The sequence below is a fragment of the Colossoma macropomum genome, unplaced genomic scaffold (assembly GCF_904425465.1).
Source record: "Colossoma macropomum unplaced genomic scaffold, Colossoma_macropomum, whole genome shotgun sequence".
NCBI lineage: Eukaryota > Metazoa > Chordata > Actinopteri > Characiformes > Serrasalmidae > Colossoma > Colossoma macropomum.
This window is the reverse complement of record NW_023494800.1, coordinates 35,687,471-35,831,649: the sequence shown is the minus strand read 5'-3', so window position 1 is coordinate 35,831,649 and position 144,179 is coordinate 35,687,471. Positions and strand designations below refer to the sequence as shown.

The 144,179-nt window shown below is 39.3% G+C and overlaps 2 protein-coding genes across 6 annotated transcripts; one reads left to right on the top strand and one right to left on the bottom strand.

The window, feature by feature from the left end:
• Positions 1-3,327: 3,327 nt before the first annotated feature.
• On the top strand, positions 3,328-49,102 carry LOC118819947 (cingulin-like protein 1). Of its 2 annotated transcripts, XM_036587968.1 has the most exons (20): positions 3,328-3,435; positions 9,151-9,272; positions 19,477-19,582; positions 19,808-20,023; positions 30,141-30,509; positions 32,377-32,622; positions 33,708-33,794; positions 34,172-34,312; positions 36,456-36,551; positions 37,125-37,331; positions 38,390-38,494; positions 38,783-38,935; positions 40,432-40,599; positions 40,838-41,011; positions 42,440-42,529; positions 43,646-43,729; positions 44,179-44,297; positions 45,727-45,835; positions 46,728-46,891; positions 47,995-49,102. In XM_036587968.1, exons 1-20 carry the CDS (start codon positions 3,400-3,402, stop codon positions 48,104-48,106), a joined length of 2,904 nt encoding a protein of 967 aa, XP_036443861.1. In that variant the 5' UTR covers positions 3,328-3,399; the 3' UTR covers positions 48,107-49,102. The 2 variants fall into 2 exon arrangements, with proteins under 2 accessions (XP_036443861.1, XP_036443863.1); XM_036587970.1 differs by lacking the exon at positions 30,141-30,509.
• Positions 49,103-61,938: 12,836 nt separating this feature from the next.
• rab27b (RAB27B, member RAS oncogene family) lies at positions 61,939-142,942 on the bottom strand. 4 transcript variants are annotated; one of them, XM_036588147.1, is made up of 6 exons: positions 142,414-142,942; positions 77,610-77,781; positions 73,446-73,531; positions 68,416-68,519; positions 66,915-67,038; positions 61,939-63,519 (listed from the first exon to the last, which is right to left on the bottom strand). In XM_036588147.1, the coding sequence occupies exons 2-6, from the start codon at positions 77,760-77,762 to the stop codon at positions 63,333-63,335; spliced, it is 654 nt and encodes a 217-aa protein (XP_036444040.1). In that variant the 5' UTR covers positions 77,763-77,781; positions 142,414-142,942; the 3' UTR covers positions 61,939-63,332. The 4 variants fall into 4 exon arrangements, with proteins under 4 accessions (XP_036444040.1, XP_036444042.1, XP_036444039.1 ...); XM_036588149.1 differs by lacking the exon at positions 142,414-142,942 and adding an exon at positions 138,610-138,860; XM_036588146.1 differs by lacking the exon at positions 142,414-142,942 and adding an exon at positions 101,367-101,581.
• Positions 142,943-144,179: the final 1,237 nt, after the last annotated feature.

Genomic DNA, 144,179 nt, shown 5'->3' with positions numbered 1-144,179 from the left:
ATTGGAAATGGTTCTATATAGCTCCAAGAAGGGTTCTGCTATTGTTCTGCTATTGTTATGTTCTAAACGTTCTATATAGAACCATCTATAGCACATTCTCAATCAATCTGAGGAACCATTTCACCATACAAAGAACTTTTTATGCACGCACAGCCTCCTAGAGTGTTTGTGGTTCTATATAGAACCATTATCTTTACTAAAGAACCCTTGAAGAGTCTTTTTTAAGCACGTACGTTAGCAAAACGTTCATTTTAAGAGGGGAAACTGAACCTACTAAGAGTTTGTGAAGCACCTGTACATGAGTTGGACCAATCAGAGGCCTCCAAACCTCCATGGGTTGTGACATCACAACCACAACTTGCTGGCAGTTTGGCACAGTATGTTCAGAGGTCAAGGCTCATGATGGAAAAGGTGAATATTCTGGTCTTCTTGGCCAAAAAAATCAGGCCTGAATCTCAGTTTAAAAAACGCAGTCAGAAAAATCGCAATTAGATATTTTCCCCAAATTGTTCGGACCTATTTAGTACTAGAGCTGCTAGGCTAAAGGTGCTAACAAACACTAGAAGTCAATAGTCACCAAGACTGTTTTCACAAATACATGCACAAATCCTCATATATTTGCTTCATAAGCTATGTAAACATTTAGTAAAATGGCATAACCTTACACATTTAAGCTAAGATTGGAGCTGCGTTATCATCTGCGTAACGTCCTGCTTCCCGATAAAATTCCACTCTTCAAATCCTGGGGTTTGTTTTAAAAAGTCACTATGCAGGAGCGCAGCATTAGCACAGTGATATGTCAGGCTTTCTTACTGGGAGAGAGTTAGAAGTCGTATATCAAATAATGATAAACCTGCGAAAATGAGGTGTTGCAAAAGACAGAACCAAGAAATCTACGAGCAAAATTTGCCACAGATTTCCAACTGATGCAGACTGTGGCTTTTGGCTTTAATTTTTTTTTGTTTATATAGTGATTCACAGTGAGTCATACTGTGTTCTAACCCACATCAACAAGTCTGCACAAGCTTAATTGAGACCTAGATGCAGGTTGAAAGACGTTTTGGGGAAATATTTACCGAAACAGTTTGGGTGACTATTGACTTCCAGTGTTGGTTTGAAACGTTGAGTACTAAAGCTAAAGTAGCGAATTTTGGACACCAAACATCTCTCGGCTGATCAGCTGCATTTGAAGTGGAAAATTATGTTTCACCAAAACTGGAGCTACGAGGCTAAAGTTGCTAACACTGTAAGTCAGTAGTCACCCAAATCATTTATGTGAATGCATCCTCCAACACTTCTCTCAGCTCACTCACCACATCCAGGTCTTTAGTAAGGTCACACAGGCTTGTCGAGGTGGTTTAAGACAAAATTAGCTAAATGTCGACAGGTAGCTGAATGCTAAAGTACTTCTAAGTTGGACTTCTTGTTTTTTGTTACCTTCCACCATTTTTGCAAAGCTAAATTAGCACAGCAGTAGTGTTTTGGATGAGACAGAGCAGCCAATCAGTACAGAGCTCATTTACATATATCATTCTTAAAGGTGCAGTAACAAAAACAGCCTGTTTAAAGGTTGGAAAATGAATATTTGGTAAGTAAAACCACACAAATGTCTCAGGGGAAAGAATAAAATACAAGAAAATTAAATGATATGGGTCGTTCATAACTATAATAACCCTGGAGCTTCATTTATAAAACATTTGCACACAGATTTGATCTGAACATGATCATATGGGACAATTCACATAATTAAAAAGTACATTTAATGTGAAAATGTGCATAGATCATTTGATAGTGGCTGTGATAAAGCATTAAAATGCACAATTTGTGAACATCGTTTTTATAAATCATTTAAAGTTTTACAAGTGATTTTAAAGGGCAATTCAATCAGGACAACAATATGCATAATTCAATGTTGTAGGATGTAAACAAAGTCATTCAAAGTGGTTTGATGATTGTAGAAACACTTACAGATTGAGATTTCTTTACAGTGGTGGTGATAGGAACCAGGGGTCGCCATGACTACAACACAGATATAGCCATTTTATTTACTATCCAAAACCACCAGTGAACCTACACGAGTCTTCTGAGTTTATATGGAATGTTGATGATGGAAAAATAGTGGAAAATCTGATAATACGTTTTCTTTGGCCTTACATGTTTTGTTGACTTGAAAATAAGCCAAAATGTCCTAATTTAATACACAATTTTTATTTATTAGCTTAGTTTAACATGTTGGAAAAAATAAAACAAAATGTAAAATATGCCATAACTTTTTTTTTGCACAAGCTCGTTATGTTAGATTCAGCAAATACACAGAAATCATGCATTAAAATGTGCTTTCTGTAAAGGATGTTTTCACTTATTTACATTTAGAAAATCAACAAAAACATAAATTTGCTTTTGCTTCTTTGTTTTTTTTTTAATGTACTTGCAAGGCTAATGTGGCTAACAAAGAATAGAAGCTTAAGCACACCAATTAGCACGATGCTAACTGCATGCCTAGACCATTGAAAGGATCATAAAAGGCCAATAACAGAGAGGCTGTAAACAACAGCAGCCACAAACAACAACAAAGAGTAACCGCATAAATCGTACAGTGAAAAGCAGCTGATTGGATCGCAGCCCAATGACATCATCTTAGTTTATTCATTCATTTTTATCAATTTAGTTTGAATTTAAACCTGTTTCTTGTTAAGTATTTATTTATGATTTGTTTTCATAGTATTTTGAAACTTGGCACTACTGTTTAAGTATGACATCTACTTATTTACAATTAGAAAATCAACACATCATTTGACCAGGGGCGCACAAACTTTTGCACACAGCCATACTTCTCCGCCATAATTGATTTTCAAAAAATTTGTCAAACCTATCGTTAAACAGTGTCTCAGTCATCAGGCAGTGAATTCATAACCATTTCACGTAGTAACTTTCTGTGAGGGAGCTTTTAGAGGTGGACGTCTGGTTCCTATCACCACCACTGTGAACAGTTCTGACTCCAGAAAGGAGCAAAACCACTCTGAATGACTCTGTTTACATCTTAACCGTTTAATTATGCAGACGTTTGAGTGGGATTCCCCTGTAATTACATTACAAAGGAACTTTCCCATCGATGCCTAAGCTAAGGCGTTAGCATAGGTTAGGGTGAAACTGTTAACTGGCGTTCACTCGCGAGTGCACACGCTCTTCTAGAAACTCTTAATCTTGTCCCCCGCCAGGTTTTAAGTCTCCGGGCGGGGGTAGTGGGGGGTTATAGAGAATGATCAATCAGACACACACACACACACACACACACACACACACACTCAGCAGTGGGCTGGCTGGTGAAGAAGGTCACATTTGCACTCACGGCAACAGGACAGGATTCAAAACACTGTCGTCGACCCTGAAACGAGCAACATGAGTGCCTTTGGCTCTTCTTCTGGCTTTGGGTTTGTGAGTAACACTATATATACTAATCTTAAAGTTTGCAGAGTGAATTTGTATATATGTACCAAAGTTTTTCATGCTTTCTCGAAGATAAACCTGCTCATTTGCATGAATTCTGAAGACGGACCTGTCAGTATCTGTTGATTCTTAGGGAGATTTGGGGGTTTTTCAGCTTGCGCAGAGCGTCTTGTGTTGTTTTTCCGGTTTACCTTGGACGTACCCATGTTTTTTCGCTTTTGATTTAATTCAATTTTGCAAGTGCTTTTCATTAGAGATTAGAGGACTTTATTGTGAGCAATCCTGCTCTAAAAACACCAACTCTTTCAGACATGTCCAGTGTTTGTTTAGTCTGCATTCCAGTAGTTTTGTTTCCCTTTCATTAGCTGTACTTTTTTGTCCACGGGTCATTGAGTAATCTGGGACAGCTCAGAAGCTGGAGTCACTTCTGGTAACCCTGGAGTTTTGTTTTGACTAAAGCTTTTGTGGTCTTGTCTCTTATTAAAGCGATAATACGGCAAACAGTCAAATTCCCTGCCTTAGTGTAGTAAATCAGCCAAGACTTGTGGTTGCTTTTTTGGTTTTGCACAAGAGTTACAAGGCTGATGTGGCTAACAAGGCATAGAAGTTTATGTACACCAATTAGTAACATGCTAACTGTATGGCTAGACCATTGAATGGATTATAAAAAGGCCAATAACAGAGAGGCAGCCACAAACAACAACAACAGCAAAGAGTAACTGCATAAACTGTACAGTGAAAAGCAGCTGATTGGATCGCAGCCCAGTGACATCATCTTAGTTTATTAATTTTTACCAATTTAGCTTAAATTTAAACTTGCTTCTTCTTAAATATTTACTTGTTGTTTGTAGCATTTTTTTAAACGTGACACTACTGCTTGTTGCGCTAATATTACTAGCAGCTAATCAAAGCTTGGACTCCACACATTAGAAGATGTTGAGTAATCTCAGATAGACTATCTGACACTGTATGATCTTTTGTCTATAAACATGGACAGAAATGAAGGTGTTAACTATTATTTTTAGCTATGCTAGCATGCTTTTGTATTTACTTATAGATAAAAGCTTGTCAGAAACCACATATGCATTAGCGTGGTGCTAACTGCCTGCCTAAATCGTTGTACACTCACCTCAAACCATGTGAAGATGTTCAGTAATCTCAAACTTGGTTTCTGACACTGTATGATCTGCTGTTATCTATAAACATAGACAAATTTTTGTCTTTACTTATATATAAAAGCTTGTCATATATTGTCAGAAACCACATATGGAGGCTATTTGAGATTACATAACAACTCAACGCTATGTTAAGTATATCATAATTTAGCCATAGAGTTTGCATGATGCTAATTGCTATCTGTAAACATGAACAAACCCACATTAGCATGGCTAAAAACAGTAGCCATCCTGAGGCCTGAAACTGCCCAGTTGCCGTGGTACAAGCTTCTATTACTTGTTAGCTACATTAGCCCCGTTAGCCAGTGCTGAAGCTAAAGAAGCAAACGTTAGACACCCTTTATGAAACGGATGGTTCTGGTCCTAAAATCTGATTAGCTGAGCCATTGTCATTGTAAAATCCACACCTATGACCGCATCACAGCGACTGAATTGTGTATTATTACGCCATGACACAAAAAAAAGCCTTGTGCTGGTGATGGAATAATCCTTGACTCTCATGCTGCTCACATGGAGCATATTGATGTAGTAAGAACCCATTTTTTGTTTAAACTGAGCGTCTGGCACCTTATGTTTTTGACTAGAACCGGGCTGGTCAGCTAGCTAACAGGCTAAAAGAGCCAACAGCCTAAACAACTCGATCATTAATATCACAGGCTTGAATTGAAGTATTTACGGTCTGATTTACAGTAAAACTGCAGTATAAAAGTCTAAAAATGTCACTTGAATGTTTTACACACTTCAAATGTGTTTGTCAGAAGTCACGTCAAACCCAGGCTGAATCCCAAACGGCTCCGTACTCCCTAAATAGTGTTCTAGCTATGAAAGCTTAGAAATTCTAGCCTCTCCAGCCAAACAGTGCATCATTTATCGAGTGTGGATGTGTCTGAATCACAAATGACTGTTTCTTAGCTGTATTTTGCTCTGTTGGGCTGCAGGATCCAGTATTTAAACTCCTATGTAGTGCACTATGTAGGGAGCAGGGAGCCGTTTGAGATTCAGCCCCAGCATGAGAAGAGAGCACCACTGGATTGGTGCTAAAGAAGACTCGCTGTGGTAATTTGGTGACCAAAGGATATATTAAAGCAATAATCCAATAATCCAGGTCATGTGTTACAGTGATTTTATCACAGGGAAGGGAGTTTTACTCTGCTTTGAGTCGTGCCTAACAGCACCCTTCTCCATGATAAAATCGCAGTAACGTAGGCCTCTTTTGGCTTATTGCTTTAATATATCCTGGCTGATTTGAGGTGAGAGTTTCAGAAGTTGAACAAACAGGTGCTGGACTTAATAAAACAGCCTTTCTTTTCCACTCCATTTCTCTGATAGCTCTCACCAATCTCCTCAATGCTAATTCCCAGCGTACGTAGCCAAAACAGGTCCTTCAGCTTGACGTCCTGTTTGTTCTGGCTACCTGTAGGCCTGCAGGCTTAGCCACGAGGCGTTTTGGCTGCACACCTCCGCCTCTCTCCGTCCCAGACCTGTTCCAGGCCTGTCTGATGATGAATCACCGCGGCTCGTTCCTCCAAACACACCCGAGCGCTCGCCGTCAGCCGTGGCAGCTTTTGCTGGAATGCACGTTGGTTGTTTGTCGAGTTGTCATTAGCTTCAACTGCCAGGTCGTCATGGGGATTCATGATGAGTGCAGACAAGCAGGGCTGCACCGATACATCGTACGTTAGTTTAATATTGTGATATCGGTTTTTGCGTTTCTTCTGAAATGAAGGTGTTAATAATGAGTTTTTGCTGCAGTAACAGCCTCTACTCTTCTGGGAAGGCTTTACATGATATTGGAACATTGCTGTGAGGATTTGATTGAGCATCAGTGAGGTCAGGTACTGATGTTGGATGGTCAGTTCTGGATCCTAACTCATCCACTGCTCCACAGCCCAGTGCTGGGGGGCTTTATACCCCTCTAGCTGATGTTTGGCATTAGGCATTGTGGCCTGTGTGGCTATTCCAGAACATACAGTTCTATTGGTCCATGCTTTTGGAAGCTTTATGGAAATTATGCATGGAAGAAGCACAATTAATGTACCTTCACTCATTGGAAAGACTGTCCGAATACTTTTGGACATGCACTTTTTTTGAGCTAAATGTTCTGCTTCCTGTTTAAAACGTAACATTTGTAACTAAAGTGGAAAGCCACACGTTCATAAAGGTTGTTATTAGTACTGATGTTACTGAAGACTTCAATATGCAAATGAACCAAAGAACCAAATTAACATATCACAAACTGGTTTATTCTGTGGCTGAAATTCGGTTCTAGATATGGTTCTGAATCTAAGTGTTCATGTTATCCAGCGAATGTTATATATTTTAGTAAATATATTGTACACTCTTAAAAAAGCTGGTTCTTCAGGGGTTGTTTAGTAAAAAAAATGGTTCCATATAGAGCCATGAACACTGAAAGAACCCTTTGCATGATTAAAAGGTTCTTTGCATCATTGAATTGTTCTTCAGATTGATGAAGAGTAGAGGGTGCTGTAGAGGGTTCTATGTAGAACTTTATTAAAAATGGTTCTAAACAGCACCAAAAAGGGTTCTGCTATTGTTACAGGCTAGAACTATATCATCATAACAATAGAAGAACCCTTTTCGGTGCTATGTAGAACCATTTTCTTTACTAAAGAAGTGAAGAACATCTTTTTTTAGATGTGTACTGCGAGTGCATTGTGTGTTGATAGAATTGCGATGTGGTATTTGATCCGTATCGTGCATCCCTACAGTTTCACGCTCAAAGGCCTCGTTCATGCCGGACGTTATCAGCCATCGTGGGTGATCTGACCATAAGTGGGCGGTGCTAAACATAGGTGTGACCTCTGATCACATCACTGAACACCTTCTGAGGTAATCAGTGACACACAGGACCAGGACAGCAGTGATCTGCTCCCCCCAAACACAGAACGTCCGCTGCCTCGCTGTTGGGGGGATTAACGGGGACTCAGGCGCTGAGGCCCACTCATATTCAGGAGGAGTGTGTGTGTGTTTGTGTGTGTATTTAAGGTCCTGTGTGGGGACCTGCTTCCCCTAGGATGGTGGACATTGTGGGGACATTTTCGTCTTTCTTTCTTTCTTTCTTAAATTTTGTAATGTTTCCTTTTCTGTCTTTTTTATTTCTCTTAGTCTTTGTCTTGTCTGTCTTTTTTGTTTTTTGCTTCTGCTTTCTTTCTTTTGTTTCTTTGTTTTGTTTGTTTCTTCTTTCTTTCTTTCTTTAATTTTTCCCTTTCTATCTTTTTATTTCTCTTTGTCTTTCTTTCCATCTTTTTAATCCTTTTGTTTGTTTGTTTCTTTGTTGGTTTCTCTTGTCTGTCTTTTTCTTTCTTTCTTTCTTTCTTTCTTTCTTTCTTTCTTTGTTTTTGTTTCTTTGTTCTTTTTATGTTTTGTTTGTTTGTTTCTTCTTTCTTTCTTTCTTTTTCTTTCTTTCTGTTATTTGCTTTTGTTTCTTTGTTCTTTTTATGTTTTGTTTGTTTGTTTCTTCTTTCTTTATTTATTTCTTTCTTTCTTTCCCCTTATTTCTTTATCTTTTTTTATTTACTTTGCATAAGTGAAGAATAAATCAGTGGTGTCTATGGGTCTTCCACACCTGGTGACGGACAGCCCTTATTTATCCTCTCTTATCTTTCAATCAGTTGAAAATGTGTGTGTGTGTGTTTTACTTTGATGAGAATTTGAATATTTAATGTAAGTGGAGACGTTAGCTGGGGACACATTATACCACTTAACAACTAAGGACCACCTTAATCAGCTACGTCATCACTGACCCCTGCAGTTTTTCCCCACTCAGTTTGAGTACATGTACCAAAAAACCCAGAGCAGTGCTGAGCACACGCACGGGTCCCGATCTCCCACTGAATCCCGCTTAATTCGCTCGACTTGTTAAAGCGAGGCTGCGGACGCTCTGTGAAACGTGCGGATGTCGGAGGGAGCAGATTGTGCAGATTGACGTGGCCTGTGAGCCGCCTGTCACTGCCAGTCACTTCCATCTGTGAGCCGACGCTGGCGTCCAGCGCCCGCGGCCAAAATGCCCACATAACGCATTAGTCATTCTATTGTGTTTTTTAAGGTCGTTTTGTTTGGCCATCGAAGGATATTTAAAAACGCAGAGAAAACGTGGAGGGCTGGTTCTCATGACTGTGTAACACTCGACGCACGTGTTCCTGCGTGTGACTGACGCGTGTGTCATCCTGTTTATGCAGTTATGTCTTTGTGTAGATACAGTAATACTAATATAGTGATATATAAAACAGGTGTTTCTAACAAAGTGGTCAGTGAATGGAAGCACAAGGTGTGTGTTACTAATAAAGTGGCCAGTTAGAGGAAGCACAAAGTGGGTGTTTCTAATATAATGGCCAGTTAGTGGAAGTACAAGGTGAGTGTTTCTAATATAATGGCCAGTTAGTGGAAGTACAAGGTGAGTGTTTCCAGTAAAGTGGCCAGTGTAGTAAGTATGTATAGATACGTAAACATCACAGTTCACCATTCAGATTTTTGATGATGAAATGTTCTGATTTGTGTCTCCTTGCAGGATTTTACGGAGAAGAGCAGCGACAGTGTTGGGAATTTGCGGAGTTTGATCACACAGAGTCATCTCGGACTGATAGAGCTGCAGAGAGAGACGGAACAGGAGATTATACGTGTCAAACAGCAGTAAGTATTCAAAAGAGGATAAACTTTAGAATAAAGTACTTTTATTTTCACTTTTATTGCTTATTAAGAGAGTTTATTGGGAAGTATTTGGTTAGGTTTTTTTTAACTTCTAAAAGAAGACCTCTATTAGGCAAAATAAGACAGTGGGCGCCGTGTGGTGCCCAGATGGCTGACCACTTTCATGTTTTTTTGAGATGTCTAATAGTTGAATCATACTGGCAGGAGATTAGAAATACTACAGGGAGTATATTTGGAATTGTTTGAGTTTTCATGGGTGGATCTTGGAGAAGTCCTGTGGTTAGGAGGGAAGAATGATACATACCTGCTTAAAATGTTGACAAACAACAATGTATTGAAACAGTTTTTAAAATGGAAAGTTCCCGTCCTAAAATCTGATGGACTGGGCTGCACTTGAAGCTGCATATGATAATGCTGTTCACATGGAGCGCTGAGTTTACTGATGAAGTAAAAACCCCGGTTCTGTTTAAACTGAGCAGCTGGCAACTTATGTTCTTAACTAGAACCCGGCTGGTCAGCCAGCTAACAGGCTAAAAGAGCCAACAGCCTAAACAGCTCCATCATTAATATCACAGGCCTGAATTAAAGTACTTACAGTGTGATTAACTGTTAAACCTCAATACAAAACACTACAAAATATGTTGCTTACATGCTTTAAATGTCTGTTAATTTTTGCACTCATCAGTCTCGCTCTGAGTTTGCATGTCTGAGCTGTTGTTGCTCCATTTGTTGCTCCAAAACAATATTTTTTTATTTCTCCTTAATTTCTTTTTCTTTATTCATATACTTATTTTTCTTTTTGTTTCTTTTTCCTTTTCCTTTTTCTTTTTTCTGTCTCTTTTCCTTTTTCTTTTTATCCTATTTCTTTTCTTTATTACATTTCTTAAATTATATTTCTTTTTTTCTTTCTCTCTTTCTTTTTTATTTCTCGCTCCTTTCTTTCTTTGTTTTTCCCTTTTTCTTTTTTCTTTTTTTGTTTTATTTCTTTTATTTTTTTATTTCTCCTTAATTTTGTGCTTTATTTATATATTCATTTTCTTTTTGTTTCTTTCTTCCTTTTACCATCTTTCTTTTTTCTTTCTTTCTCTTTTCCTTGTTTATCTTATTTCTTTTTTCTTACATTTCTTAATTTCTCCTTAATTTCTTTTTCTTCATTTATACATTTTTCTTATTGTTTCTTTCTTCCTTGTTTCTGTCTTTCTTTCTTTTATTGATCTTTTTCTCTTTTTTGTTTGTTTCTTTTGTTCATTTTTCTTTCTTTCTTTCTTTCTTTCTTTCTTACCTGTCTCAATAAAGAATGAAGAAGTCACAGTCTCACTCTGTGAGTTTGCATGTTCTACCGCTTTGTGGCTGAGCTGTTGTTGCTTCTAGATGCTTCCAATTCACAATGATAGCACTTAAGGTTGTCTAGGGCAGATTTAGCAGGACAGAAACTACACTGACTTGTGGCAGAGGTGGCATCCTATAACGGTGCCACATTTAAAGTCACTGAGCTCCTCAGTGTGACCCGTTCTACTGCCAGTGTGTGTCTATGGAGGCTGCGAGGCTATGTGCTTGATTTTATACACCTGTTAGTAATGGGTGTGGCGGAAACACCTGAACTCAATAATAAAGAGGTGTCCACATACTTTTGGCCAAATAGCGTAGTTGTTGAGTATGTTTAATATAGATATATATATATTTGTTGGACAAATGCTTTTTCAACAAAAACTGCAGCTTTTATTAGAACGAGAGAGAGAGAGAGAGAGAGAGAGAGAGAGAGAGAGAGAGAGAGAGAGAGGGTTCTCAGCTGTTCCTCTGCAGCGCTAAAGTAAATAAGTGGCTGCCAATCAGGGCGGAGGCCTCGTCTCTAACCAGAAAGGCAGGTCTCTGACAGGACAATTATCTCCTGAGATGTTCTCGCTCTCTGTTTTTCTTTCTCCCCTCACTCTACCGCTTTCACTCGCTCTCTTTAACGGCCTCGCTCACCTTTGGCCGCCGTTGTGTTCACAGCGTGGCTGTGCGTGTTTGTGCTCCTCAGTCGTTACAGTGTGATTAGTTGGGAGGTTCAGTGGCTGTAAATGAAAGTTCAGCTCGTTACAGTGGAAACACTGTGTTCTGCTGCAGATCATCTCACTGCTGTACCTGTGACATCACACCGAACATTAAACACACGGATTATAATAATAATCATTATTATTATTAACATAAACGATCAGCTTTATTTTCATTTTCTTTTCTTCTTTTCATTTTTCTTTCTTTCTTTATATATTTCTTTTTATTTTTTATTTCTCCTAAATTTCTTTTCCTTTGTTTATATATTTAGTTTTTCTTTTTGTATATTTCTTTCTTCCATTCCATTTTATTCATCTTCTTCTTTCTTTCATTTATCTTTTACCTTTTGTTTTTCTTTTCTTTTTTTTTGATGTTTTATTTCTCCTCTATTTCTTCTTGTTTATTTATATATTTAATTTTCTTTTTGTTTTTCTTCCTTCCTTTCTTTCTTTCTTTCATGTATCTTTTTTCTTTTTTGTTTGCTTTTTCATTTTCTTTCTTTCTTTCTTATTCTTTATTTTATTTCTTATATTTCTCCTTAATTTCTTATATTTCTCCTTAATTTTTTCTTTCTCTTTTTCGTTTTATCTTCTTTCACTTTTCTTGCTTTCACTTTCTTTCTTTCTTTCTTTCTCTTTCTTTGATTGTTCTTTTACTTGATTTCTTTGTTTATTGCTTTCTTTTTGTTTACGTGTCAATAAAGAATGAAGAGGTCACACTTTGTGAACACAGTGATGGCTGTTTACTCCTGTTAGTGATGGACTTATCAACTCTTATCTTTCTTTTCCTGATGTCTTCAGTTTAATGCTAACATGGACATTTAGACATTGTGGGGACATTAGTCTTCCTCTACGAGGATGGTCGATGCTGAAGGTGATTCTGTGGTTGCTGAGGTTAAAGTGAGAGTGGAGTTTGGAGAAGCACAACAACATTTACACACACTTATACACGCCCCCTACACACAAACACACACACACACACACACACACACATCAGTGAACGTACCCTGATCTGACCTCGCTAATCTGCCGCTAACGATCCATCAATGCAGGCAATGTTGGCTCTGAATTGACTGTATTCACAGAAGCTATAGAAATACAGTGTCCTGTCATAAATTACAGTGATAGAAACTCGAAAACTGACCTGTCTTCTTCATTAGTATATTGTTTTGTCTCTTTGACCCTTAGCCCACCACATACACTGCACTTTTACCCCCCCAAGGCAAAAAGTTTTGGCACCCCTTCTGTAAATATAATGACTTACAACAAGTCAAATTCTGCACTTAAGTTTGAAAATCATATGTACTATATAAACTAAGCCAATATGTACTGTATCCTTGTTTCTACGCTCATTGTCCATTTTATCAGCTCCACTGACCACATAGTTTCACTTTGTAGCTCTACAGTTACAGACTGTAGTCCATCTGTTTCTCTGCATACTTTCTTACCCTGTTCTTCAGTGGTCAGGACCCCCATGGACCCTCACAGAGCAGGTACTATTTGGGTGGTGGGTCATTCTCAGCACTGCAGTAACACTGACGTGGTGGTGGTGTGTTAGTGTGTGTTGCGCTGGTCTGAGTGGATCAGACACAGCAGTGCTGCTGGAGTTTTTAGTGTCGCTGCTGGACTGAGAACCAAAAACATCCAGCCAACAGCGTCCTGTGACCACTAATGAAGGACTGTGCAGCACCAGATGAGCTATCGTCTCTGACTTTACATCTACAAGGTGGACCAACAAGGTAGGGGTGTCTAAGAGTGGACAGTGAGTGGACACAGTGTTTAAAAACTCCAGCAGCAGCTGAGAATGACCTACCATCCAAATAATACCTGCTCTATGGGGGTCCTGACCACTGAAGAACAGGGTAACAAAGTATGTAGAGAAACAGATGGACTACAGTCTGTAACTGTAGAACTACAAAGTGCACCTGTATAGTCAATGGAGCCGATAGCATGGTGAGTGTAGATATAAGGAGGTTGACTCACAGTAATCTGAATGTAGCATATATTGCCAAGGCATCATTTTCGGTCATCAAGCATGTTTTCTTTCCTTTTGCCAAAGGTGAGCTAATTGCTAGTTTTAGCTTTACCGTTTAATTCGTGGGAGTTTCTCGGAGAGACTTCCAGACGCAGCAAGTTGGAGCACATCTTCATATCGGTGTGATCAATCAAAGGGTGCGCCGGCACTTTTTCCAGTAATTCCATTGTTGTTTCAAAGACTCTAGCTTGCCAGACGCTAACTCGCACGGCACTGAGAACCCGGCCTGTGTGTTAGAACACAGATAATGATTTAGACGTGCTTCAGAGCTGAATTAGTCTGTGGCTCAGGAGCGGATCGACTCAAGCTCGGACTTGACTGGGAAGAGCGTGTTCTGTTTGCGTGAGGTAATGGAAGAGGAGAGCGGTTCTGTGGTATTTCGTGTTCCTGGCGGCCGGATGACGAAGCCTTGTGAAACCCAATTGAAGCTCTCCAGCTCTTTATGTAATCCAGTACGAGGTCACTAGAACGTTCTCGCTGGTTTTATCCACCTCAGCCCTGCGCGCCGTCCTGCGTCCAGCAACTTATGGACAGAGACAGTGTGTTAAAGCTCATAACAGCCTAGTATGGTAGAAATGTTGGAGTAAGCAAATAAAAATCATTGGTCTTTATTGTCGGAAAGCTTGAACGCTTGAACGCTTGAGTGCCGATGTTTGTAGTTGATCTGCCAACAGAAACCTGAACAGTCAGAGGATCCTATGCGCTGATAAAGCCACAGCAATCGAGAACAGTTAGAACCCGCAGAAGCCTCGTTTACATACAGATGAGTGCCGAACAGCCTCAGTCAAATGACAGGGTTTGTTATTTTTCTGAGTGTAAATAAATCTTTTTCTCTGTTTCTTTCTCTTCTCTTTCATTCTCTTTCTCTCTCTGTTTCTCTCTCTTTCCACTCGCTCTTTTGCACTTTCTCTCAGTTTCTGTCTCTCTTTCTGTTCTCTCTTTCTCTCTGTCTTTGCTCTCTCTCTTTCTCTGTTTCTTTCTCTTCTCTCTCTCCGTCTCTCTTTCCTCTCTTGTTCTCTCTCTGTTCCTGTTTCTGTCTCTTTCCACTTTCTCTGTCTCTCTCTCCATTTCTGTCTCTTTCCACTCCTTCTCTCTGTTTCTCTCGCCACTCTCTCTCTCTCTCTCTCTCTCTCTCTCTGCTTCTCTTCCTCTCTTACTCTCTCTCTATCCCTGCTTCTGTCTCTTTCCACTTTCTGTCTCTCTCTCTCTCTCTAACACTCTCTCCATTTCTGCCTCTTTCCACTCCTTCTCTCTCTGTTTCTCTTCTCTTCTCTTCTCTTCTCTTCTCTTCTCTTTGTTTCTCTCCACTCTTTCTCTTCCTCTCTTTCCTCTCTCATTCTCTTTCTCTCCCTGTTTCTGTCTCTTTCCTCTCTCTCGCTCTCTCTCTCTCTCTCTGCTGAAAGGTGGATTCTTGGTCTCAGGATCTTGTTGTTTTTTCTCAGTAGCTGCTTCCCTCTGACCTCCTGACCGTTGTGTTTTTGTCCTCTGGTCAGTTTGTCTCCTTCAGCCGTCTTTGCTCTTCCTCCACTTGCGCTTCGGGGAAAAACCGAAAGACCAGAGTGTCTGAAATCTCGCTGGTCCTCCATGTCCTTCAGTGGACGCTGCACTCTCGCTGAATCAGCAGATTCAGACGCTTCTGCTTAATCAGTGTGAGACGGAGGGGCGCGGGCGGTGGGCGGAGTCCGGACTGTAAGGTCATGACCTCAACTTCACTGTAAATAAAACAGTGTTATAGGAAGTGTTTTTTAGTTTTATGGTATGCATGGGGGGTTGCTAAGGTGTTACTAGGCTGCTGCTGTGGTATCCAGGCGGGTTGCTAAAGTGTTGCTAAGTCATTGCTATGTTATCCCAGATGGTTGCTAAAGTGTTGCTGGGCTGTTGCTATGGTATCCAGGGGGTTTGTTGAAGTGTTGCTGGGCTGTTGCTATGGTATCCAGATGGGTTGTTAAGGTGTTGTTGGGCTGTTGCTATGGTATCCGGGGGGTTGCAAAAGTGTTGCCAACCCATTGCCGTTACCCCAGGTGGTTGCTAAGGTGCTGCTAGGCTGTTGCTATGGTATCCAAGAGGATTGTTAAATGGTTCCTAGGCTGTTGCTATGGTATCCAGGGGGGTTGCTAAAGAGTTGCTAGACTGTTGCTTTGGTATCTGGGGGGGATTGCTAAAGTGTTGCTAGGCTATTGCTATGGTATCCCGAGAGGTTGCTAAAATATTGCTAGGCTGTTGCTGTCTTATTCCAGGTGGTTGCTAAGGTGCTACACAGCTGTTGCTGTATTATCCAAGGTGTTTGCTAAAGTGTTGCTAGGCCATTGCCATGGTATCCAGGGGGGTTGTTAAGGTGTTGCTAGGCCGTTGCTGATACCCCAGGTGGTTACTTAGATGCTACTAGGTTGGTGCTTTATTATCTAATGTGGTTGCGAAGATGTTGCCAGGCCTTTGCTATGGTATCCCAGGTGGTTGCTAAGGTGCAACCAGGTCGTTGCTGTATTTTCCCAGGTGGTTACTAAGGTGCTACTAGGCCTCTGCTGTGGTATCCCAGGTGGTTGCTAAGGTGTTGCTAAGCTGCCACTATATAATCCCAAATGGTTATGGTGTTGCTATGCTGCTAATATGGTATCCCAGGTAGTTGCTAGGGAAAAAAGCTGTGTTTCAATGACCGCTTTACGAAAAACGAACAGCGATCAGTCCCAAAAGTAGAAGGTTCTACGATCCTGGCAGGTTTTGTGGTTCTAGCTCACAGACTGTGACTGGTGGAAACAGTAAAAAATAAAACCACAGAGTAATAAAATGAAGAACAGTAATAGGTTAACTTCTAATTTCATACAACAATCTGTGAAATATTGTGACTAGATTTAAGATGATTCCACTCGCCAAGATATGATTTTTTTGCAGTGTATGAATCAGATACAGCCTCCACTTTCCCACGCTGCCCTTTGTATAGAGTTTAACAGCGACGGAATGTTTCACATGAGCTTATGCAGCTGCATTTCAACACATCTGCTCTCTCTCTCTCTCTGTCTGTCTCTCTCTCTCTCTCCCTCATACCACTCCTATCACATTTCATCCTATTTCCTAATCAGGATCTGCTTTCTCACAGCGTGACAGTGGCACTTTTAATCTCTCGTCTGTCCACGGAGAAACGCAGGCATGACTGTTCTACACCAGCCTGATCCAAATTCCCCGCTTTGCTAGACAATCACAATGTGGACTGTTGTACCTTTTAGGAGGAGAAGTCCACCTAATTTTCAAAATTTCTGCATAATTAGATGGTGAAGATGTAAACAGAGTCGTTCAGAGTGGTTTGGTGTGAAACACTCTGTTCTAGTCAGTCAGAATTGTTCACAGTGGTGGTGATAGGAACCGGACGTCCAAAGAGTTTAATGCCTCTAAAATGTGGGCGCCCAAACTTTCTGTGGTGTGTGTGTGTGTGTGTGTGTGTGTGTGTGTGGTGTGTGGGGGGTGGGCGGTGTTGAAGTGTTTGTGGTGGGCTGGGGGCCAAAACAGCTAACTAGCCTGTTGGTCTTGTGTTTTCCATGTATACAGTTGTGGACAAAAGTCAGATTTGATGTTTTGATGATTTTCTAAGTCAAAATAAGTGAACACTCAAAGAACCCTTTGCATGAATACAGGGTTCTTTGCATGGTGAAATGGTTCTTCAGACTGATGGAAAAGGTCAAGCCTCTGTCAAGAGTTCTAAGATTTTATGCCTTGCTATGGTATCCCAGGTGGTTGCTAAGGTGTTACTAGGCTCTTGCTATATTATCCCAGGAGGTTACTAAGGTGTTGCTATCCCAGGTGGTTGCCAAGGTGCAAATAGGCCTTTGCTGTGGTATCCCAGGTTGTTGCTAGGATGTTGCTAAGACATTGCTATGTTATCCCAGGTGGTTGCTAAGGTGTTCTGTATAGAACCATTTTATGCTTAAATGGTTCTTTGCATGGTGAAATGGTTCTTCAGATTGATGGGAAAGGTCAGTGCACCGTCATGAGTTCTGTATAGAACCATTTCATGCTTAAACGGTTCTTTGCATGGTGAAATAGTTCTTCAGATTGTGTTGTATATGGTTCTGTATATAACCTTTTTGAAAAGGGTTCTATATAGCACCAAAAAGGGTTCTTCTATTGTTACAATTTGACATTGTAACAATACCAGAACCCTTTTTTGGTGCTATATATTTTCAAAAAGGTTCTATATAGAACCATTTACAGCACATTCTCCATTAATCTGAAGAAGAAACATTTAACGATGCAAAGAACCATTTAATCATGCAGAGGGTTCTCTGAGTGTTCATGGTTCTAGATAGAACCACTTTCGTAACCAAAGAACCATCATTTTTAGTGACATCTGCACATTTTAACACACAATTACTGTTTATTTGCTGAATTTAATATACTGGCACAAAATGAAACACAATATGCGGCCTGTGCAAAAGTTATGGCACCTTTTAATATTTAATATTTTTTGTTTTCTAATAATGTTATTTGTTTTGCACGCTGCTGTATCATCAGTACATGTGGGCAGTTTGGAGCGTGTGGGCTTCGTAAAATCTTTTGTCAAAGATTTGTTAAAATTATAGTCAGTTTAAACTCTCTTACATAAAGTTATGACATAAAATTATTATAAATATGCTGCCTGATGCCTGAGACATTGTTTGATGCTAGTTTTTAGCTGAAATGTCATTTTTAAAAGCTGTTCATGGCAATGGGGTACATGTTTTTCAGATTTATGACTATTTTCTCATCATCAACATCCCATATAAACTCAGAAGACTCGTGTAGGTTCACTGGTGGTTTTGGATTGTAAATAAAATGTCTATATTTGTGTTGTAGTCATGGCGACCCCTGCTTCCTATCACTATCATGGCTCTGAATCACTCTGTTTACATCTCACACACTGAACTATGGGGAAATTTTGCAAAACATTAGTGGAATTCCCCTTTAAAACAAGTATATCTGCCAGTGTAAACAGTTGCAGTAGATTAAATGACTTCAAACAAATAAACTTTTGTAACTCATAACTTATGTAACATATTTTTTGTGTCTTAGATAGAATTAAAGGGCCCATTTCATGAAACAGCAAATTTACCTTCATTTTAACAGCCTGTTCTGATTTCACTGTTTTTGTGATGTCACAAAAAACAATGCTTTTATAAATATCTGCCTGATTGACCTACAGCAGTTTAGCTCCACCCACTCACCCTGAAGTTATAAGGAGTGTTTCAGCTCTCAGTGCTCCTTGAATGAGGCAAGATGCTGGACAGCCAATCAGAACAGACCTCATTTACATCCATCAGCCTTAAAGATACAGCAGGTTTAAATGTCAGGGATAAAAAGAGGCCATAAAGTTACTGAAATATAACTGTTTTGGTATGTAAAACTTAGAAAATAATAATGGAGAATATGGGACCTTTATTTATGTACAGATATTAGAAGTAGTAGATATATTTAAGAAAATATTGGTATATTATTATGATATGTTGAAATCTTTAGCAGTTTTTGGAAATTTTCATTTGATGTCGTCCTGTACTTTTTAACTTTTCTCTTTCAGTTTGCAGTAATTTATGTGTTTACTGTTTATTTAGTCAGGAAAACCTTACAGTGATGACAATTCTACAGCAGAGCCCTGTCTGGTTACCTTGGTCATTTCAGTGCCCATCATTATAGCCATAAGTGTCTCTCTCTCTCTCTCTCTCTCTCTCTCTCTCTCTGTCTCTCACTCTCTCTCTCAATCATTCATATTGCTTATCATAGAAGAATGTTTTTTTATTTTTATTTTTTTTATTTTTTCCCCCAAATGTTGTTGTTGTTTTCAGTCAAGTTCAGATATGCAGTGTTTTTCACTTATTTGTCTGCTGGACTGAACCAATGAGCAGACGAGTGCACACCTCCCTCTAGTGGTGGACTCATGCATTGCAGTCAAGAATGTGTGAAGCGTCTTACACAAGATGAGGCAGCACAATCACTGTGATTCACATTTATGGCTTTTTAAAGCTGTTTAGCTTCCATTGCTTTGACCTTTGTACACAGATTTCTAGACTTACATTCTCACTAAACTTAATCTTTACCTGTGTGTTTGTGTGATTGTGTGTGTGTGTGTGTGTGTGTGTGTGTGTGTGTGTGTTAGGCTGAGGTCAGTGCAGCTACAGCAGAAAATCTTGTGCTGTGATACACCAGGTCCAGAGACTCTGCAGACAGAGGCTGAAAAGAGCACAAACACAGAGACTTGTACTGTAAGTATGTTAAATTGATACAGCATAGATAAACCACTGTCCACTTTATTAGAAACACTTACCTTGTACTTATGGCCACTTCATTAGAAACACCTACCTTGTACTTCCACTAAGGGGCCACTTTATTAGAAACACCCACATTGTACATCCACTAAGTGGCCACTTTATTAGAAACACCCACCTTGTACTTCCACTCACTGGCCACTCTTTTTCTTTGACTCTCAGTGCTTCTCAGGGAACAAGCGTGAGCTGCCTAGGTGCATTGTGGGTAAAGCGGCCCACGTTGAGTGCCTACGCTTTCGAGAGCAAGCCCTCGTCGCTCTGCTGAGCATGCTAGGAGAAGACATCCAGAGGTACCGACAAGAAAGCACGAGACTGGACCACCTCACCGACAGGCTGACCAACGGCATGCCAGGGAAGAGTCAGCTGGACACTAGCATGGTAATGACCGCACTAGCCGTGCTACCGTTGTACCACAAAGGCTTTAACCTATTAACCCTTTAACTGTTTAACCCTTTACTGCATGGATTATGAAATACACAGGAATTATTTTGGGGGTACTTTGCATTTTGGTGCCATATGGCTATACCGTTAATCAGTGGGGCTGCAATCTGTAGTGCATACAGTGAGAGTTAACCTGTACTCTGCAATAGGACACACACACATAGGCATAAAAGATCCCATTGTATGCACTACAGATTGCATTTCACATGGTGTTGCCATATGGCAACAAATCTACGTTATCATTTTCCATATACCCATAGTTTCTAGACTGATATGCATGATAGCAAAATTGTATCTTCCTACAGATTGTGTTTTGGTTCTCTGCTCTTATTGTAAGGCTTTACACTAGATGTTGGAACATTACTGTGAGGATTTGATTGAGCATTATTGAGGTCAGGTACTGATGTTGGGTGATCAGTTCTGGTTCTCCGACTCAACCCAAAGGTATTGAATGGAGCTCCGTCACTCCAGAGAACACAGTTCTGCTCCACAGCCCAATGCTGGGGGGCTTTATACCCCTCTAGCCCACACTTGGCATTGAGCATTGTGACCTTAGGCTCATGTGTGTCCTTGTTCCTCATGATGGAGGGATATTTACCGTCTCTAGACATGTATGAGACATACAGCAGTGGTTTCCTTAGTATGGATTCAAGCAAACTGCAGAAAATATGACAAAGCTAACAGTGATTCATTCTTGAAAATCTCTGTTAATCTGGATTTAGATTTATTAATCTGGGTCTGAAAAAAGGCTTATAATGTCAAGAAAGTCTGAACTCTTAGAGAGACTCTTCAAAATGTTACCCAAGCTACTGTTTAACCCTCTACTGAATGGTGTTGCCATATGGCAACATTAATTTTCTGCCTGACTACAACATAAAAGTGTTTTTTTTCATTCCGTTAGGAAACTGAAGACTATAATGTTATTATATTGTTATTATAACAGCTTAACTGTACTATTTTCAGCAAGACACCTAAAAATGTTGCCTTATTTTAGCTAAATGCTAGCTAACAACATAATGCTAATGCTAGCTATTCAGCAAATCTCCAGTCAACAAATTTGTTTCTTTTTGATTAAAATAGAACCAAATTATATTTTACGAGCAATAAGCTAAAAGGGGCTTTTTGCCCTTTGTTTGGGGTGACTTCTTTCCCCAAATGTTGTACACAAAAATTTGAGCAACGCTGTTCAAGGTAAAGTGTAAGATTTGTGATGGTCTGAGGGTCAAAATGTATATAGTCATGCGCAAAAGTTTGGGCACCCTCAGTCAAATGACTGAAAAATAATATTTGGTGTAATTTTATCACTATAAAGTTTGGTCAGTAGGGGGAGCAGCGCGCTCACTGCTTGGTCTAAACTCCGTCTATGAGCACAGCCATTGCCTGTCATTTTATTGGCTCCCTACATCCGCATTAATTAGGGCATGTTGTATGTCTATGATATGTCAAAGAGATCCTGGTAGGCTGGCACTTGATATCAAGCACGGAAACTAGTTCAGCGCCTTAACCTCCACCTGTTTCCACGTCGTACGAAAGTTTCATGAATTAGACTAAAAATCTGTGCGGGACTGTTTTTTCAGTCCCACTTCCGTCCGCTCCTGCAAGATCTGAGCCCGCTCCGGCAGAAAATCGGAATCATTTGTCCCGCTTCCACCCGCAACCGAAGCGTTTAGTCCTGCTCCCACCCGCACAGTTCTGTCAGGGTGAACTGACATGTTCATTATCCTCTGCTGAAATAACACAGCAGTCATGGTCATCAGGCTCACTGTAAAGCAACTTCACCAAACGCCATTTATTCCCAGTAAACACAGAGCAGGAATTAAACCACAGAGCAGTTATTTTTGGTGTTCTGCTTGGCAGCTGTGGCCGTCGTGCTTTGCCCCGTTCCCACCTGGAGTGGGTTGTTTACCCGCCCGCTCCCATCCACACTGAACACTGAAAATTAGTCCCACGCTCAAGATACTGTGGTGGCTCCCATGGGTCCGGTGGGAATCCCACAGGAGTGCAGACCTCTTAATCAGATCTCAGTCTTCATAAGTCACTGAAGGCGGTCAAATCTGCGCTGTTTTTTACGTGTCTTTGATGAACAAGGGAGACAGTTGTTCCTGAGCTCTGGTGATGTGAGACAGATTCAAGCGTGTGAGTAAGTTTGGGGACTATTATCCTGGATCACTTTCCTCTGCATCACTCCTTTCCGTCCCTAAAGCGCTTTGTTAGAGAGCTGATGGTGATCAGCGATGTAGAGACAGCTGTGTGCGCAGGTTCACCCACTCTCCCAGATGCTGGTGACGGCGAGACGTAGAGTGAGAGCTGGATGGAACATCTGTCCCTTCACCTGTCCTTCAACTGGTACACTTGTCCTCCCTTCCTCTGCTGTTTTCTGTTCTGTACACACTCAGTATGTAGTCCTGTGTAATGTGGTGTTTACGCCTTATGCTATAGCATTAGTGCGCCTTTTACCCAGAATTCTATATATACACACCTTTAATGGTGTTAGTAATTTATTCATGTTCATTAACGTGTAAACTATGACCACGAAACTACAAAATATTGAAAATCTAAATATTTTTGAAATATAAATTATTTAATATATGTATTTTCTAAGTAGATATTTACAAAAAGAAGAAAAAACTTCTTAGATAAAAGATATTTTGAGTGTTTTTTCTTTTGCTTAAAATTAATTAAAATAATTCAAATATTTTTTAAATATATGTATTACACTGTTTAAAAATTATTAATGATACATATTTTTTAAAGTAGTATTATATATAAGTAATTATAATGAAGAATGTCAGTACAGTGTTTTATAATTAAAACTTTATTATTCATATTAAATCTTTTGTGGTGTTAATACATTTATTAATGTTCATTAATGGTTTAACTGTGCATATTTAAAAAAAAATATAAAACATTTCATTGTTTGAAATTTTTTTAAATCTTTTTGAAAAATAATGTATTTTTTAATAGATATTTACACAAAGAACAAACAAGATATTTTGAACGTTTTTTTCTCTTTTACTCAAAAATATATTGAATAAAAAATTATATATAAATATATATATATATATATATATATATATATATATATTTTACACATTTTTAATACAATAAATAATATATATTTTAAAAATTATAATATATGTATAGTTTTAAAGACTAATGTCTGTACAATGTTTTATCATTAAAACTTTATTATTATTATTATTAAAATATTTTGGTGTTAAAAAATTTCTTAACATTTTAACAATGACCACAAAAGCATATTTTATATTTGTTTGAAAATGTAAAAAATATTTTTGAAATATTTATTATTTTATATATGTATTTTTTGAATAGATATTTACATAAAGAACAAACAAGATATTTTGAGTGTTTTTTTCTGTGTAGTTTTAATGAACAATGTTAATAGATTTATATAAGGAGACAGGGACATGGATAATAAGTATATATAAAATAAATTGATAAATAAATTTTATATATATATATATATATATATATATATATATATATATATATATCTAAATACATATAAAATCTATATATTTATTTATTTATTCATTTATTTATTTACTTGGTGAAGTAAAATGAGTGCTGGGTACCGTGTGAAGGAACCTATCGTTAGTGACACAGAAAACGGAGACATGTGCTCGCTCCAGCAGTGTGGAGAGCCAGAGGCAACTTCACTGTCCTACATAATTAATTGCCTTTGTGCGTTAATTCGGCTGGCGAGGCTCTCTTTTGGTGGTTTGCACATTTTGCACCACTGAAATTAGAGGAGAGAGCGCAGGCCCTGCTTACGCTGTGGAGGAGATCAGCTGAGCAGTCTGTCTGTTTGGAGCTTTAATACTGGCTCGGAGAGGAAGAGCAGGGCTACGTAGCTTTACTGCTGCTGTTGTGTCTTTTTTAGAGATTAGAGTGTAAGTGGATTCCAGATTCCACAATACACACACACACACACACACACACACACACACACACACATACACTCTCACACACACACACACACACACACATACACTCTCTCACACACACACACACACACACAGAAACAGTGTGAAGTTGGTGCACAGGATCGCAGTAATCTAGGTCAGGACGCATGGCAAATTCAGCACCATATGTCGCTTCAGCGGCTTCCCCTGAGGAATAAACACATAAACTCTCTCTCTCTCTCTCTCTCACTTTCTCTCACTCTGACTCTGACTCTTTAACACTCTCCCCTCCTCTCTCTCTCTCTCTTCTTTCTTTCTTTCTTTCTTTCTTTCTTTCTTTCTTTCTTTCTTTCTTTCATGCATCAGTTGATTTATCTTCATTTCTTATTTCTCTCTTTCCCTCGTTTTTTTCTCCTCTTACTATCTTTCTCATTCTTTCTTTCTCTTTCTCTTTCTCTCTCTCTCTCTCTCTCTCTCTCTCTGTTTGTTCTTTTCTTCCTTTTCCTTCTTTCAGTTTTTCTCACATTCTTCCACTCTCTCCCTCTCTGAAGCACTTGTTCACTCTTTCATTCATGTGTATTTGCAGTGTATATCACAGTTCACACACACACACACACACACGCGCACACATACACACACACACACACTGTGCCGATCTTCCTGTATGTTCAATCTCAGTGTGAATGTACTCTGCTGAGGGGGATTAAAGCATGCTGTATAGACACATATGTGTGTGTGTCTGTGTGTTGCCGTGGGAATGAGACAGATGTACAGTAATGCCCTCTCTCCCACAGTGGGACCCTCAGTCCGCCAGCTAAAAAAAAGCAGTTCCACAAACCACTCACAGCCCATCGAGAGAGAGAGAGAGAGAGAGTGTGTGTGTGTGTGTGTGTATGTACAATACACACATAATACAATGCATATAGAGCATATTGTTATTACCTATAGGTACCAACATATATAATACATATAGTACAATTATATATATATATATATATATATATATATATATATATATATATATATATATATATACACAATACATGTATATATACATGTAAGTATGTAAATAGGCTATATATATATATATATATATATATATATATATATATTACCTGTAGATATCTTACTACTTATCACTGTTGTTGGAACAAAACCTCGCATCTCTATTTTCATTGTTTTTCATTTTTTCAACATAATTTGAAATCGTGTGTTGATCTTTACATTGTCTGTAAATTTCATGATGAATGGACCAAAAGAATCAACCAAAATGATTTGGAAAGACGTCTGGTTCCATTGACTTACATTATAAATAGTGTAGGTTTTTTCCTTTTCCTGTAATGTAACCATTTTGGAGATACGAGGTTTCGCTCCGACAGTAGCGATGCAGCTATTTGCACATATATTTAAGATTAAAATAGGTACTTACTTGTATATAACACATATGGGCTATATTATTATGACACATAAGTACAGACACAGATACACACCGAATAACACACTCAGTTCAGGAGCAAGTGCTTTTGGGGGGGACTGCTGCTGCTGCGTTGATGGGCTTGGCAACAGCAGCGCTCTGTTGTTTGGGTTCTGCGGCAGGATTGGCGTCCCTGACGGAAAGAAGTGCTTTAGGGATTTCCTTAGAAAAACGCACTGTTTCTTTTTTTCTCATGATAATGATTCCAGTCATAAAGATGAATCGCAAGCTGTCACAGGCTTATATGCTTATATGCTTTTATTTAGTTTTGATTCGTTTGCTCCAATCGCAGATTCGCCTGGCTTTTGTCTCGGGGGTGGGATAAGAGATAAAGCGTTCATCATCGTATGAGATCATATTTTGGGGGGGGAATTAATCATATTAAAGTCTAGATTAAGCGATTATCCCTCTAAGGCCCTTTAAATACAGTAAGCGATTAGCATTGAGGCCCAGGGGGAGCGCGCTGGCCCTTTTCCCCACTCCCAGTGCGCTTTCCCTGGGGAAGAACGCTGGGCGAGTCCCTGGATTAGGCCGGATTTTCTTCATCCAAGTAATCCACTGGACACTGGCCAATTTGCATAACCTGCATTAGCATAATTATGTTCTGTTTATTCATTAATATAAAGAGTATTCAATTACGGTGGCAGCTTTCGTTGCCGTGTTTTCGTCCTGGGGTCGGGGTCGTGCTCGTTTGCCGATGGCCAGATGTTAAGGTGTCGCTGTTTTTTGATTACTGAAGGTCACGTGCTGCAGAAAATTGTTCTAGAAAAGGAGAAATGCACAAGTAGAGAAAGAGAGAGTGACGCACAGAGCTTATATAATTTGAATTTGTTGCTTTTCTAACCGCCTAATCCCTTAAGCATGGAATAATATGCGATAATGCAATTACATTTGGCAGAGCAGCACATTAAGTTCATCCTTCCACATGATGGTGCACATTACAGCCGTTCCAAACCCCCAGCGACTCCCTCATAATTAAAACAGACACATTATCCAGCAGGGCCGCGCTGCTGGAAGATTCAGCTTTCGCAGACAATGCAAGATGAATATCATCGACTTTCATCGGTGATATATTTATTACCCAACCTCTTCCGCGGGACGCATTTGGTAGGTGGGGCAGAGTGTCGACAGCTCCCTCGCTGATGACTGAAACAGCTTAAAGAACTGTTTGAACATCTCTGGCTCAAATTACAGATTTTGTTTATTTTCTAAGGAAAAATTTGTGAGTTCAGACCAGGCCTTCAACATGGCGGTGGTAGTATGAGGGAGGACTCTGTAGCAGGACTGATGTAGGACTGAGGAACATTTATAGGGCATTAGATTGGAAGAAGGAGGGGTTTCAGCCATGCTCCTCCCCCCAAACTTCATTTATAACATAACTACATCAAGTTAACATGTTCTCAACAGGAAACAAATCTAAATTAGGCGTTTTTCTGCTAATTTTAGTGCACAACAGGGTTTAAGTGGTGCCCTAACTTTTGCACAGGCCACAATTTATGTGTTTTCTCCCCCCTCAGTATAGTAAATTAAAATTAAAATGTGTAAAGGATGTTTTAACTTGTTTACACTTAGAAAATCAACAAACTTTTGCACGCAACTGTACATACAGTACTGTACAAAATCAGACCACACTGTAAAAAACTGTTTAAAAAGGCAAGTAAATTGACTCAAAAGTTCATTTAATATCGAATAGGAAGTTAACAGAACGATAATTATGTTACATTCTGTGTATATTATGTGTACAACGTTTTATAAATACATATATATATATATATATATATTGCTGTTGTCAGAACAAAACCTCGTATCTCTGAAATGGTAACTTTACAGTAGAAGGGAAAAACCTTTACTTTTAATGCAAGTCAATGGAACCAGACGTCTTTCCGAGTCATTTTGGGTCGTTTCTTTTGGTCCATTCTTCATAAAACTTGCACACAATGTAAAGAACAACCGGCACTTTTAATTTATGTATCAAAAATTGAAAAACGACAAAATGGAGATACGAGGTTTTCTTCATCAACACCGATATATAATATTATTTAGAGGTTAAAAAAATAAAATCTTTAATAAAAATAAAAATAAAAACTTTTAAAACATTTTTAAGCAGAACAAATATTAAGTGTTTTCCGATCTGAGGCAGCTTGATTTTCTCCTCTCTCTCAAAGATGAAAGCTTTAAGTGCTGTTTATCTGATGGGGGCAGTTCTGGTGTCTACCTGCTCTTCCAGGTGGTTGTTAGGAGCTCCATCTTCTCTGTAGCTTTTAGCATTTTTTGAACTCCAGTTCTGGAAACTCCTGTTGCTTGTCAGCAGCCGATGGTGTTGGATAAACATTTATACAATGTAGAAATTTCTATAGAGATTTTATAATAAATACTTGCCGATATTTTCCGCTATGTTCGCGGAGTTCAGCTGATTAGGACAGGCACGGAAGTTCAACAGAGCTTGACAACACCTTTTAAACCTCTGAGTCTTTTACTCCGTGTGTGTCGTGGCTGTCAGCTCACTTTACATCTTGGCTTTTCGTGATATGACCTGCAGAACTGCCCCCTGTTACGTCCCCCCTTTGAGTTTGATCTCTGTTTTAGTGATGGAAGTGAGGATCGACAGCCAACGACGGCCTCTATTCCTCGGCTAGCTGTCTGTAACACCATATGACACCTAAAACGATAGAGTTTGTCCGTCATGGCCTGGCCTGGCGTGACGCTGTTGACAGCCTTTACCCCGACTCGCCGTCGTCTGTATCCGGCGTGTCCTGAGATGCCGCCACTGCGAATCAATGTCTTGCTTGTCGTCCCAGCGGAATTGCAAAGCCCCAGGTGCGGACAGGTCTGACGGATAGCTGCTGCCGCCACCTGAGCTTTTCCTCATGCTGTCTGCCTCCGCTCTCGGCTCTCCAGTAACGGCCGAGGCGATCTGGCAGCTGTGATGTCGTGTAACACGCCCAGACACTCAGCTGAATTCCTGAACTAAGAGGCTTGTGTTGCAGTGCTGGTTTAGCGTAAAGCTAGCTGGGAAGCTTCTCGCTTTAGACATTTGTTTTGGCTGTCGTGAGACTTGAAGGAATAGTTTGGCAACAAAAATAACTTTTACACCCCGAATGTAGTAGATCAGCCAAGACATGTTTGGCTTCTTTGGTTCTGCACTGGAGCTACGGGGCTAATGAAGCTAACAAGTGTTAGCAGCGATTGGCATCGTGCCTCAATCATGACACACATGCCTCAACGTGCTGAGTTGTTAAGTAATCTCAGATAGATTTATGTGCTTTCTAACACTGTATGTCACACTGCTATCAAGAAACATGGATAAACTTTAAGCACCAACAAGGCTAGAACTGTTTTTAGCTATGCTAGCATGCTTTTTTCTATGTTTACATATAACAGATTGTCATATATTGCCAGAAACCATATAAGCAAGTCTTTTAGAGATTACTTGAAGTTTCAACATGGATTCTAAGTCTGTATATCATACTGTTATCTATAAACATGGACAAAATTCAGGTGTCAACAAGGCTACTACTGTTTTAGCTATGCTAGCATGCTTTTGTCTATGTTTACATATAGCTGATTGTCATATATTGCCAGAAACTACATAAGCAAGTCTATTACTTAATGACAGCTTGGTTTCTAACACTGTATTTCATACTGTTATCTATAAACATGGACAAAATTTAAGCATTAACAAGGCTATAGCTGTTTTAGCTGTGTTAGTATACTTTTGTCCATGTATTTACATAACTGATTGTCATATATTGCCAGAAACCACATAAGCAAGTCTGTTAGAGATTACTTGATGACTCCACGTGGATTCTACCTCTCTATGAGATGCTGTTATCTATAAATATGGATAAAATTCAGGTATCAACAAAAGCTACTACTCTTTTTAGCTATGCTAGCATGCTTTTGTCTATGTTTATACATGACTGATTGTCATATAATGCCAGAAACCACATAAGGAAGTCTATTACTTAATGACAGCTTGGTTTTCTAACTCTATATGTCATACTGTTGTCTATTAACATGGACAAAATGTAAGCATCAATAAGGCTGCTACTGTATTAGCTATGCTAGCATACTTTTCTCCATAAATATACATAACAGATAGTCGTATTTTTTTCGGAGACCACATAAGTATGTCTGTTAGAGATTACTTGATGACTAAACATGGATTCTAACTCTGTATGTCAAACTGTTATCCATAAAGAAGGACAAAATTCAGGTGTCAACAAGGCTACTACTCATTTTAGCTATGCTAGCATGGTTTTGTCCATGTTCATCCAAAACAGTATGTCATACAGTATCAGAAGATACGTGAGCAAGTCTATTTCTAATAGACTATTCTAAGATTACATAACAACTCTACACTCCTTGTTTAGTATGTGATGATTTAGGCTAGCAGTTTAGCATGGTGCTAATTGCTGCTAATAAACTTCCATTACATGTTAGCTACATTAGCTTTGTAGTCCCAAGACTAAAACTAAAGAAGTGAACCGTCTTGACTGAGCTATTGGAAACGTTAGCATTGGAACATTTTGGGGAAAATTGTGTAAATTTATCTTTTTCAATCAGAGTTTGACAAATGTTGAAGGTGTTTTCATCAACAGTGGAAATTATGGTTCACTATCCATGTTGAAATGAGGGCTGGTATGTTTCTCAGGGAACAGACACCAAAGACTCTTTGCGTAACTCCGCCCCCGAACTTTCAAACGGACACGTCGAGGGTCGCACCAACATGGAGGACGAGGAGAAGAACTGGAGAGCCAATACAAAAACCTCGCTGGTGAAGGGGACCAATCTGAGGCGCTCAGGAAGCGTGAAAGACCTCATTCACAAGTTCTCCGTTTCCGACGGCGATGGGCTGACATCGCCCAATGGCAGCCCCACACTTTTGGTCAAAAGAGGTCATGATGCGGTTAGAGTTAAAGACGGGATGGAAAGCGTGAAAGAGCGTGAAAGTCCAGCTCCTGCTGTAATGATTACGCCCCCTATTGGTTCTGGAGACCAAGGCCCTCCGCCTAACGGCCCGGTAAGTCTTGGGGAGGTGCGGTGTAGTGGACCAGATCCACGGTGCATGCAAGACTGCATCAAGTTGCATGAGGATGCGCATGCATGACCCGCACACAATGCCATCAAACAGCACCAGCCAGGTTTTGATCCACGTGCACTGCTAATTGGCTAATTAGCACGCTACTAACCCTGCCTCAGCCAGAGTGTTAATGCATTAGGCTGGCACAAAATCAGATTTACACTACCCCAATGTAGTCGATCAGCCAAGACATGTTTACTTCACGTTTGAGGAGCTGCAGGGCTAATGCAGCTAACAAGCTAACAGATAAGCAATTAGCATCATGCTTAAATTATCACACACTTGCCTCAATCTGTGCTGAGCTGTAGTAGACTTGTTTTTGTGGTTTCTGACATTGTATGACATACAGGTATCGTCAGGAATGGTCCAAAGTACGGTTCGAAATAGTTGATGCTACTGTTTTTAGCTATACTAGCATATTTAGCCCATGTTTATAGATAACAGTGTGTCATACAGAGTCAGAAACCATGTAAGCAAGTCTATTTGAGGTTACTGACCAATTCCACACGGTTTAGCAAGTGTGTGATGATTCAGTGCGAAACTAAAGAAGCAAACTTCATGCCTCGACTACATTTGTGGCAAATCGGCAACAAGGTAAAGGTGATTTTGTGCCTCGCTTGTTTCAAATACAGGGCTGATTACTGCACATTCTGCTTGAGAGCTGGTTTATTTTACGCTCAGTGTCTTGTGCGCTAGGCCTTGCCTGAAATTCAGCTTTGCTTAAGTGCGCCCAACACTACTTGCTGCCCACCGCCGCTCAGTTTGCACGTGATGTCAGTGTCAAATGGTGATTGAGCACTTTTTAATTGGTATGCATGTATGTGCCTGTGCATGCATTCGCATGTGTTTGTTTCAGCAATGATCAGGATGAAATTGCACACTGTGACTATATTGCTACATATTGTGAGTCATTACGATGAAGTGAAAATACGTTGGTGAATGGACTCTTTGCAAAATAAGGATTGACCCACCCCTCAAAAAATACTCTGAAAAAGCATTTCTTTCTCCGTAAAGTGAAGGCAAACTCCATAAAACAAACCTGCAGAAACGAGAACTCTAAGAATTCCATCACGGAAGGTTGCATAAATATGCTGCCTGATATCTGAGACATTGTTTTACGGTAGTTTCAAGGTTTTTGCCTTAAATTCATTGATGCAGGACATTGTGAGGCAAAATATTCCTCAAGTAAAACTTATTTTTTCAGATTTACCACTATTTTACTGTTTTAAACCATTACATATAAAAAATATGAAGACATGTAGATTCACTTGCGCTTTTGTATAGAAAATAAAATGGCCTATCAACACCACTGAACAGTGAAACATTTCACATCAAACCCCTCTGACTCAGACTCTTCGTCTCAGTGTTTGAATTATACTGAAATTTCTTCTACATTAAATTAAATTGTATTACATAGAGCTTGTATTTGCTTTTAAAACAGAGCAAAGATAAATATTTATAGAGCCACAATATAGAATAATAGAAGATAAATATAAATAGACCTCAGGTACAAGATGACGAGTTCCCTTAGGATCTGATGTTACAACAACTAGCAGAGCTGAAAGTTTGATGGACATAGCAACAGTAGCTCAGTGGGTGGGACTTGATTCATTCAAACATCCAAACACCTGTGATTGATCAGGACGCTCACAGCACACAGTGAAACATTGTAATTGGATAGAGACTCACTTGCATATTGCAGGCTTTAGGAAATTTTCATGAAAATAATTAACAAACAATATATCGTACAGACCTTAACAAACACAGATGCTCAAACACGTCTAATTATGTGTTTTCTCTCCTGCAGGACTTTCAGTTTGACAGAGAAAAGCAGCTGGACAGGCCTCCGTCTGAAGATGAGCCGGGTACCCCTAAACGCCCCCCAAATCCAAAATACCAGTTGTTCCTGGGCACCGATCGTGTTGGGAATGGTGCCAGCGGACCGGGTGGACCCCTGGGCGCTGGGGCAAATGGAACCATCTCCAAAGCCTCAATAACCCGCCGTTCAATGGAGTCCTTGGTGTCTAAAGACTGGGACAGCAATTCTGACAAGGTGAGTGTCTATATGGAAATATTTATACAGAGCTTTAGTGACAAGGCTAATCAATACTGAAACAGCTAAAATACTGTCATTACTGAAATATCTCCTTTACTAAAATACTTTCAGTACTGACATAGATTCTGTACTGAAATGAAGTCAGTACTAAAATAGCTCCTTTACTAAAATACTCACAGTACTGACATAGATTATGTACTGAAATTAAATCAGTACTAAAATAACTCCTTTACTAAACTACTTTCAGTACTAAAATAGCTCCTTTACTAAAATACTCTCAGTACTGACATAGATTCTGTACTGAAATTAAATCAGTACTAAAATAACTCCTTTACTAAAATACTCTCAGTACTGACATTGATTTTGTACTGAAGTTAAATCAGTACTAAAATAATTTTTCTGAAAGGCTCTCAGTACTGAAATAGATTCTTTACTGAAATTAAGTCAGTACTGAAATTGTTACTTTTCTGAAATACTGTCAGTACTGATTTAAATTCTTTACTGAAATAAATTCAGCACTGAAATGGTTACTTTACTGAAATAAAGTCAGTACTGAGATAAATTCTTTACTGAAACAATAAGTACTGAAATAGGTCCTTTACTGAAATAAATTTAGCACTGAAACAGTTTGACAGACAAAAATACTGGCAGTACTGAAATAGGCTCTTTAGTAAAAAAAATCAGTACTGAAATGGTTGCTTTACAGAAATAAGATCAGTACTGCCATAGACCCTTTACAGATATAAAGTGAGTACTGAAATATTTTATTTACTGAAATACTGTCAGCTCTTAAATAGATTCTATACTGAAATAAAGTCAGTAGATTTTTGCTGAGATGAAGTCAGTCCTGAAATTGTTCCATTACTGAAATAATGTTCTACATTAAATTACCGTTTTGTACTGTACTTTAAGGGCATGTCCTAATTTGTGACCATGGCCTTTTTAGTTTTAAGTATATGGGGAGTTTATCACATGCTTGTCTTGCTCAGGCACTGGAAACAGTAGCCCTTCAGTTCCTGGCCTGCTGAGCCTTTGCAGGCTGTTACTTGACTAACAGCGATGTCTTTTCTCTCATCTTACAGACTGAAAGTCCTCCCAGAGTTTTCAACAGTCCCTACTCCACCGTCTCCATAGAGTACAACCCTGCGAGCAGAATGTCTGAATACAAGGTGCCTAACATTTCTATTTTGTTCTCAAATAAGACGGTACAGATACAGTATGTGTGCATTTACCAGCACCACAAAGTTCAGGATATTTGGGAAGTACACTCACCACTTTATTAGAAACACCCGCCTTATACTTTCACTGATTGGCCACTTCATTAGAGACACCCACCTTGTACTTCCACTTACTGGCCACTTTATTAGAAACACCTACCTTGTACTTTCACTTACTGGCCACTTTATTAGGAACACCCACCTTGTACTCGCCCCCCCCCACTACTTACCACTTTATCATAGACACCCACCTTGTACTTCCACACACTGGCCACTTTATCAGAAACACCCACCTTGTAGAGTTTAAAGGGGTTATGTATGTGTTTCAGAGTCCTGAGTTGATGTCTCCAGCAACATCTGAGCTGAATTTGTTTGGCCTGAACCGCAGCTCGAGCCCTGTGTCCACGCCCACCCTGCAGTCCCCTCGCCCACGCTTCTCTGCCTACGACTCACTCACCAGGAGACGAGATGTAAGAGTAATACAGAGTAATTAGTAGGACGCTGTAAAAATCGAAGAAGTCTAGATGGATGAGTGGAGCTGTAGATGATTCTGAAGTGAACACCAAAATATTCTTGCATAAATGTCTAAATATTTTAGAGTTAGGTTTATTATATCAGAGCCCATTTCAATCCATTTAAGTTCTTACATGTGTAATGATATGTGTGTTTTCTTTCTTTTGCACTTTGTCTTTTGTAAAATAGCTCCTAAAATAGCACTAACATTCCCTCTTCATTGACATATGGGAGTCATTGAAATAGTGTCAGCACTGAAAAGTTTCTTAACTAAAATATTATTAGTACTTAAGGAGTTTCTTTACTGAGTCGCTGTCTGTAGATAGTTTTTTTACTGAAATCGTTCTTTTTCTGAAATATAGTCAGTACTGAAATGGCTCCTTTACTGAAATAAAGTCCATACCGTAAGTGTCTTTTACTGAAATACTGTCAGTACTGAAAGAGTGTCATTACTGAAGTACTGTCAGTATGAACTAGATTATTTTACTGAAATACTGTCAGTACTGAAACAGACTCTTTTACTGAAATACTGTCAGTACTGAAACAGATTCTTTTACTGAAATACTGTCAGTACTGAAACAGACTCTTTTACTGAAATACTGGCAGTATGAACCAGATTATTTTACTGAAATACTGTCAGTACTGAAACAGATTCTTTTACTGAAATACTGTCAGTACTGAAACAGACTCTTTTACTGAAGTACTGGCAGTATGAACCAGATTATTTTACTGAAATACTGTCAGTACTGAAACAGATTCTTTTACTGAAATACTGTCAGTACTGAAACAGACTCTTTTACTGAAGTACTGGCAGTATGAACCAGATTCTTTTACTGAAATACTGTCAGTACTGAAACAGACTCTTTTACTGAAATACTGGCAGTATGAACCAGATTATTTTACTGAAATACTGTCAGTACTGAAACAGATTCTTTTACTGAAATACTGTCAATACTGAAACAGACTCTTTTACTGAAGTACTGGCAGTATGAACCAGATTATTTTACTGAAATACTGTCAGTACTGAAACAGACTCTTTTACTGAAGTACTGTCAGTACTAAAACAGATTCTTTTACTGAAATACTGTCAGTACTGAAACAGACTCTTTTACTGAAATACTGTCAGTACTGAAATATTCTTTTACTGAAATGCTGTCTGTACTGAAATCAATTCGTAACAGAAATACTGTAAGTACTTAAATAGATTCATTTTTTGAATCACTCTCAGAACTCAGATTATACTCTCAGACTGAAATAGTTTCTTTACTGAAATACTGTCAGTACCGAAATTGATTCATAACTGAAATTCTGCAGTACTAAAATTGATTCATAACTGAATTAGATTAGATTAGATTAGATTAGATTAGATAATCCTTTATTAATCCCACAACGGGGAAATTTGCGGTGTTACAGCAGCACAGAAGACAGAGCAGCAGGAAATATACAAACAATATATAAAATAGAATAAAAATTTTAAAAATAAAAAAAAGTATAAGATATATATGTATATGTACAAAGATTACAAGAAAAATATACAAAGTATTAAATTTAAATTTAGAAATGTAGAAATGTATGTATTGTAGTGAGTATTGCACAGTGAATAAAATAGCAAATAAATAAACAGTAAATAAATGGAGAAATATTGCACTTGACATAATTGCACATAATGGTGGTAAACATGTTGACAATGATCCGCAGTGAATATACTACGCATGGTGGATTGAGATATTGCACACAGTAAAGTGCTGTGGCAGTGATGTTGAGAGTTCTTGCACATGGAAAGTAATTGTAATTGTAATTGTAAAAGTAATTGTAAATTGAAATACTGAGTACTGACTTTTTTTTTACTGTCAGGGCTCGTATAGTCTTTTCTGAAACAGCCATGTTGAAACCTGGTTGTTAGCTGAATGTCACAGTATCACTTCATCCATTCCTTAAATCCGTCACTGTGCAGATTAGCAGTGTAATATAAACAGTAGGTCACTGATTAAAATATTTCCACTTAATGTTTCCGTCTCATCAGAGTGATTTCACTCAGCCACAGTTTGTGATTTGTGTCTTTGATTGTGTTCACACTGGATGTTGTGTCTCTTATAACAGCAGACTCCTCCGTCTCAGCTGTTAATGAGGAACAACTTACCCAACAAACGGGATTACATCGAAGAACTGACCAAACAGCTGGACACCTGTCAGAGAGTGAGCACAGGACCAACCACATCTACACTATACAAACGCTGTTTTTGTCTACACCTATTTATTTATTTATCCTTATTTATTGATCAGAAGGGGATGCGATATGGCACAACTATAACATCGCAACACTTCACACAATACACATGTGTATATATAGTTTTTTTCTGAAAAAAAAAATCTTCAAATTTCTTCAAAAACGTAACTTTTCCAGACAAGGAAAATTTGAATTTGAACTAAATGAAAAAATATATATTTTCCAAGTAATTTTGGACCATTTCTGTTGGTCTGTTCATCATGAAATTTTGACCTAACATAAAAGGAAACTGCTTTTTTCAAATTGTGTCAAAAAAAACAAAACAAAAATGGAGACGATGTTTTGTCCCACAGCATATTTGTATCATTAGCCTTAATTGATACCCATTAATTGCTGTGCTAATAATATCTTTAAATATTTTCATGTTCTGATCATATTTTTACAATAAATACAAAAATACAAATTAAAGATGAACTGTAATTTGTCTACATTTTCAATGTTTCTCTCTCCATTTCTCTCTGTATGTCTCTCACCCTCCACAGAGGAACCAGTTCCTGGAGGCCGAAAGCATCGAGCTGGAAAGGGAGCGCACTCAGATCCGCTTCGAAATGAGAGGCTTGTTGGTGAACAACGAGGACCTGCTGCGTATGAACACTCAGCTGCAGGGGGACCTGAAGAGGATGAGGGACAGGATTGTGGAGCTGGAGAGCAACAACAACGTCATGGTGGAGCGCTTCAGACAGATGGAGGTCAGATAGCATTATGTACACAGCAAAAAGCTGCAGGATGCAGTGCAGTGCAGTGATTTTATAGTGATGAGCCGTAACTATAAACGCAGAGCTGTCAGTTTGGGCCATAAATGTCAAAACTCGGTCAAAGCATGAGGAATAAACCCACCTAGGGATGATGCTAACTTCTCCTAGCGTCCCTATAGTGTTCTAAAAGTTTGTTAGCAATAAGCTAACAGCAATTAGCACTTTGTGTTGAGGCTGAAGTCCTAGAAGACATTCTCTCTGAGCTCTGGTATAGAGCTGCTGCTGTTTCTAAATAACCATTGATTGGCTGCTGCTCGTATTCAGTCAGTGATGTATCTAGAACATCCAGAGTGACACTTTTTCTCACAAAATTGGTCCAGCCTATTAGAAATCAATACGTGATTGGTTGATTCCTCTCTCAGTTCATAATTATGCAAGTTAATCTAATGCATTAGGCCTTCTCTTCAGCTCCTGAAGCCCTAACTAGGAGAGCTTAGCAATACCTAGATACCACAGAAAAAAAATCCTGATTGGCCAGCACTTATTATTATTATTATTATTATTTATTTTAACATGCTTTAAAAAAAAGAGTGGGCAGGTATTGCATCATAAAGAAGACCCACTCACAAAGAACTTGTATTGTACCTTAATGGTCAACAAATTTTAGAAAATAGTGTAATTTCTGAGTCATTTTTAAGCTGGTTCATGTGGCGTGACTCCAGGAAAACCATGATTATGTGTTATTATTATAAAGTGTATTTGTTTAAAAATATATATAACCTTGATTTCAATGACAAATGTTTTCCAAGAGTGTCCAAGTACAAAGACTAATTCACACACCCTTTCAGCTGTTGTAAAAATAACTTTAAAATATAATTTTATTAATATGTGGTCGCACCACTTGACAATTTCTATGTGTTAACATTAAATTAATGAGTTTATAACGTTATGAAAGCTATCAAACAAATATCAACCCATTGAATGGATTCTTGCAGATACAAAATGTCTAATAATTTTGAAACTAATAGAATTAAAATCAATTTGTTTTGCAGGTGGAACTGAAAGAGGCTCGAGAGGTGATGGTGGAAGCAAACACTCAGGAATATGCCTTCAACTTCCTGCAGCAGTCGCTCAAAAACAAGATCCAGGACGCTGAGGTGCGTGTGTTGTTATTGCATGTACATTTATACACTCATATTCGGGGTGACTTACACTTTTAGTTCCGTAAATATAGCATTATGAGTCTAGAACAGAGAGTGAGGCAGCGATGTTACCCACTACGCTATAACAACCACCATTATTGCAGGAAATCAGAGTCTTACATTGTATTACACTGGTTATCTGTAAATGTGGGCTTGTTTGTTTACCACTGTATGCATTTGTGTTTCATCCTGGTTGTCTGTAAACATGGCTGTTCTTGCTGACTGCGCGTGAATGTGATACAGGAAGCCCTGGAGAAGCAGACGCAGCACGCGCAGATGCTGTCGGAGAAACTGTGGCTGACCGAGAGGAACCTGGAAGAACTGGAGCTGGAGAAAGAGACGAAAGGGAAGAAGGCAGTGGAGCTCGGCACTAACGTACAGAAATTAGAGACAGAGGTAATAAGAATGACAATAAAGATCATCATCATCATCATCGTTTTATTTGACCCTCAGAGACCCAAACACTGCTTTTGTCGCTTAGATTTTTTCCTGTTTAACTTAAGTAAGTTAATTCAGTATTATTCACTGCAGTATGAATGTATATCGCTGCTGTCGGTACCAAACCTCATATCTGGGTCATTTTACAGAAACGTCCACTGTTTTATCTCTCATTGGTGTTACACATAATAAAGGAACACCAGAGACATTTTTAATGAACAATGCTGTTTACAAAATAACACCTACAGAGCATCAAACCACATGTTGCGAATCATGGAATATCCACTAAAATATGGAATTTAATCCATTTGTAATCTATTTTTTCACAGTAACCTCAGAATAAAGTCGGTCACACCAGTGACTTCAGCTAAAAGCTTCATATGAAATCATGAGCTAAATGAGAAAATCTCTGATAACTGAAAGACACAGTGGACTCACCATGTGCTTTTCTTCATAGATCCTCAGAAAACAGGTAAAAGGAAGTCGAGTGATGTCATCAGTGTGATTTTTATTTCAAAATAAGAGACTTTTTTTAACGCAGTAACACCAGTGACACGACTCCTGGGGAACTTTCATTATACATTTTATAATATATTGTTTTTGTGTCATTTAAATCATATATTTCATAGTCATGTATAGATTATAGAAGTTAAAATTGCAGAAAAACATGTTTTTTTACCTGAAAATATGGCCTCACCCTGTGACATGACTGTGTGAGCACTTCTGTGGCGCTTGGAATTCTGTATAATTTAAATGCCAATATTGCTAAATTGACGGCTAAAGAAGGTGAAATTGTTAAAATAACTTGTTGTTTTATTTTAAAATATAAATAAATTGTAACCCTAACATGTTTTTCAAGGGTGATAAGTCTGTAAACGCTAGGGACACAAAAAACGGACGTTTCTGTAGAATGACCATCTCCAAAATGGAAACTTTACAGGAGAAGGAAAAAACATACTTTACTTTTAATGTAAGTCAATGGAACCAGACGTCTTTCCAAGTCATTTTCGGCCGTTTCTTTCGGTCCATTCATCATGAAATTTACACACATTATAAAGGACAACAGGCTTTTCAGACTATGTCAGAAACTGAAAAACAAAAATGGAGCTACGAGGTTTTGTTCTGAACGGGATCGATATGCAGTAAATATAACAGGGAAGCCAACACCAAAACCCTGCCATTTCCCTGATTCCCTGCCTAGTTCAGCTCCTAAATATTATTGATAATTAATTGTTAAAATAACAAAATATTGAAACCAAATATTTTGTTGGTCTGTATGTGTTACCTTGCTTAGCATATGCATAGACACAATACTTCAAATCTACTACATAAAAAATCACTCATTTGAAACCGAACCTGGTATCTTGTTGGGCTCCGTAAGGCAGTGAACACATACAGACCCTGTCCGATTTCACGTACAGAATGCAGCTTCTAATTTCGTGGTTGTGTGTTAGCTCGCTGAGGCTCTGCAGCAGGCGTCCCAGGCCAACGCTGAGCTGAGCCTGCAGCAGAAGCTGAGGGTGGACGCCCAGCTGAGAGTGGAGGAGCTGGAGGAGAGCATACTGGAGAAAGACCAGGAGGTGCTCCGCCTCCAGCAGATCGTCAGCCGCCTACAGGGAGAGGTACATATACACACATACACACTCCTGGGCCAAACAAATGGGCTGAGCCCAAAATTTTACAGTTTTTACTGATGGCTTTGGACTCCAGATTTAAACCCCATAGAGAACATTTGGCCTCACGTTAAACGCAAACTAGCTCAGCAGTGTTTTTCAGCTGTCTGAAGCCGTCAATGCTGAGTGGATTAATACTGACTGTAAAAGACTCGTAGTGTAAATCCTTGCATTTGTATGAGTGCAGGTGTCCGATAAGCTGCTGGAGAAGGAGCATTCTCTGGAGGAGGAGATCCAGCTGAGGGAGAAGGCACAGCTGCAGTGCAAACAGGCTGAGAGGATGGTGGAGGATTTACAGATGGAGCTGCAGACCGTCACACAGAACAGAGATGACCTGTCCAAACAGGTCAAACAAGCACAGGTAACATACACACACATACACACACACTGAACACAGCTAACACAATCACAACCGCTAATAAACCCACCAATATGTTCACTGTAGAGAAAGTACTACTGCAATAATAATAATACTTATATTAACAGTAATAACTGCCACGGCAAACAAAAACATACCTTTTTATTATGAAGTATTAGCATTTGCTAGAGACCAGTCAATAATTAGTGCCTATAGTGGTAAAAGCCACATTATTAAGCCAGCCACAATGGAAAGATTGGCCAATAAACATTAGCATTGTAGGCTAATACAAATACTACAATGAATAATGCCTGGCAAATACTACAGACATTCAAAATGCAATGTTCGATAAGCCTAATAGATTATAGACTATATAAAACAATATAACTTAAGGAAAAAAACTTTTTGCCAGCCAGAAATGGACGAGGTTGAAGTTGTGCCTGTTATTATATTAGTGATTAAAGTTCTTGGCCGAAACTGAAACTTCAAAATAAAAAAAGTCTTTTATTTTATTGATGACCAAAAAAAGTTGATGAAGATAAAAAACACTTTTATTATCGTTAAAGTCATATAATTTTATTAGGACCAAACTATGCTGACAATAAATAAAAGCATTATAGTATTATTACACCATGTACAGTATGTGCCTATAAAAGTCAGCATCCTTGAAAACAGAGCCTGTTCAGTCATCTAAAGGGATGAATTCTATTATTTATTACTGCATATTGAACAGAATGTGGTGTTTTAAAGCTGTATCAAACCTGTCGTGGAGAAGCTCTTGGGTGTTGTATCGTCGACATGAACGTGGACAATAAATCGCTCGTCTAGTGTCCCTCGTCCACACCGTGACACATATCTACGCAGCCCAATGGAAAACTGTCCAATCAGGGTTTATTTCCTGCTACTATCAAGGTAGATACAGCCAACCGAGCTCTCCCATTGGTTAGGACTTCAGGAGCTCAACAGAAAACCTTATACATTAGATTATCTATACAACATAAGTAGGAAGCGACAGAGGAATCAACCAATCATGTTTTGATTATTATCAATTATTATATATCAATCTTGGCCTTCTAGAAGTTCTAGACACATCACTGACTGTGAGTGTCAGTCGTAGTCCAGCCAGGTTCCAGGTGGTTGTTAGGAATGTAAAACAGGGGCAGCAGCTCTATGCAGGACTCTTTACCGAAAGAGAGACTGATACATACGAGCTCAAATGTAGGTTAATGTCTGTTACAAGCTTTAGATAAAACATGGAATCTTTTACAAGCTTCAAAAGCTCATTTTTAATCTAGAACAGTCCAAACAATGTCTATGCGAATCACTGTTAGCTTAGAGCTAACATACCATTATCCCATATGGGAGTAACAGATATTAGAAAGTTAAAATCCATGTCAATACAAGGTGTAACAGCCTCTTTCTGTGTTTCAGGAAAAGCTGATTGATCTGGAAACTGATCTGGAGGAGATGCAAGAGAACGAGCAGAGATGGGCCGGCAAACACAAGAAAGCGCTAGAACAGGTTAGTAAACACATGATATAATTTAATCGTTTACAATCTTCTGCCGTATCAATTCTCACAGCTCATACCATCATGGCTGTAAAATGGTAATTTGCTGAGTATCTAAGAATCTAAGTCAGGGGTCGGCATCATGCGGCTCTTTTACTGCCCTGTTGTGGCTCCACAGCAGAATCAGATTTGTCTGTAAAAATAAAATAATCCTCCTTTACAGTAAAATAAAGCTCTGCTGATCGTTCAACACAGTTTAACAATAAATGGTCTTAAACTCTGGAGTTAATGTAGAACTGCTGATTCACCCTTTAACCCTGAAGATCAGCGCAGACTGCTGGTCACCATAGCAACACAGACAACAGTCTTGCCTAGCAAGTAGCTAACGAAACGGCAAAGAGAGAGATTTAAGATTGACATTGATAATGATTAGGAGAAAAATGGACTTATTAGCGTTTATAATCACTCCAGCTGGTTTCCTGATACGTTTTATCTGCAATGAGAAACTGACAAACACTAAAAAGTCGCAAGGCTGAAGTCGCTTCTCATTCGCCAGCTTCTTCTTCTAATTTTCCTGTTCCACCTTAAATGGCGCAGGAGTTATATTCTGGTGCCTCAGGCACCATTTAAGGTGGAACGGGAAAATTCGAACAAGAAGCTGGCAAATGAGAAGCGACTTTAGCCTCATAAAGAATCAAACGTTGAGAGACATTTTACAAGAAGCTGTTCTACTTTTGAGGAAAAGTTTCCTCCTGGAGATGTGAGAAAAGCAGCTATAGCTGAGCTAAAGCTTAACGCAGAGCAGAGAAAGTCTGTGTTTTTGTTTATATTTTTTAGTCTATATTAGTACATCAGCACATACTGAGACAGATTTACAGCCAAGATGCTAAAATGGACATGAAGTGTTGTGGCTTCCAAAGTGTTTCGATTTTTGTTGAAACACTTTGAAACACTTTTGAAATGGCTCTTCTTAACATTTGGGTTGTGACCCCTGATCTAAGGGATGGTGGTTAAAAGGGGCCAAACATTTTTGGATACTATTTCACAGCAGTGCTAACTGGACCCAACTATTATACTGTGACTTAAGCATGTTGGTTTATGCTGAATAATGTTGTTTTTGGTTTGCAGTGTGAACAGCTGCAGCTGAAACTGATCCAGGAGAAAGATCTCAATGACAAATTGGAGTGTGAGAAGGTCATCCTGGAGAGACAGGTATAGAAACCTGCATATGTGTGACGTAAATGATATCAGTTCATCCATTATAACGTTGTTATGAAGTGCCTTTCACAATCAATGAAACATATAAGTCACAGACCTGATTAAGAACAACAATTTTCCCGTATCATTTTAATTTAAGAACATCCGTCGTAGAGCTGATATACTGCACTCATAACAGCAATTATTTCGTGTTATAAAGCATCTAATGTCATCTTGTGAATACTGACATAAGCCATTCACAAATTCAGGAGCATTGCTTTTTAAATACTTTGAATATTTATTTAATACCTATGAATGTGTTATGGAGCTATGGTAGCCTTCAAATAAGGCTTTTGTGAATGTGGCGCCAGGTGTTTTCAAACAGTGCAGACTAATAAAAACTGAAGAAAAGAGTTATGATGTTTATGATGATGTTAATGTTGATGGTGACGACTTGTTCTCAGATCCGAGAGCTGAATGGTGAGATTGAGGAGCTGCAGAACAACAGAGTTCATGAACACGTGATCACTAAAGCGGAGAGCAGAGCTAAAGAACTGGAGAACGCGCTCAGAGCTGAGGAGAGGTACGAACACACACCAGCGTGATGAGGCTGCAGGATTTGGCCGTTATACAATAGAACAGTTCCTGTTCTGAAATCAGGCCGTATCACGTTTGAGGCTATAATAAAATATGTAACATACATATTACAGTACAGACCTGTTAAAAGGTAACCTATGTGACATAATCCAAAAGATTACTATGATTAAAGTAATGTAATCTGGTTGCTTTCTGACTTTTGGATCGTTTGCCTTTTTAAAGTCTATAATTAAATAAAAAAACTGTTTCACAAAGACTTTCATGACAGGCAGACAGGAAAACTGCACTGTTTTTTTAATCAAAAGTATAGATTATAGGTCTTATAATTGTTTATACTTTTGCTTGAAAATTGAGTATTCAAAAAAAGTGTGGAGCAGCTGATATATTGCCTCAAACCAACAGGCTTTGATTTCTCATTTAGTAAAAGTGGCAAAAATCTAAGTGGAACAATATATGGCAATACTTCAAACATAAAGATGAACAATTTGTACAGTTTTACAGTATACAACTTATATATATATATATATATATATATATATATATATATATATGTGTGTGTGTGTGTGTAAAATATTATATTCAAAAACATAATGTCACATTACCCAAATATATTTAAAATACATTTATTTCTACATTTTTGTGGAAATATTATACATAGAAATGTATCATACAAAATAAATGTATGTAAATAAGTATGTAAATCTGATACACAAAATTCTTCTGTCTTGATCTTATTGGATGTTAGTGCATCTGTCAGCATCTTCTAATCCACCATCACTGCTTTAGAATGGTTTAAATCATATTTAATGAACAGACAGTTTTTGGTTTCACTGAGAAATCATTCATCAAAAAACTTTAATATTCCTTGTGGAGTCCCACCAGGTTCAGTTTTAGGGCCTTTGCTTTTCTAGCATTAATGTACTGAGTTATTAAAACCAAGAATTTATCTTTGACCATTTGGCAAATGGAGGATCAAACTTATTATTTAGCACAAAAAGAAGCAAAGGAGGGTCGTCAAAGAAGAGAAAACATGAAGAATCTGCAACCTCACCACTAGATGCCACTAAATCTTACATACTGCACATTTAAGTTGCTTGTTAACAAACTACATTTACCACAGTTTAAAACATCTTGTAAGCGTGCCTACACTGTAAGGCAAGGCTTCTTGTGGCTAATTGTTTTAGTATTGTGAAAATATATATTGACACACAATGCAACTGTTTTATACCTCACAAGATATTAAAACTGTATTGATTAAAAAAAATATTGTGACATGGCTAAAGACTGGCCTTTATTGACCAAATTTGTTGGATTACATTAAGATCTTGAGACAAAGCACCCAGAGGAACTCACTGGAAACTGTGATTGGTCGGGATGCTCACAGCAGTAAAAACATTTCAACTCTTGTTCTGCAGGAGCAAAGTGGGGCTGAATAACACCATCACTAAGCTGGAGAGGAAGATTAACGAGCTCACAGAACAGCTGGACGAGGAGCACCGGCTCTCCAACGAGCAGAAAGACCTGGTACGTTTACAGCTTTTTACCACCTTTTTACCACCAGAGGGCAGCGTGCAGCTGCGTTGATTTCTACTCACCACCAGATGGCGACAGAAATCAGCCTTTAGAGTGTTTAATACGAACACATCCTCGTTCTATTCATATGTTCTATTTACTCTGTCAAGGTACCTTAATACATCTAGGACTAAATATATATATATATATATATATATATATATATAAATCCTCTTAGGCTAACTTAGGTAACACTTTCAAATGACAGGCCCTAATAAACAATAAATTAATCATTATCTGATAGATGATTGCTAAAAATATTTGCATATGCATTTGTATATGCTAATAAGTTTAATTATTAATCATTGAGTTAGTGGCATGAATAATCAATAATTATTTTGAATAGTGAAAAAGTAATCATTGTTAATGATAGTTATTTGATATTCACAACTCATAACTTGTTAGTTAGTAGTAACAATCATATAATTATTCTATTCTTAATAAACTATTAAATAATGATGACTAAGTTGCCATTTATAGTGTTTATAGTGTTACTAAGTGTTGCTGAGTTTTTAATTAATAGCCAAAGTTATTAATAAATAATATATATAATAAAAAAAAAATAATAAAAATGTTAATCATTTTAGTCTCACATTATTAAGCTCATAAAATAATTTCTTGCTACTCTTAGTCATTTTGATTATTATCTAAGGTTACAAATCTGTATTTGAAAATATTTTATGAGACACAGTCGACATAATTAGCACCTACTTTAGGAATACAGGTTAAATAACATCTATATACTCAGTACAACAATGTAAAGAACCCATCTTCACCCTATAGGACTTACATACCTGCTGTACCTGTATATCTCATTGTCTCTGTGGCGTTTCTGTGCGTGTAGATGACTCAGCGGATGCGCTCTCTGAAGAGGCAGCTGAACGAGGCCGAGGAGCAGGCCGGTCGGCGAGATAGCCAGTACAGACACACTCAGAGAGAGCTGGCGGAGGAAAGAGAGACCACCGCACGGCTGCAGAAACAGCTGATGGACCTGCAGCTGCAGATGAAGTGAGTTAAAACACACACAAGTGGTGTGAAAATGCTTTATTTTAAGGGGAGACATTCAAAAGCATGCAGGGACAGCGTGCAATTCATGCACATATTAATTTCCAATTATATATCCTTTCATACATCTTGTAACTCCTACTTCTCCTCTTCTCACGTCACAAGCATTAGTGATTGAAATCTTTAGTGGTTATCATTAGTGGTTGAAATGGGACCCTCAAATAAAAAGAGCATCACTTCATTAACAGCTACCAGCGCTGCTCTGTAGGCGACCCTGCTAGTCTGCAAGTTCAGCTCCTCACTGCTGGGCTTTAGTTACATTTAGGGCATCATATGCCTTCAAAGAGGGAGTATAAGACAATTATTTATTATTGCCCACCGCTGATTCTTTGGTGATACAAAGCTGAAGTCAGATATTCACCAGCTTCTTGTTCAAATTTTCCTGTTCCACCTTAAATGGTGCAGCAGTTCTGACACCATTTAAGGTGGAATGGGAAATTGAGTGAGCTAGCTACCGAGACATCAGCAAACTACGAGTGATTTTTTTATGCTTGTTATGAAGAAAAGGACCATAATACATTGAAACGACATTAAACTAAGATAACAGAACAGTGATTATTTAAATTTTTTAACAGAGAAAATTCTCACATTCGTGTGTTTCTTTGGTCTCTTGTTCTCCATCTTGCCGGTTTTTCTTTTTTTCTCATATCTCTCTGTTTGGAGTCTCTGAAAAACCTCCGTTTGGAGGGTCATGTAGCCCCAACACTTCACCCTCCCCCTCTATCTCAACAAGAATCGGGACACCCTACTCCTAGACGTGAACACGTGAAACGGAGGGGTAAGGGCTAAGTGGTAGGGGCGAGGGGTGAAATGAGATCGGGCCTAAAGCATTACATTTCAATAGCCAGCTCTAGTAAAAATCGCCCACCTGCCCAAAAAAGCTTGGTGTATTGTTTTTATTTATTTGTTTTTACTTATTGTTTTTATTCACATCAAGCGGAAACCCCACAATAAGAACGTTAGCAGCTGTAAATGTTTGTTGACAAATTTGTTCAAGCTCGTGAAACAGCAGCATCTCAATCCACATTTGTCCGTTTGTTTTGCAGACGGAAGGGTTCGATGATGATGAGGCAGACGCTGGAAAGCCTCAAACTGGACCTGAGCGGGGACGAGGAGGATGATCCTAAACCCGCGGAGACCAGCTCAGCGCAGAACTGAGACAAACACGAACTGTTCAGCCTAGAACTACTGAATGTACGACAGCCAAATACAGCTTAATCCACTTCGACTCGGACAGACTGCGGCAAATTACAGGACGTACGCCCAAAATTGATGGGTGACCCAATGAGGAACCGATTCAGACCAATGGATGGTACATAAAGAACACCTACCCAGAACCAGTGATGATGCACCACCACCAGTTATGGCCAAATCAAACCGACGCAAACACCAAAACAGCGGAGGGGACCACGTTAACCACTATTACGCGTTGAAATGTAATGTTTAAAGGACAATATATGCATGTAGCAGTCTTTGCATCTGGGAAGTTAAGACTTGGTTCGTTTGGGGATTATCATTGCTAACAGACTCTTAAATGTACAGTGTTTTAAGTACAGAGGATAAGCTTACCTACGGTTTAGCAGGGGGTGAGAGGTGATATATTTCGCTGCCATAGCCGCATGCATGCCGTGCAATCTTCGAAACATGCAGCATTTAGCTTTTAACTGTAAAGAGGAAGGTCTTATTTAATTTAACCTGTTCCCTTTCTTCCTTTCCCTTTTCTTTCCTGATGGTGCAGATGATAATGAGAGTAATGTACATAGTTATTTTGCAATCATTGTAATGAACAGATTTGTACTTATTTTAGCACGCTAAGGCACTAAAGCTAAAGTGAGGTGACCATTTTATTAATGGACTTTGGGATCTTTAGGCTATTTATTGTACCGTGGACTAGAGAATAAACATGATATTAGACAAGATATTCGCTCTCAGCTTACGAGAGATTCAGTCCACAAAGGTGTCATTTCCAATGGACTTTGCATCACACTTAAGCCAATACGCTAGCTTGACCCCAAAACCTTCATTTCATAGTTAGCAACATTAGCATTTCTGGGTGTAGGTGCAAAGCTTCCCTGAACTAAGATGGTAATCTTAGCCCAATTGAACTGTTCTTGTTCTTTTCCATGTGCATTAAAGGAATAGTTAAACCAAAAACATGGTCGTTGGTGATAATGAATGTGGTAGCAGGCTAGTTAGCATTAAACACTATTCACTCTAACTCAGAATGTGGCTTTCTGACTCTACACATGCTTGTATTGTCACTGCTGATTAAAAATATGCTGAAATATTGAAGTAGACTAGGTAGACTAATGGAACAAGTCATGCTACTGTGCATGATTATGCTAGTTTTTGTCCTGCCCAGACCTCGACTTAGCATAATGATAATAACTGGCACTGTCAAAAGTTGATGCGAGATTCTTACAATGTCTCACCTATAGAAGAGTAAATATTAAAAGTTGGCACTACAATTAGTTGCTGATGTTTATTCCACATTATAAAGTTGCATCTCTGTGTTTAGCCTAGCAGCCAACTGGGTATTTTAGCTAGCGATTAGCAGGTGTACCAGATAAAGTACAGCTCGCTTTGTGCACAGGGATACAGTCATGCTGGAACAGCATTAATGTCACCCCTCACTGGAAATAAGGGACCTGAAAAACAGCCCCAGCTCATTATCCCTCCTCAGCCAAACTTTACTGTTGGCACTGTGCATTCCGGTAGGTAACGTTCTCCTGACATCCACCAAACCCAGATTCATCATCAGACTGACAGATAGAGAAGCTGAATCATCACTCCAGAGAACACAGTTCCACTGCTCCAGAGTCCAGTGGTGGCGCTTTACACCACTCCAGCCGACGCTTGGCATTGGGCATAGTGATCTTAGGCTTGTGTGCAGCTGCTCAGCCATGGAGACCCATTTCATGAAGCTCCTGACAAACAGTTCTTGTGCTGATGTTGCTTCCAGAGGCAGGTTGGTACACTGTAATGAGTGACGCAACAGAAAAAAAGGCAATTTTTACGCATTACACACTGAAACACCAGAACTCAATAATCAGGAGAGTTGTCCACATACTTTTGTCCATGTAGTGTATATTACCTGATGACAAACCTCATCTCCTGTCTCATCACTCACTGAGCAGAAAAGAATTTACCCCATGTAGAAGATGATGTGTGTGTACATATATATATATATATATATATATATATACCTTGTATAAAAACCTTGTATCTCCAAAATGGTAACTTTACAGGGGAAGGAAAAAACCTACTTTTAATGTAAGTCAAATGAAATTTACATACAATATAAAGGACAACAGGCATTTTTAATTTTGTCAAAAACTGAAAAACGTCAAAAATGGAGATACGAGGTTTTTCTTCTGACCACAGTGCTCTCTCTCTCGCTCTCTATATAGATAGATTTATTTATTGATAGATATCCCTTGGTTAAATGACCCCTTTTGTTGATTTTCGTAATAGAGAATTTCACAGGAAACAACTTAAATATGGTATTTTTCTGCATAAAATGTATAATTTTTTTCACATTTTATGTTTTTTTTTATGTTCAATTCAGCAAATAAACAGTAATTGTGCATTAAAATCTGCAGACGTCTGCTCTCTGTAGAGGGTGTGTTAACTTATTTTTACTAAGAAAATCAACAAAACATCATTTGACCAGGGGGTGTTTAAATTCTGCATTCAACTGCATTCAGTAACATAAACGGTCAGACATTAGTTATATATGTGTATATGAAAGCATAAACAATCACGTATAAATTATAAAAACATAAAAAATAAGCTTTCTCACTCCTTTCCTATTGGCTGCGTGTAAACTGGAACGCTGACTGTCATTGGTAGATAGACAAACAGCTGATATCACCTTTCCATCACATTTGGAGCCAGGTGAATTGACTCGTCTACTTTAGGAAACGTGAGGCGAGGTCACGGAGTAGTCCCAGGATAAGTGGGTCGTAAGATGATTGACAACTGTCATCCATGAAGCTTGGAGAATCCAGCCTTGGGTGGTCATTTTCAAAAGAACTAAACACAAAAGTAGGAGCACTTACTGTACATATATATGTATGTAATGTGCATCCAAGTGCACTAGGGGGCAGTGTTAGCTAATAAAGTGCATTCACAACTTCACCCTGGACTACAGGAAACAACAAATGTCAGCCAGAAGGCCTGGATTAGCCTCTGGATTTTGTGCTGCTTGGTCTAGTTCTGCGTCAGAGTAGATACTAGATATCTAGGCATAATATCAGACTAGTTTTGTAGCAAATCAGTTTCAGGTAGTGGGGTTTATTCTGCAGTTGCTTTATTCTTGAGATTGGATCTCCTACAGCGACAGTTTGGTCCACATTTGGCCCTCTTGCGCTAAAAGTAGTCGACCAGCTGAGACTTGTTTGGTGTCTGGAGTTTGTTTCTTTGTTTTAGCTCTGGAGCTACGAGGCTAAGCTGGAAGCTTATGTACATGATTTAGCATTGGGTAATGGAAGCTCCCTGAAATTCACCCATATTTATACACCAATCAGACCTAACATCATGACCACCTCCTTGTTTCTACGCTCATTGTCCATTTTATCAGCTCCACTTACTATATAGGTGCACTTTGTAGTTCTACAGTTACAGACTGTAGTCCATCTGTTTCTCTGATACTTTGTTAGCCCCCTTTTACCCTGTTCTTCAGTGGTCAGGACCCCCATGGACCCTCACAGAGCAGGTACTATTTGGGTGGTGGGTCATTCTCAGCACTGCAGTAACACTGACGTGGTGGTGGTGTGTTAGTGTGTGTTGTGCTGGTCTGAGTGGATCAGACACAGCAGTGCTGCTGGAGTTTTTAAACACCTCAGTGTCACTGCTGGACTGAGAATAGTCCACCAACCAAAAACATCCAGCCAACAGTGTTCTGTGGGCAGCGTCCTGTGACAACTGATGAAGGACTAGAGGATGACCAACACAAACTGTGCAGCAGCAGATGAGCTATCGTCTCTGACTTTACATCTACAAGGTGGACTGACAAGGTAGGAGTGTCTAATAGAGTGGACAGTGAGTGGACACAGTGTTTAAAAACTCCAGCAGCACTGCTGTGTCAGAAATTACACCATGACCTAATATTTTCTATAAAAATGGACAAAAGTGTGGTCACCATTCAGGCTTCTACTGCTGTTTTTACCAAAGCTACATCCTTTTGTTCACTTTCATAGATAACAGTCAAACTATTCCTTTAAGATGGTTCTTCAAAGGTTCTTTAGTAAAGAAAATGGCTCTATATAGATCCACAAACATTCAAAGAACCCTTTGCATGATCAAAGAGTTCTTTGTACTGTGAAAGTGTTCTTCAGATTAAAGGAGAATATGTTGTCTATGGTTCTATATAGAACCTTTTTGAAAAGGGTTCTATATAGTACCAAAATGTTCTTCTTTTGTTACATCCTTGACATTGAATTGATAGAAGAACCCTTTTTGGTGCTATATAGAACATTTTTTTTTTAAAATAGAAGCATCTACTGCACATTTTCCATCAATCTAAAGAACGCTTGGATCATGCCAAGGGTTCTTTGAGTGTTAATGGTTCTTTATACAACTACTGTCCTTACTAAAGAACCCTTGAAGAACCATTTTTAAGAGTGTATTTTTTTTTTACATTATATGTTAGTTTTATAGATAAGAAGAACCTCATGAAACCAGCTTGTAACTCACTCGCTCATGTTTAGCAGACTGACGCTTCTCCACAAAGGGGCGCCAGTAACAACCAAACAGACATGGTCCTTTGCGTCAGTGATACTGTTATAAACCGGGGCCATGCAGAAGAATCTCAGTGACAAATCAGGAGGAATGTCAAGCGACTTGTTTTTTCAAAACTTTATTTACTGACTGATGAAAAAAAAAGAAGTGTGAGTGCGTAAACTGAGCGGCACGTGAGCCTCGTAAGCACTTCGGAAAATACACTAAACATCGACTGGGCAAATGCAAAATGAGAGAAGTGGAATTTAATGGAATACAAATGTGCAAAGCATACTTTTTTCAGTAACTAGGAACTCAGTCAGTGCTAGCTTTCATAATAACCTGGTAACATCCTCTCAACACCTTCACTTAAAGAAATACTCCAATGTTTTGTCAACCTGATCTTGACCTGCTAATCTGTAGTGTACAGTCGATCACCACAGGCTTTTCCATGAATAAACACTTGAAATATGATAAAAGTTTCCGGGTAAAATGAAAATCCTTTACACTTAATGCACAATTACTGTTCATTTGCTAAATTTAGCTAAATTTTACTGAGAAAAAAAACGTGTGACCTGTGCAAAAGTTAATGCACGTTATGTTTTATGGTTTATCACAAATATTAAATATGAATAGAACTAAGAAACTGTTCACACCAAGTGTGTTTACATGCACTTAATAATCTGATAACTGCATAAAATCGGATTTTGTCAGTAATCCGATCAACAAGTTTACATGCACTTGAGTAATCAGATAATGGGGAAGCTCCAGGTCTACATGAGTCAGACAGTAATCAGATTTCTGCTTTACAACCAGCCAATAAACTCACAGAAGAAGACGTGACGTAAACTTCATGCACTGCTTTTTTTTTAAGAAAATCGTGCCACTTTACCTAAAAATATGAACATACATCATCTAGAAGATGAAGATTTAAATCCTTCATTTCGTTGAGAATGTATTTGGTTTCAGCTTCGCTGCCAGCACTGATTGCTAATTTCAGGACATGCACGTGCTCAGACTGAGAAATCCGAAAGAAATCAGAGTAAGGGTACCCATGCCCTAAGAAATCTAATTACTGTGCTAAAATCCAACCTCTTTATCAGATTTCTTAATTAGATTTATAGACCTTACTTCGCTCTAAGAAATCAGAGTGTGCTGTTTACATGACCATTTGAATAATCAGATAACTGCAGAAATCTGATTATGATTGGATTATTGCGTGCATGTAAACACACTCAAGCTGTTGTTTCCTTAGAATGTAGTTTTATATCAAAACACTCTGAATGACTTTACATGTATCTGGTTAATTCATTGTGGAGTACCGCTTTAAGTTTAACTTTTCCTTTAACGCTGCTTCTTCAACTGGCTCCAAGCAACAAACAGCACATTCTGACCCCGGCTCCACTCTTTTAACATAAAAAAGGAAGGAAATAAATCCCTGAACCCACAAAAACCCCACTATCCAAAAGCTCATTCATGCTATAATGCACTAAAACACACTTCAGTCCAAAATAAAAGGGTTAATGCACTCACACACACACCCACCCACACACATCAGTACTCAGACTTGGACATACAGAGCCGCAGGCCTCACAATACTCAGTAACAACCTTTTTTTTTCTTTATTCATAAGGAAACATACAGAACACTCATAACTTAATGTTCTCAAAGAAAACCGAGTTAATGTTAACCTGGTATACTGTTACATATCCTACTCATACCTATTATATTTTCTTTTTTTTTTTAATTCATCTTTTGTTAAATATACTTATGCATTAAAATATCTAAGAGTTCACAACTGGTACAAAGAAGTGGACAGAGTCATTGGTCAGTAGAGCTATACAGGCACAACGAGAGAATCATTCAATGTAAACTTTCAAGACGGGGGGATTGGAGTTGAGACGTAAACTAAAGCGGTAGTTACTTTTTCTTGGATAATATCTGAGTTGGTCTGTCCTGTACTGTCCCGGTAGGGTTTAATCTCATTATACTGGAATCATTTGGTCCAAAGATTGTCACATTGGAAGGCAAATGCCAACTGGCGACATTTTTTTAAAGGGGCGTTCTGGCCAAAGCAGGCCTACTCACACAGCCTACTCCACAGTGGTGCTGCTAAGTGAGATTTTCCAGGCCAAAAGCATGTGGACTACCTGACCATCACATCTATATGAGCTGTTTGGACGTCCCATTCTAAAACATTAATATGGAGTTGAGGCTACAACAGCCTCCACTCTTCTGGGAAGCTTCCCACAAGATGTTGGAGTGTGTCTGTGTGAATTTGTGCCCATTCAGTCAAAAGAGCATTTGTGAGGTCAGGCACTGATGTTGGACGAGAGGGTCTGGCTCACAATCGATGTTCTAGCTCATTCCAAAGGTGTTCAGTGGGGTTGAGGTCAGGACTCTGTGCAGGCCACTGGAGTTCCTCCACACCAGACTGGTCACTCCATGTCTTTATGGAGCTGCTTTGTGCTCAGGGGCTCAGTCATGCTGGAACAGGAAAGGCTCTTCCCCAAACTGTTCACACAAAGCTGGAAGCAGATAACTGTGTAAAATGTCTTTGTAGCATCAACATCACCCTTCACTGGAACTGAGAGCCCAAACCCTGAAATACAGCCCAGCTCATCATCCCTCCTCAGCCAAACTTTACTGTTGGCACTGTGCATTCCAGTAGGTAACGTTCTCCTGACATCCACCAAACCCAGATTCATCATCAGACTGACAGATAGAGAAGCTGATTCATCACTCCAGAGAACACGTTTCCACTGCTCCAGAGTCCAGTGGTGGTGCTTTACACCACTCCAGCTGACGTTTGGCATTGAGCATAGTGATCTTAGGCCTGTGTGCAGCTGCTCAGCCATGGATACCCATTTCATGAACCTCCCGACATGCAGTTCTTGTTGCATCCAGAGGCAGTTTGGAACTCAGTAGTGAGTGATGCAACAGAGGATGGCGAGTTTCCGTGGTCTACCACAGCGAGGCTGAGCTGTTGTTGTTTCTAGACATTTCCATTTCAAGATGATAGCAATTACAGTTGTCTAGGATGGAGGATCTAGCAGGGTAGAAATTTCCCAAACTGACTTCAGTACCATGTTTAAAGTCACCAAGTTACTCTTAGTATGACCCAGTGTTTGCGTATAGAGACTGCATGGGTATGAGCTCGATTTTGTGCACCTGTTTGCAGTGAGTGTGGCTAAAACACATGTACTTAGTCATTAGAAGTGTCCACATACTTTTGGCCATATAGTGAAAAACTACAGCTCTCTGTCTTCTAACGTCACTGATGGGAAACTGAATATCTTCTAATAGTACAACTGTAGTAACTGTCTACAAGTCATCGTTACAGTGGAGAGAATGGATTACTAACGACAGAAATGATGGCGGAGAAAAACTAAAAACTTTTTGTGGTGGTGAATAATCACTGTTTCCTTTACGATTCTGACAATTGAAGTTACATTAATGCTACCTTGGTTGCATGTATTAGCCTACAGATCAGCAGCTTGGCTAGCTAGGCTGGCTTGGTTGACACCACAGGGATTCCCAGTGGCTGTATGATGTATTTGTGTAATGCATGCTGGGATAACACTGATACAAAACCATGAATTCGTGAATTCTGTCAAACCCAGTGAGGCTGAGGAATAAAATGCTGCTGCACAACACAAAGTTAGAACAGTTTTAGGCCAGAATGCCCCTTTAAGTAGCACATATCGTAAAAACAGTGGTCAGATATCAATTAGGAAAAAAAAAATCTAGTTTTGTCTCGAATTGGCAGCAAACATTTGACAGAGGAGACAACTTTCAGTACCGCAGGACCGTGCCGATGTAAATGGGAGCAGTATGGCACACAGCGTATGTTTTGGCACTGAAGGAAACATAAAAACCCAATTTACCTTCAAACCCTACAACAGAAAACTGAAGTAAACAAATTGGGTTAAGCCTGGATTAATACTAATGAAATGTATTACAACCCAGGAGCAAGGCCCAATAGGCTTACACTACTCTTTTAGGAAAAGTACACCTTAAAACAATGGCGCTGCTTCAGAGAATGGTGGAAAACAAGTGTGAGAGCGACATCGGTGCAAGTAGGCTGCTTCAGCGCTAGCGTATGCACACTGCAAGAACCTCCTTACAGAGCTATTACTGTCTAGAACGATGAAGGGGAATGTTACAGACAGAATGTGTGCAATGATGTTAAATCTTCTCACTGTAATTCACTGGAAAACATGCTATCCTGGCAGGTGAAATCTTAAGTCTAGTCTGTATATCAAATATTTCTCATTATGAGATTGATTTAAGAACAGTATAGGATCATTTACCTTCTATCTAGATAGTTTTCACTTGTTTTAATCATTTTCTAATTAGCTAAAAGCAGGTGAAAATGATCTGCGACTGCGCTAAGATCATTTCAACAGATAAAATTCCCTAAAAAATGTCAAAATGTGAGGAAAATCTGTTAAATATTCTTGTATTATTCTAACAATATTCTCATCTGCCTCAGCAGTTGATCAGCTAAGGCAGGTTTGGTGTCTGAAAGTGTTTTAGCACTGGAGCTCTGAGGCTAATGTAGCTAACAGGTAATGGAAGCTTATTAGCCAGTTAGCACTGCGCTAACTGGATGCCTAAATCACCAAACACTTGCCACATAGTGTAGAGGTGTTTAGTATCTCTAATAGACTTGATTATGTGGTTTCTGACACTATATGACAAACAGCTACGTATGAACGTGGACTAAAATGCATTAGAGTAGCATATTCTGTTATTGCTACAGTGTGTAGCTATGCTAATATACATTGGTGCATTTTTATAGAAAGCAGTATAAACAAGAGTGTCAGAAACAACATGAACAAGTTTCGGTAACACTTTACTGTAGTGTACTGGTCATAACTCTTTATGACACCAACATAAGCTTGTCATGAAAACTGACATACCCCTATATAAATGTTTATAAATGCTTATTCCAATAGGTGTAATTCACTATGAAGGTTACTTTTGCCAGTTTTGATCAAAGTTAGCTAAAGTAGTCTTTATGACAGATGATGCCTATTAGTATAAGCATTTATAAACATTTATGTAAGGTTATGTCAGTTGTCATGACAAGGCTATGTAGGTGTCATGTAGCCTTCTGAACAGAACCCTACAGTAAAATGTTACCCAACTTTCTTAAAATTACTCAACAAAGGCAGTTTAAGGCAGCTGTTGCTAATTGTTGAGGCAGAAGCTAACATTACTTGTTAGTTACCAAGTTCGCAAAATTTGTCTGGACCATCTGTGGGCCACATCCTTGGGTTTGTTTTTGGCCCAGTATACAGCTCAGTCCACGGCCCAGATCTAGCCCAACTACATTGTTGGTCCACAACATTCACACCAGGATTGACCCATTAATATAAACAGGAGGCAATTCTGGATGAAGTTGTACAGCATCTGGCCCAACATTGTAGCTGGGCCAGATTTGGGCCACATGCGTTAGTTCTACACACTTTACAGCGTGTGGGCCAAATCTGGGCCATGACCCAGCTGTATGCTGGTCCAGAACAAACCTAAGGATGTGGTCCACAAGTGGTCCAGACATTGGAATTTGGTAGCTAACAAGTAATGGAAGCTTTTACCTCAACAATTAGCATCAATTGCCTCAAACTGCCTTTGTCAAGTAATCTCAAAGAAACCTGCTAATGTGGTTTCTGACACTGTATGACATACTGCTTTCTACAAAAATGCACCAATCCTGACAGCAAGAGGACAGAGGACCACTGTCGGCCCACTGATGGCAGAGCTAGTGGTCCACTGGCATTTTGCTCAGCATTTTCTGGGCGGTCCACCGGCGGTTAAGCAGTATTAGACAAAATTTCACTTATCATCACTCATTTTCCACTCACAGTCCAACTTACTGATTTTTCCTCATTTCTTTAGTTACACTTTATAAATTAGATTAGTAAATCATTTTAATCTAGCAAAGCGTCAGCAACAACATTTTCTATAACATCATTTTACATCAGGCCTAATCATTATTTTTTTTCTTTCAGTTTTATTTTCTAAAATAAAAGTCTCTGTGCATTTAAAATCCATTTGAGAAGATTAAAAACTAGTTAAAGCTTGTATACAGGACAGTAATCTGGGTGGTCCGAGGGGGGGATCAACAGTGGCAAACAGTCAGTGGGGTGCCGACCTTATCAAGCCAGCGGACCGATATATGCTCGCTGTCAGGGAATGTACATTAGCATAGCTGAAAACTGTATCAATAACACAATACGTTACGCTAATGCATTTTAATCTATGTTTATAGGTAACTGTTTGTCATACAGTGCCAGAAACCACGTGATTAAGTCTGTTAGAAATTACTTAACATGGGTTGAGAAAAGTGTCTGATGATTTAGGCATCCAGTTAGCACAGTGCTAACCGGCTAATAAGCTTCCTTTTTCCTTTTTTTTTACTTTTCAGCTACATTAGCCTCAAAGCACCAGTGCTGACTACGTTGTTGGTCCATTGTTGATTCATTGTATAGACATGAGACAATCCTGTATGAAGTTGTAGAGCCTCTGGCCCAACAATGTAGACAAATTTTGCCTGCCTTAGCTGATCGGCTACATTTGGGGTGCGGAAGGAGATCGGATTTCATACCAAACTATCGCTTTAAGGCCTTGATTAGTTTAATATGTGTTAGAATGGGGACTCTAGACTGTAAACACTGCCGATATCCCAAACAGAAAAAAGCTCTAAATACTAGCTGGTTGTGCTATGGATGTGTATGTTCATGTATGTTATGTTAAAAATAATAATTTATACATTCAAGAGCAGGATGTAACGGACGTATGAAAATAACAAAAAGGCTGAAAAAAGATCAAGTTAGGTTTGCTAAACAATTATCTTTGTCTCTTTGTTAGACTAGGCCGAAGCTTCTTATTCACATGTTCCGTTCCACCTTAAATGGTGAGGAGCTACATTCTGGAGCATGTATCATTTAAGGTGGTATGGAAATTCTGAATGAGAAGGCGACAAATAAGAAGACAACTTTAACTGCATCCTTGTTAGTGCGAGCAAAAAATAAAAAATAAAAAATCATATTCAGTGCCAGCAGACATTCAGAACTTACGAGTAACTTTATATCAACTTTCGCCCACAAACATGCAGAGTCTTTTTCAGGCTGAATCTACGGATGATGTTCGTCACAGGCAATCTCTGTCAAACCAGAGGCAAAAGTAGTTTTTGGCACATAAATAGCAGTTCGGCCGATATAAGTATGTTTTTTTGCAGTTTTCAACAATTCCAAAACCTCTTCTGTTGCGGTTCAAGAGGGAGTACAGTGTAAATCATATACACATTAAGAATTTGAGTACAATATCATAAGCAATTTCGTCCTTTTATAAACCACTGATGGCTGATTTCATAGACACAGGAATTCTGTTGAATATTCGAAATGTCTGCATAATTCAATCGAGTCATTCAGAGTGGTTCGTTGTTAAGTGGTTGATTGTAGAGACTGAAATGTCTTTACAGTGGTGGTTATAGGAACCAGGGGTCGCCATGACTACAACTACAAATATAGCCATTTATATTTTTTATAGAAGACTGGATGTTTATTTAATAGCAGTCTTCTATACATGACCAAAATCTTTTCCCGAAACTATTGTAAAATGTACTCTACGTCATAAAAGTGAATTCATGACCATTTCATGTAGTAACTTTCTGTGAGGGAGCTTTTAGAGGTGGACGTCTGGTTCCTATCACCACCACTGTGAACAGTTCTGACTCGGTAAGTTTCTCTAGAACAGAGCGTTTCACACCAAACCACTCTGAACGAGCTTTGTTTACATCATAACCAATTAATTATGCAGAAATCTTCAAAAAAAATCTAAAAAAAAAAACAGTGAGATTCCTCTGTAAGCCACGTCATGTATTAGTAATATTAGCACTTTAGCAAAGAAAATATGCTAACATTAGCAAAAACATTACCTCAGTACAAGTTCAGGCATTTAGCAGTAAACTTCATAGTTTTCAGTACTTTACAATCTTTGGCCCACATTCATCAAACGTCTCAGAGTAAGAACACTGATTTAAGACCTTCTAAAGAACCACAGAAGAGGTTAAGTTTAGCTTTTCTGTCAGTCGGGTCACTTTTACTCTCTCAAACATCAGATTCTCTCATCTACACTTGTGTCAGCAGAGCAGCAGTCAGTCAGAATCAGACCTGTGCTGTGGTGAGTGGCTCTGTTTGGGTCTGTAGCTGCTTGCTAAGCTAACGTTAAGATAGCCAATCAGGCTACAGATAAAACACCACGGAACAGATTTAATTTCACTAATCTGTCCCTTCAGCATCAGCTACTTGACTTCACTTGAAATTTGAATCATTATCTTCTAAAGTTGTGCCCTAGTTAGGCAGAATTGAGCAGGTTTAGTGGTGAGCAGAGCTGTTATCATGCTAGCTAAGCTAACGCTAACCAGCTCTTCTGTACTAGACAGCAGAACTAGCATTTAGCAACTGTTAGATAGATGGTTTGATATATTTGAATGATGGATTTCAAGTTGTGCACTGTGTCAACTTATTTGGTGACCATGTAAGTAAAGTAAACCTTTATTATTATCGATTATCCCCCCAATAATCCCACTGTGGTAATATTCAGAGACAGTTTAAAGGTAAGAAACATGAAGTTGGACAGTAGTAGTGCACGCATTCATGTTATGAAGTGTTGGCAGATATCTGTGAGTGTGTTTACATGCACTTAACAATCTGATAACTGTAGGAAAATCTGATTTTGTCAGTAATCTGATCAACGCGTTTACATGCACTTGAGTAATCAGATAATGGGGAAACTCTGGGTCTACATGAGTCAGACAGTAATCGGATTTCTGCTTTACAACCAGCCAATAAACGCACAGAAGAAGACGTGACGTAAATGTAACGTAAAACTCAAACTTCATACTGCGGCTTTTTTTTTTAAAAACAACATCGACCCACTTTACCTGAACCTTCATCATGAAGATGAAGAATATTTAAATCCTTAATTTCGTCAAGCATGTATTTGGTTTCAGCGCCGCTCCAAAAGTGTTTTGCTGCGTCTCGCTGCTAGCTTATTTCCGGTAACGGCATCTGTTTTCGCACATGCTCAGACTGAGAAATCCGAAAGAAATCAGTGTAAGGGTTTACATGCACTGAGAAATCTGATTACTGAGCTAAAATCCAGCCTCAGATTTCATCAGATTTCTTAATCAGATTTTATCAGATTTCTTAATCAGATTTCTAGACCTTACTCCAATCTAAGAAATCAGAGTATGCTGTTTATATAACCATTTAAATAATCAGATGACCAAAGAAATCTGATTACTGAGTGCATGTAAACACACTCTATGTGAACGTCTGCACATGTCGCATTTGTTCACAGATAAGCAGACACAGACGTATAATTTGGTCTTTGCTCTGAGACGTTGAAAAATATGGGCCATTTTTGGCCGAATTAGCATGCTAATATTTGAATTAGACTATGACTAGTACTAGAAAGGAACTTCAGCTGGCCATCACAATTACAGTGAGACAAAATCCAGTGTCTAGAACATCAACCCTGAGCCTGAAACTGAAGTCCAGATCAGATAAATCAAATGGAGTTAACTGTGTTTAGGGTTGGGATGTAATGGAATACAAGTATTCAGTCCAAGCTACTTTTTGGAAATGCAGTATTCAGAATTCAGTTACATTCGTAGGAGAATATTTTTAGAATATTTACTCACTAAATTAGAAAATATATATTTATTAACTAGTTTAGAATCTCTAAAGAGGGCCTCAATTAACAGCCTCTTTACTGAAGTTCCTGCTAAAGCCTGAGTAGACTGATAAACCAAAGTGATGAGCCAGTTATTTATCTCAGTGCTACTGAGCTCTCTTAAAGGAATGATCTTCTCAGTAGTGGACATGTTTGCGAGTGATGAGTTTAGCATCAGTGTTGTACTGGACTTTTGCTCAGGGGATTGTGGGAGCAGCAGTGGACAGAAGCATTGGACTGAAGAGAAACTTCATTTAAATGATAAATGGTTTTGCATGAAATAAAGAAAACTGCCAACCAGTGACAGCGAGGAACAGTGTGAATTACCAAGATGTACTGTAAATGTATTCTACATGTATTCTGAATACATTACTTTTTTATGTACTGTAATTGAATACGTTACTGAATGCGTTTAGGACAGTGAGTACAGTATTCAGCCATCACTATGTTTTCAATTTTGACCATCACCGACTGTATTTTAGTGTCCGAGCTGTTTGCTGCTAAATGTAATAGCATGGATAAAAAAAGAAAGATATTCAAAACGGGGTTAAAGTAAGTCAAGGCATGAGAAACGAGAACAAAGTAGCAAAACATTCATTTCGTAAAGGTGGATTCTACTGTGTGTAACCCATACAGTTATCTTTGTCATTGTTAACAGATATTCTGTCATAAATTTCTTCAAGACAGGAAAGGGGGACAAAATCTTGTTTACCAGAGACAATTTCAGAAACGCTCAAAAATGCATTGGAGCCATTTTGGGGAAATAAACAGTAAAGTCCACACGTCGGACAGGGCTGGAGCGAAAGCTGTCCAGCGCCGTGCTTTTCATGACCACATCAGCGCGTGGGGCTGAGCTGCAATTCCATGTTTGTCCACTGTGGGGTAGAGGGGGGAACAAAGCGCGGCCTGGTGTTTTTTAACAGGCGCATTTCTTTTCGCTAGCAGGGGCGGCGGTCAGCTTGCTGGTGCCGTCGGTGTTCTGGGCGTCGGCTGCAGGCTTGTCCACGCACTGCTCCATCCTCTTCATCACCAGGTCCAGCAGAGTGACCACCGCCTTGTCCACCTGCGCGCCCGTGGCCGCACTCGTCTCGAAGTAAGGGATGCTGGAGAAGAAAGGATAGAAAATGAATGTAGATTTGAGTCTTTAACATAAAATCTGATTTACTTTCCTGTCTAAAGTTTGCTTCTTTAGGTTTAGTGTTGGTGTCTAGTTTAGGTTTAGTTTCTTTAGCTTTAGTGTGAAATTAGCATTGCAGTATATGTAGCTAACAAATAATGAAACTTACACAAAGACATGGAATAGAAATGTGAAATGTCATAATTTTGAATACCGTCATTATTATTTAATAAAAAGAGCTGAAATAAGGGATTAAAGGTATTAAAAAACACCTTATTGCTGTTATTCCGCTCCAGCTCTACCTTAAACTGTGTGAAGTTGTTCATTAATCTCTAATAGACTTTGTAATGTGGTTTCAGACACTGTATGTGAAACTGTTAGCTATAAACATGGACAAAAGTACATTAGCATTGCTAAAAACAGTAGCAGCAGACTTGAAGCCTGAATTTTGTAATGTAACCTTGATTTTGTCCTAATTTCTGGATGTAAGCTTCCATTATTTGTTAGCTACATATACCGTAATGCTAATTTCTGGGTGTCAGCTTCCATTAGTTGTTAGCTACATATACCGTAATGCTAATTTCTGGGTGTAAGTTTCTGGGTGTGAATTCTGAATTCTGAAAATTAGCATTACGGTATATGTAGCTAACAAATAATGGAAGCTTACATCCAGAAATTAAGACAAAATCAAGGTTACATTATAAAATTCAGGCTTCAAGTCTGCTGCTACTGTTTTTAGCAATGCTAACGTACTTTTGTCCATGTTTATAGCTAACAGTTTCACATACAGTGTCTGAAACCACATTACAAAGTCTATTAGAGATTAATGAACAACTTCACACAGTTTAAGGTAGAGCTGGAGCGGAATAACAGTAATAAGGTGTTTTTAATACCTTTAATCCCTTATTAAAGCTCTTTTTATTAAAAAATAATGACGGTATTCAAAATTATGACATTTCACATTTCTATTCCATGTCTGAACAGCCAAATAATCACCTTCCACCTATTGAGACTGTAGAGGAGCTCACTGACTGGCGGTGTGGTCTTACTGTTTCCACAAGGTCCTTGACACGTCTCAAAAACACTGTGTCCCCAGCGTTTACAGATATATTACACTTGAAAAACATGTTAGGATTACAGTTTATATATATTTTTAAAATGAAACAAGTTATTTTAACAATTTCACCTTATTGAGCCTCAATTTAGCAATATTGTTTTTTAAATCAATCAGAATTCCAAGCACCACAGAAGAGCTCGTCCCCACAGTCATGTGTAAAGGCTGAGGCCATATTTTGAAGAAAAAAACATGTTTTTCTGCAATTTTAACTACAATAATCTATACATGACTATGGGATATATGGTTTAAATGACATAAAGAAAACAAATGGCAAATAAATATTATAAAACATATAATGAAAGTTGTTGTCCCCAGGAGTCGTGTCACTGGTGTTACCTCATAACAAAAAATCTCTTATTTTGAAATAAAAGTCACACTGATGACATCACTCGACTTCCTTTTACCTGTTTTCTGAGGATCTATGATGAAAAGCACATGGTGAGTCCACTGTGTCTTTCAGTTATCAGAGATTTTCTCATTTAGCTCATGATTTCATATGAAGCTTTTAGCTGAAGTCACTGGTGTGACCGACTTTATTCTGAGGTCATTGTGAAAAAATAGAACACAAAATGGATTAAATTACAACATGTGGTTTGATGTTCTGTAGGTGTTATTTTGTAAAATGCATTGTTCATTAAAAATGTCTCTGGTGTTTCCTTTATTATGTGTAACACCAATGAAGATCAGATAGAAAAGTGGATGTTTCTGTAGAATGACTCATATTCTGCTTTCTGTTATTTAGATCTGGCTCGACTCAGCAGATGAAAACGCACCCAATTCAATTTTTTTTTGCTGTGACAAACATATGACTGAAAGATAACAACGGCCATCAGCTTAAATAGTTGCACTCAGATGAATATGTAATAATTATGGCAGGCATAATCACCAAAATCATACCACTGAAGTTAACAGCACAAAAGTAAAAACGTGACATGCTTCATTCTTTTGTTCCAGCTTTTGTTCACTTGAATGATTTGCAGAGGTTATCACACTCATTACACAGAAAACCAAGCAGGCCTAGTGTGTAATTACAGGGTTGCTATATTGTGTTAAATTACAGTTGAAATGCACTGAGAAAAAATTAAAAAATAAAATGTTGCCGACTATCACAGAGGAGGAGTCGATCATTATTGCACAAGTTAATCACCACATGCCACATAGTCTATGAAGCCCAGTCAGGAAACAATGACTAGCAGCACAACTTTTATCAGTGCAAAAACAGCCTTTCCTGCCAACTTATTATGTGCCTGTTACGTATTAGATTAGATTTATTGTACCCAAATGGAAAATCCATTTTGGAGGGCCAGGGTCCACTATATTAATTTAACAACCAGGGCAGTTACAATTATACACAGTATGGCCAAAAGTATGTGGACACTTCTCCTACTTATTCAGAGTTCAGGTGTTTCAGCCACACCCATTGCTGACAAGAGTATAAAACCAAGCCAAGCACATAGCCTTGCAATCTCAGTGGCACACTGGCAGCAGAATGGGTCGTACTGAAGAGCTCAGTGACTTTAAATGTGGCACTGACATAGGATTCCACCTTTGCAAGTCAGTTTGTGAAATTTCGGCCCAGCTAGGTCTGCCCTAGACAACTGTAAGTGCTATTATTGGAAAGCACATAGCAGCTCAGCCACGAATCAGTAAACACTGCAAACTCACACAGCGAGGCCACTGTTTCTCCTCTGTTACTCACTAAGAGTTCCAAACTGCCTCTGGAAGCAACATCAGCACGAGAACTGTGCGTTTGAGCTTCATGAAATGGGTGTGAATTCATGAAAATACACCTTTGGGATGAACTGGAACGTTGACTGTGAGCCCTTTTGTCCAACATCAGTGTCTGACCTCACAAAGGCTCTTTTGACTGAATGTCTACAAATTCCTACAGACACACTCCAAAATCTTGGAAAGCTTCCCAGAAGAGTGAAGCCACAAAGGGGGACCAACTCCATATTAATGGCTATGGTTTTGTGGTGGCATGTCATAGAGGTGTGATGGCCACATGTCCACATACTTGTGGCCATATAGGTCATTCCAAGACTTTTTATCTTATGCTGGGTAGATCTCAAACATATTGTGCCCATCGACCTTTTGGAAAAGGGTTCTATATAGCACTAAAAAGGGTTCTGCTATTGTTACAATATTGGTGCTATATAGAACCCTTTTCAAAAAGCATCTACAGCACATAATTCTCCATCAATCTGAAGAACCCGTTCACAATGCGAAAGAGGGGCTCAGCCATCTCACACACACTCACTCACCCATATTTGTCTGCCAGCTCTCTCGCTTGCTTCTCCTGGACCTCCCTCTGGTCCGCCAGGTCAGCTTTGTTGCCGACGAGAACGATGTCTGGGTTTTCGCAGTAAGCGTTAGCCTGTAGCTGACCTGCACGCACAGCAACCAGACACACAGTCAGGACCAACGGCCAATCAGCCGCTCAGATTACCGACAGTGCAAACCACCTACAGCTACAGTACAGAGAACATACACACATTTAAATCACAGTCATCAACCATTTTGGAGATTTTATATATAATAATAACTTCAGAAGTGTATATTGAAATATTCTAAACTTAACACTAAAAGCTATTTTAAGATTTTTATTCAATGCCATGATCAATAAGAAGATTAAACGTTAGCATTTATGCGAACAACTAAACAATCTATTCAGATTATCAGGATAAAAATGTTTCTTTGGTGAAAGAAAATTTCAGATAAAGAAAATAAAAAACTAACTTTTAAAAAATCCTAATTTAGCAGTTGCTAAATGCTAAATCTGGCATTACTGTAATACTAATATAAGCAACTAGATTTGCAGTTGTGATCATGATGGCATTCCTCATTCCTCAACATGCACAAGTAGAAGAAGAAGAAAAAGGAGAAGAAAAAAGGAAAGAAAATGTAGAAAAAAGAGAAAAAGAAGAACAACAAGAAAAAGAAAAATCAGAAGAAAAGGAGAAGAGATATGGAGAAAAAAACTAGATGAAGAATAAGAAAAAGGAGAAGATAACAAAGAAGAAGAAGAAAATGAGAAGAAAAAGGAGATAAATATGGAGAAAAAAACTAGATGAAGAAGAAAAATGAGATAAAGAGAAATAGAAGAGAAGATAAAGAAAGAAAGAGAAAAAAGGAAGGAGAAAAAGCCAAGGAAAAAGAAAAAGAAGAAGAAGACGAAAAAGAATGAAAAGGAGAAAACGTAGGAGAAGGAGAAGAAAAAGAAGAAGAAGAAGAAAAAAAAGGAAAAGGAGAAAACGTAGAGGAAGAAGAAACTAGAGAAAGAGAAAGAAAAAAGAAGGAAAAAAGACAAAGAAAAAAAGAAGAAGGGGAGAAGAAGATGAAAAAGAAGGAAAAGGAGAAAATGTAGAAGAAGAAGAGAGAGTAAGAAAAAAGGAGAAAAGGAGAAAAGGTGTAGAAGATGAAGAGAGCAGAAAAAAAGATGAAGAAAAAGATAAAATAAAAAAGAAGAAGAGAAGATAAAGAAAAGATAAAGAAGAAGAAGAAAAACGAGAAAAGGAGAAAACGTAGAAGAAGGAGAAGAAGAAGAAGAAGAAGAAGAATGAGAAAAAGAAAAATCAAAATCAATGTCTGTGATTTCTGTGTGGTTCTCACTGGTTTTTAACTGCCGCTGTTTCAATGTAAATTTGAGTGAATGTGAATTTTACTAAAGCTGCTGTTTTCTAATGAAAGCGAGAGGCTCAGCTGATCTGCACTGAGTGTCTGATTTGTGGGTGGAGTGTCTCTTTAAGAGTTGCTGTTACTGACTCATCCAGTTGCGGACGTTCAGGAAGCTCTGCTGGCTGGTCAGGTCGAACATCAGCAGGAAGCCCATCGCGTCTCTGAAGAAGGCCGTCGTCAGGCTTCTGAACCTGTGATGGAGAGGAAGATGTTGATATTGCACAGCTTATCACAATCAAGATTATCAAAATAAATATTTAAAATTCTCCTACTGCTCCATCTTACACTGAGGAACAGTTACAGATACTGACCTGTGCATTTTTACTGCTGCATATATCAATTTTATAAGAACTTTATTGTAGATAATAATTTTATTACAATTTAATACATGATCATTTTATTAGACTGTCATTCTGGAAAATAACTATTAGTTTTACTTCATTCAGGTTATAAATTTTAGTAGAGCTTAATTCTAGATATGAATTTCATAATAACTTTTTATGATATCAGTTTTATTAGAACTTTATTCTAGATATACATTTTCTCACAAATTAATACATGATCAATTTATTAAACTGTTATTCTGAAAAATATTTTTTTAGTTTTACTTCATTCGGGTTATAAATTGTATTAGAACTTCACTCTAGATATAAATTTTATTACAATTTTATACAGGATAATTTTATTATACTGACATTCCAGAAAATATTTTTATTAGTTTCACTTCATTCGGGTTATAAATTTTAGTAGAACTTAATTCTAGATATCAATTTCATTAGAATTTTTTTCATTATATCAATTTCATTAGAACTTTACTCTAGATATTAATTTTATTACAATTTCATACAGTATCATTTTATTACACTGACATTCGGGAAAATATTTTTATTAGTTTCACTTCATTTAGATTATAAATTTTATTAGAACTTAATTCTAGGCATTCATTTTATCAAAATTCCTTTACATGATTTTTACCGCAACTAAACTTTTCATTCTGGATGTTCATTTTATTAGAACGTCTTTTTTGATTTTCTACAGTTTATCATTTTATAATCATCTACAGCTCTAATATTTCTCCATTTCTATATATTTAAGTATATAAGTATGTGAAACTTGTAAAGGTTATTATTAAAAACAGTCATTTCAACCTTTGAACTGTACAGTTGATGTAAAAGAGTAAATAGATTCCGATATTTTATATTAACTGATGAAAATGTTTGAATTTATGCAAACAACTAAACAATCCATTCAGATTATCGGGATAAAAATGTTTCTTTGGTCAATCCACACCGCCGATGTTAGATTTCATCTACAGGTGCGCATGCACATGTCGATGCCGATACCTGACCAATACCAATACTGTGTTTAAGCGCCCGTATCAGCGCCGATACTCCTACAGTATCAGTATCGGTGCAGCCTTATTTTATAGTCCAGCCAAATGCCAGTGGGGACTGAGCACACTGGAGCCAGAAAAGGCCAATGACTCCAGATACTAGACTACTTTCTCTCATATCGGGCTGAGAACAGGAAAGAAAATATGCAGATGCTCCCTAAAGCCGCAGATCGGCTTAAAACAGTGGCTTCTTTCAGGTTCAGCTGAGGCTCTTTGCTCAAATCCTAAAACTAATATCTGAAACCTTCACGCTGAGCGCTAAAAATAGCCAGGCTGCGCAACGACGTCATGACTCATACTTTCAGAAATAGTTTCGGCATTTCAGAGCGAATCCGGCTCATCGCAGGATCATATGATCCTTCCCTTTTTGGTTATCCAGCCATCTGCTTGGAAAGGTGTGAAGAATGAAAACGGCTCAGACTGTCACTGACGTCTTTACGCTGCTCTCTCAGGCAGCTGAGGGGAGCAGGATGGACAGCGCTATCAGGCTTTAGCAGAGAACGTCATGAGAAAAAGCTCAATCAAGACGCCAGCGAAAGCTCCGAGAATGAAAGACCAGCACAGTGCATTGCTTTGCCTTTGTGTGCTTTTAGCCTCCTTTAGAAAGTGTACAGTGCATTCAGCGGGAATGTGCATTATGGTCTTACTCAACTGAGAAAATGATCTGGGCAGTAAACATAAATACAAATAAACAACACAGTTATTATCGAATCCTTCGTCGGATTAAATCAGATGATGGAACTGAACGAAGCCATGCAGTGGCTGGAGTACTGTATTCTACTAAACTACATATCCATTACTTTTTTAAAAAAAACTATACATTCTTGTCACAATTTACTGCATTTAAGTTTATTCAAATGTTATATAAGCTGTGTCCCAATTCAGGGGCTGCATCCTTCGGAGGCTACATTTGAAGACTGACTGTGTCACAGCGGTGCGACTAGGCTGTCCCATTTCGAAGCTCCTTCATATGTGGCTGAGAAATGTGTCCTTCTTTTCCATGGCAACCAACCAACAGGTGGATCCTTCGCCAGCCAACATATCCCGAGGTTCACTGCGTGCCGGTGAGGATTCAAGAACATGGCGGCATTAGCAGAGGAGTAAAAACAGCTGAGGAGTCACTTTGGGTTTAAACTGAGTCAAATAGTGAACCATACAAATGTTAAAAAAGGCGATGTGGTCTGAAGCAAAACTCACGCTAACAGCCTTTGAAGGACGTGGTCTACTCAGGTGTGCCCTTCGAAGTCTGTGTAGACCCACGAAGGCTGAACTGAAATATGACGCTCTGCTCTACTTAGGATTTGTTTGCTGTTCCTGCCCTTACTGGTGCCTCACGAAATTCTGCTCCTGTTAAGTTCTTTTAAAGGAGCCAAAAACTTTTAGTTTTTAAATATTTTTCATTATTAGAGCTGGAAATGCTTCTCTCTGTTTGCCTTTTGCTCACTAAAACAAAACGAAACATTAGCGCAAGTTTTGCTTCAGACCACATTGGCTTTTTTTAACATTTGTACCGTTAGCTATTCGACTCAGTTTAAACCCAATGCTTACATTTAAAAGTGTCTAGTCAGCCGCCGTTCGCTCTTCTGCTGACGCCACCATGTCCTTGATTGTCCTTGCCGGCACGCAATGAACCTTGTTGGCTGGCGAAGAATCCACCCGTTGGAATGGAAACCTGCCATGGAAAAGAAGGACATATTTCTCGGCCGCATATGAAGGAGCTTCGAAATGGGACAGCCTAGTTGCGCCAATGTGACGGAATGGGCCTTCAAATGCAGCCTCTGAAGGATGCAGCCCCTGAATTGGGACACAGCCTATATAACATCTGAATAAACACAAATAAACATAAATACAGATGCAGCCTCTGAATTGTGACACAGCTAGAGTGTTTCACTAGCTCACTTCCTGCCCAGATGAATAGTTTTAAATCAACTTCATGGCTGCCTAAGACTTTTGCACTGTTGTGTATGTTAATTTGGGTTTGCTCAGAAGAATTTCAGAGGTGCCCTTAATTGAAGCAGTGTTTTGAATAGCTCGATTTCTCTTATATTTCCAGTACATGCTCAAACTTTTCAGCAGAAACTCCTAAATGTCTAAGCATTGGCCTCATCCTTGGAAGGCTAATCCAGAGACAGTTTATGAGGAGCCTGGCCTCTTCTTATTTCCCTCGTTATATCAAAAACATGACTATGAATTGCCAGAGGGTGCCTGCAAGCGAGTCCTCAATGAACAGAGCTTTGTAAATTGAGGTAAATGGCTAAAAACTAAAAGTTAAAATAGTTTCTAATCACTCACCCAGAACTTTCCTTTCATTTTAGAAAGTAGAAGGATGTATTTCACTAAAAAAGCAAAGAAATCTCACCTGTATGTTTCCTTTTTTCTACAGCAAACGGGTTTTGGGCAGCAGAGCGCTAACATTACTGCTACTGAGTGACTGGTTGGTGAGCAGAGCAGCTCATTGGCTGTTCGCACTTACTGGCGTCATGTATATGAGGTGCCGTTTTAAACTCTTATAACTCGAGTTTAAAAGCTCCTAAAAATATAACAGCAGTGTTAAAATGTTTTTTTGCTGTTCTGTGTTCAGGAAATTATTGTATTCTTTTATATTAAAATGTTTAAGCATTTATAAAAATTTTTTTACTCAAATGCTCCAACTTAATCCATTCATTGTGGGACTCGCTCAGGAGTGCCCTCTAGTGTTTGAGAAACCCGAAGACATTACAGAGGGAAAATTCTCCTCTCTATAAGTTCCCTGTTTGAGCTCAATCCACGGTGATGCCACAGCCATCCGTTCTCTCTGGGTGGGTCGTTCCCCACCTCACATGACTCAGCATGATGTAAGCTGACAACAGAATTAGCAAATGGACACTTAAATTGACTCACTGGCTACAGGCCTAACACACCCCCATATCATCACCTGGCTTATGAACTTTACGCTGGTAACAATCTGGATGGTCCTCTTCTTTGACACAAAGAACCCACCGTCCATTATTTCCGTAAACAATCTGTTTCCACGTGTACTGTGGTCTGACAGTAGACATCAAATCTTATGTCAGATGAGCACAATTCCAGAGAAGTTTGCAGTGTTTCTGGACCATGTTGACATATGACTTCCGCTATGCATAGCTGTGGTTTTCAGCCTTGCCCTTTACGCACAGGGATTTCTCAGGATGCCCTGAGTCTTTTAATTTTACGCACTGTAGAGGGTGAAATACCTAAAATCCTTGCAATCCCTTGCTGAGGAACGTTGTTCTTAAACTTTTGGAATATTCACGGATGCATTTCTGGTAAAGTAGCATGCCTCAACCCATTCTTGCTCATAGAGGACTTGATCGTTCCTGGATCCTCTTTTATACCCAAGCTTGATTGCCGACATCATTTTTGAACATTTTCCAACTTTTTTGGAACATATGCAGGCATCAGTTTCTGAAAGAGCACATGTTTAGGAAAAAATATCTAGCTTTTGTACTGTTTAAAAGTGGATTTCACCTACCGTCCCAACTTTTTTGGAACTAAGGTTTGTAACTTTTAATTTATGCTTGTAAAGTGTCTTGAAGTGTCATGAGACTGTCGTAAAAGTGTGCAATTTAATAAAATGTATTATTAGTAGTATTTTTATTGTTATTCATCCATTTTGTGTAGCTTGCGCATAACTGTCCCATTGCAACTATATACATTAAAAAAAATGATTGCTCTTTAACATAAACGGTTAAACATGGTGAGGTACCTTTCCTGTCCTGCTGTGTCCCACAGCTGCAGGTGAACCTTAAACGACTTCCCTGTGGTCCCATTGGGGCTGTTAGTGCTGTACACCTGGAAAACACACACACATGAACACGCAGACAGGTTTGAAGAATGACCACCATTGTGCTTACACAATAGACCCTGAGAGCGAGTGCGTTGTCGCAAATGACATCACGGCAGGGATTCGGGCACAGACAGTGAATCACCACAGCTCTGATGACACATGACCTTGAGTTCTTTACTGTTTTTATACGGCAAAAATGCAAAAAAAGAAAAAGTAAAGCAAAGGAGACACTGCATCAAATGCAAATGTGCTTTAACATTGGCAGTTCAGATTCAGTTAAGATTGGTTTAGTTGAGTTCAGTTTGTTTTGGTTGGGTTCAGTTTGGTTCAGTTCAGTTTAGACTATTTCAGTTAATATTGGTTTAGTTTGGTTCAGTTTGGTTCAGTTTAGCTGAGATTGGTTCAGTTCCTTTTAGTTCAGTTCAGTCCATTTTGTCAGTCAAATTCAGTTCAGTTCAGATTGATTCATTTAGTTTCGGTTCGGTTTAGATTGATTTTCAGTTTGGTTCAGTTCAGTTCAAGTCAGATTGGTTTGGTTTGGTTCAGTTCAGTTTGTTTCAGTTCGGTCTGGTTCTTTCAGTTCAGTTCAGTTTAGACAGGTTCAGTTAAGATGGGATTAGTTTGGTTCAGTTTGTTTCAGTTCAGTTGAGACTGGTTCAGTTCAGTTGAGACTCTATTCAGTTCAATTTAATTCAGTTCAGTTTAGATTAGTTTAGTTAAGATTGGTTTAATTTGATTCGCTTTGGTTCAGCTGACATTGGTTCCGTTCAGTTCAGTTCAAGTTAAATTCAGTTCAGATAGATTATTTCAGTTTTGGTTTGTTTCAGATTGGTTCAGTTTGGTTTGGTTCAGTTCAGATTGATCGTTTTAGTTCCATTTGGTTCAGTTCAGTTCAGTTCACATCAGATCAGTGTGTTAAGACTGCACTTTAGAGGTGTGGAAAAACATCCCTGCAGGTTTCATTGAAAAACTGAAAGGTTTCATTGAAACCTGAAATCTTCAACAAACAATATTAACTGAATAACAATATGCACAGTGCCTTGCAAAAGTATTCAGCCCCTTTATGTTTTGTATTACCCTTACACATATTTTTCCAAATAGTATTTCTGTAACACTATATACACCCCACCACCAACAATATTAGGGTGAAATCATGAAAAAAAAGAAGAAAAAAATGAAAAATGCTGATAATAGATTGGAAAAATATGTGTATCATTTGTAATGCAAAAAAAGTTGATAGCTCTCAAGCAGCTCAGTGGAACTCCTGACACTCTGTCAACAGCATTGTTACGGTTATGGTAGTTATGGTTATAGTTCATTACTGCCAGCATTGCTAACCTAATCTACATTATGCACCATTAACAGCACTGTTATCTTAATATTCCATTTCGTATAATCAGCATCACACCCAAAAATTATCTACTGATTTCTTTCAACCAACACCTTCCACACCCTAGACGTCTACAGCAATCCACCAGAAGGCCTTGTGAGCAAATAACACACTGACAGTATGAATATGAACTACATTCTACATGAATATGAACTACGTTTGGTTCAGTTCAGATCTGTTCAATTCGGTTTGATTCAGTTCAGCTCAGTTCAGTTAATTTAAGTTCAGTTTGGTTTCATTCAGTTCGGTTCAGTTCAGCTGAGTTCAGCTCAATTCAGTTCAGTTCAGATTGCTTCAGTTCAGATTGGTTGTCATGGTTTAGTTTTTATAATTCAGTTCAGGTTGGTTAAGATTAGTTCAGTTCAATTCTGTTCAGTTATTCTGTCCAGTTATTCTAGGTCAGTTCTGCTAAGATCGGTTCAGTTTAGACTGGCCCAGTTCACTTCAGCTCAGTTTAGTTAAGACCGGTTCAGTTAATTTCAGTTAAGCTTGGTTCAGCTCAGTTCATATCGGTTCAGTTCAGTTCAGCTCAATTCAGTTCGATTCAGTAATTCAATTATAATTCAATTCAGGTTGGTTAAGATCGGTTCAGTTCAGTTCAGATTGGCTCAGTTCACTTAAGACCGGTTCAGTTCAGTTTGGTTTGATTTGGTTATTTTTGGTTCGGTTCAGTTCAATTCAGCTTGATTCAGCTGAGTTCAGTTCAGATTGGTCCGGTCCAGTCCAGTCAAGATCAGTTCAGTTCAGTTAAGATCGGTTCAGTTCATTTCAGTTAAGCTTGGTTCAGTTCAGTTTGGATAGATTTGGTTATTTTTGGTTCGGTTCAGTTCAATTCAGCTTGATTCAGTTGAGTTGAGTTCAGATTGGTCCAGTCCAGTCCAGTCAAGATCAGTTCAGTTCAGTTAAGTTAAGATCGGTTTAGTTCATTTCAGTTAAGCTTGGCTCAGTTCAGTTTGGATAGATTTGGTTATATTTGGTTTGGTTCAGTTCAATTCAGCTCGATTCAGTTTGGTTCAGTTCAGATTGGTCCAGTCCAGTCCAGTCAAGATCAGTTCAGTTCAGTTAAGATCAGTTCAGTTCATTTCAGTTAAGCTTGGTTTAGTTCAGTTTGGATAGATTCGGTTATATTTGGTTTGGTTCAGTTCAATTCAGTGCGATTCAGTTGAGTTCAATTCAGATTGGCCGAGTCCAGTCCAGTCAAGATCAGTTCAGTTCAGTTCCAATCGGTTCAGTTAATTTCAGTTAAGCTTGATTCAGTTCAGTTTGGTTCAATACAGTTATATTTGGTTCAGTTCAGTTCAATTCAGCTTGATTCAGTTAGTTCAGTTCAGATTGGTCCAGTCCAGTCCAGATCAGTTCAGTTCAGTTAAGATTGGTTCAGTTCAGTTTTGATTTAAGTTTGGTTCAGTTTAGTTTAGTTAATATTGGTTTATTTCAGTTAAGATCAGTTCCATTCATTTTGGTTCACTTTAGTTCAGTTTGGTATGATTAAGATCAGTTTAACTCAGTTCAGTTCAGTTCAGTTGTCTCCAGTCTGCCCATGACAACACAAACAACACGGCCAACTGGACGCCTGCATCAAGAAGAGCAGTTTGCATGTGATTTGAATGTGGGTGTCATACTCGGTTTATATTTCCATACCAACCCTGTGTGGGGGTGTGAGGGTGAGAAGTGCATGCTTTATGTCTCATTAGCAACATTTGCACCTCCTGTTCAGCACAAAGCACTTTTGTGGGAGGCCACAGAACACACACATATACACACACACACACACACACACACACACACTGTTAAGTACGTTAGTCACTATTTACACACAGGGAGTCTGTGCACCTACACATGAATCATTTGAGCTCAGTGCTGGTCAGGGTCAGTTTCTATCAAGCTCTCTTCTTCCCTGTCTCCCTTTCTCTCTCTCTCTCTCTCTCTCTCTCCCTCTCTCTCTCTCTCTCTCTCTCTCTCTCTGTTTATAGCATCTCTTGTGTCAGCTATGGGGAGACGTTTGTGAGTTTCCAGTGAATCAGACTCTCTGAATTTGAATCTGAATCAGAACTGGTCTGCAAAAATCTTGTATATGGTTCTATGAAGCACCAAAAAGGGTTCTTCTGTTGTTACAAGCTTGACATCATAACAGTAGCAGAACCCTTTTCCGTGCCATATAGAACCCTTTTCATAAAGGTTCGGTATAGAACCATCTACAGCATATTCTCCATCAATCTGAAGAGCCATTTTACCATGCAAAGAATCATTTAATCATGTAAAGGGTTCTTTGAGTGTTCATTCTATATAGAACCAATTTTCTGTACTGAAGAACCCTAGAAGAACCAGCTTTTTTAAGAGTGTAGGTAGCTTTTTTGATACATCTGTACCTCATGAATATTTGCCAAGTACTAATTTAAGTACAAAATAACAGGATAAAAATATATTTTTTTCTACTTTCATTGTGAGTTTATGTATTTTCTCATATTCCTTGCTTTGAAATGTATACTTATGCTAAACAAAAAATGAATCAAAATATGTTTAAAAAATTAATTAATAACGATATGCATGGAATTTTGTCCCCGCAGGAAAAAGAGTGAATCCCGGCCGATTCATCAAGAAGTTGAATCTGAATCAGTTTTAAGTTTCCTTGACTGACTAAACAGAAACAATGGAAATGAAAGAAAGTATAACATCTGAGGGAACGAACTGACCACTCTCTTTTCCCTGAAGTCGATGCCCACGGTGGTGATGAATTTGGGGTTGAACTTGTTGTCTGTGTAGCGATACAGAAAGGTGGTCTTGCCCACTCCGGAGTCACCCAGAGCCAGGAGCTTGATCAGAAAATCGTAGTCCCCATCAGTCATAGTGCTGACCGCGCTTAACCTGCAAAACAAAGCACAATCATCTCATTATTATCTAATTACACTTGAACTTGCCAATGATACATGTTACACAAGGACTCTATTAGAGCCAGTACAGACTCTGTTAGAGCTGGCTCATACAGACATCCCACACGGTTATATCAGTATTACTGAAAGTATTGCCAATAATGGGCCTGAGGCTCTTATATTGTCCTGTTGGGCTCCACAGCAGAATTAGATTTTCCTCCTTTACAGTAAAATAAAGCTCTGCTGATCGTTCAACACAGTTTCAACAATAAATGGTCTTAAACGCTGCAGCTGGTTTCCTGATACATTTAATCTGCAACGAGAAACTGCCAAACACTAAAAGTTGCCAAGCTGAAGTCAGCTTCTCATTCGAATTGTCCCGTTCCACCTTAAATAGTACAGCAGTTACATTCTGGTGCCTCAGGCACCATTTAAGGTGGAACGGGAAAAAGAAGCGACTTCAGCCTTGTAAAAATGTTGAGAGATATTTTACAAGAAACTATTCTAATTTTGAGGAAAAGTTTCCTGCTGGAGATGTGAGAAAAGCAGCTATAGCTGAGCTAAAGGTTAAAGCCTATTATGCACATCAGCAAAACAAAAATTTCAGGATTTGATATAGACCTGCGGTTATAAAAGTTAGGGAATGTATTCACTTTCTATATGTGCTCAAGTACAAACCATGATCATATATAAGGTAAGCAAAGATAGCACATGCCTATTCATGTCAACGGAACATGGTCATGTTTAATTTTACAGGTGATACAGGTCCTGTCTTTGCCGCACCCCAACTCCCAGGGAAAACAACAACAAACTGTGTAGAAAGACTTGACAACTGGCTGAACAAACCCGAATTCAAGACCCTGACAATCACAAATATGTTCTCTATAATGCTTTCTATTATCATCAGTGGGGAAAAATAATTGCAGATGTTTAGTGAAAAGGAGTGTGAACAGGACTCGGATTTCTGTTACCTGTATAAAGGGGGAATGACTGAAAAAGATCCAGTGCACTCAAACAACCCCACGGTGCACCGTCATAAGCACTGTACCCAATAAGCATTGGACCCTAGTGGACAGGGGATGCCCATAATGCACTGCGGTGTTTGTAAGTAATGAGCAAACCTGTATTACATTAGTGTCTGAAATTGTTTATTACCATCACAAATTCTGTTCCCTATAATAGAGTTCAATATAGTGATCCAGATTTTCGACTGTAGGGTCTAATGATTAGGGGACCATTTGGATACAGCGCAATGGTGTGTAAAGTGGGAAGGTTGCTTAGCAACCAGAGCGATAAATGATATAGTTATTGCAATAAAAATAGGCTTTTATTTGTGGCTAGCATGCTTCTTGACAATGAATGAGATTGTGCCATCAGAACAGAGGTATAACAGTTGGTAAAGCACTGGTTGACTAAAAATATTTAAGTATAAAATCAAAATATTAAATAAAATGATCAAATTACATCCAGTATATCCATTATTATTGTTTATTGGAATTTTTAGCCCTTAAAAGACAGTGCTGGTCACAAAACTTCCACATCGGCCAAGACTCAAGACTCCACAGTCTGCAAGAAATGGTAGAAACACAAGACTTGTGGACAAATTTCAGCATCGCAAAGCATCAATGTTTTCATGTATTTCAGTTATTTGAGCTGATGTGATCATAATCACATTATTGTTTCTGACCACAGAACTGCTGATGTCCAGATATTTTTTGGGTGGTGCACCATTCTCAGCACTGCAGTGACCACTGATGAAGAGCTACAGGATGTATAACACAAATTGTGCATCAACAGATGAGCTACAGCCTCTAACTGTACACCAGCAAGGTGGAGCTACAATAGAGGGGTTTGTGATAAAGTGGCCAGGCAGCGCACATACAGTAAGTTCTGCATCCAGGCTGGCTACAGCTGCACTGCTGTAGGCGTTCTCCACTGAAACTGAAAGAAATCAAAGCCATTCCACAGGCTGGGCCAGAAATGTTTGCACACATGGAAATGGAACCATTAGTAATCAACTTCTGTGGATATGGGAAGCGCTCCAAGCTCTCCAGCCTGCCCAAAAGCCTGACACAGAGCTAAATGAGTGTAATAAGATATGCTAAATAAATAGAGGCCTGTTAGAGTGCATTTTCTTCCGCTCGTCTCATTCAGTCTTTGAGATCTATAGCATTTCATTGAGAGACGTTAATGTGCCACTGCATCGACCCACTGCCTTTTCCTTACGTTACGCAATATCATTAATGTTGCGTTCTCCTCCCTAAGAGCATGAGAGGAACTTCTGCCTGTGATGGTTGGTACCTTGTGCTTCTACTCACTGGCCACTTTATTAGAGACACCTACCTTGTGCCTTCACTCACTGGCCACTTTATTGGAAACACCCACCTTGTACATTCACTCACTGGCCACTTTATTGGAAACACCCACCTTGTGCTTCCACTCACTGTCTACTTTATCAGAAACACCTACTTTGAAACTGACCAGTTATGAAGTATGGCTAACAAATCATGCATCAACAGATGGGCTACGGTCTCCAACTGTACACCAGCACAAATGTAACAGCACTGATGTCTGTCCATGCTGACTGAACACATCAGAACGATCACATTCAGCACTTTATGCTGTACAAACTTCAGAGAGATTTCCCAGAACATGCATCACAGCTCCAGGCAGACCCTAAACTGACCTCTAGCATGGGGTTCATGAGAAAGGGGCAGAGGGAGGAGGCCATGGAGAGAGAAAAATGTGTTCAGCTCAATGTATTCAGAGTAAAACTGTGCGATAACCACGTTCAGCAAAGAACATCCTGTACGGCCTGTTCATTCACAAAAGAGCTCTCAAGCTGTTAGCATGTGTGTGTGTGTACGCATTAAGACAGCACATGACTCAGAGCTATGCCCACATGAGTGGTCAGGAGTTTCTTTTGGTGGGACACAATGCTAGTTCACATACCAGCTAAAGTTTTTTTTAACCTCAATTTGAAAAACTTTTCTCATTTTTTCTATTGTTTTCAATGTAAAAGGCACCTTTTATGTGCTGATTTGATCCCCTTAGCGCCTTGAGTTTCTCTAATTCTGTGAGGTTCTCTTTTGTGTGGAGCACTCTGGGCACTCTGAGCTGAAAAAAGTGGTCAAGCAGCCTCCATCATGTGCATTTTTGTTCCGGTTGGTTTAGCGTTTAGCGTGAAGAAGCAGAAGCAGGAGCGATTGTACAAGCTGTGGTCACTAGCCACAGAAGCAAGCTGCCTGTTCTTATGTTATGTTCTTATGCACGGAGCGCATTAGAGTACTAATAGTTATCAAAGGCTGCAGCATTGCTCAGCAGAGGTGCTGGAGCTACAGTGCTGTCAAAAAGTATTTGCCCCCTCCTGATTCCTCTGTTTGTGCATATCTGTCACACTAAATGCCACTAATTTAGTTTCTTTGGTAAACTTGCTTTCATGCTTCGGATTATTGTCTTGCTGCATAACCCAATTGTTCTTGAGCTTTAGATCACAGATGACATACTGCGGTAAGATTTTTTGGTAGAGAGCAGAATTCAATGGGTCAATTATGGCAAGTCGCCCAGGCCTTGAAGCAGCAAAGTATCCTCACGCTGTCATACTACCACCACCATGTTTCACATTACCCCTTTATTGTGGAATGCTGTGTTGGCTTTACTCTCATCAGTCCACAGAAAATTACTAATAGAGGAAACACAAAATACAGTTTTTAAATAATCACTGTAACACATGGTCCCCCAGGAGGAGGAAGGACGCTGGAGGCAGGACTGACGGTGGCAGCCGTAATTCCGCTTTTTATTTTCACACAGAATAAAGACAAAGACCACAAAACCAAGAACCTGGCCACTTTTCAGTGGCTTCTAACTAGACTTTTCTCATACGTAAGCTTTTCAGCTCATCAGTCCTTTTTGCTGCTGCCGCCAAAACAGCGTCAGCTGGCTCTCATTAAGGGCAGTGCGAGCACCTGAGCCAAGAGGGAAAGAGACAGTTCGCTGCTCCACCTGCTTATCACCGCCCCCTTTCCGCAGCTCGGCCACTGGGATCAAACATCAGGAGTAGTACACGACTCCTGCAAAACAGGAGGCAGAGCTCTGGAGTTTCATGTGTCTTGTGGCAGCCGTCCTCCCGTTGCCTCTCATGTCTGTCGTCCTCCCGCCATGTCTTGCAGTTCTTATTGGCACATGGGGTTCAGGCACCGGCTTCCAGCCGCCTCTCGCAGCTATCGACGTTGCATGGGGGTTGGGGGTCTTCTTTGCAGAACTACTTGAATTCAGCCACACTGGCTTCCAAGTATAAACTGCCCATTTAGGGTCCTGCCACAGCATCTCAACAGGGTTCATGCCACTCCAAACTTAATTTAGTTTCTTTGGTGAACTTGCTTTCATGCTTTGGATTAATGTCTTGCTGCATAACCCAATTGTTCTTGAGCTTCAGATCACAGATGACATACTGCAGTAAGATTTTTTGGTAGAGAGCAAAATTCATGGTTCTGTCCACTATGGCAAGTCGCCCAGGTCCTGAAGCAGCAAAGCATCATCACGCTGTCATACTACCACCACCATGTTTCACATTTCCCCTTTATTGTGGAATGCTGTGTTGGCTTTACTCTCATCAGTCCACAGAAAATTATTCCAAAAGGGTCAGGGTTCAGGGTTTTTTGCAAATTTAAGATCAACTTTTATGTTCCTCTTGGTTAGCAGTGTGGGATCATTAGCAGAGTCTTGCAGATTGCATGGATACCATTTTCACCTAGTCTTTTTCTAAAAGTGGAATCATGAACACTGACCTTATCTGAGGTGAGCGAGGCCTTCAGTTCCTTAGATGTTTGTCTGGGTTCTTTTGTCACTTCCTGGATGAGGCGTCACTGAGCTCTTGGAGGAATTTTCTTCGGCTGGCCACTTTCAAGAAGATTCACCGCTGTTTTCTTGGTTTGGAACCCTTTCCAGACTGATACCTTTCAATAACTTACTTTCTCATCTTCTTCGATCACGGCACTGCTTGTTAAGACCTTTAGGTCTCCTTCACGTTACTGGACAAGTTCTATTAAAGTGATGTTTAGATTCAACAGGGCTGGCAGTCATCAAGCTTATGTGTGTCTGGTTTAATTGATCCCAATTATCAACTAAATTTAGTTAAATGTAAATGTACTGGAATGAGAGGTCAACAACAACGGCGTGCTGCAGCTGGGTTTCAGCCCAGATGGGTCAAAAAGTCAAACTAGAAAAAATGTATATATGTACATGTACTCATATATACAGGCGTATGCAAAGGTTTGGACACCCCCGGTCAAATGACATGCTTTACTGATTTGAAAAAGTGACCATATACTCAATACAAAAAACACACTTCTGCACATTTTAACACAGTTACTGTTTATTTGTTGAATTTAACATATTGGACAAAAAATTATACATAAATGTGTCCAGTGCAGACGTTGTGGCGCATTTTATATTTGATTTGTTTCCACTATGTTAAAAATAAATGAAACTGTGCACTAAATTATATTTTATACAGTTCATAATTATATTAAATTACATATTTAAAGTTGTTCAATTAACTTTAACTTATTTTCATTTAGAAAATCATCAAAACATCATTTATTGGGGGAGGTGATATTCAAACTTTTGCATACAAATCCCTGTGGCCTGTGACTAGTAAGATTAAGATTTGGTAAATAAATATTTACCAAAATGTACAAGCCAAGAACAGATATGCAAAATCCTCGGCAGCCTCTATTTTCATGCAGGATAAGCTTTCATCCAACGTTACATAAGTTCGGAAATGCTGTTTACGAACCGAATCAATACATGAGTCAACGGCTGCTGACAGACTCAGCGGTGGTCCATGCTGAAGGGCTGCACCTCTGCGCTAAACCTGGCTACATTAAACTTTCATAAGAGGCTCAGACAAGAAGAAGCACTTCAGATTTACTAAAAATGAAGATGTCTGGTAGGACTGAGGGAGAAAAACAGAGGGATACGAACTTTTCACTTAGGTGGTGGGACTAACAGAGTATACAGAGAAACAGATGGACAGTCTGTAACAGTAGAACTTTAAAGTGCTCCTATATGGTCAGTGGAGCTGATAAAATGGACAATGACTGTAGAAACAAGGAGGTGGACTTTATGAAGTGACCAGTTGGTGTATAAGAATTAAAATATCATTATTTTGAGATACTATAACACGTAATATGTACAGAACATATGCAGTAAATGTTTCAAAATGCTGTATATCATTTATTTATTTAATTTCCAGTCAAAACTTTATTTAGTACAAAACTTTACTTAGTATTTCTAAGGAGATTTGATTCCACTCCTAACAACCACCTGGAAGACCTGGTAGACACCAAATTTATATGAATATACTCCTTTTGCATCATACTGCAATAAGTCTTAGCACTAGTATTGGTTGTACATTACAGTATAATTAATTTTTCTGACAGTTTCATTATATATCACAATATATATTTTTAAATCAAACAATTTTAGATGTTTTTTTATGATTTTTGTGGATTAACAGTGGCTTATTACGGCGCCCCGCTGGTGAAATCCTGTATACATAAAAATAATGTGTGGCCACAACTTAGTTAGGCGTGGGAACGAGATGCTAATGCATGGTGACCACTTAGTAAGGTGTGAGAACGAGATGCTGATGCATGGCCACGACTTAGTAAGGCATGATCTCGTTCCCAGGACTTACTAAGTGGTGGCCATGATGTAGTACGACTTAGTAAGGTGTGGGAATGAGATAATTAAGTCTTGGCTACCACTTAGTAAGGCTTAGGAATGAGATCATGCCCTACTTAGGCCACACATTAGGACATTAGGATCTTGTTTCCACGTGTTAATAAGGCGTGGCCACGCATTATTTTAATTTATAAGGGACGTCACCAGCAGGGCTCCGTAGCTTATTATTCTGGGATGTCTTTTAATAAGACTTTACTTTTAAATAAGAACCATTTTTAATAACCAAAGCGAATCTGTCTTGCTTCACTAGCCCCACAGCGCCCGGCAAAAACGGTGCTAGGTGTTCTTACTGGTTGGCTTCTTATTCGCCAGCTCTTTGTTCAAATTTTCCGTTCCACCTTAAATGGAGCAGCAGTTACTTTGCTGCACAGGCTCCTGAATGTAATCGCTGCACCATTTAAGGTGGAACGGAAATCTGAAAAAGAAGCCAACTTATCTTCACTGAATCTCTCAATTCATTTGTATCACGTGTCACATATACTCACTGAGGCCTCTGACCGCCAGACCCTGCTGGACTTTGGTAAACATTACAGTTATACACACTACTGAGTGAAGAAATATGACATCTCTTACATATTTCTTACATGGCCAACATACTTGGTAGTGTTTCACGCCTGATTTATTTGAGATCTTTTGATAAATTATTTTTGTAAATTGTCCAATTTGAATTGTTTTGCATACTTATTTTACATATTACATATGCTTTTCACACTGCCCTACAGTAAATGGGGGGCTTGACCCTCAGTTTGCTTGATCTCTAAAAATGAATAAATGAATGAATGAACGAATGAATGAACCAGTGCCTGTTGCTAATTTAGACATTCTTACAGAAATGCATTGTAATCTGAAACAAATAAGCACAAATGAACTGCGATACTAACCCCAATTGCCAAATGTTCACAAATGGTGAGCAAATTAATAGAGATGGAAACAGCAACGATTATTTGCCCTCATTATGAGTTTATGAAATGTAATTTGGAGCTCATACAGGGTCTGTTTGGTACAGTGAAATGGGTCTCAGTCAGCTGTTAAACAATCCCTCTAATTGTGTTCAAATGACCCACTAAAGCTAACCTAAGCTCACCCAAGCATTAGACTCATAGCAAGATGTTCTGACCCTCTCACCACTGTTTGCGGCCTGGTTTTTCCGTCGAAAGCTGTTTGAAACAATATTGTTACAGTGTTAAAGGAACAGGTTTGTGACTCTTAAATATGACATCATTAAATCTGTAAGTTTAAAAATGTACCATCTATTTCTCAGTCCATGCAGTTCATACAGGGAAACTATGCTGCAAAAATAGCCTTTGATAGACTTCATTACGGTAGTGATGTCACAACCATGAACATATTTCTATACAATTGAACAGCACTGTAGCCCCACCCATTCAGCCTACAGCAGTTTAGCTCCGCCCATTCAGTCTACAGCAGTTTAGCCCCACCCATTCTGCCTACAGCAGTTTAGCCCCACCCATTCAGCTACAGCAGTTTAGCCCCACCATTCAGCTACAGCAGTTTAGCCCCACCCATTCAGCTACAGCAGTTTAGCCCCACCATTCAGCTACAGCAGTTTAGCCCCACCCATTCAGCTACAGCAGTTTAGCCCCACCATTCAGCTACAGCAGTTTAGCCTCACCATTCAGCTACAGCAGTTTAGCTCCACCATTCAGCTACAGCAGTTTAGCTCCACCATTCAGCTACAGCAGTTTAGCCCCACCATTCAGTCTACAGCAGTTTAGCTCCACCATTCAGCTACAGCAGTTTAGCTCCACCATTCAGCTACAGCAGTTTAGCTCCACCATTCAGCTACAGCAGTTTAGCCCCACCATTCAGCTACAGCAGTTTAGCTCCACCATTCAGCTACAGCAGTTTAGCTCCACCATTCAGCTACAGCAGTTTAGCCCCACCATTCAGCTACAGCAGTTTAGCCCCACCCATTCAGCTACAGCAGTTTAGCTCCACCCATTCAGCTACAGAAGTTTAGCTCCACCTATCCAATCTATAGCACTGTAGCCCCACCCATTTAGTCTACAGCAGTTTAGCTCCACCTATTCAATCTATAGCACTTTAGCCCCACCCTTTCAGCCTACAGTAGTTTAGCTCCACCCATTTATTCTTCAGCAGTTTAGCCCCACCCATTTAGCCTACAGCAGTTTAGCCCCACCCATTCAGCCTATAGCAGTTTAGCTCCACCCATTCAGCCTACAGCTGTTTAGCCCTGTTCATTCGGCCTACAGGAATGTCTTTTGCACTAAATTGAGTTGTAAAAGCCTTAAATTTGTCCTGCACTTTTAAATTATTTTATCCTGTTACTAATATGAATTGTCCGTGTGTAAACACATCATATTTTTGTTTTTATGTAACTGATTAGCTAGAATGTACTCAATCTTGAATACAGCAGTTTAGCCCCGCCCATTCTCCCTGAAGTGATGCGGAGTGTTGTTCCTGCAGACAGTCTGTAGGAAGGTTACTGACGTGAGAGTGAAAGACGTGAGAAAGCAATTAAACGTTGTGCTCTTCCTGACTGTCGGGAAACAAAATTAGCACTGCATCTTTTTTTAATATATTTTTTCAGATCTGAAGCAGCTGGATTTTCTCCTCTCTCTCAGAGATGAAAGCTTAGTGGACGAACCGCTGATATGAATGTCGGACTGACTGGGTAAGTGATGCTTCCTGGCTACATTCACTGAGCTTGTTGTTTCACAGGAGGTGCAGCAGACATGCACCACTTTAATGTCATCTGATTATGTGATCACAGACAACTTATTTTCTTAATTTCAGCTTCAGTCAAGACAAAGACCTTTCTTTCTAGCTTCAACACTACCCTGAAAAAAAAGGACAGAATGCTAACACAGGCAGGAGTTTAGACTTAAAGATGCTATTATTGACATAATCATCTATAGCTAAACAAAACAATCGTACAAAGTTTTAACCAAGTATTTATGGTCAGTATATGAAATGAATGAAACTGCAGTAATGAGGGATGTAAACGATGAATTGATTAGCTGTTAAAAGACAAATAAACAATGTTTCAACCAGTGCTAACAGTTAAAACAATGTTAATGTTATTTTATTTCCAATAAACAACAGTTCCTATTTCAAAAAGTTATGTTTATCAGTGAAGTTGAGAAATGTTTTTGATTTGTAGACATGAGAGCACAATAGGCAACTGTGGGGTGTTTGGCTAAAAATTGATTTCATAGTATAATCAAAATTTCTAGTGGCTTATTATTCTGAGATGTCCCTTCGCTTTTCACTTCATTCACTAAAAACTATTTCACACAATCAAAGTTATTGTGCAAAATATTAAACAAAAAATTGAACAGCATATTGATAAACACATGTCAATAGTGCATTCTGCCAAATATTGAGAATTTCTGAAAGTCTGAGGTTGACTTTTTATTTCGCAATGTTATGTTCGAATTTTCCGTTCCACCTTAAATGGAACAGCAGTTATTCTGGCACCTGTACAGGTACTTTAATGTAACCGCTACACCAGTGCAGAAGTAGTGCACCACTTTTCAACAGGATGATAGCACTACTACAGCAATGTACCATATAGAAATCAAACATCCACAAGCGATAAGACGGACAAGTACTTAGTCCAGGTTCTCCAAGAGAACATGTGATGCATAACATCTTGATGAAATCACACATGGGTGTGTAGAGTTATAAGCAGGACGTGGTGGAGGAGCGGGCGGGAAACCAACAAACTGCAGGAGGGAGCGGGAAAAAAGCACACATGAGGAGAAATCTCGCAAATTAAGAACGATCACTAAGTCATATATCACTGCTGTCGTTTTTGTCATATTTTGAAAATGACTGTTGTTGTTTACATTGTGTGTAAATCTCATGATGAATGAACCAAAAGAAAAGACCCAAAACGACTTGGAAAGACGTCTGGTTCCATTGATTTACATTAAAAGTAAAGTATGTTTTTTTCCTTCTACTGTAAAATCACCATTTTGGAGATACGGGGTTTTGTTCCGACAACAGTGACATATAAACAATATAAAATGATAACAGTAAAACAGTTAAAATGAATGAAGTCATTCTAAAGAGCTTCAAAGCAGCTGATCAACATGAACAACACACAAATTCTCGTATCTTAGACGGCAGAGCCTTCAGCCCGACGGCAGCAGCTGACCAGCAAAACACCAAAAATAACCGCTCTGTGGTTTAATTCCTGCTCTGTGCTTACTGGAAAAAAACGGTGTTTGGTGAAGTGACTTTACAGTGAGCTGGATGACCATGACTGCCGTCTTATTTAGGCAGAGGATAATGTGTTTGTAAATAGATATTAGATGCCAGTTCGCCTTGACGGAAACGCATGGGCGGGAAGAAGTGGGCCAAAATGTTTGGCTGCGGGCGGGAGCGGGACAAATTATTACGATTTTCTGTGGGAGTGGGTGAGGGCAGGATGAAATTTTCGGAAGCGGGTGGGAGTGGGACTGAAGAAACAGTCCTGTGCAGACCTCTAGTGCTATGTTTATAATACGTTTTATTTTTAAATATATAATCATAAACATCTAGTTATCAGCCCCTTGGTTTTCATGTAGGGTTTGTTTAAAATGGTTTTGGGCCTTTTACAATACATACACACTGATGCCTAGTTCCACCTATCAGTACCTATACACTCCACAAACACTTTTTAATATCTCAGTGCATTAATACAGAATTCAGTTGGTAGTGTGCGAATATGAAGTATTGTATAATGGCTTTGAATGTGGCTCAGCCAATCAGATATCAGAACCATCCACTTTATAATGTTGATATTTTGAGGGGTTGCATCCTTGATTTAAGGCCTGCTGGTTAACGTTTAAACACTGACGAATGACAGCAATTCATCTGTGTAAAAGAATTTGCCAAAATTTGCACCCCTAGCAGTAACAATTAGAAGCTGTACTACATTATATTGTCGCTGTCATAAAAAAAAAAAAATTATAGGAGAAGGAAATAAACATTCTTCAATATTATTAATAAACTTCAATATTAGTTAATTTTAAAAGATTCTAAGGAATTTTGGACTATTTATATTTATCCATTTCTCTTGAAACGTTCACAAAATGTAGACAACAGCTGGTGTTTCTGACTGGTGTAAAAATATTGCAAAATATTACAAGGTTTTGAAATGACAGCAACTATGTAAGACCTTGGTCTGATCACGAGTCCACACTCACAACCCCAAACTCCCTCCGACTGCCTTTCATTTACAACATCACAGTGGAAAAAAGACATTTCAGCCTCCATACTACGGCAGAAACAAGAGGCTTTTGTGCCCAGCCATGCATATATGCTCTGCTCAGTCTTATGACCCACGCTTCATCCTAATGCCAAAGTTTGGGGCTGAAGGACATCAAAGGAGGCATGTTATAATTAGAATATAATTATAATGGGAGTAATTTATGTTGCAATATCAACAAAAAAGTCTACATTATTATTGTTTTGTCCTTGCAATATCCATGAACCAAGGAATGCAATTAATGGAGCACTGCTGATTATCCTTGGCCTCTGGATTTACTGAAACTTGCTTAAGAGGTTATAACTACAGTGTATGAATGAAGCAAACATAAGGCCTAAATACAGCAATAATTAGATCAAATTAAAGCTTCACAATAACAAACAATGTCACAGACGAAGACACAATTAGAGATGTGCACGGTACGACTACTTAATTAACCGTTCGTTATCTCCACACAGAAAGGTAACGTGATGCACTATGGTACTAATGTTCATGAGAAAATAAATGGTGCATTTAGTGGCTCTTCAGATAGAGAAAGAAAGGTGAGGAGGCTCTGACTCTTTGCTTTCCGTAATGATGCGGTAAAACCAAGGATTTTACCAAATCCTAAGCAACTACAGCGGTCATACCAAGGGTTCTACCAAGTCATAAGCAACTACATTGGTCATACTAAGAGTTCCACCAAGTCCTGGTAAAACCAAGGAATTTACCAAGAACATCTACAATGGTGAAACCAAGTGTTTTACTGATGCTCAAGAAACTACAGTGGTCACATTGTGGGTTTTATCACGTCCCTAGCAACTACAGTGGCCATACCTAGGGTCCAAGGGTTCTAAGCACCCAAGGGTTCTACTAAGTCTTAAGCACCTGAAGTGGTGAAACCAATGGATTTACCAAGTCTTAAGCAACTACAGTGGTCAAATCAAGGATTTTATCAAGGCCTGAAGAACTACAGTGGTCATACCAAGGGTTCTACCAAGTCAGAAGAAACTACATTGGTCTAAGGGTTCTACCAAGTCCCGGTAAAACCAAGGGATTTACCAAGTCCTGAACATCTACAATGGTAAAACTAACTGTTTTACAAAGGCTCAAGAAACTGTAGTTAAATATATGGTTTTACCAAGTCCTGAGCAACTACAGTGGCCATACCAAGGGTCTACCAAGTGCTGTGCAAACGCAGTGGTAAAACCAATGGATTTACCAAGTCCTAAGCATCTACAATGGTAAAACCAATTGCTTTACTGAGGCTCAAGAAACTATAGTTGTCAAATTTATGGTTTTACCAAGTCCTGAGCAACTACAGTGGCCATAGTAGGGGTTTTACCAAGTTCTATGCAATTGCAGTGGTAAAACCAATGGATTTACCAAGCCCTAAGCATCTACAATGGTAAAACCAATTGTTTTACTGAGGCTCAAGAAACTATAGTTGTCAAATGTATGGTTTTACCAAGTTCTGAGCAACTACAGTGGCCATACCAAGGGATCTACCAAGTCCTGAGCAACTACAGTGGCCATACCTAGAGTCCAAGGGTTCTACTAAGTCTTAAGCACCTAAAGTGGTGAAACCAATGGATTTACCAAGTCTTAAGCAACTACAGTGATCAAATCAAGGATTTTATCAAGGCCTGAAGAACTACAGTGGTCATACCAAGGGTTCTACAAACTCTTAAGCAACCACAGAGGTGAAGCCAATGGATTTACCAAGGCTCAAAGAATGACAGTGGCCAAACCAAAGGTTTTACCGAGGCCTCAGCAACTATAGCAGTCAATCAAGGGTTCTACCAAGGCTCAAGGCCCAAGCAACTATAGTGGTCAAATCAAGGGTTCTACCAAGGCTCAAGGCCCCAGCAACTATAGTGGTCAAATCAAGGGTTTTACCAAGGCTCAAGGACCAGGCACTTATGGTGGTCAAATCAAGTGTTTTTTCTTTTACCAATGCCCAAGCAAATACAATAGTAAAATGTTTTTACCAAGTCCTAAGCATTTACAATGGTGAAACCAAGGCTCAAGCAAGTATAGTGGTCAATCCAAGCAACTATATTCATGAAATCAAGGGTTTTATGAAGGCCCAAGCAAATACAGTGGACAAACCCAAGGCTTAAAATCTATATTAAATGTATATAAAACATGCCATGAAACATACCTTCTTCTGATTCGTATAGAATATTTGGATATAAGAAATAACAGTCAATAGAATATTTGAAAATGCAAATATTTGACCGTTAAAACAATGTTTATTGATTATTAATGCTCAGCATAATAAGACAATGCAGAAAGCTTTTATTGTGCCAGCTAGCATTACTGAAGTATTCCTTTCAGGAGTGCACACATGCACAACTGTTGTACGCAAAATTGTGAAGATGATCCTCAACATTTAGGCCCTTTTTAAGAACCTTTAAAAGCGCCTTTGATCTACGCACTAAGGTTGCGGATGCAGAGAAATATCACATCAATACACATCAATGCAAATGGCGAGCACTATAACCTTTCCGTTTCTGAAATGTTGCAGCATTTTTCCACCTCGCACAGACTTGTGAGCACACACACATACACACAGTAGGGTCTCTGGGTCTCTCTACAGGGGCCAGGCAGACATCTGTAGCTGGGAAGGCAGAGGAGGTGGAGAAAGGTTAGTAGTGCTGTGCATCTCGCCGAGAGATCGATGTTACACAGGGCCCAAGCCGGGAAAGGAAACCATACGGCCGGACTCAAGCACAGGAAGACAGGGAATAAACCCCAGAGCCTTCTGGAGGCTTCAAGGGATTAGCTTGAAAAAGTGCTAGAAGGGATTAGCTTTATGCAAATAAGATGCTAACCGAAACCAACATTTACTGCTAGTCATGCAGCAGTTGCTGCTCAATAAACAGAGGACCATCCTCCCAAGACTGGCCATGCTCAACCAGCTTGGTCATACTGGTCAATCAGCTTGGTCATGCTGGTTGTCTTTCTAGTCAAGCAGCTTGGTCATGCTGGTTGAGTAATCTGGTCATGCTGATCGACTACTTTGGTCATGTTGGTTATCAAGCTTGGTCATGCTGGTTGAGTAGCTGATTCATGCTGGTCAAGTAGCTGATTAATGTTGGTCATCTAACTTCGTAATGCTGGTTAACCAGATTGATGATGCTAGTTAACCAGCTTGGCCATGCTGGGTTTCAAATACGGTCATGCTGGTTAAGCAGCTTGGTCATGCTGGTCAACTAGTTTATCCATGCTGGTTGTTTAACTTATTCATGTTGGTCATCTAACTTGGTCATGCTGGTTAACCAGCTTGGTCATGCTAGTCAGTCAGCTTGGTCATGCTGGTTGACTAGCTTGTCATGCTGGTTGATCAGCTTGATTATGCTTATTGACTAGTTTGGTTATGCTGGTCAATCAGCTTGGTCATGTTAGTTAACCAGCTTGGTCATGCTAGTCGACCAGCTTGGTTATGCTTATTGCCTAGCTTGGTAACTAGCTTGGTCATGCTGGTCAACTAACATGGTCATACTAGTTAACCAACTTGGTCATGCTGGTTGATCAGCTTGGTTATGCTTATTGACTAGCTTGGTTGACTGGTTGATCATACTGGTAGATTAACTTGGTCACGCTGGTCAAAAAAGAACTAAACATGCTGGTTAAGCCAAAATTCTCTGCTAAAGACTCGGGACTCGACTTGGACTTTTGAACATCTCTGGTGCCAAATAAAGTTCGCCAGCTAGCTAGCAATGCCAGAAAGCAGTGCAACTCTTTTTATAAACAACAACAATAACAGAGCTTCAAGCAGGCTTTCAAGGGCTCAAAGACACAGTAGACAGTGTATAAAGTACAATGTACACTGATTATTTTTAATGACGTTGCTGTTCTGTTGCTGTTATTTACTATAATGCTGCTCCCGTAGCCATGTTAGTCTGGAAAAAAAGAATTTAAATTTAAAAGGCTTCCACTGCTGAAAGCCAAAATTCCCATTTTTCCTGTCATGAGCATTCCCACCACCAGTATCCACCAGTGTATTTCAGCATGAAATCCACTTCAGATTTGGCTGGTACAGTGAAGCTTATTCAGCAAATATCAGCATTGCATTCGTTGACACTTTACCCATATTTGGCAGGCATTTTGACTGAGGAGGAGAAAAAAACAGAAAATTTAAGAATATTGACTGATTCATTGATTGTTAAACATGAACTACAAACTTCCCATCCTACCAAAGCAGTATAAGGCCTACACCAACACGACACCCAACCCCACACATTCAATAACACGACTGCTGACCTTAAAACATAACTCAATAAACACAAATGGCAGGCTGAGAAAATCCTCTGACATTTAAAGATAGTCTCCTAAAAGGGTTTAGGAGAAGCAGCACAGAAACGGTCGCGTCGTGACATCCAGCCTTCTCATTTCTTATTAACGTTGACGGAGGACACGACATCTGATCATGGGTGATTTTAACAGACGTTTATTTACCGAATGTGCCAATGCTGTTTAGCAGAATCTGCTTCAAGCAATACAAGGGAGATGGCAGACAGACAAGTGTCGTTCTTCAGCTGGGCTCTGCGGCCTGACATTTCATTAAACGCAATACAGCTGTGACATTTAGACAAATCAGGAAGGCCGGAGCACCACAAAATAACGTTACGGCCCTTGTCAGTCATGGTAAGACAATTAGCCTTTAGGCTAAGTTTGGTTTCTATAGGTCTCCTGTGCCGGAAGGTTTGAGGTCGGTTTTATTGTTTATTTGTTATAGTTGCGTAGATGCTATGCTGACCTGATAACATTCCAAGTAATGTACACAAGTCTAAATTGGATCTGGAGCTGAAGATCAGACATCTTGAGCGTGATATTCACAGCTGGATAAAATTCAATACTTTTTCTAATAAGAATAGTCGGAAATAACTCAAATAATCCAACCCCATTTTTCTGTTTCAGAGCTCTGATTGGGCAATGATTACATAAAATTCCTACATAAAACGGTGCTTCAGATGTAAACGAAGTAATTCAGAGTGGTTTGGTGCAAAGTGGTTTATTGTAGATAAACTGGCTTCTTTATAGTGGTGATAGGAAACAGTGGTCACAAAGCCTACAATGCAAATATAGACATTTTATTTACTATCCAAAACCACCAGTGAACCTACACGTTTTGTGCATTTTTATATGTAATGTTGATGATGGTAACATAAAATCTGAAAAAGTAAGCTTTCTTTGGGAACTATTTTGCGTTATAAAACCATACATGTACTGCTCAACAAATGAATGGATTAAAAAACATTTTGGGCAAAAATTTTCTCAAAACTATGATAAAACAATGTATCGTGCATCAGGCAGTGTATTTATAACTAACAATAATAGCTTTCTGTGAGGGAGCTTTTAGAAGTGGACGTCTGGTTCCTATCACCACCACTGTGAACAATCCTGACTGAGCATTTCATTTCGCACACCACCCTGAATGACTTTGTTTTCATCTTAATGACTTATACAGAAATTAAAAAAAGGGAAAAAAAACAGTAGAATTCCCTGTTAATGCCCAAAGTTCCCAAAGTTACTGCTCCAGACAGCTAGCAGACTAACTAGGTGTTGTCAGCAACAAACTTTTCAGTTTAACATTCAGTGATGTTTATTCATTACACTGAATCAACTAAGCTTCAATCAAAAGCAAAGATAAAAAGTGAAATAAATCAATATAATTTATGCAGTGGTACAAAAGCAAATTATTAACATTTAGTGAATTGATATATGTGGCAATAAAATAAAAGTGAAATCCTTTCAAATGAAAAAATCATATTTTAAGTAGTTTAGGTTCCTGAGATGGACTTATTATCATCAAATCAAATTCCTTTAAAGCCCCTGTCAACATGGATTCAAACGTCTCAATATTTACTTTAGTAGTAAAAATATGCAGCGTATAATGTTTCCCAGTGTTATTTTCAAGAAATATTCACAAACTAATACAACTTAATAGTAGATAAATGCTCCAGAAATTCCACGCTAGCATTTCTTATCACTGGCTTTCCTGACTGCCTTTCATGCTAACTAAAAGGAAAACGTTATACAACTGTATGCAAAAGTTTGGGCACCGTTGGTCACATTGAATGTTCCGAAAATAAGTACACATCTTCTATAGAGAACACACTTTAATGCACAATGGCCGTAAATTTGCTGAATTAAAAAATGAGGCCTGGGCAAAAGTTCTGGGACCTTTAATATTTTATGTTTTGTTTTTTTCCAATATGTTAATTTAGTAAATTGTGCACTAAAACTTGTAGGAAAATGGCATATTTAAGTGTGTTCTCTGTAGAGGATGTGTTAACATCAACATGTTCAAACTTCTGCATATACTTTGGCTCTCTTTAAAACTGAAAATCAAAACAGACGGTAAAGTTACAAGTATTTTGAAGTTACATTTTTCCTCCTACTGTTCCGGAAATGAACACTGTGCCGACCAACCCCAGTTTCCCTTATTAAAGCTGAAAAATCTACAGGATGGCTTCTCTTTCTGCAAATCATTATAACATATCCCCTCTTCTACTTGACAAACACAAATGCGGTACATATTGAATATTTAGAATTTGCCTTTTCCACACAATTTCTCTGCTTGTTTCAATGAGCTATAAAAATAATTAATATGCCCCAACATTCTTTTATCACTGCCGGGTTCAACATCTTCATTTGCCTTGCACTTGCGATGACTCCTTCATAACTCCCCTTAATCAGTAAATGATATTACTTAAAGTGTGATTGATTGTCTCACATTGATTTCGTGGACTGTCCAGTGCTGTTCAACAACAAAAGACATGCAGTAATGTGGACGCTGTTCGAATGGGGCTGCTTTGTCTCCAGCACCTGGTCACAGCCAATCAATTAAGGCCTCACCAAAATGAAGTTAAGGGTGAATAAGGCCTTAGCTATTTGCCATCTTCAGCGATCTTATTTGTCCTCTGAAGAGCTCTAAACATAGAAGCTTGGCCTTAAAGCTTCAGTCAGTCGAATTAGATGGAAATTAGTCTGTCCACTTTGTTCAAGTTACATGACCTCACAAAGATCTTAATACAATACCAAAGCTAATATCCAACCACAATGTTTCAATCACTCACTTCAAGATCAGCACAACAAAATTAAAGAAATAATGCTGAATTATGGACAAGCTGATTTCAATTCAGTTGTATTCAGTTTGTGTTCATTTGATCTAGGCCTTTCAGTTTTACACAATTATTTAAACTGGAAACTCATGAGCAGTGAAAAAGGGGACGACCCATCCACTGTGAGAGGGTCCTGTGGCGATATTCCTGGGAAAAAACTTTTCAGTGATTTTAATATGAAATTCTGGTGCAATCTGAGAAAATAATACAAGGGTGACTGCTGTAATTATTTAGCTCATTGAGTTCAACAAATATATGTACAAAAAATCGGTGGCTTAACATACAAAGGTCAAAAGATCAGCAGAAGATCAGTAGAAAATCTTACATTTTTTTTGAGATCCCACATATATTATGAAATAATACAGACCATTCTACAAATTTTGCCCATCATTTTTCTACTATCGGCGCATAGTGCTTGGACCCCGATGATTGCCACTTGCAATGTAGTTTGTATACTTTATATACTGTATAATGTTTAGCTCTAATAGCAGTTACAGTCCACAGAAATCAGTGTTCTAAATTATGGAAACTAAATAGGTTTCCAAGAACAATTGTTTATTATTAATAATAACTTGAGAATTGTGCATTTTATCATACTGTATCTTGCTCATTCTTTTATAAACGCAATAAGCCATTTGAGGCTGTGCATTACAGTGATTTTATCTCTAATAACACTCTTACCCATGATAAAATCACTGTAATGTATGGCATCTTGAGGCTTATTGCTTTAATGCGTATTGTTTTAAGGTAGCGATTCAACTCCATCAATTTTGGAATTATACTATTATGTATATCAAGTTTAAGCTATTTCTTTTCCAAACAAAATAAAAGCAATAAAATAAAAAAAATAAAATTATAATTAAATAAATTGATTCAAAGGCTATTTTCAACAAAAAAGCCCCCAAAATAAGGCTCTCCATTTAAGATTTTGGTGTAACATGATTTAACCCCGGGTGGCATGGTGGCGCAGTGGGTAGCGCTATCGCCTCACAGCGAGAATGGCCTGGGTTCGATTCCCAGCCGGGCGACCAGGGTCATTTCTGTGTGGAGTTTGCCTGTTCTCCCCGTGAGTGGGTTTCCTCCGGGTACTCCGGTTTCCTCCCACAGTCCAAAGACATGCAGTCAGGCCAACTGGACATGCTAAAATTGCCCCTAGGTGTGAATGTGTGTGATTGTGTGTGTCTGTCTGCCCTGCGATGGACTGGCGACCTGTCCAGGGTGTATCCTGCCTTCTGCCCAATGACAGCTGGGATAGGCTCCAGCACTCCACCGTGACCCAGAAGGATAAGCGGTTTAGATGATGTATGTATGTATATGATTTAACCCCTTTAAATGTCAGTCTTATTACATACTTACGGCTTATTATTTAGTAACTACAGGGACTTTAATGCAAAAGAGTTGAGCTATTCTTAAGTTATAGAGGTGTTTAATAAAACTTTGGGCCATTTAAGGGGTTAACTGTAAATATAAACTGAATTCATTCTTTATGACATTAAAAAAAAAAAAATTATCAACATTGTTTTGACTGTCTGCATTAATAATACAGTAACAATACTTCTGAATTTTTACCAAAACAACTAAAGTAACAGTAATCATTGTGAGGATGTTTACAGCCTTGTCAGAAAGTCTCACACTGGCTTGATGAAACTTTTCTTGTTTACAGCCACCGAATAGTTGCGACACTGTTCTCGATCAAGCCGCGCGTATCTTCGCTGATTCAGACGGATGTGCAGAGTCATGTTGGAGATGTTTATCTGCGAGGACAACGGCAGCTGCTTTGTCTGCTGAGAAATGCCAAATTGAGCTGAACAAAAGCGAGAGGCTCTCAGAGGGGGTGTGGGAAAACACGCCCCCCGATTCCCTTCCTATGAATAATTACATCATTTACAAGTGAATAGGATTAAACTCCATTAATGCCCTCAGTGGGGTTGGGGCTCATGGGTAAGAGGTGCAGTGCAGACAAACTAAAGGGCCTGTAATGTTTTTAAATCTGTATATAATCACTGTATATACATAAATGTTTCTACTGTATATATTTATCACTATATACTGTATATTTATTTACCTTATTTTGTACTTTGTAGTAGATTCTAAACTGCATTTGGCTGCCTAGTGCTTCTCTGTGTCTATCTGTCTGTCTGTCTGTCTTTCTGCCTGTCTATCTATCTATATATCCATTTGTCTGTTTGTCTATCTGTCTGTCTGTCTGTCTGCCTGTCTGTCTATCTATCTATCTATCTATCTATCTATCTATCTATCTATCTGTCTGTCTGTCTATCCATTTGTCTGTCTGTCTGTCTGTCTATCTATCTATCCATTTGTCTGTCTGTCTGTCTATCTATCTATCCATTTGTCTGTCTGTCTGTCTATCTGTCTATCCATCTATCTATCTGTCTATCTGATCTAATTGGTCCATGTTGATGGTGGTGTAGCTGATCTGTCTGTCTGTCTGTCTGTAATTGGTCCATGTTGATGTTGGTGTAGCTGATCTGTCTGTCTGTCTATCTGTAATTGGTCCATGTTGATGGTGATGTAGCTGATCTGTCTGTCTGTCTGTCTGTAATTGGTCCATGTTGATGGTGGTGTAGCTGATCTGTCTGTCTGTCTGTCTGTCTGTAATTGGTCCTTGTTGATGGTGGTGTAGCTGATCTGTCTGTCTGTCTGTCTGTCTGTCTGTCTGTAAAATGGGTCAATCGCAAAACATACAACTACAGAAAAACAAAGAAAACACAAGCTCTTTTCTGTCCGGCGAGGAGGAGGGAAACCCATGAGCGGTCATTAAGCACGCTGCCATGTCACATGCTTTCCCTCCGTTTTAGCTGTGGAAGGGAAAAAAATGAATAAGGGAGGGAAAGAGAGCGAGAAAGAAAAGAACAACATTTCTACATGAGCACTTTTCTCAGAGAAATCATTCACTGGCGATGGCGCCGGGAGCACCGCCTATAACCGTATATCTGTACTGTTGATATTATAACTATGATTAGCTTTCACAGTATAGTTAAAGTTTTTTAAACTTATTAACTTTATTAATACTAACTTATTAACTCTATTATTGCTAAATTGTTAATTTTATTAAAGCATGAGCTTATTGACTTCATTAATAATAATTCATAAACTTTATTAAAACAAGGGCTCATTAACTTTATTAATGATAACTCATTAACATTACTACAACAAGGACTCATTAACTTTATTAATGATAACTCATTAACTTCATATATGCTAACTTATTAACTCTATTATTGATAACTTGTTAACTTTATTAAAGCATGAGCTCATTAACTTTATAAATGCTAACTTATTAACTCTATTATTTCTAAATTAACTTTATTAAAGCGTGAGCTATTTAACTTAATTAATGATAACTCATTAACTTTATTAAAGCATGAGCTCATTAACTTTATAAATGCTAACTTATTAACTCTATTATTTCTAAATTAACTTTATTAAAGCGTGAGCTATTTAACTTAATTAATGATAACTCATTAACTTTATTAAAGCATGAGTTTATTAACCTTATTAATGTTAGCATTTAAACTTTCTCATGCCACCGAATTAACTTCATTAGTGCTAACTAATTGACAGTATTGATGCCAACTTATTAACTGTATTAAGGCAGAGGCTCATTAACTTTATTCATGCTAACTGACTGACTTCATCAACACTATCTTATTAACTTTATCAATGCTGTTTCATTAACTATACTAATGCAAATTTAATATCGTTGTTAATGGAAAAATATCATGATAATGACTTTTATGAAGACTGCCCAGCTCTAACAAGCAGCTCCAGATTCATGAAGCTGTTCCACTTCACAAGAGCTTCTCCCTGCAGAGCTTGCAGGACTTTGGCAAACACAGTGTCAACCAATCAGACCTAATCAGTATGAATGCATGAGCAAACATCTCACAGAACAATAAGGCCATATGACTGCATGGCAGCTACGGCACAACATCGGTCATTATTTCTGAGGACCACTGCCTGTGGCCACCAAGCAATATCTCCAACCACCATTAGAATGAGCTTGAAGAAGCAACTACGACTGAAAAGCAACTACTTTATAGCATCTAACATCATAAGCTTCTAGAAGCGATGACCATATCCATCGTATCCTCAGAATGGAATGGAATTGCAATTAAATATACCACGGGAACATATCGTCATATCGCCCAGCCCTACCTCACCTTCTTGTAGTTTCTCGAGAAGAAACCTCAGTGTCTTTTTTTCAGTGCTTCCTCGAAGGAAAGGTGCTGAGCTATAAAGTCAGACAGTTATCAACTTGTAGAAAAAAGGGTGTGATTGCATTCCTCTGTCACGCCGTCGCTTTGATCAACAGCTCTAGCTCTCCAGAAGCTTGTAAAAGCACGCACCACCGCCGGACCACACCAGGCTAGATTCAAAGGCTAACCTAATAACCCAGACGCTCATCTTCTGCTGCGGTGGTCAGGAGTTTACGGCTAGATATCCAAAAGAAGGACTTACCCGAGAGTTTGGCTTTCTGGTGGGCTTTTGGTGGGGAAAGTAGCTTAGCTGTAAGAGTTCTCCAGCCGCTACAACACACGCGCCAGCCTGAAAGCCCGCCAGGCCACACCCCCCTCTGCCTGGGACAGGACAGGCCCACTGCGGTCAGCTCCCCACTTCTGCCTGTGTGTGTGTGGTTCTCTCTCTCTTTCTCCATGTCTGTGAGTCTCCACACACACACACACACAAACACATCTACGCCCAGTCTCTCTCTTTCTCTCTGTTTAGGTCTCTCACCCTCTCTCTCTGCCAAGAACTACTGCATACTAGTTTCATAAAAATCCATAAAAGCTCAATAAAACATATGTTTCTTTTCTTGAAATGTGCTTTCTTAACAAGAAAGGCTCCTTAAAAGGTTCCTGGCTTTGGCATACAGTTCTAGGAAGAATTTTTAATTTGCATGGAACCTTTCCATGATGTAGAGGTTCTTTTAACTTTAAAAAGGTTCTTTCATCTCATTTATCAACATCGTTCTTAAAAAAACACTCCATTGAAAGTTTTTCAATGGTTCTTCTGTCCAAAGAACCCTTTTTGGCACTTTTGCTCTCCAATTGCCCTTTGGAGCAATTTTAGTGGATATTTCAAATCCAATCAAAAGTCTGATCAGTCCAATCACATTCTTTTAGTGTAGAGTAGCAGCACTTAAGACTCTCTCTCTCTCTGTCTTTACTATCAAGGTCTCTCTCTCTCTGTTTAGAACTACTGTGAACTAGTGCTGTAGTAGTACTAGTGTGGTTCTGAACCTAAACAGTGCATGTGATTAGAACCGTGGTTGTTTTTTTATCATGCCAAGAGAGCACGATGCTCCATGTTCAATAACACTGCCCGGTCCAGCCAATGATTCTTGCAATGTTTAGTGACCCCCTCAGGCCATGTTCAAACAATAACAACAGCAACAGGTGATCCACCCATTTCAAACTGTTCACTGCCAAATGTACTCGAGCTCCAGGATTACACTCCAAATATAGTGTATTTCAGTGCATACATGGTGTAAAAGATGTGAGAAGAAACAAATCCAAAATTTGTGAAGAACTGAATGAGGCACAATGCAATTACAACAGATTTGCTGGCCACCTCAAGCTGCTCTACCAGCTACTCTCCGGATAAAAAAAAAATAATTAAATTGAGTGATGGTTAGATTTATTTCACATCATGATCCCACTGACCATGACAGAGCCTGGCTCGTAAACTTTACGCTGGTAACAATCTGAAAGGTTGACTCTTCAGACCACAATAAACATTTCTGCTGAGCTTAAGTCCATTTGAGCTCAAGCCCAGAGAAGTTGGCAGTGTTTCTGGATGTTGCTGACATATGGATTCCGCTGTGCTTAGTATAGTGTTAACTTTGTCAAATTATTCTCAATGATATCCATAATAGAAACAAACCATTTTTAATGCAGCACTGTCTGAAGGGTCAAAGGTCACAGGCATTTAGTTGTGTTGTCCTTTATGCACAGAGATTTCTCTGGATTCCATTAATCTTTCATTGATATTATGCAAAATATATTAAATCTTTGTAATCACTGGCTGAGGAATTTTTGGATTATTATGAAGTGTTGGTTTATTTGCTGACCCACCCTTGCTCCTAAAGATTAGGCCTTTCCTGGACACTCCTTTTATAGCCAAGCATGACTACATCACCTGTTTAAGATGTTTTGCGAACATTTCACAATATTCCTAGTGTCAAATCACCCCCGTCCTGGCTTTTTGGAACCTGTTGCAGGCCTGATTTCCAGAATGAACATATACACTTATCAGGCATAACATTATGACCACCTCCTTGTTTCTACACTCATTGTCCATTTTATCAGCTCCACTTACTATATAGGTGCACTTTGTAGTTCTACAGTTACAGACTGTAGTCCATCTGTTTCTCTGATACTTTGTTAGCCCCTTTTACCCTGTTCTTCAGTGGTCAGGACCCCCATGGACCCTCACAGAGCAGGTACTAGTTGGGTGGTGGATCTTTCTCAGCACTGTAGTAACACTCACGTGGTGGTGGTGTGTTAGTGTGTGTTGCGCTGGTACGAGTGGATCAGAGTTTCTGAACACCTCAGATGTCGCCGCTGGACTAAGAACCAAAAATATCCAGCCAACAGCGTCCTGTGGGCAGCGTCCTGTGACCACTGATGAAGGACTAGAGGATGACCAACACAAACTGTGCAGCAGCAGATGAGCTATCGTCTCTGACTTTACATCTACAAGTTGGACTGACAAGGTAGGAGTGTCTAATAGAGTGGACAGTGAGTGGACACAGTGTTTAAAAATTTGTGGTTTATATTTGCACGTCTTGCATAAAGTTATGTGTAATGACATATGTGAGGTTCAAAGCTGGTTCCATTTTTCTGTGGATACAAATCGCACCGTGGCCCAGAAACTGAAACCGTAGCAGACCTTGAAAGGGTTGAACATTTACATCAAAAGTGAGAAAATTTATCCTCTCAATGGATTCCAATCTCACATTCAGCCCCACAGAGTGTACATACACTGCTGCTCTATGGTTGCCTAGTGACAGAGATAAACAACTCAAGAGAGACGGACATACCAAGACTGACCTGTGTTCCATTTTATCCTCCTGCACACACCGTGTAGACTTAAGGTGGAAACCAGGGTGTGTGCTTGTATTTGGAGTATTTGTGTATGTGTGTGTATTTGGAGTCTGAGTAAGACAACTTCCCCAGTCGTTTATCAAATCTGAGCACTATTTGGAGTTCCGCCATAAAATCCAGATCCCAATACAATTACAATTTGTAGCCAAATGTAGTTGATCAACGAAGACATGTTCGGTGTCTGAAGCTTGATTCTTTACTTTTAGCACTGCGGCTACCAAGCTATTGTGGCTAACAAGCAATGGAAAATTATACCACAACAATTAGCACAGTGCTAACGGCACGCCTGAAATGTCACCTTAAGGGCCACACAATAAATCATCATTTTTATCATTATCGTGATATGTTTCCATGATGAACACATCATTAAGAGATGCGATAACATGCAACAGGAAGAAAGCGTTGAAAGCCAACAAGTGTGTCCATGTGCTGGGCTTGAACCAGTAACTTAACCATTCAGCTATACAGCCAATTACAAAGCAAACACATGCACAGCTCAAATACTGCTGAACTGGCCTGTAACAATACTTTGAACATTTTAACTGTGCTGAATCCCAGAGCTGTGCGTAAAATGTGTGAATCAGTAATGGCTACTGTTACAACAAACTTGCATTCCCAGATAGCAAAATGTATCCGGCACGGATCCGGACCAGATCCATCATAAAATCCGGACCGGATCCGTAAGACAGATCTGGTCCAAAGTCCACTTGCACAACGGACCAAATCCGGCACGGATCTGGATTCCGGACTTGGAACAATACTGGGACGGCACTGGCCCGTATCTTTATGTTTTCTGTGCTCCTCCGGTCCAAATACGGACCGGATCCTCTTACTTCCATCCTCCTCCGGATCAGCTCAGGATCAGCTCCGGCTCGTAACCAAGGTTTTTAATGTAACTGCTTTTAAAACTTTTTAAAACTACTTTTGAGTGAATTAAATAAATGTTCATTCAATTATTCAATCTAAAAGCAATCCACATCTCACATCTAATCCTCTGCTGTTTAACTACTACTCCTTTTTTCACTGTACTAGATAATTATTCTGACCAATTATAGACAAAACGCATACAAATGTAACAATTAACTTCCAAAGTCTGTGACAGTTTCATAACAAATGACATCTTTGCAATATGTTTATTGAGTTATTATTCTTAAATAATAACAGGGCAATAATAAGACATACATAAATACAATAAGGCATTAAATATTAATAATTATTAATTAATAATGAAAAACATACATATTTAAACTATAAATATCCTCACTGTTCAAAGAAAAACATACTACAAATAAAACAAACAAACAAAACAATCTCTTTACAGTAATCATGAAATTGTAGCACAAGAACAGTTGCCAATGTAGAAGAATAAAAATCAATAAAAATGGAGATTCACACACATGCGCACGCACACTAATTTATTCCATTATATAATAAAGAAATCTGATTCAAATGTATTCGTAAATATAGCATTTTATGGTGTAAAATATTATATTACACCAAATCAATATGGAACAAATACAATGAACCAATATTACAACATCCATGCTTAGCTAATTTTGTATATTTTAAAGTATTCCAAACAATGTAAAATGATAAAAATAGGTAACACTTTATAATAATGAACTTTAATAAACATTAACTGACCATGAATAGCTGTAAACAGATCATTACTTTATCAGAATTTGTAAACATTTATAAACACTGTACATGCTGTTCATGTACAACAAACCCTTTCACTAATGAATAATGAGTTGCTCAACATCTGTTCACATACAAATGATTGCAGCAAATTACTGAAATGCAAAACTTTATAACAGATAAGCTTTACATTTTGTCCAGCATGTACATACGCTATATTTCCAAAAGTTTTCGCTCGTCTGCCTTCACACACATATGAACTTGAGTGACATCCCATTCTTAATCCATAGGGTTTAATATGATGTCGGCCCACCCTTTGCAGCTATAACAGCTTCAACTCTTCTGGGAAGGCTTTCCACAAGGTTTAGGAGTGTGTTTATGGGAATTTTTGGCATTTGTGAGGTCAGACACTGATGTTGGACGAGAAGGCCTGGCTCGCAGTCTCTGCTCTAATTCATCCCAAAGGTGTTCTATCGGGTAGAGGTCAGGACTCTGTGCAGGCCAGTCAGGTTCTTCCACACCAAACTCATTCATCCATGTCTTTATGGACCTTGCTTTGTGCACTGGAGCGCAGTCATGTTGGAACAGGAAGGGGCCATCCCCAAACTGTTCCCACAAAGTTGGGAGCATGAAATTGTCCAAAATCTCTTGGTGCTGAAGCATTAAGACTTCCTTTCACTGGAACTAAGGGGCCGAGCCCAACTCCTGAAAAACAACCCCACACCATAATCCCCCCCACCAAACTTTACACCTGGCACAATGCAGTCAGACAAGTACCGTCTCCTGGCAACCGCCAAACCCAGACTCGTCCATCAGATTGTCAGACGGAGAAGCGTGATTGGTCACTCCAGAGAACACGTCTCCACTGCTCTAGAGTCCAGTGGCGGCGCTTTACACCGCTGCATTTGACGCTTTGCATTGCGCTTGGTGATGTAAGGCTTGGATGCAGCTGCTTGGCCATGGAAACCCATTCCATGAAGCTCTCTGTGTTGTTCTTGAGCTGATCTGAAGGCCACATGAAGTTTGGATGTCTGTAGCGATTGACTCTGCAGAAAGTTGGTGCGCAATATGCGCCTCAGCATCCGCTGACCCCGCTCTGTCATTTTACGTGGCCTACCACTTCGTGGCTGAGTTGCTGTCGTTCCCAATTGCTTGCACTTTGTTATAATACCACTGACAGTTGACTGTGGAAGGCCACATAAAATGACAGAGTGGGGTCAGCGGATGCTGTGGTGCAGAGTCAATCACTACAGACCTCCAAACTTCATGTGGCCTTCAGATTAGCTCAAGAACAGCATAGAGAACTTCATGGAATGGGTTTCCATGGCAAAGCAGCTGCATCCAAGCCTTACTTCACCAAGCGCAATGCAAAGCGTAGAATGCAGTGATGTAAAGCGCCGCCACTGGACTCTAGAGCAGTGGAGACGTGTTCTCTGGAGTGACGAATCACGCTTCTCCGTCTGGAAATCCGATGGACGAGTCTGGGTTTGGCGGTTGCCAGGAGAACGGTACTTGTCTGACTGCATTGTGCCAAGTGTAAAGTTTGGTGGAGGGGGGATTATGGTGTGGGGTTGTTTTTCAGGAGTTGGGCTCGGCCCCTTAGTTCCAGCGGAAGGAAGTCTTAATGCTTCAGCAGACCAAGAGGTTTTGGACAATTTCATGCTCCCAACTTCCTGTTCCAACATGACTGCGCTCCAGTGCACAAAGCAAGGTCCATAAAGACATGGATGAGCGAGTTTGGTGTGGAAGAACTTGACTGGCCTGCACAGAGTCCTGACCTCAACCCGACAGAACACCTTTGGGATGAATTAGAGCGGAGACTGCGAGCCAGGCCTTCTCGTCCAACATCAGTGTCTGACCTCACAAATGCGCTTCTGGAAGAATGGTCAAAAATTCACATAAACACACTCCTAAACCTTGTGGAAAGCTGTTATAGCTGCAAAGGGGGGAGCAACATCATATTAAACCCTATGGATTAAGAATGGGATGTCACTCAAGTTCATATGTGTGTGAAGGCAGACGAGCGAATACTTTTGGAAATATAGTGTATACATATTGTATATCACTGATGTCAGAACAAAACCTAGTATCACCAAATTGGTAACCTTACAGAAGAAAAAAAAAGTTAATTTTAAAGTAAGTGAATGTTAAAAGTTAATTTTAAAGTAAGTGAATGGAACCAGACCAGAATACACACACATACACACATATAAAACATCTTTTGGCTAAGTAATTAGATAATCATGTGTGAAGTTTAACTCCTCGTAACAGATCACACTATCATGCAAAAATATGCCTGTTTTGTAAAATAAGACCACCATGTTGCAGTTTCTGCACTCTTCTGGCAGTGTCTCCACCTCTCCTCTTTCTTCACCCTGTGCAATTTTAGCTTTTCTATCCCAAAGAGTGTTTTTGAATATGCAGTAAACTCCAAAGATCAACTTTTTTTTTTTAAAAAAAAGAGCAAATTTTAAACACTTTACACTAGCTACTGCAAAAATGTAGAAAAGAAAAGATGTTACATAAATCTGTTAACAAGAGTTATAACTTCACACATTTGTTATCTAATTACTTCTCCAAAAGATATTTTAGAATCTTTAACTCCTTATTTGTTAATGAATGAGTTTGTTGTAAATGTACAGAAAAACAGCATGTAAATCATTTTTAAATATGAATACACATAACAACTACATGAATTATTTATAAAGATCTGTACATTTATAAACATCTGTATATTCTTATGGACTAATGATTTGCTAATGAATTTGTTCAGTTATTAATGGTCAGTTAATGGCCCATTAAACATAACTATTATAAAGTGTTAACTAAATCTATTTTGAAAAAAAAATATATATACACATATATAATCTGTACAGCTCTATATATCTATAAGAATTATCTCTAAAAGAACCTTCACTAGGCCTCTGTGGAGGCAACACTGACACCTTGTTTCCCACCGCTGCCCCTGTCAGAAGCCAGGTTGAACCATCTTATAACGTCTATATATTTCAGTGTCAGTGGCATCACGGGACACACGGCTCTTTTTAACAGCATCTGTAATCACAAGGAGATTGTGATAAGCAACCATGGCATTCAACTACCTTTTTTCTGACCAAAAAAACCTTTTCGCTTAAGGCAAAGTACTTATGAATGTTTTTCTTGCCTAAAGCAATGTACTTGAATGTCCTTTTTTGTTTTCCCACTGTTTTGTCTCAACTGTCTGTTGGTTGTTTCTGTTTATGACAATGTACAATCCCATGTTCTAAAAAGCTGGGACAGTATGTGAAATGCTAATAAAAAAATGGAAAAATATTTTATGTCAAAGATCAGGCATCTTTTACTGACAAAATTATCAACAGTGCAGATAAAAATTAGTTTGGCAGCTCAAATTTAAGTTGGAATTTTTTCTTATATTCACATAAAATTACATACTTGTATACCTAATTTTTCAACCATTGGCAGTAAAAATTTGTTCTCTGGTGTGACATCAACAAAATATTTAGTAAAGGTGTCTGTCACAAGCTGAGCATTTGTAAACCATAATAACTTTAAACTTTTACTTTATTTTATTTTAAATTGCACTAGGTATGACTGTTACGTTAAAATTAGAAGAGGTAGCATTATTGAGTCAGGATGGACATTAAAACGTTAAAATATGGTGTACATGCACTGCTGTGTAGTATGTTTATCACAGTAAAACATTTTTACTGGATTACTGAGCTCCATTGAAGAAAATCTCTCTAAAGTTTAGGAAAAGTCCCACCTCCCAGTCTCAATTGCTTGGTTCTTCCTTTGAGATTGTAGGTTAGCACTCCATGCAGTTTAGGAAGAGTGGATACTTTCTTTTTGATATAAGCGTCCCAATGTTATCCACAAAGGGCCAGAGTAGGTGCAGGTTTTTGTTCCAAACAACAGGAAGACACCTGATTCTAATAGTTTAATCAGTCAGTCTCTGTCTTTAAACAACTGATCATGTGAGCTCCAGCCCTTTGCGAGTAAGACTGGACACCCCTGCATTACTGCTTCTGTTAATTTAAACATATTCACCTTGAACCTTTACAACCAATTCAAAATTTGTTAGTTGCAGCATAATTTGACTATGAAATCTAACTTACTGTGGCAAATTATTGAAGTCATCTAAAAAAACTGAGATCTTCTCAAATAATTGAGATTAGGTGATTTGTCGTTCTTGCGACAGGCCCAGGACCACCACTGAATATCTCTGGGATGAGTTGGAGTGATCCAACTAATGCTAATTCATTTGTGGCTTAATGCAAACAAATCTTCACAGCAATGTTCTGTCATCTGTAAAGCCTTTCCCAGAAGAGTAGAGGCTGATATTGCAGCGAAGGCTGGAACAAGCTCCCTATTAATACCACTAATTTAAAAAAAAAAAACATTGGACAACCAGGTTTCTACAAATTTCTGCATATGTATTTTACTCGTATTTGTCACTGCGAACACAAAAATGGAGCATCATGGCAAACACCCGTTGGAACTGCAAACTACCCTGAAGTGAAACTTAAAATAGTTGTGTAAAAATTAAATTACTCTCACCTTAACAATGATGCGGTTACCAATCACCTCGATGTGATGCAGTTTTATGACCAGATTACCTGTTGTTAAGAAAATAAAGCACACAGGACAAATTGTTAATTTTGGACACTACATATCATGGTCATGATGATTAAATGGCAATAAATAGTTTACACAAGAGATTGTTTCCCACGCCCAACGTTTTCCCAACTCTAATACTTCAATTCAGTTAGGGATTGTTAATTATCTGATTAGTTGAATAAGGTGGGTTGTAAGCTTGAAAAACACTAAAAATGTGCAGGGCAGGGGATACAACCGAAATACATTTGGGAACCACTGGATTAGCTTTAGATTTAGCACAAAAGCTACCTACACAATGAGTACTTACAGTGAAGTTTTATCCTGTTTCACATTTGATATCCTTTTTCACAGTAGCATGCAGTTGATGTAGCTGATGCAGTCAGTTTTTGTCATAGTATCTGATAGTCACTAAGTCATTTTGTATAACCCATCAACCCAAATCTAAATAAACCATATGCAAAGGATTAATTCTGAACTACAACAATTTAGGGTACAAGACAGATGTAAACTAATACACAATGTGTGCAGTCCCAGGGACGCTCTTCCCTGCACAGCGTTATACTTTGCCTGTTCTACCACATACACCGATCAGGCATAACATTATGACCACCTCCTTGTTTCTGCGCTCATTGTCCATTTTATCAGCTCCACTTACTATATAGGTGCACTTTGTAGTTCTACAGTTACAGACTGTAGTCCATCTGTTTCTCTGCATACTTTGTTAGCCCCCTTTTACCCTGTTCTTCAGTGGTCAGGACCCCCGCGGACCCTCACAGAGCAGCTGGATCATTCTCAGCACTGCAGTGGTGCTGACATGGTGGTGGTGTGTTAGTGTGTGTTGTGCTGGTACGAGTGGATCAGACACAGCAGTGCTGCTGGAGTTTTTAAACACCTCAGTGTCACTGCTGGACTAAGAATAGTCCACCAACCAAAATTATCCAGCCAACAGCGTCCTGTGGGCAGCGTCCTGTGACCACTGATGAAGGACTAGAGGATGACCAACACTAACTGTGCAGCAGCAGATGAGCTATCGTCTCTGACTTTACATCTACAAGGTGGACTGACAAGGTAGGAATGTCTAATAGAGTGGACAGTGAGTAGACACAGTGTTTAAAAACTCCAGCAGCACTGCTGTGTCTGATCCACTCAGACCAGCACAACACACACTAACACACCACCACCACGTCAGCACCACTGCAGTGCTAAGAATGATCCACCAGTACCTGCTCTGTAAGGGTCTATGGGGGTCCTGACCACTGAAGAACAGGGTAAAAGGGGGCTAACAAAGTATCAGAGAAACAGATGGACTACAGTCTGTAACTGTAGAACTACAAAGTGCACCTATATAGTAAGTGGAGCTGATAAAATGGACAATGAGCACAGAAAATGTTATGTCTGATTGGTGTATGTTCCACCCAAGAAGGAACTGATAATCAGGTTATTAGTTGGATCAAGTGTGCTAAAGCAGGGAAAACCTAAAACTGTGCGGGAGAGCGGGGTCCTGACAATTTATGTGCTAAGAGCTGATGCCCAAGGTGGCAGACCACGTTTGTAATTTATGCCAGCTCCTTCCAAATTACTTATGCACATATTCCAACCACACACACAAAAAAAAACAAAAACAAACAAAAAAAAAAAACAAAAAACAAAAAAACAACAACAAAAAAACAACACACACACACACACAAAAACTCTATCAAACAACATGTTATGTGTGAAATAAAGGTATGGCCACAAAACCACCTCTATGAGGCAAAGCAGCACATTTCTGTACAAGCTCAGAGACCTTGGCACATTTGAGAAATTCTGATGTGTGGCAAACTGTATAGATATTTAAAAAGAGCTGAATGGATAGGTAAAGAAACAAGACTTCTCTGAAAATACTTTATACACTACATACACTCCATCACTACATTCTACAATGTAATGTATTAGACAAATATCTTTTCCAATCATAAATACATTATTTCCTGTAGATACTTTTATAGTCCATTTTTCACACTGCATTTCACAATACTGTGCTTTCACTGACAAACCATTTGTGATCGGTCCAACAAACTGTGGCTTTTTCAAAGTGGACACTTTTGAAACAAACAGTGTTCACATGCAAAGATTTTTTCCAATACGATTGAATACAATCCAATTACAGATTCAGACTGAGGTGTTTATGCTCACTCTATTCAACAATTTGATGGAAAATCTTCGTTTACATGCGCACTACAAGTAAGCACGCAAAATGACGCGCATGCGTGGAGTAGCGCTTAGAGTAAACGTTACCATGACAGCGAACAGCACGTGAGGTCCAGTCCGCGTGAGATGAGTTTCCAGTTGGCGCGCTTGTGTTTTTAACTGCTTTAAAATGATGTCAGACTCAGGAAAACGTCCTTCACATGTCCTTATTAAAGAAGGCCGAGAGGAAGACGTCGTGTTCTGAGACACATAAGCTGGACGGCCGTCCCACCGCCGTCTTTTAAAGATCAGAGCATGAACTTCGTCTCCTCTGCAGACCAGTTTCTGCTCCGCCATGCTGAACGGTATAAACTTTTACGTATATCTCATATATCTCACCAAAGTGACTAACAGAAGATATCAGCAGGTTGTGAGCATATTGGCTGTGACATGACCATCTAGAGCATACTACAATGGCAATACCAGAGAAGAGCAGCATAAAATTAGTGTACATACTTCTTTCAAGAAAGGAAGCTAGAATGACAGGCCCTGTGTAGAGCAAAAACTCTCTGAATTTAGTAGCCTTCCAACAATCTATTTCTCGGAGAGATCTAGGCTTTTTGGCAAACTCAACTGGAATATGTGGACACATCTCTAACAGACGAGCTGACATTCTTTCAACTACCTTTGCAGGGACACGGAACTGTAGAGGACCCCTGAGCCAGATGTTTAGTAAACGTCTGACAACTCCCAAACAGACACAATGCATGTAATCAACAGGAAACTGTGAAACCATGCCAACACTGCAACCATGGAACGGATGTGGCCCTTCATGATGATGATTTTCATCGAGCATGTTTTCAAATGATTACTTCGTCCATAAAGCAGAGGTTGTACAAGTGTATGTCATATGGCCATTAGTGTAAAACCCAAGTTGTGTACATTTATCACAACCACAGTAGCCATTGTAACTCTGTTTTTTAACAAAGGCTCTGGCTGGTGTGTCACAAATGACTCTGTCCAACTTCAGATTAATCTTTTTACCATTTAAAACAAAACCCTGTTCAAGGTCTTGTAGCTCACTGACAAAATCTTTAAGAAATTCCCTAGCTGAGTCAGGTTGTCTTGTGCCACAAAACAAATCTATCAATACTGGCTCTTTCATGGGAACACTGACTAGCAGCCCAAGGATACGATATCAACTCTTAAACAAAGGAAGTCCATCTATATTTATTTGCAACTTTAAGATGAAATTATCAGCAAGAGTGTGTATGGTCTGAGAAAGAGTCATTTCAAGCAATGACAGAATCCCAAAATAGTGGTACTGTCCCCCTGCCCTTTCCACAATAGTGTGATTTGTTTTGGTCTTAATGAGGGTCCTTGCATCCTTCGGAAGATCAAGGTTGTAAACACGAAGTATGCTTAGCAGTGCTGTCAAGGCAACCAGAAAAATGCCAAACTTTACGGCCCAGCTAGCAATAGTGTCAGAGAGAGAACTTGACTCATGGAAGGTTTCATCACCAGAACTGTGCCAGTCTACACCACCTAAATCTATGCCCATGTGCTCTTCCCCATCACTTTCTGTGACTGGAGTTGGACTTCCTGCAAAAGGTTCCCCAATAACCATTCCAAGGTCTCTCTCTACACTTGGTCCACAGTCAACAGTGACGTTTTTACAGTCATCTCTAATTTGTCCAAGATGTCTATTTAGGTCTACATGGACCCTCCGTCTTATAGCTGAACTGGAGATTGGACCAGATTTAGATATAAAAGATAAAACAACAGTTTATGAACAATTTCCCAACACACAATTCCAAGAAACGTAGAGATCTAACCATACACACTTTGTAACATAGTTAACAGATTTAGCGAATCCAGAGAAATCTATGCAGGCAAGGCAAGACAAGGCAAAAAATAGAGACCCTGTACTGCTAAGCAGCTGAAGTGTCATATCAAGCAAAAACGGGGATAAAATATACTTTTTAATTACAACAATTGGTGTCCTCATTTCCCAAATGATTACTGAACATTGTTGAAAGCAAAGTTCATGTAACACAGTGATAAACATGCCCCTGTCCCACCTTTTTGGAACATGTTCAATGCATCAGATTAAGAATAAGCCTATATTTTAAAAAAATATTGAGTAGGAAATTAAATCTTATCCTTACACTGTTTTCAAATTGAATACAGGTCTCAAAAGAACCGCACATCATTGCTGTGTTTTTATTACTGTCCCAACGTTTTTAGAATTGGCCTGTTGCTCAACAGACCTACTAGGTTAAGGGTTCCCATAAAGCTGATGTACCTTTTCATTCCCAATCCAAATTTCAGGACTTTCTATCATAAAAATTCTATTTAGCATTCTGTAAACAAAAAACTTAAGACGTACTTTGTCACATCTTAAATACTGTTAATTTGTATCATTATTATCTTTTTATGTATGCCTTTGAATGAAATAATTAAAATACTACAATAAAAACGTCCTTAAAAAATACGATTTTCCTACAGTTATATATTCCACAATTTATTTATTATTTATTTTCTTTTATTAATACATTTTCTGTGTCTATAGTTTTAACAATTGCTCACTTTTTTCATTGATTCATGTATTCATGTATTTGTTTATTTTTTTATTAATTCATTTTTTTCATTAATACATTTATTTATTTCTGTATTTCTTCATTCATGTGATAATGAGGGGGCATGTTTTTCATGTTCAGGCTTAGAAATCAAGACCAGGAGGAGAAGAGCTGATTAAACTGTTCTTTCACCAACTCCATAAAGAGCTGCAATGCCACAGACAGACAAACCTGCCAACAAATAACTCTCAATGGCTTCCACAGGCCATATGTGAGAAGAGCATCCAAATGTCTGAGTGTGATCTGAATTTTGCTGAAAAAGAAAATGAACCACCTTCTACAAAGTTCTGAACACTACAGGTCAACCTCCGTATCAGCAGATCAGCTAAATGGAGCAAACTGTCCACACAGCCTCTGCTCAAAAGAGTCAATAATCCAGACCTTCATTTTCAGCCAGATCAGCCAGGAGTCTTGGATCTCTGTCTGTCTGCTGCCTGTAAGAAGCCATTATTGTACTGTCTTGTCCTTGGTTACCACTAAGAGAGTAAGACATATACAATCGATCTCCAGAATCTGACATTGATCAACCAATGGGAATATTAACACGCTGTGACATCATTAACTAACAGCCCCTTTATTAGCATAAGGACAAGGATATACAGAAATGAATAAATAGAGAAATTAATAAATACAGAAATGAACATTTATGGAAATAAATGAATAGAAAAACAAAAAAATGTAAATGCAGACATATTAATTTATATAAGATTTTATTTATTAATATATTAATTGTTATGAATATTTATTTTTAGATTTTACATCATTATTCCTTGCTATTCTACTTCATATATTAATTTACTAAGTCATTTGGCCAAATCTGGTCCTCTATAGTGCTCATACTGGTTCTTAAAATGATGGCAGACACCGAAACATAGGACCAATTCTACAAGGCAATTTCTAACTCGCACATGAGCTACTGAGTGAGTAGACAGAACTAAATAACATTTCAACGGTGTTGACTGACATGCAACATTACAAATGCCTATATTAAAATTTATAACACAAGTATTTTTTGACAATAGTAGTGCAATGAAAAAAGTGGTTGAATTTACATGATTCAGAAGAACACACTGGTTACACATAACTGAAATATGTTAAATCAGTTTAATATAATTGATTACTTACAGTAATTATGTTGATGTAACATTCCATTCATGCAGAGCCAATGTACACATTTGAATCATGTAAATTTAAACCAACCTTTCATATACCAGTTCGAATTCTTTCTAAGGTATTCATTTCACTAGCATGCCACAAAAAGCCATATAACACAATGTACAAACAGTGTAAAACACACTAACAGGAGTGTCTTACCAGAACTGTTGAGCCAGGCTTCATTCAGTGTAGGTCAGTAGGTATTTATGCCAAAAGACAGCCCAATCAACACTGAAGTAAGGTTAGCTGCTGAGGCTGTTTGAAGGCTGAGACATGCAGAAAAGAGCAGAGGACACCGGTTAAAATCAGCAATACTGGTCTTATTCACCTGATGCAGTCTGAATAAACACTGCATTGCTTCAGACAGCTAGACAGCTAAAACTAGCGGGATCATTTATTCTCAAAAATAAATGTAACTGAGAGCATGCAAGCTAGCTAATACCAATCAGCAACCAATAAACTAATACAATAGTCAATTAATAAAGTCTTAGCTAAAAAACCCCAAACTTCTGGTGACATACAGCTAACGTTTGCTAAGAAACACGAGAACATCACTGCACAACACACCAGCTAAAGTTAGCAGATGTAGCTAGGTTAGCTAACGTTAGCTATTAGCTGATCAGTTATTAGTCAAGGAAATGTTGGCCAAACGTGTGGATTTTTCTTTATGAAGTGTTCAAATTGGTAAACAATAAGTTAACAATAAAAATAACACTAAGTAGTTATTAATCTATAAATAGTACACGTTTACAAGTACAAGGCTACTAACTAACTAGCTATTTTTCCCCAAATAGGCTGGAATATGAGTCTGTTAGCCTAGCGTTACCTCGAAAATGAACTGCCGGAGATGTTAAGGATAGCTTTAAAAACAAGAAAAACACGTTTCAGGCAGTGCTGATCATATAGATACCTAAAAGTTATATTTTTATTTAAATAAAATTAAAAGCAGTAAGTTACTCACCAAAGACGGCTGAAAACCGTTAGCAGTGGGCGACGGTTAAACCGAAGAAGTTCAAATTTCAAATGGAACATCTCCTCCGTGCAAGATGCGGCTGTGAATCAGTGCATACGTCACAGTGAATCGACTCGCGAACCGAATCCGAATTGGAGACGGGCCGAATACGCTAAACGGAGGTTACTGTGACACGGATCTGCCGTAGGAAAAGCGGATCCGGAACGGAGTCCGCTGCTATCTGGGTTACCATAAAGAACTTTTTAAGGAATCAAATATATCACAGCTGACAAAACCTAGTGTCTCCACAATGGCAGCTTTACCCTAAATGCTTTATTTTTAAAGTAAGGTAATGTAAACAGTGTATTCCAAGTAAATTTGGGCACCTCTACTGGTCCATTCACGCAAAGTAAAAGGGAACTAGCATTTTCAATATATGTAAAAAAAATGTATTCAGAAATTTTTAAAAATGTACGTTCAATTTAGTAGCCCCTGTAAAAAAAAAGGTGCTGGAGTGTTTAAACACCTCAGTGTCACTGCTGGACTGAGAACCAAAAATATACAGCCAACAGCGTCCTGTGACCAACACAAACTGTGCAGCAGCAGATGAGCTATCGTCTCTGACTTTACATCTACAAACATCTGACTGTACACTATGCCAAACATCTGAACATGGCCGTTGTGGCTTTTAAAGGCTTTTAAAGCACCAGATGAACGCGGTGGAGGAGAGCTGATGACTGCGAGTCACTGCGCTGACCTCAGTCTGAGGGAAAAAATCACAAAATGCCAGAAGGTGGAAGAGCGAGGGGAGAGAGCGTGAGCGAGAGAGAGCGAGATAGAAGGGCACTGCTAAGAAATGGCTGAGGGGACGATTCAGAAGAACACATCTTTACCTCCTAATCGATGTGACTGAGCGAAGCAGCGCATAAAAAAACTGCTGCCACACACAGTCGGATGAATTTCATATCACATAGAGTCTGAATGTAAACGTCAAAGGCTAAACTGGACAGGGGAAGTATAAAATGCAGGAATGTGACCGATACAGCAGGCGTGTATGGACAGATCTCAGTCCATTCAGCTTTTCAGAGCCTCATGTTCAAAGGAAAAAATGTGGAAAGAATCAAATATATGTAGTTTTCCTCTTTACCCCAAATGAAGTCCATTAGCTAAGACCTATGAAGAAAATTCAGGCTTCAAGATGGCTGTTACTACTGTTGTTCACCCTGCTAATGTACTTTAATTCATGTTTACAGATCAGAAACCACATAAATCTATAAGTCTATTTGCGATTACTTAACAACTCAAATATGTGATGATTTAGGCATGCGGTTAGCACCATGCTAACTGGTGCATAAGCCAGTGTGTTGCTAACATCAGCTAACAACATAGTAGATTCAAATATTAGGTGTCTGGATTCATGTAAACTAGCGCTGTGGAAACAGCCCTCTTTCTTAAAGAATGTCTTTTTTCTCAAAAAACTAAGCTAATGCTACCTTTTGGTGCTAACGTGGATGGCATGGTGGAGCAATTAGCATAGCCCACAGCTCCACAAACAGAAACAGGTTCACTGCTTCAGATTTTATCCTCTAAACTTGCAAATACTAAACTCATGTGGTGGTGTTTTAGTCTGTTAGTCTGTTCTGATGTGCCTTTAGTCCTAGATGCTAACAAAAACAGTATAGTGTGGCAAGATTAGCATAGCTAATAGCCATACACACAAAAACAGGTTCACTGCCCCAGATTTCACTAAAACACCACAACACTGAACCCTTATTTGGAGTTTTTGTCTTTGTTTTAATCTGCTTTTAGCCTGCTCACTAAGCTAACGCTAGCCTATAGTGCAACAATGACAGTATAGTGGAGAAGATTAGCATAGCTAACATGTTCACTGCCTCAGATTTGAATCTTCATCCTCTAAACTTGGGTCAACGAAGCTTCAGGGCACCGGCTTTGAACTTGTGTTGTGGTGTTTGAAACTGTAGCATGCTAAGCTACTGCTATCTGCTACTAAGACAACTCTGCACATCGTATTTGACAGTTTATCAGACAGATATGGAAATCTGACACCGCTGTAATTTGTAATTGTAATACCAGTTAATTATATTTAGCTATGATAGCGCTTGCTCTCGATAACTATACAGTTCCTATGAATTTCCTCCTAATTACCATATTTTAGTATATTGGGCCGTGAGAGGTTCAAACTCATTCATGACGTACAAAAGCTGCTTTGTAGCGCCTCACAAATCACTTTTCCCAGATGTACTGAGGAAGCCTCCGTTTTGAATGGAAAATTGTGCTCTTTTGTAATATATTTAACACAAACACAGATCTATATAATAATAATAAACCATTCAAGAATATGTTTTGAGAGCAGGTGGTCTTAAAGGCCTGTCAGTCACTGTACGCTTTGAGGTGTAAATACATAAATTCCAAGGCAGTCTAAGCTGGTACCTACTGGTTTAGTTGGTCAGCATGGCCATAGCATATCAGCTTCCCAAACACAATATATGCTGGTTTGGCTGGAGACCAGCCGTGTTGGTCTACGCTATTTTTTTTTTAACAAGGGGGGTTAAAATGGACAGGAGAGTCATGCAACCTGCATTATGGATGGTTTTAAGCTGTTCCAGGAATGCTGTTTCCCAGCAAAAGGCCTAGAACAGGCCTGTGTTAGACAGAGGAACATGATAAACTGTTTACAGCCTGATTATCTCATTTAGAGCCAAACAAGTCTCACCCAAACTCAGTGGCAACTACTGTTCCATTGTGTCTGTTCAGTGATGCAGGCTATATCATTTAAAAAAACAATAACAAGGTTTACTTATATAGCATCTCCTTGATACATATGCACAGTGTATGTGAATAAAAGAGTAAAATAGCGTAAGCAAAATGGGAAAAACAATGTAACTACACAAAAGAAAGAACAAAAGAAGCTAAAATTAAAGCCAATTATTTAAATTTTCAGTTACAGAGCTACAGACACAGAGCTAAAGTCACAGATCTATAATCACAGAGCTATAGCCATGAATAGTAACATAGCTAGCACACAAATCTAAAACCACAGAGCTTCAGCCAGAGACCCACGATCACAGAGCTACACTCAGAGTTACACGATCACAGAGCTACAATCACAAAGCTACAGTCGCAGAGTTACGATCACAGATCTACAATTACAGAGCTACAATCACAGATCTACAATTACAGAGCTACAATCACAAAGCTACAATCACAGATCTACAATTACAGAGCTACAGTCACAGAGCTACAATCACAGATCTACAATTACAGAGCTACAGTCACAGAGCTACAATTACAGAGCTACAGTCACAGAGCTACAATCACAGATCTACAATTACAGAGCTACAGTCACAGAGCTACAATCACAGATCTACAATTACAGAGCTACAGTCACAGAGCTACAATTACAGATCTACAATTACAGAGCTACAGTCACAGAGCTACAGTCACAGACCTACAATTACAGAGCTACAGTCACAGTGCTAGTCACAGAGCTACAGCCAAAGAGATACAGTCACACAGCTAGTCACAGAGCTACAGCCAAAGAGATACAGTCACACAGCTAGTCACAGAGCTACAGCCAAAGAGATACAGCCACAAAGATACAGTCACAGACCTACAATCACAGAGATACAACCAGAGCATAAGAGCTTCAGTCACACACCTACAGTCACAGAGCTACAATCACACAGTTACATTCACAGAGCTACAGCCGCAATCACAGTACTACAATCACAGAGATACAGTCACAGTGATACAATGACAGAGCTACAGCCACAGAGCTACAGTCACAGATCTACAATTGCAGAGCTAAGCACAAAGCAACAATCAGATCTGCAGTCACAGAGCCACAATGACAGAGCTACAGTCACAGAGCCACAATGACAGAGCTACAGTCACAGAGCTACAGCCAAAGAGCCACAGCCATAGAGCTGCAGTCACAGAGCTAGTCACAGAGATCCAGTCACAGAACTACAGCCATAGAGCTACAGTCATACAGACAGTCACAGAGCTACAGTCACAAACCTACAGCCACAGAGACACAGACACAAAGCTACAATCACAGAGCTACAGCCACAGAGCCACAATCACAGTACTACAATCACAGAGACACAGTCACAGAACTATAGTCACAGACTTACAGTCACAAAGCTACAGACAGAGCTAGAATTAAAGAGCTGCAGTCACAGAACTCTAGTCACAGAGCTACAGTCACAAAGCTACAATCACAGAGCTACAATCACCGAGCTACAGACACAGAGCTACATTACAGAACTACAACCACAGAGCTACTAGTCACACTGTAGAGTGAAAGAATTATAATGCATACAGTTCATACAGCAGCTTGTACAGCAAAAGAGTGAGAGAAGGAGGGAGAGAGAAAGAGTGAGAGGCAGAGAGAGAGTGAGAGAGGCGTTTCTATGCTTATATTGATGTTCTGTGAAAAACCAACAGCAATACTGTACATCAACCACACATAAACTATAACAGAGCAGATCAGAACGCTCATGAGATATTCCTGCAGATGAGTCGTGCGCTCTGATGGGGGGAGAGAGGCGAGGAGCCAATATGCCTCGAATTAAAAAAAATACACCCACCAGCTTCTGCTTGAGGAAATAAGGAGAGCTGTGAGCAGCAGAGAGCACAGAGAACAGATTTCTCTCTCAGTAATTCATCACTGAGGGCTTAAAGGAGCCTGCCACCCAAAAACACTGAAGTGGCCAGGAATGAAGGGAAGTTAGCAAATGCAATGTTTGCAGAGTTTTGTTGCAGAGGTTGTTTTTACTTCTTTTTCACTTAAAAAAAACTCAACAAAATATGTCATTTGGCCAGGGGTGCCAAAACTTTTACATTAACTTCCATTCAAAGTTTTCTCCTTCTCCTGTAAAGTTATCTTTTTGGGGACATGGGTTTTGTTCCCAAGAGCAACAACAGATTTATACATACATATGCATATGTGTATGTGCACACATAGACAACTCCCTGGACAAGAGACTAGCAACATCTTAGCAGCACATGGGATACCATAGCAATGCCCTAGCAACATCTTAGCAACCACCGGGGATATCATAGAAATGTCCTAGCAACATTTTAGAGACCACCTGGGACACCATAGCAATGCTCTAGCAACATCTTAGCAACCACCTGGGACACTATATCAGTGGCCTAGCAACATCTCAGCAACCACCTGGTACACATAGCACATAGCAATGCCCTAGCAACATTTCAGCAACCACCTGAGACACCATAGCAATGCTCTAGCAACATCTTAGCAACCACCTGGAATATCATAGCAATGGTCTAGCAACACAGCAGTCACCTGGGACACTATATCAGCGGCCTAGCAACATCTCAGCAACCACCTGGCACACATATCACATAGCAATGCCCCAGCAACACCTTAGCAATCACCTGGAATACCACAGCAATGCCCTAGCAACACCTTAGCAATCACCTGGGATACCACAGCAATGCCCTAGCAACATCTTAGCAATCACCTGGAATACCACAGCAATGCCCTAGCAACATCTTAGCAATCACCTGGAATACCACAGCAATGCCTTAGCAACATCTTAGCAATCACCTGGGATACCACAGCAATGCCCTAGCAACATCTTAGCAACAGGGTTGGAGTTTATAGGCGAACTCACTGAGCAACAGTTGTTCATGTGCTGTTCTGCTTTCCATAATCAGTAAACAAACAGGTGAATGATTCAGATCTTTGTCATATGCAAAAAGGCTGCAGTGCACGTTGCAGACTGTGAAGTCTGTGTTCTATAAAGGCTACTGTATTTTCATATACAGTCATATGCAAAAGTTTGAGCAACCTGGTCAACTTCCATGTTTTTAAAATGATGGTCCTTCAAAGGTTCTTTAGTAAGTAAAATGGTTCTATATAGAACCACCAACACTCAAAGAACCCTTTACATGATTAAAGGGTCATGAAAGCGTTTTTCAGATTGATGGAAAATGTGCTGTAGATGCTTTGATGTAGAACCTTTTTGAAAAGGGGTCCATATAGCATCAAAAATCGTTCTTCTATTATTATTATAAGCTTGACATCGTAACAGTAGAACCCTTTTTGGTGCGATATAGAGCCCTTTTCAAGAAGGTTCTTTATAGAACCATACACAAGACGTTCTTTGTAAATCCGAAGAACCATTTCACAATGCAAAGAACCCTTTAATCATGCAATAATTGCACTAAACCATTTTCTTAACTAAAGAACCCATGAAGAACCATCACTTTTAAGTGTGTAAGTAAGAATAAATTAACATATCCTCTATAAAGAACACACTTCTGAACATTTTCATTCACAATCACTGTTTATTTGCTGAATTTAACATATGAAATATAAAAATGTGGCCTGTGCAAAAGTTTTGGCACATTTTATATTGTATTTATTTTTTCCAGCATGTTAAATTCAGCAAATAAACACAAACTGTGCACTGAAACTGTCAGGAAAAACCAAATGTAAGTTTGTTGTCAGTAGAGGATGTGTTAACTTAATTTCACTTAGAACATTAATAATTTTATGAATACTGTGATTATGTGGTTCATGTGTTCGTTTAGCCCACACAGTGTGAGCTTTGGGTGCCATAAAAGGCTAATAAAAATCAGTCGTTTTTTGGCTGATCAGTGTTGATGATTTATAATCAGTGCATCTCTAGTATGAATAACACTGTATAACAAAGATGCACAGGTGAACGATTCAGAAGGAATCATTTTACTGAATGATTCATTTCTGAACAAATTAAGAACAGCGATGCAAACGAAGCTTGTCTGCTGTTGTCTGTTCAGCGCTGTGCTGTATGGACCCTGTGTAAGACAGATTTCCCCCTTCTAAACACCATTCAATCTGATTATGCTAAATATATCAACATAACAACTCGCCTATCGCTATGGCAACAAATACTGCACCGAGCAAGCAGCCATACATTTATTTCCCTTCGAAACCAGCAACGGATCTCATATTAGAGATCACAGGAAGGGGGTGTAATGCACACACACACACCCACACACACCCTTGCCGAGCACTTTATTAGGAACACCTGGACACCTACTCATTCGAGGAGATATCAGCCAACTGTGCGGCATAAAATCATGCAGATATGGGCAGCAGCTTTAGGTAATGTTCATATCGACAATCTGACATGTGATCCGTGGCATGATTGTTGGTGCCAGACTACTATCTCCTGGGATTTTCACACATAGTGTCTCTACGGTTACTCAGAAAGGAGCAATAAGGAAAAAACATCCAGCGAGTGGCAGTTCTGTGGATGGAAAGGCCTTGTTGCTGACAGAGGTCAGCGGAGAATGGCCAGACTGGTTCGAGCTGACAGAAAGACTAAAGAAACTCAGACAACTCTGTACAACTGCGGTGATCAGAAAAGCTTCTCAGAGTGCATAACATGTCGTACTTTGAGGTGGATGGGCTACAACAGCAGAAGACCATGTCAGGTTCCACTTATGTCAGCCAAGAACAGAAAGCTGAGGCTGCCGTGGGCACCGACTCACCAAAACTGGATGGTTGAACACTGGAAAAACATAGACTGGTCTGATGAATCCAGATGGTAGAGTCAGAATTTGGTGCCAACAGCATGAATCCATGGACCCAACCTGCCTTGTGTCAACAGCCCAGGCTGGTGGAGGTGGTGTAATGGGGTGTGGAATGTTAACAATCAATCATCACTTAAATGCCACAGCCTATTTGGGTATTGTTGCTGACCACATGCATCCATTCATGGCCACAATTTACCATCTTCTAATGGCTACTTCATTGTTCATGCTTCATTATTCATGTCATCTGTACATATAATGGTATCTAAGTGAAAACTTAAGCATGGAACATACTTATAATATAAACCATAATGTACCACCATAAAAAGGCAAATCCTGCACTTTGTTATATCACTGCTGTCAGGACAAAACCTTGTATCTCCATTTTTTAATTTTTGACACCATTTTAAACAGACAGTTGCCCTTTATCTTGTGTCAAAATGTTATAAACAAAAATAAACAAAAACAAAAACAAAAATGGTCCAAAATTACTTTGGAAAATATTTCTCCAATTACTTTCATTAAAAGTTAAGAACGTTTCTCCTTGTCATGTAAAGTTACGTTTTTGGAGATATTTGTTTTAATAGCAGCAATATTATCATCATTAACTTACTGCAACAAGCCTGTACAGTTCTGGAACAACATCTTAAGGAAAGATGTGACAAAGATTAGCTTCTACCAGAAGGATGAAAAGAGAAGAGTATAGAGAAAGAAAGGAGCTGCTTATGATCCAAAGCCTCAACTCATCTGTGAAGCATGGTGGAGGTAGTTTCAAGGTGTAGGCATGTATGGCTGTCAATGGAACTGGTTCTCTTGTATTTATTGATGATGTAACTGCTGACAAAAGTAGCAGGACAAATTCTGAAGGGTATAGGGCTATATTATCTGCTCGGCCTCAGGGCAAATACTTCAAAACTCATTGGACAGCACTTCACAGTACAGATGTATAATGATCTGCAATGGTCAGGTCAATCACCTGATCTCAGTCCAAACAAGCAAGCATTTAACTTACTTGAGGCAAAACTGAAGGTAAAACACCCCAAGAACAACCAAGAACTTACGTAAGCCTTGCAGAGGATCACCAGGGAATTAACCCTGCATTTGCTGGTGTCTGTGGGTTCCAGCGTGCAGGCAAGCATTGACTGCGAAGGATTTGCAACCAAGCGATAAAAATAATCATTTATAAATGTTAGTTTGTCTAGATATTTGTGAGCCCCTAAAAATGAAGGGTGGGATATGCATGAAAATGGTTGTAATTCCTACAATGTTCACCTGATTTGGATGTAAATACCCTCATTATTTATTACACATATATCTCTCTCCATATTTCTCTATATCTGTATCTCTCTTTCTCTATCTGTAGCTCTTACTCACGCTCTTCGCTCTCTCACTCTTCTCTCGCCCTTTGCTTTGTTCTCCCTCTCTCTCTCTCTCTGTCTCTCAGTCACCAGGCAACTAGCGTCCTCTCCACAGTGGAGACGTGGGTGTGGCAGTGTGTGTGAGCGTGTGGTAGATGAAGGCTCTGTGAAGAAACGGAGAAGTGTGTGATTCCTTTCGTTCGTAACATCACAAATATTTACAGTAAATTATTGAATGTAATGCATTAAAGCCTCTCAACTCATTTTTATGATCTTCTAACTATTGTCCATCATTTTTGGTATTTTTTAAATGAACTGGCAGTGAAAGAATGCCATCAGTCTTTTCTGTCGAGAAATTTTTGAAATAACTTTTTTTTCTGCTGTTTTTTTTTCAGTTTGTTTTGAGTTAGGTGACTAAATTGGGCACAGATGACATCAGATCTGCCAAAGCACCAATCAGAATTAGCAATATAACTGACACGCCCTCACAAGTGACTGATCTCCTGCTGCTCCGAGTCCCAGACAAAACTCCCAACGAACAACTTATCTAAGCTCTTCTACATGAGTTAACGATGCTTGTTCATTCATTCATTCATCCTCTTAAACTGCTTGATCCAGCTATAGTCACGGTAGCTATAGAGAAAGTAGAGAATCCCAGTTGGCCCTGCCCCTGTAGCCCAGTCTGGGGGATTCTGAGCAGCTCCCAGGCCAATTTGGAGATATAATCCCTCCAGCAGGTCCTGGGCCAACTTTGGGATCTTGTCCCAGTTGGCTGTGCCTGGTAAACCTCCAACGGGAGGCGGCCAAGGGTCATCATGATCACATGCCTGAACCAGCTCTACTCTGAGCTCCTCCTGGATGACTGAGTTCCTCACCCTATCAAGTAGAGTGTAGCCCGCCACCCTGCAAAGACAGCTTGTCTCCACCGCCTGTATCCATGATCTAATTCTTTCGGTCATTACCCAAAACTCATGACCATAGGTGAGGGTCAGGATCAGTTGGTAAACAGAGAGCTTTGCCTTATGGCTCAGCTCCTTCTTCACCACTACAGTCCGGTACAGCGACCGCAATACTGCTGCCGCCTGTCCCAGCCTGAGGCCGATCTCAAGATCCCTCTTCCCGTCACTCGTGAACAAGACCTCGGGATACTTAAAACTCCTCCACCTGGGGCAGGTCCTCTCCCCTTACCTGACACTTTTCAACCAAAACACAGACACATGCATTTACATACACTCACACACAGGGGCAATTTGGCGTGTCCAATTGGCTTGACTGCATGTCTTTGGACTGCGGGAGGAAACCCACGCAGACAGAAAGGACCCTGGTCGCCCGGCCAGGGAATCGAACCCAGGCCCATCTTGCAATCAAGGTACATTTATGTGAATAAAAAAACATGGCAGCCCATCCCACTGCTGGGGAAGAGAACCCCCTCCACAGGCTGCCACTCTTTATTTCCCTAGTTGAGTTTCTACAGAAGCCATGATTTACCACCAGCGCTACATTTCTATGATCAACAATGCTCAATCAAACATGCATGTATTTTGTGATGAATATACGACTATATTCTGAAAATAGTGATGAAATTATCAAATTATTTTAGAAAATGATGTTGTTGTCATTAGTTTGCAACATAAAAAGATGAATCAGGGCATCTGCAGGTCATTATAAAGCTGTGTTTAGCAGTCTGAACATTCTTCACAAGGGGGCGCTATTAGCACTCAAGTCACTTTGTGTGCATCATGACACTGTCGCACTTTAAGCCCATTTTTACCGTTGGGCCTTCAAAAACCTACTCGATTAACGGTCAAAATACTCCATTTTTTAATTACCAATAAATAATCTACAGTGCTATCCCTAATTCATATACAGCCATTCTTCCTCTCCTTTGGTGGTGCACAACTCAGCCATCAAACACTAAACGAATATAATAAATTGAATTCCCCTCAGCACTTTTTCTACCAGCTCCTAAAGGCCCCCGATAGCTGCTCTGAGCCGACCAACGCTATCCATCAGCCTGAACGTGGAACAGACCACACTGCGTACACGCTTATGCACATCAATAGTTTATAGTCCAGTCTGTGGTCACCGGGAGCTTCGCTGCAGTGCTTTTAGACAGCGTTAACAGCTCGGTTTCCTCCGAACAGGAAAAGAGGTGAAATGTAGAAGAACACAGAAGCTCGAAAGCTTCAAACAGTGAAATCATGAGCAGCCTCTGTTTTAGATTCAGAGCCATTTCTGACTCTGTAATAGCGGAGCTGTAATGAGGTTTGTAGATTAACAGGTTAATTAATTATGATGTGATGAATAATTCAGCTTCCAACAGGGTTTATCTTGTTGCACACATGTTCTTCAGGAAATGGCTTATCTGTGAGCAAAAGCCGACGCTTCCTGCATAGAAAGGAAAAGTGTAATACATGCTTTCGTAAAACGTCTTTTTGGCTGATTCATTCCAGTCCGGAATCTGACTCTACAAACATGGCTTCTCTGTTCCTTTGCTTATCATTTATATATATATACACGCCTACACATCACACCTACAAGAGCTTCTATGAATCCCATTCTAAATCTATAGGCATTAATATGGAGTTTGTCCCCCTTTGCAGCTCTAACAGCTTCCACTCTTCTGGGAAGCTTTCTACAAGATGTTGGAGAGAGTCTGTGGGAATTGTGTCCATTCATCCAGAAGAGCATTCGTGAGGTCAGACACTGATGTTGGACGAGAGGGCCTGGCTCAATCAAACTGGTTCAAAGTCAGAGTTCAGAACACACTTTTGGACTTTTTAACTGACTTTAGACTAAAATCCTTTTGCTGTGACCATATATCTTAACTATGTTTATTTTATTAAAACAGATGATTGAATATAACATTTTGTCACTACTGAAACAATCATAACACTAACCAAACTTTACCAAATGTTCCAATACTAACTGTTTCAACCACTACAGTTTTGGCTCATTTTGTAACAGTACATGACTAGCAAACACAGCTTTGAACAGCTGTTCACACAGAAAATCATATTTTTATTAAAACACAAAAAAGTTTATGTAACAGCAGAAAATGTGTTACGGTAATGACAGTTCATAATGTTCCACAATGATTTTCAGACTTTGGGAGAGGGATGCAGCCTTACTTTCTGCTCTAAAATGCAGGGCGTGGTTAAAATATTGCTCCGCCCACAGACTAAGACTCATTGTGTTTCGGTAGTGACAATTTTAGCTCATTTTGAGCTAAAAAACTCCAGAACATGACTAGCAAACACAGCTTTGAACAGCTGTTCACACAGAAAATCATATTTTTATTAAAACACAAAAAAGTTTAGGTAACTGCAGAAAATGTGTTACGGTAGTGACAATTTTAGCTCATTTTGAGCTCAAAAAAGCCAGTACATGACTAGCAAACACAGCTTTGAACAGCTGTTCACACAGAAAATCATATTTTTATTAAAACACAAAACAGTTTACATAACTGCAAAAAATGTGTTACGGTAATGACAGTTCATAATGTTCCACACTGATTTTCAGACTTTGGGAGAGGGATGCAGCCTTACTTTCTGCTCTAAAATCAGGGCGTGGTTAAAATATGGCTCCGCCCACAGACTAAGACTCATTGTGTTTCGGTAGTGACAATTTTAGCTCATTTTAGACTAAAAACAAACAAAGCAAACACAGCTTTGAACAGTTGTACATACATAACATCATCATATTTTTATTAAAGCACAAAAATAATTTACGTAACTGCAGAAAATGTGTTTCGGTAGTGACAATTCTGAATGTTCCACACTGATTTTCAGACTTTGGGACACACTTTAAAACAATGGGATCTCACTGCTAACCATGTAGCCATGAGGGACAGGAATGCAGCTTCACTTCCTGCTCTAAAATGCAGGGGTGTGGTTAAAATATATATAAAATATAAACTTATTCCACATATATTTATATATATATATATATATATATATATGGAATAAGTTTACTTAAGGAATAACATGGAGAAATATGGGTGTAAGGAAACACTAAAGGCTACAACAGAGAGAAAGAGATGCTAGCTCAGGCTCCTTGGCATTTCTCAGAGTTTCTGTGGCATTAATTATTTAGAGCTGGCAATTAACGCCCTCAACTGTCCACACACGCTCCAGAGGAAGCAGCCCAGCTCTGCTGTGGTGCAAACAGCATTACAGTGAAGGAAGACTGAAGACTTTTCAGAAACGATGACCAAACTTCATTAGCCGTCATCACTTCCCGACAGTACCGGTCCAGTTCTGATGTGCTGCGACAGAATCTACTGCAACATAATTAGTGTTGTGACATTTATCGACAGTAATAGCGGTAGCGGAAAGAGTGGACAGACATTAATAAAACACCATGAATTATTGATTAGTAGCCACAGATGGGCTAAGAAACGCTTAAGGCTGCATCTGTCTACCACTCTTGATGTTGTGTGCGAATGTTTGATCTACAACTCAACTCTTCAGGATGGGAGAGGTTGTACTGCAGAGCAGTTTATGTCACAGGTTTTTAAGTCTTTGCGTCGCTCAAAAGCACAATACAAACTTAAAGCATCTCCTAATCATCCCAGCATGACTTCATGCTAGTTTTCAGCCTGTGTTACTCCACAGAAGACATGAGCATAGTAGCTCCACCCTGCTGGTGCTCAGCTATAGACTGTAGCTCATGTGTTGATACACATTTTGTGTTATCCATCCTCTATCCTTCATCACAAGGTAGGTGTTTCTAATAAAGTGGCCAGCAAGTGAAAGCACAAGGTGGGTGTTTCTAATAAAGTGGCCAGTGAGTGGAAGCACAAGGTGGGTGTTTCTAATAAAGTGGCCACTGGGTGGAAGTACAAGGAGGGTGTTTCTAATAAAGGGGCCAGTGAGTGGAAGTACAAGGAGGGTGTTTCTAATAAAGTGGCCACTGAGTGGAAGTTCAAGGTGGGTGTTTCTAATAAAGTCCCCATTGAGTGGAAGTTCAAGGCAGGTGTAAGGTCAAGTTCCCAGAAGAGTTTGTCGAGTTTGGATCTGGTTCGGACTCAAAACAAGTCAGAATTTTGCTGAGCTTCGTTTGGGTTTGGACACAAGACACAATGTTATGTGTCAAGTTGGGCTCGGACAGAAAGTTTCTGGACAGACTGCAGGTTCAGACCAAAATTCCAGGTCCGATTAAAGCTCTAGATACTGACGACAGGCTAAAACACATGACTTTATAACGAAAGATCTGTTTCCTCACAGAAGAATTCTTGAACATTTAATTGGCAAATTTATTTAATATTACTGAATATTTGCTGCAAATGTAGTATTATTTTATAATGACAACTGAACTAAACTGAACTAAACTGAACTGAACTGAACTAAACTGAACTGAACTGAACTGAATCTTGCCATTTCCATGGTGTCCATCTATCCTTTATGGTCACATTCAGCTTTAAAGGAGCTTTAGCAGCTTCTAAACAGAGATTAGCCTGTGTTGCAGAGCTTTAGTGGTGTTGCTGGAGGTGGGGGGACCCCAGCGTGCAGGTAATAAGGCCCAGCAGGTGAGCTCCTCAGTGGGGCTCGGAGCCTGCCGTTCCCCTTCAGCCCGCCACAGTGAGCTCTTCCTCAACAGCTGGCACCCCCCCACGACCTATGACCCCTGCAGCGGGGCGCAGTGGGCAGAGATGAGATAATTACTGAGAGAGCAGAGCAGCCTGGCAGGCCGGAGACATGCAGACAGAGCGAAGACAGAGTTTTTATGTTTCTCTAGCACTTTTTCCCTCCTATCAGCGCTTTTCTGCCACACAAAAACTTTGTTTCAAGGACCAAAAAATTCTGTCGTTAAAACAGTAGTTCACTGAAAATTAAATTTACATATTTTGTCCACTCTCCCTGGATGTTGTCGATCAGCCAAGACATGCCTGATGTCCAAATTTTACTTGTTTAGATTAGTGCTGGAGCTACGAGACTAATGAAGCTAACAAACGCTGGAAGTCAATAGTCACCCAAATCTTCTTTACAAATACATCCCCAAAACTTCTGTCAAACCAAGTCCAGGTCTTCATTAAGCTTGCACAGATTTGTATATGTGAACTATGACTTACTGTAAACCATAAAAATGAACAAAACTTCATTGCTTAGCTTAACGCTAAAGGCAGCCACTTTATACCATATGTGTTGTGAATACAATGTTAGTGAAATACTATCAATAAACATTTGAGCAGTACAAAACTAAAGCACATGAAGGGCCCAGACAGTGTAAATTTGGAAAAGATGAAAAAACATCATGATATGTACATATTTAAACATATGCAGGAAAAAAAATAAAGCAAAATAAAACGTTAAAATTTAAAATGCCAATTCCGATTATTGGAAAATGATACATACCGAATCTGATTATTGGCTGCACTGATAATCAGTCTATAACATAAAATTGCAAATCTCATAGGGATGCTAGCGGATATTAGCGTTATCATAGTGGTGGTATAATAAGAAGGTAATATAATTAAACAATAGCCTTTTTTTTTCTTCAATTTTTACCTGATTTTCTCCCCAATTTAGTCGTCTCCAACTCCACCCGCTAGTTAGGACTCCCCCAGTCACACACGACGCTATCAACGCTAGGAGGGTGAAGGCTAGCACAGGCTAGCCAAGACCTGTGAAGCGCCACCGCATCTTTTCGAGCTGCCGCTCACACAACATCATTGATCAGCTGAGCGCACTCGGAGGAAAGCACCAACTGCCAGATCTGTTACGTCAGCTAACAGACGCCTGCGCTGACTAGCATCGCGCTGAGTGAGTGATGGGGGAGAAAGGCAGCCATCCCAGCCACCCAGAGAGAGCGAGGCCAAATGTGCTCTCTCGGACTCCCCGCTACGGATGGCTGTAGCATCACCAGGGATCGAACTCGTGATCTCCTGATGATAGAGCCAACGCTTAGACGGTTGCGCCACTCGGGAGCCCATACAGTAGCCTTGAGTGTTCAATAGAGTTCAACAAAGCACAGGGGTGTCAGGAGAGACTTACAGATAGGTGGGCGAAGCCTTTACTAAGGGGGTTTGGGAGAATGTTTTTTTAGTGGCCCCAAAAATCAGTTCATCATGAACTTTTAGAGCAGCAACAGGCAGGAAATTAAAAAAAATTGCTATTTGTCTGAGGATTAATAAGTTCATATTTTGTCTGCCACTTCTAAATTCTGAGATAAAACTTTATGATCAACACAACATCGGCATTAGTTATTAACTTCACCGCATAGCCAAACACTAAAGGCAGCCACATTATAAACATAATGATAAATATATAAACATATGCAGGAAAACTAAAAATTGAAACAAAAGAAAACAAGATAAAATGTCAATTCCGTTTATTGGAAAATGATAAATACCGAATCTGATTATTGCCTGCGCTGATAATCAGTCAAGCCCTGTAACATAAAATCGCAAACCTCATAGGGATGCTAGCGTTGTTAGCATTATCATAGTGGTGGTAAGAAGGTGATATAATTAAACAACAGTCTTAAGTTTCAATGGAGTTCAACAAAGCGCAGGGGCGTCACTAGAGACTTACGGACGGGGGGGCGAAGCCTTTACTAAGGGGGTTTGGGAGGATGTTTTTTAGTGGCCCCAAAATGTCAGTTCATCATGACCTTTTAGAGCAGCAATGGGCAAAAAAATGACCAAAAAACTGCTATTTCATCAAGGATTAATAAGTTCATATTTTGTCTGTACTGGCAAAAATCTTCTCACCTGACTGGCCTTCTGTGGAGCTGCCACCTCTAAATTACCCTCTATAGATTGAGAAATTCAGAGATAAAACTCTGTTATGATCAACACAACATCCGCATTAATTATATATAAAAAATATACAGCTAATACTGGTGTGATTGTTTCTAAATACACAACAGAACATGAAAACAAATAATCTGAAAAGTTTTTAAAGTACTAACGTTCATGTTTTACGGCCGATCCCCTTCAGCTAACATGCAACCAGCTAAAATCTCGAGAGCCTGCTATACTGACCACAATTTGCACAAATCTATGTTGTATCTTCACTTTCTAACTGCTTACTGATTAAGATATTATATGCATATTATGTGTGTTATGTATTTCAATTATAGCATAATCTTTTAGCTTTTAGCGAAGAATCTGTCACAACTTCATTGGTTGCTGAAAGATGTTACTTCACAAAGTAAGTAGCGCCAGAGACACTCCCCCAGGTCTGATATGATTGGTTTACAACTTACGAAGTCTGATATGATTGGCTGAGAGGGTGTTACACTTTTCCCCAAAGCTAGGATCACTGTCTCCCCTTTTTATGTTAGTAAATCTCTGATAGCTCCACTAAGGCAGTGGTGGATTAGAGCAGCAGCAGCACCTCCCCCAGTTCACACCCTGCTATTGCAATACATTGTGAATCTGGAGATATGATAGAAAACTGAAATAATGACGAATAAATGCAAAATACTGTTGATAATTTGAACTAATAAAGTAAATTCATTGTATCGGGTGGCTAAACGGAGACCGTCCCCCAACTAGACTTCCCAACTAGACCCCCCCTAAAATTGTCCTAGCAACACCCCTGCATTTCTGCAAAATAAAGAAAAAAGTGAAGCAAAGAATACCTGGACATTGGATCAAGTGTGTTTCAGTATTGCAATTTCCTTCCAACAAAAAAGTAGTTCCCTTTTCTGAGCCACAAAACTGTCCCAATATCAGGTTCAGCTCAGTTTTTTTCAGTGTTTCCCATCTTGTTTGGCTAATTTCTGGCTAATTCGAGTTTGCTTAGCTGTTAGGGTCAGAAATTGACGCACTCCTGCTGTCACACTCACAAAATCAGACCAAATATTATCTTACAGAAGTTATTTAACGGGTCCATTTTCTTTTTTTGTATGTCCTGATGTAGAAACGTAGTAGTGGTTAGCTGTAGCACAAAGCGAATTGCAACCGGGAGAGTTATTGTAGGGCTGGGCGATTTGGCCAAAAATGTTATCATGATAAAACATTTCACATCAGTCGATATCGATACATATCGCGATAAATGTCAAATTGTTATCCTTAGGTTTGAAGGCTGATTTCTGCTCCTAAATGGTTGTCATGTTAAACTATTCTTTATGGTCAGAACAAGACAAACATTTGCCAAACAGTGGAACATTTCATGAATCTGTCATGAGATAGTGGGAGAAAGCTGTTTTTGCCATAGATATACATACCTAGATGGGTCCAGTAAGACACGTCAACAGCGCCGCCATTTTAGGGCGGTCAACATCGCTACTGGACTGTATTCAGTATCATTACAGAGCAGCAGTTTAAGAAAGATACTGTCCAAAATTACACTATTTCAAGAATATTACTCTCAGAAAGAGGGATAGGATTATATAACGGAGGGAACGCAGTGATCCACACTCATGTCTGTGTGATGTGTATTGTTTGTGTGATGTTTATGTGTAGATATGGCCGTGTGGTTGGTAATGCACAGAGAACCTGTTGATGTGATTGTTTTTCCTCTGGTTTCATATTAATATTTTATTTAATAGTCTATTCAGGGGATCTTAACTTTATGTAGTAGTTATTTATTTATAATGATGGTTAATTTGTAGGTAAGTTATAGCATTCCTTAATCCGTGCAGATATTCATAATAGATTAATGTTAGCACCTTCTTACATTAAGCTGAAGCCAGCTTCTTGTTCAGATTGTCCCATTCCACCTTAAATGGTGCAGCTTCAGGCACCAGGAAGTGACTGCTGCACCATTTAAGGTGGAATGGGAAAAGTCGAACAAGAAGCTGGCGGATAGGAAGCCAACTTCAGCTCCGTCCTTCTTACTGTGTTTTGGGGGGATTATTTTATTTTTAATTGTATAAAGATTAGATTTCCACATTGATGGATCTGCTGATGTTGTGTTTCTCGCATTAAACTCGGTTTTAGCGTCAGCTACAGACTGAATACTTCCTGCTGGTCCAGACGGCTAATTATCACCATCACTTATTAAAGTAATAAACGCTACTGAGAGCAGATCCGTGCAGCCTAGATTAATCTGTGTCTGAGGATTATAACAAAAGAGATTAGGTGAAAATCGGTTGAGTAATAAGGAAGTTGCGGATGATTTAATCCTGAGATCTCAATACAAGTGAATCTGTTCACAAGTGGGTCTTGACCTCTCCAACATGGCCGACTCACAGACGTATCGCCTCAGATAGAGAACAGCAGGCAACGCGGCATCTAGGCATGTATATCTATTGTTTTTACCAGCTGGAACAGCACAGCCTCAATTCTTGTGATATTCATGATGTAAAAAAAAAAAAAGAGATTATTTTTAGCTGTCTGGTGACGAGTGCTAGGCTATGTGGTTACAAGTGCTAAACTGTTTGGTTTCTCAACAACGACGGCTTAGTATGAACAGCACATACAAGCCACCAGCTAGCAGACGTCTGGATTTCTCTATTCTATCGCAGTAGTTTGAGGGGTGAATCGCAATATATCTGACGCTCGCTGTGTAAAACCTTTAACTGCAGTGTGAATTTCTCACACTAGACAAACAGAGCCCTCCTTTTAGGTACGTTTAAACTGAAATCAGTGCTTTTTTGTCTTGTTTGATCTACATTAACATCAATTCGTCGTGCTGTGTGAGTGACAGAGTGCTGCTTCAAGTTAGCCAGTGGCTAAAAACAGCTAGCCTGGGAAGCTAGCCTTCTCCCACTCTCCAATGCCACACATACAGCGTCCTCAGATTACTTTCGTTTAAATCAGTGCTGTAACTAGCATGAACCCGCAGAGCCTCTCAGAGTATAACCACATTTAAACTGGAATATACCACACTCTCCTTTTGTTTTGGCCCGTATTTAGTCTGGCAAGGCAGAAAATTCCCCAGAAATTCCCCCTCACAGACTACCTATCACCGCTGTTATTCCAGGAGTGTTGCTGAAAACACAACAGCACACGCTCTGAACACTCTGCTTGTTAAGACTACAATCCCCAGTCGAATAAGAGCAGAAAGGCCAGGATTAATTCATTAATTAATACATCATTCAGCTCCACTAGACGCCGCGGTGCAGTCATTAGTGCCGTGTGGAGGTGTGTGTTGAATCGCAAGCGTAAAAGAAGGCCTCGCTCGTCACGGCCGCTGTTCGCCTGCCAGCTGATTCATCCTCAAAGACAGACTGCTGCTTTCCCACAGTCGCCCAGAACACAGCCTAATATCACACGACACATGCTGTTTGATTGAGAAATCTCAGCGCTCTGGTAAATTGGGATTGTTTGTAAGTGGCATACTGTAAAGTAGCCCTAGAGTCATAATTTAAACCATAAAAATAATCTGCTGTGAATAACAACTTGTTGCATGTTTGTATGTGTTATTGTTTTGCTCAGGAAAATACTAAAAATCCCACAGGAGTGTCCCTAAACCTCAACACTCATTCAGAATATGTAGATTTATGAAAATGCAAGATTATGCAAATTGTAAACGTTCCCTTGAACCCCAGTCCCTAAAAATAAGCTGCCACTATTACATTTATAATCAAATTAAGTAGCAAAATCTTCAAACTGTCACGCTTTGAATGCTAAACTATAAACTGTAGTAGAGCCAATTATGCTAGTGCTATCTTAGCAGGCTAATAACACACCACGGAACAGGTTGGATTCTGTCTTCAACACCAGCCACTCGACTTCACTCCATCAGATCTGAATCTTCTAAACTTGCAGATATCTAACCTGTGTTGTGGCGTATTAAACTGTTTTTTCTGATGCTACCAAGGACATGTGGCAACACAAGGACATGTAAAGGACACATAGTAACACACGACAAGCAACAAGCACAGTGGTTTACAAAGCTGTAGTAAGCTAAGCTAATTATTCAGCAGCTACTATGAATTATTGAGTAACTACTCTGAATCATTCAACAACTATGAATTTTTAAGTACTATGAATTATTTAGTAACTATGAATTATTCAGTAACTACTGTGAAATATTCAACAACTGCTATGAATTAATCAGTAATTATTTTGAAATATTCAACAACCGCTATAAATTATTAAGTAATATGAGTTATTCAGTAACTACTATAATTTATTCAGTAGCAACTCCTATTAATCAGTAACTGCTATGAATTATTCAGTATGTACTATGAATTATTCAGTAACTGCTATGAATTATTCAGTAAGTACTATGAATTATTCAGTAACTAATATGAATTATTCAGTAAGTACTATGAATTATTCAGTAAGTACTATGAATTATTCAGTAACTAATATGAATTATTCAGCAACTCCTATGAATTATTTAGTAACTTCTATGAACTATTAAGTACTATGAATTATTCCGTAACTGCTATAAATTATTCAGTAAGTATTATGAATTATTCGGTAACTACTATGACTTATTCAATAATTACTATGAATTATTCATTAACTAGGGGCTAATATCAATCCATATGAAAACCTAAAAATGCAAGATACCTGAAATTCAGTGCAACAGCCGAAGAAAACTGTGCTTCCTGAGCTGAAAGAAACAGGCTTTGATTAATACTGACCTGAATCTGAGTCGATTTCTCTTTCAAATGCACCTAAACTCAAAAACAGCACTCCTCGTGTATCTCTGCTCTGCCTCTATCTGATTTATTATCACACAGATATTACCTGTTCATTTTCACTGGAATCGCATTTTGCTTCTTGTAAGCAAGTCCAGACATGAACACACATTTCAGGGAACCCACACACACACACACACACACACATATGCGTGTGCACAGGCTGTTGCTGGTCCTGCAAAAGCAAATCGTTATCTTCCTTCCCCAAACAGCTAACAGGAACATGATAAAATTCCAGAAGATTCCTTCACCAAACTGCTCAAAAGAAAAGACTGGCCTGCAACATCATACAGCCCTTTCAACCAAACAGATCTGCGGCCTGCAGACATTTCTTCAGAGAACATAACTTTAAATTCCTTCACTTTTACGGTGGCTCTGGTAGATAGCAAGTATGCTAGCTAGCACAATAGCTAATGTAGCTTGTTGTGAGTTCATCTAGATGAAGCTTTGGTAAGGCCCAATCCCATTTCACCCCTCGCCCCTACCACTGAGCCCTTAGCCCTGCATGTTCACGTCTAGGGGTAGGGTGTCCTGATTCTTGTTGAGATAGAGGGGTAGGGTGAAGTGTTTGACCCTCCAAACGGAGGATTTTTAGAGACTCCAAACAGAGAGTTATGAGAAAAAAAGAAAAGCGGCAAGATGGAGAACAAGAGACCAAAGAAACCCACAAATGTGAGAATTTTCTCTGTTAAGAACTACAACAACCACTGTATTAACTTAGTTTAATGTCATTTCAGTGTATTACGGTCCTTTTCTTCGTTACAGTCATAAAAATCACTAGTTGTATGCTGCTGTCTCGGTAGCTAGCTAAATTTCCTGTTCCACCTACCTGCTTTCCTGCTACCATTTAAGGTGCAACGGGAACTTTTCCCCAGCTTTATTCGCAGGGACTACGCTTACTATATATCTTCTTTCAACGCTTGTTATTTAAAGCTGTGTGGAACCAGACAGGCTTTGGAATTGACTTTTGTCCTATTTAATGCAGCTAATAATAAGACTACGTTAAAATTCTCTACTAAGCACTCGAGGCTCAGCCTGGACTTGCACAGCATCTTGTGAATGTCCTTGTTATTAAAAACAGCGCTTCTTGATTAGTCTGTAATCCAGTTAATCCATTAAATATATCCACTTTCAACACCTCACACTCCCTTACACTTTAGGCCACATCCACAGTTTGCAATGCCTTAGAAAGTACATTGCCAGCAGAATCATATCGGTATCAGCAGCTGTCAAAAAAATCAGCTGTGCAGCTTTGATCCATATTTGATTACATATTTACTGCACTCTGGAAGAGCAATGCTGGGTTACTGCACTAAAATATTTGCATTTTATTCACTTCATGCATTGGTAAACCTACATATCGCTGCTGTTGGAACAAAACCTTGTATCTCCATTTTTGTCGTTTTTCAGTTTTTGACCTAATTTGAAAATGCCTGTTGTTCTTTACATTGTGTGTAAATTTCATGATGAATGGACCAAAAGAAACGGCCCAAAATGACTTGGAAAGACATCTGGTTCCACTGACTTCCATTAAAAGTAATGTATGTTTTTTCCTTCTCCTGTAAAGTTACCATTTTGGAGATACATGGTTTTGTTCCAACAGCAGCGATAAACAAATGTTCTTCTTCAGGTGGATTTTGTCCCAGTTTCTATATTTTACAAGTGTGCATCACATATAATCGGCACTCAGCCCGAGCCATGACATCGTCTTAGGAAGTTCACTGCCGGCTATATCTTATCAATATCATAAGGTGGAGGCTTTTAAGTGCTTTAGTACATTCAAACTGCTGCATGTAATTTACTTGACACCACATCTGAAATGAACACATATTACATCTGTTATTGCCAAAAGTAAGTAAAAAAATATTCACATTTAAACCCAGTAAATTCAATGTGCTGCTTTTTGGTTTCCATGTGTGGCCCTTATGCTGGAGTGCAATGCTAGACTTGCCAAAAACAGGCAGCCGTTTGACTCCAGCTCAGCACAATAACAGCGCAACTGCGGCACGAAGCATTTGCATGCCAAATTCTGCAAACAAGACACTTCGGGACCAGCAGAAACTTCTGAACGTCTGCCTGTCTGTGTGCAGCCCAGGTTCTAACAATTCGTCCTACCCATCGAGCATGTGCATATCATTACTATAGCAAAGTAACTTTTTAAAATGTTTTTAATGTTTGTGATGTTAATTCAGCCTTACTTTAAGTCTATAGTACATGACTTTTTTTAGGATTTAACTTTCTGTTAGGATTAAAACATGATGGCTTTGTTTTCTAACGGGAATTATCCCCTACCTTACCTTACCTTAAAAGATTTCTAATTTCCTGTAGGACACCTTTAGTTCCTATTAGGAAACTATCAAATGCATCTAGGAATCAGAACCATCAGGATCTTTTACAATGTGATATCAACCCATCAGGAAAACACACAAAAAATTAAATGTTTCTGTTGGTTGTTCGTGGTTTTGTCTTTTGTGTTTTGGCTTTTCTTGATATGTTGATATCACAATGTAAATGAACAGGTGATTCCAGATGGTTTTATTATAAAACCTTAAGGGGTTCTACACAAAACTAGTGCTCTCCAATAGTAATCATTGAAGGGGAACGCCACCAATTTTTCAAAATCTTCCACGTAATTAAATGGTTAAGAGTGGTTTGGTGTGAAATGCTCTGTTCTAGAGAAACTTACTGAGTCAGAACTGTTCACAGTGGTGGTGATAGGAACCAGACGTCCACCTCTAAAAGCTCCCTCACAGAAAGTTCCTACATGAAATGGTTATGAATTCACTGCCTGATGACTGAGACACTGTTTTATGATAGTTTTGAGCAGAGTATGTTTAAAATCCAGTCATGGTGGAGGGATACATAATATGCAGGGCGCTGTGAGGCAAAATAGTCCCCAAAGAAAACTTATTATTTCAGATTTTCCACTATTTTCCATCATCAACATTCCATATAAACTCAGAAGACTCGTGTAGGTTCACTGGTGGTTCTGGATAGTGAATAAAATGTCTATATTTGTGTTGTAGTCATGGCGACCCCTGGTTCCTATCACCACCACTGTAAAGACATCTGAACCATTTCACACCAAACCACTCTGAATCACTCTGTTTACATCTCACACACTGAATTATTCACCAGTGAACCTACACGTGTCTTATGAGCTTTTATATGGAATGTTGATGATGGGAAAATTCTTTGGGGACTATTTTGCCTCACAGCACCCTGCATGTATCCCTCCACCATGAATGGAGTAAAATAAATTAGTTAAAACACATTTTAAGCCAAAACTATCGTCTCAGACATCAGTCAGGGTATTAAAAACTTTCTGTGAGGGAGCTTTTAGAGGGGGACGTCTGGTTCCCATCACCACCACTGTGAACAATCCTGACTCTGTAAGTTTATCTAGAACGGAGCGTTCTACACCAAACCACTCTGAATGAACTTTAATCACAAACACTGAATTATGCAGATATTTTGGAAAATTGGTGGAGTTCCCCTTTAAGCCAATTCCCATAATGAAGCAAAATAATGGCTCTAATAATTTAAGAACTTATAACTTTTAATGGTTTCTATGGTTTCTATTAGAGCACAAGTTCTTTTTATCCCTGGCACGGAAGGAGGGAGGGACGGAGGGGGGCTATGACTCACAGGCTGGACCACCATAGATAGCATGCACCGAGACGGAGAAATGCTGCCAAATGCGCGAGCGCGGCGGCTGCAGCTGTGAGCCCACAGCGCGTTCCTTACCTCTCAGTGGAAGATGCTCGAATCTCCTGCGTGTCTCTTTCTCTCCGTGTGTCTGCAGGTGTCAGTCTGCCTCAGCCCTTCTCGCCCCGGCCATGAGACATGATCATCCCCCTCCAGAAAAGCCGAGACAGGCGCTCCGATTCACCGCGAGACTTCGCCGACACGGCGCTGAGAGAGAGGGACGCTCTGGCGCTGCTCGCTGCGTTGGGGAGCGGTCAGTTCAGCCTCCTCTCGGAGCTCCAGTCGCTCGCATGGCGCTTCTTGGCTGCTCTGGGTGACACTTGTGCTCTTCTCTGAACACACACACACACACTACACACACACACACACACACACACTGTTGGCAGCGCGGGTGTGTGCGGATTAATCCGGCTGGGTCCTAGCGCCGGTCAAACTCAGGACTCCAGAGCGCTTCAACAGGTTGCAGCAAAAGGCTGCTCTCCAATACGATGGAGACTACACTGGGGTTCTTTAGTAAAGCAAATGGTTCTGTATAGAACCCTGAACGCTTTGCATGCCTAAGTGGATCTGTACATGGTGAAATGGTTCATTAGATCAATGTGTAACACCAAAAAGGGTTCTGCTATTCTGCTATTGTGATGATGCCAAACTTGTAACAACAGAAGAACCCTTTGTGGTGGTATATAGAACCATTTTCCTTACTGAAGAACCCCTGAAGAACCATTGGTATTGCAGATTCTACCTACAGGAGCTTTTATGAATCCCATTCTAAATCCACAGGCATTAATACGGAGTTGGTCCCCCTTTGCAGCTCTAACAGCTTCCACTCTTCTGGGAAGCTTTCTACAAGATTCCGGAGAGTCTCTGTGGGAGTCTCTGCTCATTCATCCAGAAGAGCATTAGTGAGGTCAGACACTGATGTTGGACGAGAGGGTCTGGCTCACAATCTCCATTCTAGTTTATCCCAAAGGTGTTGGATGGGGTTGAGGTCAGGGCTCTGTGAGGGCCAGTCAAGTTCTTCCACACCAGACTCACCCAGCCATGACTTTATGGAGCTGCTTTGTGCACTGGGTCTCAGTCACGCTGGAACAGGAAATGTTCTTCCCCAAACTGTTCACACAAAGTTTGAAGCGAACAGTTGTACTTCGCTGGAACTAAGGGCTGTGCTCTATGCTCCTCAGCAATCGGTGACCCAGTCTGTAACTTTACATGGTCTGACACTTCGTGGCTGAGTTGCTGTGGTTCATAAAAGCTTCCACTTTTCAATAATACACTCAGAGTTGATCATGGAAAATCTAGGAGGAAAGAAATTTCACGAACTGACTTGATGCAGTGGTGGCGTCCAATTACAGCACCACGCTCTAATTCAGTGAGCTCTTTAGATCCATTCTTTCACTAATGTGTGTAAAGGCAGGCTGCATGGCTAGGTGCTTGATTTTATACACCTGTGGCAATAGGACTGAATGAAACACCTGAATTCAGTGATTAAGAGGTGTGTCCCAATACTTTTGTCCAGCGGTCGGCCACATGTGGCTCAGGAGCCGCATGCAGCTCTTTTACTGCCCTGTTGCGGCTCCACAGCTGAATTAGATTTGTAGGTAAAAATAAAATAATCCTCCTTTACAATAAAATACAGCTCTGCTGATCATTCAACACAGTTTAACAATAAATGGTCTTAAACTCTGGAGTTAATGTAGAACTGCTAATTCACCCTTTAACCCTGAAGATCAGCGCAGACTGCTGGTCACCATAGCAACACAGACAACCTCAATCTCATCTAGCTAGTAGCTAACAAAAAGACAAAG

Coding starts and splice junctions, on each gene's coding strand:
- LOC118819947 (XM_036587968.1), top strand. CDS start 3,400: ATGAGTGCCTTTGGCTCTTCTTCTGGCTTTGGGTTT. Junction 9,273..19,476: donor ATTATACGTGTCAAACAGCA/GTAAGTATTCAA, acceptor TGTGTGTGTTAG/GCTGAGGTCAGTGCAGCTAC. Junction 41,012..42,439: donor AACAGGTCAAACAAGCACAG/GTAACATACACA, acceptor TCTGTGTTTCAG/GAAAAGCTGATTGATCTGGA.
- rab27b (XM_036588147.1), bottom strand. CDS start 77,762: ATGACTGATGGGGACTACGATTTTCTGATCAAGCTCCTGGCTCTGGGT. Junction 68,520..73,445: donor GACACAGCAGGACAGGAAAG/GTACCTCACCAT, acceptor TCTCCATCACAG/GTTCAGAAGCCTGACGACGG. Junction 67,039..68,415: donor GAACGTCCGCAACTGGATGA/GTCAGTAACAGC, acceptor CTGTGCGTGCAG/GTCAGCTACAGGCTAACGCT.